Below are 116,952 nucleotides of genomic sequence, written 5' to 3'. Positions count from 1 at the left end.
GCCACAGATCTCAACAGGAATTCTTCTGGGGTCCTTCAAGGAGGGAAACTCTGAGTGCGTCCATCCCTTCTCTCTTGCCGAACCCAGGCAGCTTCTAAGGGAGGCTGACGTTGTCGTAGTGAAACTGAACCCTTGTCCCGTCCTCTTCCTCCTCTGAGAGGAAGGGGAAAGCAGACCTTGTAGCCCTGGGTCTTGTCCTGAGTCACCTCTCCCCAAAGGCTCTTTTATTGGTATTACTATTTTTTAACTCAAATCCACAAAATCGAGAAAGCCAACACAATGCCTGCCCGTGAGTGGTAAAGGGAAGTGCGGAACCCATAATCTGCATGTTTGCCGGCACAAAACCAATCCATTTAGGTAGGTGTTTCAGTAATGTGTCTATTTTTTCCTAGATAATCTGTTGGTTTGGGTCAACCATTGACTCAAACTCTGACAAAACACAAAAATTAGCTCTTTTCTACTTTGGCAGGGTGTAAGCAAGCTGCTTTAATATGACAAGCAGCTGTTTTGTTTTTCCTGCCTTTCTTGACTGCTGTGGAAGGGTTTGCATTCGAAGCGGTCTTTGTCAGAGGCTCTCTTGTTAATGACAGTGGCCACTGCTCACCTTTGATGCTCTGGCCTAACCATTCTTAGGAGCAGAGCTGACACTTATCTGCAAGGACCAAAAAGCTTTTACCGAAGGAGAAGGGAGAGCAAGAGAAAAGGGAATCCACCGGGAGACGCCATCAGATGATTGGACCACAGGGTGGAGGTTTTCTTGTCTTTATCAGGAGGCTGCCCAGCCCCCATCTCCCACCCCCCTCAGAAGACACGTAAGTGCATCTTTTCGGATTTCAGGCCCAAAATGGGGCCAAGGGGGTTAAGAGTGCACTCACACCGGCTGAAACAGGCGGCACTAAAGTGTTTCGCTGGATGGGTCATGCTGTGTTTTGGTCTGTCTCATCTTCTCTGCCTGCTTCCAATTTCCTGCTGCAGGAGGGGCTGGGGGTGGGATTCTGGAGACCCAGCTGGGCTCAGCCACAGAGGAGAGCTGGATGGGGTGAGAGCCTGGGGTCTCGGTGGGCAGGAAGCCTGTGCCTGTGCCCCTTCCCCTCTGCGTCCACAGTGAAATAATAAGCTATAACTGTTGCAAATGTCAGCAGACCAGGAAGAAAATTTCATTCTCAATTTTGAAATATACGTAATAGTTGTATTTGTTGAGCACTCATGAAAGTGATCAAAGTTCTTTTTTATCCATTGAGAAAATTAAAACCTATTTCTATTACATCTAAGTAACCAGCTGGTCACCATTTAAGTATTTATACCTTGGCGCTGGTGTCAACTGAAAAACTGGCAAAACCCAAAGTGTGGTTATAGTTATAGAAAAATGTGAGGATAATGTGCAAAAGAAAAAATGTTCCCCCTTACTCAGTGGATGTATTATTTCTTAATCTGCATCACTGGGATCTACTGTTTTATTGATTTATTCATGTTGTCCCTGAACTTACCTGGAAAACCCTGGGGATGGAAGATTCTTATGGTGATGGTGCTGTGGTTCCCGCGGGCCCTCTGACCCCCATTTCCCCCCATTTCCCTCTGTTTTTAGTGCTGTATCAGCGGGATTTACTCGCTCTCCCCCCAAACACCACCATCTCTGCCGTCACTCCCCTTAGCGTCTTTCTGGAAAATAAAAACATTAATAAGGACCGAGGCTTGGGCAGGGGCTGGATGATTTTTCAAAATATCTATCAAACACGGCCAGCTCCCCAGACCAAGCCACGTGCAAGACAGACCAGGGCTGCAGAGCCTGGATTCCCAGGATTTGGCTGAAGGACTCGCATCATCTACCAGCAGCTTTCACATTTTTTAAACTGAGAACTACAGAATTAGATATGTTTTACATTGCAACCCAGTAAACATACGCACGCACACAAAAGAATGAAAAAATTTTCTGTTCTATTATTGGTTCTATTCTATTCTGTTTAGTTTTGCTCAATTTTTTCGAAATGTGGAGCCCAGTCCCTCGATTGTTTAATGACCCACTTACGTGTTTCCAAAGCAATTAGACAAACACAGATCCAGCTTCCCAGCCTGCGGGTCACCACGCAGGAATGATAGTCCGCTTTCTTCAATCGACAGGCTTTATCAAGTAGCGATTTCGGCTCCTCTTTGATTGCCTAACTTCTGGGTCAACTCGTTTTATTTGTTGTTTTGTGACTGCAGGGCAGGAGAAGTCTTCCCAACAGCCAAGTGAACAGAACTTCCTGCCTGTGTAACAGGATGACATCGAGAGGAAAAGAAAGTCGCCCCGTGGGTGAAGAACCTTGGGAAAGAGAAAAGCATTTCCTCTCTTGAGACCCAGGGAAAGCGAGGTTCACCCCCGACTTGGAGACATCAGACGACACGTGGGTCCTCCCCACGGCGCCACTGCGCCCTCTGCTGGTGGCCGAGACGCTGCTCTCCATCCCTCGGCGCGGAACCCCCTGGGCCAGGGGCTGCATCGCTGGGCCGAGAACGCATCCTCTTCTTCGCTGGCGCTCGCGTGCAGCCTGTCGGCGTCTCCACCTTAAGGCCAAGCGTCTCCTTCTTCTTCTTAGGCTGTGGCAAACGTTGAGAGAGTGCCATTTTCTAAATCTGTCACTGTGTTCCTAATCCTTGGGCTTCCGAGACTGTAGCCATCTGTCCACAAGTTGTGACGGGGAACAAGAGGTCCTGATTATATGCCCACAAGGCAGGGATCTAAGGTGGTGGTCCCAGAAAGGTAGCCCTGCCATCAGCCTGCCTGGATTCCAGTCACAGCTCCACCACCTACTGACTGAGTGCATTTGCTAAACTGGTGACGTCTTAGCTTCTCAGGCAAGTCACAAACACTGTGCCTCAGTTTCTTCCTCTGTAAAAAGGGGATAATAAAAGTACCTACCTTGTAGGATAACCAGCAAGTAAAATGCTTCTTGGTGCCTAGCAATACCTCAGTGAACATTGGCTTTTATTATTATTATATTGTAATAATTAACATTATTTATACTCTATTCGTTTGCACTTATTATTTTTGTTACAGTAATGATGACGAAGATGAAGGGTAACGTTTATGGAGCGCTCACAGCATTTCAGACACTCTTCTGCATGCTTTATACTTATTGACTCATCGTCAGCTCTTTGAGGTGGCCCCCTAAGGACCTTCCTCACTTTGCAGGTGAGGAAGGAAGCATAGTCTGGTGTTCGAGGGGCTTGGGAGGCAGATAACCTGGGCTCAAGGTAGCTAATCTCTCTGTTCCGTTAGCCCAGTGTTCCATCCCTAGAATCCAGATGAGAATGATACTTCCTTGATAAGAGGATGGTACGTATTAAATGCAATATGTGGAAAGCACTTTAAGCCCTAGACAAAACGGCTAGTTGGTATTACTGTGAATATGGTAAACCCAAGATTACCTTATATCACTGAGTACATATTTAGAGTAGTTCCACCTTAAGAAAAATCTGATTCTACCAAAAAATATATAAGCTCATGAATTCAGAGAGTGATTATATTTTTGCTTTTTTAGTGAAAGTATAGATTACAGGGCTCATTTGATGAGTGATTCTCAAAGTTTATATGAACCAAATTAAAAAGACACGAAACCACAAAACACTGAAAAAATATAGATGTATGTTATATTGGATCCAAAGGAAAGGAAGGACACATTTTACTACATAATCACAAGTAAAGTAGAAAAGTGTAGAATAAACTGAAAAAGAATGTGAGCAAGCATATGAAAGATAAAGGTTGCCATTCTTAATGCCCCCTAGAAAAAAGGCCAAAGGATATGAACAGGAAATTCACAAAATAAGGGCTAATTCGTGCAAATGCCTAGTGAATGAGAAAGTGGAAAACATCGCAGATCACCTGTTGCTACTAGTTTAGGACAGTTACAATGTGCCAGACTCTATGCTAAACTCCTTAATATACTCTCTCATTTATTACTCTCAATGATCCTATATTTTCTCCACTTTAAAAATGAATTAATTAAGGATGGAAGAGATCACCCAGGGTAATGCAGTTGTAAGAAATGCCCTAGGAAAATTATCACTAAGTGTTTCATGATACTGTAACATTACCATTAAAGTTTTTGGTGTGATAACAGTAGCATTGTTAAGTTTCCAAAAGAGTCCTTGTGTTTTAGATGTGATATAGTGAAGCATTTATGGATGAAATACTAAGATGTCTGAGATTTGCCTCAAAATAATTCAGTGTAGGGAGAGGAGGAGCCCTTTGGAGAATGGAGGAAACAAGATGGCCATGAATGAGGCTCATGGGGGCCCAGCGTATTATTTTCTCTATTTTTGGATACGTATGAAATCTTCTCCAAAGTAAGCTTGAACGTTAAAGTAGTTAAAAAGATTTTGAAAAAAACAACTAACTCTCAGACTTGAGCAAATTTGCCTATGAAAAAAGAAACACATTTTTCTTTTCTAGCTAGGGAAAAAGGCATTTGGTTGTCTTTTGTTTTCAAAATATAATCAGCTTCTTCTTTTCCTGATTATTTGCTCATTGGAAAAATTCATAAAAACATGAAATTATTTTAAAACCAATATTTATTCGCATTTTGGTGTATATATGGCTATTTACATGGATTTGATCTTGCAATACATATCTAATTGTTCCCCAATAAAATACGAATATATCAGCATAATAACATATCATGGACATAATTACAAGCCAGTAACATAGAACTACATCCTTTTTTGTTGAAATATAATTGACATATAGCATTATGCTAGTTTCAGGAGTATGACATAATGATATAATATTTGTATATCTTGTGAAATGATCATCACAGTAAGTCTGGTTAACATCCCTCGACATACATAGTTACCATTTTTTTTCTTGTCATGAGAACTTTTAAGATCTACTTTCTTAGCGACTTTCAAATATACAACACAGGATTATTAACTATGGTCCCCACCCACCATTTTTAATGGTTGCATAGCCTTCCCCTGGATAGATGTATTATCATTTTTAAACTAATCCTTGATTTAAGGATGTTTAGGTTGTTTCCAATTGGTTACTTTTGCAAATGTGGTGCATTCGTCTGATGATTTGCCTTGAATGATGACTAGAAATAGAATTTCTAGGTTAAGACATCGGAAACATCCTTCCAAATTCCCCTCCAGAAAGTTTGTGGTTGTGACTCATACCATGCGTTGGTTGAAGATGCCAGAGAGTTAAGTATTTATTCTAAGGTGTCCCAGTGAAGAATTTCAGGCTCATGTTTGAGTTCCTATTTTGGTCATAACAATGGGAAATTTCTTCTTTCATATGTTTTTGCATGTTTCAAAAGAGATGGTCAACAAGATGCATGGGGTGGGATGTTTGGGGTCTTGAAGGATGCAGTCACACACTTCTCGGTGCTGGGGTGCAGCTGTGCAATTCCCAGGCCCGTCTCCCTGGAGCGGGCACCTGTGGGATCCAGTGTGCTGTGCTGCTGGTGGCCCTGGAGGGTGTGGTCTCAAGCAGGACTTTGACGTGGAGGCGGGGCCACTCCTGCAGGTTTGGGTTCTGTTGCTGCCCCATCCAATTGGCTGCATCCTAAACCTTGAGGAGCCATAGTATTGGGTTGAGGAGAGGCCCGGGGCTCCAAACGAAGGGGAGGGGCATCTAGGCTGCCGCTACCGCTACCCACTCTGGTAGCGTAAGTTACTGCCACAACAGCAAGTCACAACCCGACTGTGTTTTCTCCTTTCCCACCCCACCCCAGGTGAGAGAGGCCAATGTCTTTGGGGTCTTTGGTTTTAGGGCCCCGTGGGGAAGAGGACGGAGTTCAGTCAGATAGCGTGCAGTGGTGAGCTGCTCTCCTATGAGGCAGAGCCCCTAAAACTAACAGGAGGCTTGGGCTTTCAGGATGTCCCTGCCCTGCTTTGATGTCACCCTCTCTGAGTTCATTTCACACAGCATCGTTGATAGGGCACAGACATTCTTGAGAAGAGATGCTTGGGCCCTTGAGAAGGCTGCAGGTTTTGTGTGTAAGTATTAATATCTGCTTGTTGGAATAAATCAACAAAACCAAATCCTTTATTGGGGGAGGGGTGGGTGCACAATCGCAGGATATGTACTCCTAGCCTTTGTGTTTGAAAAACCATTCCCTTCTCAGTTTTCCCCCTTTTCGGTTTCAAGTAACATCAGTCAGCTTGGAAAATCCCCACAAATGACTAACTGAATGAGAGGCAGGCTCTGTCCGTCTCATTCAGGGTAAAAATAAAGCACCCACATCCCTTGACTCTGACAGCGGCCGTGTGTGCCCCCGGGGACACAGCCATTGCCTCCGGGGGAGTCAAGGGCCTCCAGCACAGCATGGTGCTGGCAGATCGGCGGATGAATGAGCAACGGGAACGTGGGACGCAGGGATATTTACTTTTGGCCTGATGTTCTTTGTATCTATAATCTGAGACTGTGCCAGATTTCCGTTGCACTGCTGCAGTGCTGGTCTCCCTTAGGAAATTTTGCCCAGTGTGGCTCCCGGGGAAGCCGAGAACAGGTGAGCAGCCCAACACTAGGCGGGAGCCCCTCTCAGGGCTGTGCTTGCCCCGCCTCTCAGGGTGTGGCCAGGGAACCCGGAAGATGTGCTTTGCCTGTGTTCCTAGAAGCCCCATCTTTCTCACACACACACACACACACACACACACACACACACACACACACACACGCACACACCTGCTCCAGCCTTCACCTTCCACACCAACGGCGAGAGTCCAGTCTGTAGACACTCAAGAGACCAGGAAAGAGCCCTGGGAGGTCGTTTGTCAGAGCTACTGTGCTCCAACACGTGTCCCAAACAGGACTTTTGTGGTTTTATTGTCATCTTCTACCATGTGTTCATTCAGCCAATGGGCCTCCTACGTAGATACAAAGATGAACAAAACAGCCCGGTCTGTGCCCTGATGGTCTGTGCAAGCTAGTGGACAGGTGAGGTAACAACAAGAAGGGGAGAGGAGGGACTTCCCTGGTGGTCCAGTGGGTAAGACTCCGCCCTCCCAACGCAGGGGTCCGGGAACTAGATCCCTTCCCGCATGCATAACACAACTAAGAAGGACGCATGTCACAGCTAAAGATCCCGCATGCCATAAATAAATAAATAATAAATAAATAAATATTTTTTTAAAAGGAGGGGAGATGGGCAGAGGGTGCAGGGGGGTGCAGAGCAGAGGGAGAGAAGAAAAAATCATGGGGGAGAAAGTTAACTGACTGGAGATCGTATATCTTATCTGTATCTCTAGCTATCTGTATCATCTGTAATATTTTAAATGCAACAAAGGTCACAAGGGGACCTGGCTGGCCTGGATGTTACCTGGCTAAATGAAGAGGCTGCGGGGACCCAGCTGTTTTCCATTGAGCACCCCCGTCCCCCATGGTCCGGCTCCCCACGGCCATCAGGCGTCCGCGTGGGAAAGAGCTGCGGCCAGAAGCCACTGGGATCCTTGAACGGGGCTGTGGCGTCTGCCAAGCTGGTTGGTTTAAATTAAACCTAAGACTAAACCCTCCACCAGACATGTCCGTTTCGGAGAATGGGGAATAAATCATTTAAAGTGGGTTTCCCTTAGTACTCGGGGAAATTGTCCCGAGTTTGGGGAGGGTGGCGGTAGCTGCGGGAGGGGGGAAGATTCAGCCTTGCTGATGACAGAGAATCTGAAGAATGGCTTGTCCTCAGGGCTGCTGTCCCCTCCTCTGCCCCAGGGCAACCCCCAGCCCCCCAGCCCCGCCCCCAATCACGGCTGGCGGGTCGCTGTGGCGCAGCCCCTCTTGGGAACGCCACCGACTCCCCTGGGAGGTGGCTACCTGTGTGCTCCCAAGGACAAGAACGGACTGTGAAACCCCCTGCAGACAGCTTAAAGCTGGTGCTGAAGCAGCGGCCCACGTGGCACCCGCGATTGCTCCAAGTGTCCTGCAGGGGGCGACCTGGCATTTTTTCTTCAATTTCTAAGGGTTCCTGTAAAGAACTGTAACGTTGATTTGACACAAAGCAATAAAAATCTATGCTAATAAAATACGGGGGGAGGACAGACTGGCTAGCTGATTCTACATTCCTCCTCCTTGCCTCAGAAACACAAGAAACGTCCGCTAGAGACACAACTCACAGCCTTAACTTCTGGTACGGTTGGATGGGTAAGTGTTTCGCTGGTGATTCTTCTAGAGATGGCCCATCAAGGATGGAAAAGTGCAACATGAAATCTCACTCCATCATCCCAACCACTCCCTAAGACTGGCAGCAGGTGGAAGACCCCAGGTAACTGAGCTACATGACTGTGGTACTAATGTGGTCGTCCCGCACCCGCCAATGCTGAGCCCCCTTCCCCATCAGCTCCCTTAATGAGCACTTGGCAGGATTTGATAGCTTCGTAGTCACTTTTGGTGCTTTGAAGTGTCATTTGGGGTCTAGAGGCTGCAGCTCTAGTCCAGATTACGTCATCATTTGAGACAGAGCCTTTCTGCTCCTCTCTGCCGCTAGGGGGCGATGGGAGCTGAGCCTCTAGTGGTCGGATTGACGGTGGGTGTAGGTCATGCCCCCCTCCTCTTTCTCTCTCTCTCTTACCTTAGTTGGAGCAGTGAGATGGAAAAGATAGAAGCCTGTATCCTTGACTGTACAAGGTGGCAGCCCCCTCCCTGGGGCATCTCAGTGGCTGTCTTAGCTCGTTGCCCACGGGACTGAGGTGGATGGATGGTGAACTTCATGTCTTACCTACAAGGAGCTCACACCTGGCTGTCCTTCCAGGCCCGGCATGCAGTGTGGGCCCTCACACCACATACCTCGGTGTTTGTGCTCCCGGCTCAGCTTCCTGCCATGGTCCCACACGCGCGGGATCCGTCTTTCCAACTGCTTGGAAGCCAGAACCCCTGGTGCTGTGGGCACAGGTGGGAGTGGGCATCCCTGGACTGCTCCACCTGGCAGCGCCCACCAAGCCAGCTCTTCTCAAGTCAACTTTTATCTAGCTCAGAAGCACAGGGGCCCTTCAGTCAATCTACCAGCGAAGCGGACACACAGCAGGAATTGAGATCCCGTCCCTCTTTCTTGCTAGCACTCTTAAGGTTTAGGAACAATTCTCTTGGGCTTCCCCCACCAGGAGAGTAGAGGAGAAATAGTCTCTTTGCGTGAACCAAATACTCGTAGCAGAGGTGGCCCATGACTTCTCTCCGGACGTGGGGTGGTTGTTCCTCGGGGTGGGGTGTGTGCGCTGCTGAGCAGGACTTGGGCCAGCTCCTCTGCAGCATCCCTCCCTCTCAGGGGGCCTGCGGCCGAGCTGTCTGCTCTTAGATTATGGGGAATTAAGCACATTCTCTCCTCAGTCTTGAAAATCAGGGACAAGAGAAAAAAAAACTGCTTGGGTTCCTTTTTCACAGATTTTTAGATGAGGAAGACAGAAGGTTTTAGGTGACGGGGTCGACACTCCATGAGCAGAGTTAGGTCCCTTAATTCAGTGCTCTTCCCATGAGGCACGATGCTAGAGGCATCCCCTCGCCTCTGTTCACCCAACTCTGACCCTACACACCTGTGAATCAGTGTCAGGGAAAGAAAGGAGATGGAAAGTCTGGAGGAAAGGGCCGTGAGAGGCACTTGGGGTCATCCTGACATGGACTGGAACAGGCTTTAATGGGAGAGAGCTCTTAAGAGAAACAGTGAATCAGCTATATGTATACATATATCCCCTCTTTTTTGGATTTCCTTCCCATGTAGGTCACCACAGAGCACTGAGTAGAGTTTCCTGTGCTACACAGTAGGTTCTCATCAGTAGTCTGTTTTATACATATTAGTGTATACATGTCCATCCCAATCTCCCAACTTATCCCACCCCCACTTCCCCCATTAGTGTCCATATGTTTGTTCTCTACGTCTGTGTCTCTATTTCTGCTTTGCAAATAAGTTCATCTGTACCATTTTTCTAGATTCCACATATATGCATTAATATATGATATTTGTTTTTCTCTGACTTACTTCACTCTGTATGACAGTCTCTAGGTCCATCCACCTCTCCACAAAAGACCCAATTTCATTCCTTTTTTATGGCTGAGTAATATTCCTTTGCACCACATCCTCTTTATCCATTCATCTGTCGATGGGCATTTAGGTTGCTTCCGTGTCCTGGCTATTGTAAATAGTGCTGCAATGAACATTGGGGTGCATGTGTCTTTTTGAACTATGGTTTTCTCAGGGTATACAGCCAGTAGTCGATTGCTGGGTCATATGGTAATTCTATTTTTAGATTTTTAAGGAACCTCTGTATGGTTTTCCATAGTGGCTGTAAAGCAACTATACCCCAATTAAAGAAAAAAGTCATAGGTCACCAAAATATTTAGAGTAAGAAAACTATGCTAATTTTAAAAATAGCATACATAAACTTGGCCCAAATCCAAAAGAAAATAAGTACAGATATTGGTTAGATAACTCTTGGTTTCAAAGATATATTAAGATATGTTTTAATAGAATTCCCTTAAACAGTATATTCAAAAATATAAACATATGATGAAATATCATATTTGTCAAGTGTTAATTGTAAGTTTGAAAATTGTTCAACTCAGTAGCAAAAGTTTTCAATGAAATTGTTTATGGTTTTAATGATTCTATATATTACAAGTGAATTTCCTTTTACTCTTATTTGAAAGAATAAAATGTGATATCTCATGAAAAAATAGTCTCTTAATTTCCCAAAAAAAAAAAAAGTGAAAAGCTTGTGAATGACAAGAATCCGACTTTCAAGTTACAGAAACACAGAACCTCAGATCTGTCTTCTGGGTCGTCACTTAGCAGATTTGTGACCTTGGACAAGTCATTTATCAGAACTGAGCACTGGTCCCCAAAGTCCTATCCAAAGCGGACACTTTGCTGGCTATTGCCAAACGCTCTCCACAGTGATTTAACCAGTTTGCAGTGCCATCAGCAGTGGAGGAGAGCTTGTAGCTGTCCAAGGTGTAGCCTGAAGAAATTCACATATGTGCAGAAGGACACATGTGTAAGAGTACTTACTGATGCATTGTTTGTAAGAGAGAAAATTCGGAAGCAAATTAAATATACCCATGGATAGGAAAACATCTAAGCTGTGGTATATCTCCCAGATCAACTATTATTCACAGTTTAAAGAGAATGAATTTGAACCACATATATGAACATGGGTCAATTTCAAAGCAATGTTGATGGAAAGTTTCAGAAGAATACACACAATATTTAAACTAGTTACATATAAAAATACAGTAACATACAAAACAGTACTATATATTACTTATGGATATGCCTAGATGTTATGAAATTGTGAATGCAGTGGTGACCCTGGTGGAAGGAGACAGTGACATGGGCTGGGTGGGCCACATGGGGGTGCCTGGTTGTATCAATAAGTGTTTCATTTCCTTAAAAAGAAGAAAAGGAGAAGGGGGAGGAGAACTGAAACAAATGTTACAAACTGTAATTTGGGGAAGCTGAGAGATAGATGCATATATGTTAATTATATCATTCTCTGGATTTTTTTTACATGCACGAAGCATGCCATTATTAAACCAGACTCAGATGGGTACAGAGTTTCAGCTGCGGAAGATGAACCAGTTCTGGTGGTGACGGTTGCACAACAGTATGAATGGACTTGGTGCACAGAGCTGTACTCTTAAACATAGTAAAATTTACGTCATGTATATTGTACCATAATTTTTAAAACCTGAAATGGATCTGTCTCCGTGTGGCCCTTGCATGCCTATACTATGTCCTTGAAACAAAACAGTCATCTTAGTTGTGAGATTATCATCATCTTATTCACCTCTAAATCTAATGCAGGATCCTTTGATTGTCACATGTCATTCTGGGCTCAAGCTCTTGGGAACAACAGTGACTCTCAGTAACAGTCACTGAACACCGAGTATCTTTGATTCTATGTCACAGACAAAAGCTCTTTATTGACTTGAATGGTCCTTGAGGCCTAATACTTAATCCTGTGTCTCAATTAGATTTGGCTTTCTACATAGCTGGTTGGCCACCTGGTCAAATTTTAGGGACTCTAGAACTCTATGTTCCTCCAGAAAATCTCCATCAGTCTACTACTACCCTCGTCTCTGGAATTAAATGAAAAAAACAGTTAAGTGTGTGCAGTACCAGGAAGAGTAGTTTCTTAAAATGAAGATGTCCCCATTCACACACATGCAGGGGGAAACTCTGTTGATTGTGTCACAGAGTGATGGGTAGCTGAGGAGTGGAGGTATGAAACAGAAGCTTTGTTACAGGAAAGGACTGTAGTGTGGACTGTAGTGTTACAGGAAGAGCTGACAGTGTGGACTGCTGTGGGGAGAGGGTATACGTGGGCACCACACTGGGGTGCAGTGTATGTTCTTTGTAACCAGGAGGAAGGACAAAGTCGAATGAATGCGGGTATTTGTAAAAACATGTAAACATGTCACAGGACACTACACCTGGTAACTTCAAATGGTACTTCTGATGACTACAGGGGTTAATGTTTTGTTGAGCATCTACTATGCGCTGGGCACTTACCTAACAGAGGCTCACAACACCCAGGTACATTTTGCAGATGCAAAAGTCAAGCTTTGGAATTTCAATACCTTTCCCAAATACCTAATAGTATTTGAACCCAGGGTTAGCTGACTTTAAAATTCAATATGCCATGATGTCTCTAAATGACGGTTTTCCTCCTGTGTGTTCCTTGTTCCTAGACAGGACCTGGGTGTGTGGTGGACCACACTTCTGGTCTAACCCATACATTTTCTCACCCTTCTTTTGATTCCATTGAGAAACTCCTTCTTTTATGCATATGGACCCTGTGGTCTATGACCCAGGCTTTGTCAATCCTAATACAGCATTGTCTGCACAGAATTTGAAGATAGCCTTGTGACCCAGGATGGGTGAGACAGAATCCTCCAAGATTCTTTTCAGCTGGACTAAGTGGGGAAAATTGTCTGCTTCTCTCTGTGTCTCTGTTTTCTTTCTCTCTTGGACGTAGATTGCCAGTAGCAATTTTTCTTTCCATAAACATAGAAATTGTTAGACTTAAGAAAGAATCATGCCAAAAATGAAAAGCTACAGAGATAAGCAGAATCAGAGAAGGAGAAAGTGTGCTAGAAAGAGCAAGCCAGACTCATGACATTGTTGGAGACCCTGAATCCTGCCGTGCCTGAATTCCCTTAGAATACTCAAGTTCAGGAATTCGATCTTCCTCATTTCTACTTAAATTGGATTTCTGCTTCTTGCAATTGAAAAAATTCTGACAAATATAAACCTCATCAACACTTAAATCTTTTCCTTCAGATTTTCTTTCTTATTGATATACAATCCAATTGTATATCGATGCATAAACAATGCAATTTTTTCTTCAGAATAATGTTGCTTATTTCCCCCCTTAACAAAGGAGATAAAAGAACCATATTAGGTTTGGAGCTCCTTGGATGAGAGTGTTTTGGTTTAAATTATAAAATGGCTCAATGGCTCAGAAGCAATTTTTAATGTATATATTTGGTATAACCTAGCCACATAAATGCTTTTGATAGCCAGTCAAATGAAATGAAAGCTGAACCAACAATGGCAGGCTTCCCTACCCTTCTTCACTATGTCCGCCCACCACAAGTCTTAGGAATAAACGAGTGAATGGGGGCTGATCCCTGCTACTAATATGCAGCTTGGAGCAGACAGGTTAGTTATTAATGGGTCTCTTCTGGGCAGCTGGCATCTTCTTCTCCTCCTCCTTCTCCTTCGCCTTCTCCTTCTCCTTCTCCTTCTTCTTCTTCTCGTTCTCCTTCTCCTTCTCCTTCTCCTCCTCCTCCTCCTCCTCCTCCTCCTCCTCCTCCTCCTCCTCCTCCTCCTCCTCCTCCTCCTCCTCCTCCTCCTTCTTCTTCTTCTTCTTCTTCTTCTTCTTCTTCTTCTTCTTCTTCTTCTTCTTCTTCTTCTTCTTCTTCTTCTTCTTCTTCTCCTTCTTCTCCTTCTCCTTCTCCTTCTCCTTCTTCTTCTCCTTCTTTTCTCTCTCTCTCTCTCTCTCTCTCTCTCTCTCTCTCTCTGTTGTTGCTGCCTAACACGTACAGGATAAATTGCAGAAATACAAAACAAATTCTGCTGATAATATGCAGTTGTTTCTTCTGGCCAGGAAGCCCTGGTTTACTTACCACCTCACCACTACTACCATGTGTGAATTCACACATGAAAAGACAAGTTTGTTTACTCCTATTTGCTCCTGAACAAAAGAGTTTATTTATTTTTTACTCCCTTCGCTGGGCTCCCTAATAAGATGCCTTCCTTAAAAAAAGGAAAACAAACAAACAAACAAAAAACCCAACAAGCAAATATTGCAGAGGAGAAAGAAGAATCGTAAGGTACCTGTTGAGGGGGCAGTTCCAAAGGAAACCATTGAAGATCAGAAAGGTCAGAAAGAGATTTGGATCATTGATGTTAGGACAAACATAACAGGCAGTGGCCAGAGAGTGTTTTGAACAATAAAACATGAAAAGTTAGTGAAGGCCCCAATGGAAACCTGTTCTGCCTTAGAGATCTCAACAGAGAGCTACTTATAAAGACTTAAAAAACTCTGTATTTTAAGTTTCTCTATGCCTATTTTCAAACAGACTACTGAAATCTGACTGAAGAACAGAACTATAAACATCCCTCGTAATGCTACCGATTTGTGTTTTCAAAGATATTTTGATTGGGAGCAATAAGCTGGTTTTAAGTCTGAGGGTTGGAGAGGAGCAAACTATGCCACCTCAAAATCTGCCTGTTTGGCTTAAGGAGTATTTTGAGCTGATTATTTTTAAGAAATGGCAGATACAGGAGAAGCTTGGAACAGAGTAGAAATTACCCTTTTCTAAGAGATATTTACACTTATAAAGGAAGTCTCCATTTGTAAGTCTCCCCTCAGTACCAGGAAGAGGATTACTGAATCACAGGAAACTCATCCAGGGAAAAGGCACCCTTCTGAAATCTGCATAACAACCTTACCCTTGTTTATTGTACTTTTTCTGATAATTTCCCATAACTGGTCCCCGCCCCCAACATCTTTCTTTTGTCTTTAACTGGAGATGATATTTAAGGTGGTGGCTTGGGCCATTTCAGGGAGTTTTACTAAGTTTTCCTGGGTTTCGCGCATATAGCAGAAGGTGTACCTGTTGTTAAACTTTTGTTTGTTTTTCTCTTGTGAATCTGTCTTTTATTGCAAGGAGACCTCAGTTACAGAATGTAGAAGGGTAGAGGGAAAATTACTTTTCTTCCCCTACAAGATTAAAACATGAATGTGACACAGATCTTGAAAATAATCTGATTAAGAAATAAATTGAAGTGTTCTCAGCATAAGATAAAATATATCTCCCTCTTACAGTGAAACACCATCTTCAATCTAAGTCTGTTCTTCTTTCATCAATGTTCTTACCTGCACATGATTTTAATGTGATGTAGGAAGAGCAGTGAGGGTGGGGCACAGCAGGTCAGAGAAAACTTTCGGGAAAATGTGATCCCCAATCCAGCTGGAGCCAGAGCATGAAGCTGGAAGGAGGGTGGGGCTGAAACGTGGGTGAGCAGAGGGGGTGATGGAAGGGGGTGAGTGGGAGCCTGGAGCAGGGCACAGACTGAGAGAGGGTTAGGATTTCGTATGTGGATTACATTTTAAAAGACTTTTCTGATTATAAATGCTCGAGTAAATTTTGGAAAATGCAAAAAAGCACAAGGAAGAACATTCACAATCTTAGCATACAGACATAAACACTGTTCATATTTTTATACTTTGTTTTCACACCTAGAAATGAGAGCTATCCCTTACTATTATACTTATTACTATACTTTCTTTCAGCACTTCCTTTGTTTATTCATTCATTTCCCAAGTTTCAACACATTTCTAAAGGTATTTTGATGTGAACTGCTTTGGATTTATGCATTAATTTACATTATGCCTCTTTAAAAATTTGTAATATCTCTCAACTCAATATTTCTTTAAGGTCCCTTCATATAATTTAATAATTTTTCCATATAGGTCTTTGCCCAAGCTTCTTATAGAGTTCCTTCTCAGCAATCATCTTGTTTTTGTTGTTATTGGGACTGTTACTAGTATCTTTTTTCCCTGGTTTTCTTCTAACCGTTAATTCTTTTTTTTTTTTTTTTTTTGCGGTACGCGGGCCTCTCACTGTTGTGGCCTCTCCCGCTGCAGAGCACAGGCTCCGGACGCGCAGGCCCAGCGGCCATGGCTCACGGGCCCAGCCTTTCCGCGGAATGTGGGATCCTCCCGGACCGGGGCACGAACCCGTGTCCCCTGCATCGGCAGGCGGACTCTCAACCACTGCGCCACCAGGGAAGCCCTAACCGTTAATTCTTGACTAATGGGGTACTGCTGATTTTTGTATTTTTATTTTATAACTGGCCAATTGCCACTAGTTTTAATATTTGGGGGCAGATTCAATTATTTTTCCTACATAGATGATCATAACCAAAAATAGTAATAGACTTTTCTTTTTCTTTCCATTATTTATGGTACTCATTTCTTTTTCTTGTCTAGTTGTTAGAATGTCTAGAATTTTATTAATAGAAATGAAAACAGATATGTCTGTATGTTTTAACTCTAGCTATGATGTTGGCTGTTGTTGTTAAGATTTTTAAATTATTTCAGATTCAAATTGTTTTAAGTTTAATAATCTTTCAGGACTAATTTACTAAAAGTTTATATTGGAATGTGCTTGGATTTTATCATGAGCCTTTGGCATATATTAAGATGATTATATGCTTTTTCTCCTTTCTCACTTTTTGATGTGATTAAACATATTAATACATATCCTTGTATTAAACCATTTTTGCATTCCTGAATACCCATTGTTCTCTTATTTGTTAATACATTACATTTATCAAATTTTATTTGGAATTTTCATTTATATTTACAAATGAGATTGATCTTTACTTTTTAAAACTCGGTCCTGTAGAAATTTTGCTGGCTTTATAAAATGAATATGAAGATTTCCGTCTTTTATTGGCTCTGGAAGTGTTAATATAGACTGGTAACTCTTTCTTCCCTATAGGTTTGAAGACTTTGCCCATGAAACTATCTGAGTACAGTATCACTTTGGTGGCGATCCTTACATTGTATTTGTTATTTCTGTCACATTTATTGATTAATTTGGTTTTAAAAGTTTTCTTTAATCAATTTTGCTACTTTACAATTATCTAGAAATTGTGAAGACATCAAAAAATTTAAATTAATTACCATAAAGAGATGTAAGTAAACCTCCTAAAAGCACTCATGTCCTAAATGTATACACTGTTGTTCTTTGTTTCATCTCTAACTTTGTTTCCTTTTGCATGCACTTTTCCCTCCTGCCTTTTGACCAGGCAGATGTCTATTTCACCTTCTACCCTCCACACCACTTGGATTTATCAATGCAAACATTTTCTCCTAGTCAATTAATTTCTTTTTATTTTTAAGTCTTTCTACCGTTTTTTTAAACTTTATTTGTGATTGTTGATTTTTGTAACTTCCCAAGATAAATACGTAATAACTTAATTCAAGTACTTTATTTTTAAGATATAAAGAATTGTCCCCTCAGTACAGCTTTAGCTGTATCCCAGAAGTTTGATATGTGACATTCTTCTGGCTAATATTTAAGTTTTGATTTTTAAGTTTTTTTTCTTTCCAGTTTTATTGAGATATAATTGACATACAACACTGTAAGTTTAAGGTGTGCAACATAATGATTTGACTTACATAAATCACAAAATGATTACCACAATAAGTTTGGATTTTTTAAGTCTCAATTTCCATTTTCACCAATTTTAGTGACTTTCTTTTTTTCTAGTGGTTCTTTGTTTCCATGTAACATTGTTAATTATTTCTAGTCTTATTGCGTCATGGCCAGGAAATTTATTCTTTACCATTTACAATAGAGTAAAATGGGAAGGAAATCCAAAAAGGAGGAGATATATGTATACATACAGCTGATTCACTTCACTGTACAGCAGAAACTAACACAACATTGTAAAGCAACTATACCCCAATTTAAAAAAAAAAAAGTGCCGTAAGCATATCTGTTGCCAGAGGGCACATGTGAAAGGTACCTTCACCTCTAACCTGTCACTTCCTGTCCCTCACAGCTCAGGGACTGATAAGGGTGCTGTTACCTCAGGGGCATGCGATGGTGGAGGTCTGGGCTACAGAAACCCGCATTCTGAGCTCTGTTGTAAGTACAGGGTGGTCGGGATGACGGGGGTGGGGATCCATCTAGTGAAGTGCTGCTCTTGAAGGGCACATCTGGAATATCACAGGCGAGGCTGCGTTCACTGTCCTGGCAAGTACAGTGAGCTGAGGCAGGTGTCCTTCTAGGGCATTCTACACTGTGGACCAGAACCCCCATCTGTGCTGGTCTCTTTGGCCATAAACCATTCTCCTATGTGGGGTCATTCTTTCCCCCCGAAGAAAGCCACTGCTCTTTTCCTCTTTTCCCTGCATCTACCCCTGTAAGGGAAGACCTTGCCAGTGATTCAAAGGTGATGTGACTTTCTAAATGAGGATGGCCTCACAGGGGATCCCAAGAGATTTCTTATCCTCACTTATATTATGACATAGTGGAAACTTCTCTCGTTTAAGAGGATCAGTCCCTACATATATATTCAAGTTTAATTTCTGGCTGGGTGTCCCTCTGGTAGAGCCACTCATTACATAAGAAACAAGAAATATTCCCTGAATCTCTATTTTCTTTCTTTTATGTAGAGACCATTAACAAAATTTCATATGTATACCTTTAAGCTTCTAACTGGACCATAACTGGTTGCTTTGCTATTACTCTATTCTTCTTCTTTCTTTATACATTAATTTTTATTGAAGTACAGTTGCTTTACAATGTTGTGTTAGCTTCTACTGCACAGCAAAATGAATCAGCCATACATATATATCCCCTCCCTTTTGGATTTCCTTCCCATTTAGGACACCACAGTGCATTAAGTAGAGTTCCCTGTGCTCTACAGTATATTTCCATAAGTTGTCTATTTTATACATAGTATCAGTAGTGAATATGTGTCAATCCCAATCTCCCAGTTCCTACTCTATTCTTCTTTAATATTTGTCTTTGCCTTCTTAATTATCCCTGAACATTCTTTTCCTAAAATGTACAATTCTTGCTCAAAGCTAATATCCATTACCTGTGAAAAAGCAACAAAATGAGTGAGAAGAGTGTCACTTGCATTTAGAAAAGCCAACTCCCATGCTCTTTCTAATATGACCCAATTGCACCTTATTTTGTTCAAAATGCCACAGTTTATCATTAGTTCTAGTTGTTATAGCAACAGAAAGAGCATGGATGACTTGAGTTCAGATCCCAACCCAGGGTCACAGTATCTGGGTGACTTTAAGAATACTTCTTAGCCTTTGCTTTCCGATCTGCAAGATGTGGACATGCAACATGTGGACATGTTTAGGGATAAAAATGAGAACCTGTAACATTGTTGGCTCTCAAACTGTAGCTGCTGTTGTTATTGTTACCAGCCAGCCCGGCCTCCTCATGATGCTGCAGACAGGACTCTCCTTTCTCCAGTCTGTGCCTTTGCTCCGTCCCCATCTCTGATGCTTCTCTGTGCACACTCTCCCCCAGAGCAGAGCTCTCCGCTAGAACACGGTTCTCAACCAGGGGAGGGGGGATTGTGCCCCAGAGGACATCTGGCAACGTCCGGAGACATTTTTCTTTGTTATAACTGGGGGGATTTGGGCAGTTAGTGGCATCAGGTGAGTAGAGGTCAGGGTTGTTGCTGAACACCCTACAATGTACGGGACAGTGCTCCCGATGAAGATTACCAGGAAACACCAGCCCAAACGGCAATTGTGCTGAGTTTGAGAAACCCTCAGAATCACCTGGGGACCTCCCTCCAGGTGTGGTCACTGAAGGATTCTGATACGCCATATGGAAGTAGGGCAGAATAAGCCAGAAGGTTTAGCATCACTGACCCATAACAAGATGAGATCATCTCCTGAATGAAGCTGCCCTGGTTTCTCCAGCCTCTATTGACTGCTCTTTCCTTTGGTCTGATGGTACCAACCAGCAGAATGGCTTCTAAGAATGTCACTGGGCTTTGATTGTCTCCTGTGGGGAGGTTCAGTGAAAGCAGAAGCTTGACTGGGGCGTGAGATACTCCATGAAAGTGAATTTACCTCTCTTTTCTGTATTCTAAGCCCTTTGGGAATCTGAGGCCAAGTCTGGGGCCACTCTTGGCAATGCAGGGGGTGCGTATTTACAGAGTTGCTCATTGGTTGACTAATACTGAAGAAATAGCTCTTCATTTCACCAGTGGGAGTGGTAAGATGGATTTAGTGACAGGCAATTCAGACTTTCAAAACCACAGCAGTGTATCTCCTGAAAGTAGCAAATAACAAAGCAAAAAAAAAAAAAATTTCTTGCCTTTCTGAGAACATTTCCTTTCTCAGAAAAAAGGTGTTACAATCACTCTTTCTTGTAAAGTGGTAACTGAAAGCAGCTCTTTGTCGTAATCGCTGATTCAGCTGGTCTCTAGAAGACCTTGTGTCTTAGGCACAATTCCTCAGCCTTTCCACCCCCTCCCCATCTCCTTCACTCCTCCCCACCACACACACACACACACACACACAATTATTCTTCCCTATGTGCTGAACAAACACAGTATTTTGCTGTATCTTCAGGACTGATATTTGTTTAAAAATGTATTTTTGCGTCTTTTATACCCCACTCATGTCAAGTTCACCTATAGGCATCCATGCTCTTTCCCCCCCTTGTTATAAGGATACACTTTAAAAAGTGCAAGTTTTTTTTCTCAAACTCCTGAGAATTTATTTGGGTAGAATTATCCATTGTCCCTTCATGTACTACCTTTCTTGTGTCATCATTGATGAAGGATTTTTCTTCTATTGCTTACAAAAATTAAACTATAAAATTTGGAAGTTAGGTAAATCTAAAATCTTTTGTAAAATCACATCAGGTTAAGTATAAATGCTGGATAAAAATGAGAAGCATTCAGATCGAAATTATAATTTTCAAAAAAAGTACAAGTTTTAAGATGAACAAATGGTTATGAATTGATATGATAAGAGTGGTTCTTCCATGGAGTAGAAGAAAGATCAGCATTCCTTTCATTCTGTGTTCTTAAATAGTCTGCAGACTTAGAATGAAATTTCAAATATAAACACCTAGGGACTTACCAGTTCTCTTAACAATAATTACCTATAAATGACTACTTCTTAATTTTCCACCTAAATGCATCATTTTCTGTCTCCATGTTTTGGAGACATTTTCATTTGTCTTCCTTTCCTGGGTCAATTTGTTACATACCTTTCCTCGTCCTTAGTTTCCCCAAACCTAGAATGTGGAATATGGACAATATTAGTGGTTCTCAAACCTGGCTGCATAGAAGAATCACCTGGAGAGCTTAGAAAAATACATAACGCCCTGTCCCCAGCCCCAGTTGATTCCAGTGGCAGCAGGTGTGAGACATTTGGGCGGATCTCTTAGATGATTTCCAGCTTTAAAATTCTGTGATCTGGCAGAAGCAGATCCGTTTTGGTGAGGGTGGTGAAATTGGCAAGTCACTGATCTCAAATGGGATGGGTACATTGTTATGGTGATTCTCAGGGCTAGTTTAGTTACAGATAGCTAACCTTTGACCCAGCAGTTCTGCTTCTAGGCCTTTATTCTTAAGAGAAAATTCATTTTGTACCAAATATTTAGTTACAAAGATATTGACTTCAGTATTACATAGAGAAAAATAAAAATTAACCTAATTAGGGTGTGTTTGAATAAATTACAGTACAGCCATCCAGTGAAATACTATGCAGACAGTAAAAACAATAATTCTATAGAAAAATATTTTCTATCATCAGAAAATGCTCATGAAACTAAGTGAAAAAGTAGGTAATATAATAATCTCATTTTTGGGTTAAATCATATATATATGTAAATATATGTATAATGACATTTGTAAGGTTACAGAACAAAATGGTGACAATGGCTATCTCTAGGTATAGGGATTAGAAGTAATTTTGACTTCTTTTTACTTATCTATATTTTTCTAATTTACATATGGTCATTGTATATTATTTCTATAATTTAAAGTGTTAGTTTCAAACAATTATTTAATCTGGCTTCTTCAAGATTTACATGTATCCTCCTTAAGGTCTGCTCTATGCCTTTGCTTTCCAAATTGCAAACTGCTAGTGCTACAAATCCAGGTTTGCCAGGAATACTGAGTTCAAACCAGCCTCAGGAGTGGGCTCCACTCTGCGTCTTGCTGTCAGATCACCCAACAATGGAGGAGATAGATTCCTAATCAAAATCGCAATGCAAACAAGAGTGACATAAGTGCTCAAGAAACATGCAACCATTTACACAGTGGAGCTAAAGAGGAAGTTCTGAGCTGGGAGGACGCACAGAATCTTCCCAGGCCAAGGGGCATTGGAGAATGAGGTTTTCACCAGGTGGACCCTGCTGCAGAGATGATGGAAACATACACTCTAGGTTGTTTGAGAGCATGGCAAATTTGGAAAAAATAGAAGATTTGGGTCTGACTGTCAAGTAGGGAGAGGAATATGTAAGTGTTGAAGGGGGAAGTCCCAATCCTTACTCTACCTTTGGGCAAATTAGGGAAAGGACCTTCCTCTTCTGACCAGACTCAGACTCAGCCCAGACCAGGGAGCCCATCTGGTGATTAGAGCATAGGCTGGATTTCAGTTTCCACATGCGCCATCCACTGGGCACACTTGTGCAGTGTACAACCTGAGCAACTTTTCCTGCAGCAACACTATGAGGTAAAGCTCAAAGAAGGTAAATAATTTCTTCAAAACCCACAGCTCATCTGGAACAGGGACACACATCCAGAGAGAAGACACTTAAGCAATGAATTTGGACATTATTGTAAGGACTGTGTGACCCATCGCTGGGTTTTGAGGAAGGCACTAAATTGAGTTCCCTAAGACTAGGGCACACGTGGAGGATAGTTAGGAAGCTATTGCCATAGTCCTGGTGAGATGATGAAGGTCTGAACTGGGCCATGTGGTGAGTGATGAAAGAGGTGGCTGAACACGATGCATATTGTGTAGGTGGCATGAAGAGATTTGCAGGTAGGATGACGTGAGGAGGTGCGAGACCTCGACATGGATCTTGACCATCAGCATCTGCTCATAGTTGTGATGCCAGACTATTGGCTCTCTGTGCACCGATGTCAAAGAGAAGCATGGAGACAGAGTCTGGAGGAAAGAGAGAGTAGCTTTATTCTTTGCCGGGTAAAGAGAGAACACAGTAGGCAGGCAGCTCAAGGACTGTGCCCTCCTCCCCTGCGGAGTAGGGAAAGGTTTTTATAGCTGGAGCTCATAGTCTGGGGTAGGTGATAAGCCTCAGAATAATGAAGGTCTTACATTTTTTTCTTTTCTTCTGTAAATTCATGGCCAAAGCTGGTGGCAGGAGGTTTAGCAGCTGGGTCTGGTGTCCCTGAAGTTATCGGCTCGTGACCTTCTTTCTGCAATGAAGAGTGCTACAAGGGAGAGTAGGGGGAGAAGGATGCCAGGTGCAGGGTGTAATTCATACGGAGTCAGAGAGTAATTAGCTCTGTGAAGGACACATCTAGCTACAAGTGTTTGTTAGTAGTAACAGCTAAAGAATAACCAAGATTGCTTAACCCTTTCAGGCCTGTTTATGCTGTTTCCCCAGCCTGTTCATTGTTTCCTTATTTATCAGAAAAGAAAAAAGTCTCATTTCTATTTTTGCTGCAACATTTGAAGTGGGAATCCATGAGTGTCCCTGGAGAAAGCAGTAAGGACAGATCTTTAGACGATGACTGCATTAAACTGTGGGGCTGGCAAGAGGAATCAGTGAAGCATTCAAAATGCACCATCAGGGTGACAAGAGGGGGACCCAGAGGGGAGTGAGGTGTCACGGAGGCCATGGGTGGCGTTTCGAAGAGGAAGTTGTCACAGTGTCAAGTGGTCCCAGTGGAGAATAGAATGTAAACCAGGAGATTTTCGGGTACTTTTGAACTAGCAGTGCAGGCAGTACTGCAGAATCAGACTCTGAGGGTCCGAGGAGTAGGTGTGCAGCAGGGGTGGTGAAGGCTGGAGCAGAGCCTTCTTCTCTAAGAACGTGGGCAGGGAAAGGAAGGAGAGAGGGGACAGCAGTTTCATAGGAATGTGAATAATATAAGGGAAGGCTTTAGTTATGGTGGGGAGCCCAGAACATCGTAGACACTGGGTGGAGGAAGCCGGTAGAGACAGATGTAAGAATGACACAGGGAGAACCTTTGAGAGGTAAGACTGCATCTGGGCTGGGGGTTGAGAGATCAAATTGAAAAGAGGCCTCCTTCTCAAGGAGGATGGAGAATATGGGTGAAGAGTCCGGGAAATTTTGAGTTGGGAAAGAGATATTACGTCAGATGGTGTCCCTTTTCTCAGTGGCTAGGGGATGGGACCAGTGGCTCATAGCGAGGTTTTCCATGATGAATTTTCAAGCCAAACAGAAGGTCTAAAAGATGCTATGGGAACGTAAGGGAAAGGAGCCTTGGGTGAATAGAAGGGTGGGTCAGGACTGTGGCAGGCCTCCCACTGCAGAAGGGTAACTGTGGATTTGTTAATTTTATGAGGAGAGAAACTCTATTCATCCTGCTGATAAAGAGAAATTAATGTTTATCTCACCAGTCCATTTCTACGATATCACACAGTGCCTGGCCAGAGCAGGGGCTCCATAAATACCTGCTTAATGGATACTTCCTGTGATTGTGCTGAGGTTAGCACTGCCAGCGTTATTTAGTAACCAGTGGAGAAAACAAGATTAGGGAAGATGCAGGGCCAGAAGGTAACCGCACCCTGGGTCCACCACCAAATGCAAGTCCCTTTGTTGTTGACGCCAGTGACCTTCCCCTTGTCACTCTCAAATGAATAGAGGGAGATACGGTGCCCTGAGGTCACAGAAACTTCCCATTTTCTCTTTTTTGTCAGTTTTCTCTCCTGAATCCGGTCCACCCAGCGAAGTGCAATCCATCACGTACACAGACAATGCCTGTCAATCGGGGGGCTTCCCCTGTACAGGTGACCTTGGCCTGGGATGGCTGGGGGCCCAAACCTGCTCTGGCTCAGCCCCCATCCTGTGCCTGCTCTTCATTGAGGCTTCAGTTGCTCTCTGCAGCAAGATTTTTCCCCTTTGGTTTTTAGTTCATCTTTAATTTCTGTCCTCCAGTTTCATACCAATCCATTCGCATCGGCCTCATCACGACCCTCCTCCACCACCGCATTTCTCTTTCGCTCTTTGAAGGCTGAAGACCTTTTCCCTGCCTGGAATCTGTGTGTTGATTCTCCGGCTTCCGGCTGGAACATCTCTCTGGGAACCAGGGGCCTCAGCGATGTGGCTGAGGTTCCCCTGAGCAAGTCTTACATGAAAATTTATGAATCTCATTTCTAGTAATGGGTGTTCTCGCTCTTACGTTCCCTGTGTTGGGTTACACATTTCCAAGGCCACTTTGGGGGTGTAATCTTCCTGATCATGTATCCTGAGTGGCCCTCGCTGAGACTTTTCTAGAAATTGCCTGTTTCCTTCAGCCTCATCTCTGGATAAGGTGTCTGGCTTTCTCTCCAGCTCTTCCACCCCCATTTCACTCTTCTGAACTCCTCTCAAGGTCATCAGCTTCCCTGACCCATCTGGAGGCTGTGTTTTGGAATTTATATGCCTTAGAATAGGCAAAGAAAAAAACAAGGAAAATTCTTTGTTACCTGTTCGGCTGAAAAGCAAAAATTACACATACATTATGACACCAGAAAGGGGCAATTTCAAACCCAGTGTATTGAGAAATAGCAGAGAATCACTCTGAGTCTGAGACCAAAGATTCTTGTCCCTGTGTTTAGGTGGCTGGTGACTTTCCCTGCAGGAGGGAGGGGCTCTTATCTTGGGCCATGCTATTTTCTCTGTGAGCGTTTTCCTCTCCTAGAGCAGAAAGGCTGCGGAGGAAGGATTCACACGGCTGGCGAATCCGTGACATTTCTGCGGGGCTGCCGGCCCTGGGAACGGGCGCTGCCTGGTGAAAATAAGGCAGGTTGGGCCAGTGAAACCATGCTTTAGGGGCCAACTGCAGGGCTGTCTTAGTGGAAACTCAGAGCTTTGAAAGGTCATCCATGGCAGACCCCTGGGCAGGCTTACAAACCACATCCGTCTCTGAATGAGACAGAAATGCAGAGTCAAGTAACCTCTATGCTCCATGCCCACAAAAATCAGACTAGGGGTGGATTGCGGCCACTCTGGGACAGGGGTCTTTCAAATCTGGTAACACGTAGCCACATCTGTATTAGTCAGCTCAGGCTCCATAACAAAATACCACAGATCAGGGCGTTCAAACAACAGGAGTTTTTCTTTTCACAGTCCTGGAGGCTGCAAGTCCAAGATCAAGGTGCTGGCGGGGTTGGTTTCTCCTGAGGGCTCACTCTGGCATGCATACGGCAACCTTCTCCCTGTGTCCCCTGGGTCCTCCAGGGTCTTTCCTCTGTGCACCCATCCCTGGCATCTCTCTTCTAGCAGGGACCCCAGTCATAGTGGGTGAGGGCCCTACCATGTGATTTCATTGAAGCTTATGAAACCATAAAGGCCTTCTCTCTCAAGACAGCTACATTCCAAGGTATACTCAGGGTCGGGGGTGAGGACTCCAACCTAGGAATTTTTGGGGGGAGGGACACAATTCAGCCAGAATGCCATTAGTGAAATCAAGAGCGTGGGCTTCAGTAGCAGCAAAAAATTTCACAGTGGAAAATGCTGGCCCCTAACCTCGAGCTTGTGGGATGGAAACCACCCTCTCCTATGGTTCTGTCTCCCCTTGAGGACATGATGCTCCATGAAATAAGCCCGTCGCAAAGGGACAAAACTGTTTGATTTCACTTACACGAGGAACCTGGAGGAATCAGATCCATAGAGACAGAAAGTAAAGTGTGGGTGCCGGGGGAGGGATCTGGGGAGTTATTAGTTAAGGGGGACAGAGTTTCAGCTTTGCAAGATGAAAATAGTCCTGGAGATGGTTGGTGGTGATGGCTGTACCACAATGTGAATGTATTTAAAGCCACGGAACCTGCACTAAGCGATGGGTTAAAGTGGTCAGTTTTACGTTATGTGTATTTGATCACGATAATAAGAAAGAGTGGTGCTGAGGCCGGAGACCTGAGTTTCAGCCCGTGTCCCCCTTTCCCCACCCACACCATCATTTTATTTCATTAAGATGCAGGGTTTTGACCTACAAAGTTGGGGTGACTTTTCTTACTAGGTGATCAAAGGGGAGAGTGAAGCTAAGGTTTTCAGCGAAGCCTTTGGGCTGTAATGAGCCTTCAGCCCAGGAGAGCTGAGGATGGTAACGGCGATGGAAGGACAGAAAATGTCATGTTCCAGTGGACGGTGGTGTTTCCTTTGGAGGGATTTGTTTGTGGCTGGAGTAGCAAGAACTGAGCACCCTGCCTGGGCTCAGGAAACTAAGGGGACTCCTTATCACATTGGAGCCTCTGGACCTGGGAGTCTCCCCCAGAAAGTGTCAAGGGAGTCCTATTTGAAAGAGCCTGTTGCTTTATCACACATGCAGCAAAGCCAAGCAAATGCAGGGGCAACGTGCCAGAGCTGCAGGGAACTGCCAGCTACTGCCTTGTCTCTCAGCTCTGGCCTCTGCCACTGCCCAGCTGGATCCTAGCTCAGACCCCGCTGGCTGCCCGGCCAGTCCTGAGGCCACAGCCACGCACCAGACCTTGGCCTCATGCCTGGATACTCATGGCCCTTCCCAGACACCTTGCCGCCCCCAGACTGGGCTCAGTGAGGCTCCCCAGCCCTGGCTCCCCTCCTGCCACCCCGAGGGGGTCCACTTCCTGAACCCTGAGCTGCTTCACTGTCCTAGCCTCAGCTGATGTCTGCTACTGTCACCCCTTCCACAGTTCCCTAAAAGCTAGTCCAGGGCCTAGACACAAAGACATTTAATTGCCCTTCATAAGAGCACAACCCAGAGCATCCACTTGGTAGTAGAGGAGTGATTTCTAAATGTGGGTGTCGAGCAGAACCAAGCACCTGTGGGGTCGGCTTCACCCTTCCCATCTCCAGGCTCTGCTGTAGGGGTGGATCCTGACCTGCACCGAAGTTTGAGTATTATTGCCCCCACAGGAGACCTTCCTGGGGAGGGGAGGGAGGCTGGATTGCAGAGCCGCGTTGCTCTGAGATCCACAGTGCTATGAGGCTTTTTTTTTTTTTTCCGGTACGCGGGCCTCTCACTGTTGTGGCCCCTCCCGCTGCGGAGCACAGGCTCCGGATGCGCAGGCGCAGCGGCCATGGCTCACGGGCCCAGCCGCTCCGCGGCATGTGGGGTCTTCCCGGAACCGGGGCACGAACCCGTGTCCCCTGCATCGGCAGGCGGACCCCCAACCACTGCGCCACCAGGGAAGCCCTTAAAGTTAGAGGGTTTTGTTTGTTTGTTTGTTTGCGGTACGCGGGCCTCTCACTGTTGTGGCCTCTCCCGTTGCGGAGCACAGGCTCCGGACGCGCAGGCGCAGCGGCCATGGCTCACGGGCCCAGCCGCTCCGCGGCACGTGGCATCCTCCCGGACCGGGGCACAAACCCGTGTCCCCTGCATCGGCAGGCGGACTCTCAACCACTGCGCCACCAGGGAAGCCCCTGGGGCATCTTCTTGATGGCAGCACTGCGAGAAGTCCAGGTGAGCACTGGTCCCTCACCCGTGGTCAGGCCTCCCCAGACCCCCTTCAGATCTCGCTCAGCCTGGTAGAGGCCCCTCACCCCCGCCCCCAAGTACTGCTGCCCCTCCAACTTCCAGTCTCCATCCAGGGCTGTGCTGTGCCCGGCCTGCTAGCTGCACATGGGTTGGTCCAGGGGAAAACCTCCAGTTTTCTCCTCCCCACCCGCTCACCCTGCCCTCTCTCACCCGTCAACTTTCTTATGCTTCCCGACGTTGCTGGTTTGACAGCTTGACTCACATTTTCCTTATTATCCTTTTGGGTATCCTGGCTGGAACTAACAATGCGACTGCTTTGGGTACACCGTAGGAGGCTGCTTTGGGGACTGATTCCCAAAAGCACACTCCCGTGGCCACACATGTGGCCCTGACCGCCCCTGCGTGGCGTGTAACATTTGTCTTTGCCTCCGTTTCCCTTCCAGTTTGTGCTCCATTTCTTTCTTCTCCTTTACAGCAAAATTCCCTGGAGTAGTTCTATATACTTACTGTCTTTAATTCCTTTGCTCCCACTCTTTCTTAAAATATTCTAAATAGGTTTTCATACCTACTGTTCTACAAACACCAGCTTCTCAATGTTGCCGTGGCATCTGTGTTGTTAAGCCAGTGATTTGTTTCCCGGTGCTGATTGGAACCGCCTGCAGCGTTGGCGTGATGAATCATTCCTTCCTCTTTGAAATATATCTCACCTAGCTTTTAGACTCCAAACACCCCTGGTTTTCTTCCCATCTAACTGGTCTCTCTTTCTCTCTCTCCATTGCTAGTTCTTATTCTACCCAGCCTCTCAGCACAGGAGGGACCCAGGGCTCATTCTGCCTTCTTTCCATCTGGGTGATCGCATCTAGATTTATCTCTCTCTCTCTCTCTCTCTCTCTCTCTCTCTCGGTAAGAACTATTAACAAGAGATCTACCTTACTATATTTTTCTGAACACAGTACAGTATTGTGAACTATAGACACAGTGCTTCACAGCAGGTCTCTAGAACTTATTCATCTTGCATAATTGAAACTTTAGACCCATTGAACAGCCAGCCCCTTTTCCCCCTCTCCCCAGACCTTAGCCACCACCATTGTACTTTCTGTTTCTATGAGTTTGACTGTTTTAGAAAGTGGAATCATGCAGTGTTTTTTCTTCTGTGACTGGTTTATTTCACTTACCATAATTTCGTCCAGGTCTGCCTGTGTTGTCACATATGCCAGGATTTCCTTGTTTTTTGCAGCGGAATCATATTCCGTCGAATGTATAAACCACACTTTCTTCCTCAGTTATGTGTTGGTGGCTATTTGGGTGGTTCCATTTCTTGACTTATGGATAATATGCTGCAATGAACATGGGAGTGCAGGTGTCTCTTTAGGATCCTGATTCCAATGCTTTTGAATACACACCCCAAAGTGTGATTGATGGCTCATATGGTAGACAAGTGGGACTACGTCAAGTTAAAACCTTTTGCACAGCAAAAGAAACAATCAACAGAGTGAAAAGGCAACCTATGGAACGGGAGAAACTATTTGAAAACCATATATCTGATAAGGAGTTAATATCCAAAATATATAAGGAATTGCAACAGTTACCATTCCATTGTTAGTAGACATCCTTCACCCCTAAATTCTTCAGAGAACATTCTTTGTAGCTCCTGGACTTACCCGAGACCTGATTCTCCTCTGAGGACACCAAGTCTCCCGTGGGGTTTCTTCATCGCCCCTCTTCGTGTCTCTGAGAGGAGAAGGCAGGGGTATTTGCATTCGTTGCCATTTCCAAACAACCACATGTTGCACTTAGCGTCCTCACTTCTCCTAGCATTTCTTTCCGACTCACTGTGTCCTGCCTGGGCTACCCTCACCAGCTCTGAAGTCACTTTAAATGATGTCATTAGTGACTGCACTGGTTGCTGATGGGAACTTCTCCATCTTTAACCTCTTTTACTTTCCTGTGTGGGTGCCAGTCCCCCTCCTGCCCATCGGGAGTCATGCGTCCCAGAACTCCTTCCTTGTCCCTTGCAGTTCTTGCTCTGTTCTTTCCTCCTGAAGGGACCTGGATTATCCCCATGACTTGAGTACAATTTGCACACTGACAAATCCCCAATTAATAGGTCTAGCCCATAATTTTACCGACGTATTTCTAATAGCTTAATGTCAAGACAGCCCCTCAAAGTTAGCTTATCCAAAATTGAACCCACCATTGCTTTCCTACTAACTCCTCCTCCTCCAGTATTTGGTATCTCTGTGAATGGTTGTCAAACATCCCACCTTGTTTGAAAGCTATCCCCCAAACTCCTTTCCATCTTTCCTTCCCAATGCAAAATAACTTAATAAATCTAATTGATTCTACTCTTAAACATAGGAATACAATCTGTTCTTCCTTCCTACTTCATTCTAACAGCTGTTTTCCAAATTCAAGCCCTTACCACCTCTTGGTGGGATTCTTGCAGAAGGCTCCCAACTGGTATCTCACTTTCTGGTTGGTTACCTGGGATCCTCTAAGCTGTTACCATAAGAATTTAGAACCTAAACTGACTCTTGTATTTAATGATAACGAAGGTTGGGTTTCATAGAGCTGTGGGATAGAATGATGAGGACCCTTCCCTATTTCTCCTTTCTCCGTCCCTATCTCTTCTCTCTATACAACTCCCTCCCATCAACCCTAATTCCTTGGATCACTATTTTATTCCTCAGGTATTCTTCTGAGTTCTTCCGTAAACAAACAATGCCATGGATATGCATTTTCTGAAATATAGTTAAAATAAAATTAAAAGAAAAAGAAAGTTTAAATTTCAATTTATAGTGCTCTTCGTTTTAAATAATCTCCCTTTAAAGAAGGATGAGCCATATCAGAACATGCTAGGCTTTAATATGGGGGATCCCATCATGCATGAATGCTCAGATGTCCATCTGTTTATTTCCCAACACACTGTTTTCCTAAGGTCCGTGGATTCTGTGGCATTTCTAATCATGTATTTTCAACATGTAGTTGTGGCCTTTTGTTCTTTTAACAACACATATGACAATTCATCTAGTTTTAAAATACTGTCATAAAGGAGAAACTACAAATTTTTCAACATTTCCTAAATAGTTAATTCATCTGTAACGTCATCTTTGCTTTGTACTTTATTCTAAGTATATAAAATATCTCATAATCTCTTACAGTATTGGGTCAATGCATTATTATTTTTAAGTGTTATTGTTCAAGAAAACTCAGAGAATGCTGACCTAGAGAACTCTGAGGTCCTCTGTTATTTCTAGAAATGTGTTGACTTTTTTGCTTTCAAAAGCATTTCTTGAATAGTCAGTTCTGGGGGATCACATGATATTTATACTTCTCTGAGCATGTGCATTTATTTTGAGATAACTTATCTGTCTCTGCAAATGCTGTCAATACATCCCTCTTGGCACAGAAAGTTCTAGAAGGCAGGAAGCTTATGTGTGGTCTATTCTCATATCATGTCTAGATCAGTGATCTGTTCAGGGCTACTGGGCGTCAGTTAACAAACACAAGGCAAACAAGAAGCTGCAATAGCATTTGTTACTGCTAATGTTACTGATTAGATCACACCCTATGTCCTTACCCTTAGCCAAAGCCTCCCACCTCAAAGATGGAAGGAGGTGGTCAATGAAAACAAAGGCTTGGTAGACAGAATCACGGTAGGAGCAGGTGTTGGGGTCCACTTGATTGAACCTTGATCATGGCTTTCCTGCTTCCTGACTATGTGACTGCTAGGTCTGTGTGCCTCAGTTTCCTATACCACCAGGGTGCTCATACCTGAATCTCAGAGTTGTTTTTAGCATGCAAATGGGGTATAAATGTGTATATGTAACATATGTAAAGAGCTTAGCTCAGGGCCTGGCACATACGAATTTCTCAATAAATGGTAGCCACTGCTGACAGGAAAAAAATCACACAACCTAAAAGTTGAGAGTTATCTTTTATTCAGGGACCTTACTGAGGACTATAGCCTGGGAGATAACCTCTCAGATAGCCCTGAGGAACTGTTCCAAACAGGTAAGGGAGGAGCCAGAATACATATGAGTTTTTGCTGAAAAAGAAAAAAAATCCAAGTAGTCAAACATCAGACATCTCAGTCGCTGATGGCCTGATGGAGGGCAGCATTCGTTGTTTACTGCAGTGGCGGGCAACATTTTTTTTTTGTCCACACACTATGATTTGAACCACAGTACTCCCTGCCAGGTGTAACAGCCTCTTTCCCCACCACTTTTTTGGTAAGAAGTTGTGGAGTTATCTTTGTGTTAAACTAGTGCATGTGGGAACCTTGAGTGCATTGATTTCATCAGCTGCTCTGATCACAGAGGGAATGCTAGCTCCACCCCCGGGAATGTTGAAGATTCAGGTACAGCTGAAGAGATGACATCTTTGGTTCTGTAGGAAATGCCCCCAATGGTTGTGGATCTGCTCAGCTTCCCCTGGAAGGTACATGTCATGGTTGCCAATGTACTGATGTCACAGTATATCAGCTGAACGCCTGTCCTTATATAACAAGATCTCTGACCCTAGAAAAGGTAAGAGGAAGTTATTCATCCAATTCCCCAGTTTCTAGAAAGACTACTTCCCAGGGTGCAGTGATTGAAAAAGGGACGTGAAATAAATATACATTCTTACCCTTCTTCTCTATAAGCTGTCAGCTGAGTTTGAATCAGTTGAGAGATTGACTTACTAATAAATCTCTGGACCTGACACCTCTTGTTGAAAATGAGACAATATGTTAATAAATGAGAAATGGAACCGTCTTTCTGTTTATTCCCTAACTGCTTTCTGTTCAGGACTCTGCAGAGGTTGGCCTGATGCTTTCAGCCAGAGGGGTCTCTCTGAGGCTGGTGAGGAAGGGTGACTTGAATTAGGTCAGATGCCTGTCTGCGTACTCTAGATGCAGATGGAGGGCCATTCTCTACCATTCTTGCTCCAGGAATCTGACAGCAGGTGCGAGACCATGACCTTTGCATGAAGATTTAAGAGCACACCGAACCTTTCTCTTTTTTTTTTTTTAATTATTATTATTTTTTTGCGGTACACGGGCCTCTCACTGTTGTGGCCTCTCCCGTTGCGGAGCACAGACTCCGGATGCGCAGGCTCAGCGGCCATGGCTCACGGGCCCAGCCGCTCCGCGGCATGTGGGATCTTCCCGGACCGGGGCACGAACCCGTGTCCCCTGCATCGGCAGGCGGACTCCCAACCACTGCGCCACCAGGGAAGCTCTGTAATCATTTTTGATTTAAACAATCAATTATCTTTTAAGTGATTGAAATGATAAATAAAAATCTCTATATTGACCTACATAGTTCACTTTCCTGGTGCTCTGCATTCTTTCATGCAGTTTCAAATTTCTGCCTGGTATCTTTCTTTCTGTTTGAAGGGCTTTCCTTTAAAATTTCTCATAGCACTTTTCTGTTGTTGATGAATTTTTTCAATTGTTATGTCTGAAAAAGTCTTTATTTCATATTCATTTTTGAACAATATTTTAACTGGGTAAAGAATTCTAAGGTGACTTTTTTGTTTGTTTTTTTTTTGGTACTTTAAAGATCTTGTTCCACTATCTTCTTGCCTGTTTCTGATGAGAAATCTGATATAATCTCTGTCTTTGTTGTTCTGTAGGAACATGATTTTCCTCCCATGACTTTTTAAAGTTTCTCTTTATCACTTGATTATGGTGTGCCTTTTGGGGTACTTTTCTTCTTGCTCTTCATTGTCGAGTTTCACTGAGCTTCCTGGACTTGGGGGTTTTATAATTTTCATCAAATTTGCAACATTGTGGGGCCATTGTTTTTTCAAATAACGTTTTTCTGTCCCATTTCTAGCTCCTCTCCTTCAGAGACTCAAATTACATTTGTATGAGATACCTTGAAAATTTCCCACACCTCCCTGATGCTCTATTTTTTTCTGATTTTTTTTATTTCTGTGTTTCATGTTGTGTAACCTCTATTAACATACCTTGCATTTTTTTCATCTGAAATATTTTAGTTTTTAACTGTAGGAGTTCTCTTTGGGTCTTTTTTTGTATCTACCATGTCTCTGCTTAACACTTTCAGTCTTTCATGTAGTTTTTTGAAACATATGAAATTCAGATATAATAGCTGATTTAATGTTTTTTACTAATTCTACCCTGTATGCCAATTCTGGGTCAGTTTTAATTGTTTGTCTTTTCATTAAGAGTAGTATTTTTCAGCTCTTTTGTATACTTGATAACCTTTGGATGTCAGGCAATGTTCATTTTGACTTGCTAGATACTGAATATTTTTTGTATCCCTATAACTGTTCTTTATCTGTCCTCTGAATCAGTGTTAAGTTGCACTGAAACAGTTGGATTTTGGGGGTCTTTTAAATTTTTTTAGGTGTAACCAGAGCAGCATTTAGTCTAAGGTTAATTTATACTACTACTGAGACAAAATCTTTCTAAACAACCTATGTGACAACTCATGAATTATATCATTTTCTATTCTGAATAGTGGGAATAAGTACTATTCCTGTCCCTATATGAACTGTGATGATTATTCCCTGTAATCTTTTGGTGTGTTTCTTTCCTTGGCTTCAGATAATTTCCTCATAAGCACGAGCTGATTGGCACTCAGTTGAGAAACTGAAGGGACCTTCTGCAGATCTCTCTATGCAGTGCTCTCCTTGTTGGTACTCTGCTTTCTGAACTCTAGTTACCTTGGCTTTCCAGACTGTCAGTTCTGACCCTCAACTCAGAGCCACTGCTGGGCTCCATCTCTCTCCCCCTCCCAGTGCCGTAGCCTAGAAACACTCCAGGCAGTAAACTGGGGCAATCTCAGGCTCTCTCCCATCTCTCAGAGTTCATTATCATTTATTGCCTGACGTCAGTATCTTGCGAGCTGTTGGTTCATATATCTTATGCAGTTTTTAATTGTTTTAGAAAGGAGTATAATCTAGTCCCTGTTACACCACTTTGGCTGGAAGTGAAAATCAGAAAACCTGTTCTTCAAACACTTAAAATATGTCACAGACATTTCCTGTTTCTTAAATATGATTAGCCTACATCATTTCTGATGACGACAAAGTATTTTATTATTTAGAGGTACCATAGATTATTTAATCAATTGTTCAATTTGTATGTTTAGTTTTTTTTCCCATTGTCCACAACACTGCCAATGACAGGCTAAATATTTTTGAACATCCATGATTTTTTCAAATATATTAATAGAAGACAGACTACCAAGTTAAAGTATTTTGATATAAACTTCCAAATTATCCTCTGGAAAACTTGTACCAGTTTATGCATCCGTAATCTCCCCACACTTTTTGTCAGTATTGGATATTATAATTTTGTAATGTTTTTACAAATTTGGTGAGTGGATTTAAATTTGAATTTCTCAATTACTTTTTGATGCATTATATTCTATTGAAGCTTATTGAAAACTCCTATACCCTCTTTTTTGAACTGCCTGTTCATAACATTTGCCTATCTTAAAAATTAAGTTGTTTTCTTTCCTGTTAGTGATTTATAAAATATACTTGTGTAGAATATATATATTCGAGTGTGTATATATGCTAGATATATAAGCTATATATAAATTTTCAAACTTTCAAATATTTTCCCAGCCTTTTGCTTGCTGTCTGTTTATAATATATTCAGATGTAATGAAATTGATTTGATCTCTGCTGTTATGGTTTCTATATGTATTATTGTGCTTAGATAGCCAGTATTACTCCCACTTCATAATCAAATAGATATTATATTCTATTTGTTTACAGCTTTAAATTTTTTACTGTGTAATCTCTAATCCATCTGGAATTTAGCGTTTTCATCAGTTGAACTTCATTTTTCTATTGCTTGTAATATATTTTATAATGCTTATATTAAAACATTTACAATGCTTGAATAAATCTAAAATGGTCTTAACACTAGTTAGTATCTATTCTTTTCCCCAGATTTGATATACTGTGTTTTTTTATCATCTTACGATAAGTTCTTAGGAATATTTAGATCTGTTTCTAGATTTTCCATTCTGTTCTATTAAACTGTCTCCTCCTGTGGCTGTTCTGTATTATTTTGTTTTGCTTTTAATTTGTTTTTCTTTTTTGTTCCATATTATTTTAATTACTGAAACTTAATTGGACAACAGTAGGCCCAAGAGAAAACATGTGGAAGGATGAATCAGCCATTCCCTTAACTTTTTACTGCTTTTTAACATTTCAGTGGCTGGTCTCAAACATTCCTGGGAAGTAGAGAAGCCATGCAGACATCAGGTAGAGGGCAAGCTTCACTTTCATAGCATTCAGGTTCAAATCCCACGTCCCCAGCTGACTAGCAGGTGGCCCAGCAAATATACTCACTTCTCTGTGGCACAGTTTCCTTACCTTGAGAGTGCGGGTAATAACAGTCCTTACCTTATTAGTTTATTATGATGACGATGATTACGGTGGATGGAACCAGTGCCTAGCACACATGAGCATTGCATAAAAAGTTAGTTTTGCTGTTTTTATTTCTTTTTAATTTTAGAATTATTTTGTCAAAGTTCAAAATAATTATGATTTTTATTAATTGAGTCTTCTCTAGAGACATCATAGGATTTTACTTTTTTTGTGTCTCTTTTACATCTTTTTGTTGTATGTGTATATGTGTATATATATATAAAATATTTATTCATGATTATATATACCTCGCACAATTGTATTCACATACACATTCTTAGAAATAGGGCTGACAGGAAATATGTGAGCATGTTTAAAATGATTATCCTAAGTATTATGGATAATATTCAGAAATACTCAAAATTTCTTTACTGAATATTACTCATAATAGTCAGAAATACATGATTTTTAAATTAGTCTGGCACCCCAATATTCTATTGCTTTGTGCTTCAGACAAAAGTGTAGTGCCTGTTACATATTATGTGCTGTGTAATGCACAAGCCTATTGGCAAATTGTTTTTTTCAATGTGTTATCAATTAGGGAAGTTGATTTCACGAGACAAATTTCATAGGACATTGAGAAAACAATTTTAAGCGGATGATGAAAGTGAATTCCTGCAAATGCATGACTCTGGTTTCTGTGAAATTACCTTTTTTTCCTCCATAATCTTAATCCTAATCCTAATCCTCTTTCCTTCCTAAATCTAAATTTTCTTGGAATGCTTCAGAATATCTGGACTTGATCTCAGAAGATAATCTGAGAACAAGTATTTACAGGATTGGAGAATTTCAGCAAATGATAAACACATTAAAATTTTTACCAACCCTGGATGGAAGCTTCTAGATTTCTAGGTTTTAGAAGACATAGGGCCATGAAAGAAAATGTCGACATTTATTTAAACAGGAGGAATGAATGAGAACAGGACCTACAGTTGGGCCTTTCCTCTTAGGTTCTTACAAAGTTAGAAGGCAGGGCCTGTAACCGAGACCCCAGAGAAGAAAGGCCAGCACACAGGGGAGTATTGAGACCGTAACCTACACATCAGATGTCCTCTCACACTCTCACTGTGTTAGAAGCTAAAGCATTTGTGTGAGATTCCAGGGAGCAAAGGCTGCTAGAGGAGACATCACATCAAGATGAGAACATTTCTGATCAAGGCGAAGACAGTCTGCCCAAAGTCATGAACTCCCTGCCCGAGCCACAGCCCCTGACCTCTGCTCTTCTGAACCCTTGGCTTTCCTCCTGTGACATCTGCTGCCTGTTTGCTGTGCTCCTAATACCCACAAGTGGGTCATCTCACTGCCCACAGAGACCTGTTCTCATGAGTCCTCTCAGATGCCCCTGCTGACCAGTATTTCAAAGGCAGCATGATGAAATGTTGCTTCCTGTGATAAAAACACTGTTTGCTTCCTTCTGATACACAGGCAATGATCTGTTGAATATATAGAGTGAGCATGTGGCAGAGAAGAAACTTTATCTGATTAGACTAGGGAAGGAGTGTTTTTAAGAACAGTGGAACAATCTCTAACATAGGAAGTTGCCTCTGATAAGAGAAACCCAAGAGATACAGTGGAGCAGCTTCCTGACAACACAGATAGCAAAAGGCCTCCTAAGTAGGACTAGAAGTTGTATTTTTGAATGAAAGCCATTTCGTGCTAACAAGGACCCCTGACTTCTACCTCCTGTCAATAGATTCACAAGGAAAATGGTGATAGACCCATTATTATCAGCTATTAGTAACCTACTGCTGTGTAACAAATGACTAAAATTTGGTAGCCTAACCTATAAACACACCTTATCTCACACAGTTTTTTGATGGTCAGGGATCTGAGAAGGACTTACCTGGGTGGTTCTACTTCAGGGTCTTTCATAAAGTTGTGGTCAACCTGTTGGCTAGAAGTTGTCATCTCTGAAGACTTGAACGCAACTGGAAGACCTCCCTCCAAGCTCGCCCATGTGGGTTGTTGTCAGAAAGCTCTGGTACCTCTCCACGTGGAGCAGTCATGGGGCTACTCAACACATGGCTTGTCGGGGACAGAGTGATTCTAGAGAGAGAGCCCTAGACGGCAGCCACACGCCTTTTATAACCTCATCTTGGAGGTGGCATGTGACTCCTTACTCCGTGATTTACTGGTCACGTCGACCTCCCTGGTACAGAGTGGAGAGGACCCTGCGAAGGTGTGAACAACAGGAAGCAGGGATTATTGGGGGCCATCCTGGAGCATGGCTGCCACACTTGCTAAAGGTGCTTTTTATTGGGACCTCACAATTTCTAGAGACTCAGTTGCTCATCCTTTCGTTTAAACTGGCAGGGAACACATGAACCTTGAACCTTGTTGAAACATGGAGGGAGCTAAACATATTTTATAAAAGCCATTGACTAAACATTTTCCATTCTTTGTTGTTGTTGTTTTGGAGGAGGAGACGTGTGTGTGTGTGTGTGTGTGTGTGTGTGTGTGTGTGTATGTGGGAGAGAGAGACAGAGACGGGGGGGAAGGAAAGGGAGAAGAAGAGAAAGAAAGAATGTAAAAAAATCTAATTTTTCAGATCAAAATTATTTTTTCTTCCAATTAACATATGGCTTCAGCATAACTCTTATTCTTCAATTCCCAAAGCAAGCACCTCTGTGAACTCTCACTTAAACACAGACTTTTTTTTTGGAACTATGGGATAGGAGTAAGAAGGAAGGGACAAAATACTAGCTTTTGTGCTTGGTTTTAAGTTTTAATTTCTCAAAAAGAGAGAGTACTGCAAGCCAAAATCTTTGACTTATACAGACTCATTAGGATGAGTAGAAGTCAGTTATTGAAGACAATTGCTTCAGAAAGTCAAGAATATAGAAACTCCTGAAAATAGAAAGCTTGTTACCTCTTTATGTGATCATAAACGATCTGAAAGAACTTTCCATAGTGTGACTATGAAATAAGGTCGAGTTTTTATTTCCTGTTAAATATGATGAAGAGGACAGTGACCCACGTTGAAGGGTGAGGCAGAGACCTACAGAGCTCGTCTTACAAGGAGGGAAAGTTTCTGGTTATGTATTAGATTTGATTCTAGTTTTCTGGGGTAAAACATTAATCCTACAATCTTCTCTTTTTCATAGATGCTGAGATTCCTTTATAAGCTATTTGGACACCTGTATTTATAAGTTTTTTCTGATTTTCAAGAAACTCTTTCCTTCTTGGGGGAGTGAGGCAGCAAGTCTTACTGGTGAACATATTTGGTGAGTTGTAGTAATCGGGTAAGAGGAGAGAAGGTGCTAGCAGGGGAAAAGCTCTCATGGGGAGGGGAGGAGAGCAAAGGCAGATGTGACAGGAAAATGAATTTGCCATCTATAGCCTCAGCGTCTTTCTAGAAGGGAGCCGCTTTCATAGCTGCCTAGCACCATGGGGGATTTGGGGTGTGCACATCTGGGGACAGACACTGAGGAGAAGTGAGAGGCTTCTGAGCACCTCTGGGAGGGAAGGGGTGGTGATGACCAGGTGCAAGAGGGGAGGAAGGAGGGGAAGCTGTGAGATACTGCAGGTGATGTACACGTCGTCAGCTTGGTGCCCCACATTTCAGACCTGTTGGTGTACGTGGATTTCTTGTGCAAGTTGGAGAAAGGGCGAGTCCCGGCCTGATGCTGAGCGGAACAGAGACGGGACTCCCGGGCACAGAAGCCTGAGGCAGAGACACCTCGCGATCAGGAGCCCCCGGAATTAGTAGACCTCGTAGGGAAGACTCTGGGTGGTTATATGGTTGTGGAATTGGAAGTGGGTCTGAACTAATTATTCCTACTTCTCCAAGGCGCAAGGCAGGCCCGCTAACTTTTCCGTTTTGGCAGGTCAGTGAGATTTTTGACATTTAAAAGCTTTTGGTTTGGGTACAGAGCTAAGATGTCCTCTCCACGTGGATGAAACCCACATGCAAACACAAATAAGCTCTTGTACACGTGTGTGCACGCACACACACACAACAAACACATTTCTGCTCTTCCAGCTGCACTGATCTGTTCTCATTTCAGACAAACAAGTCTGGCCAATTTTGATCTTTCCTTTCGTGTCATTGAATGGTGAGTTGTCACAGATGTTCTGTGCCCCCATAGAGAAGCATTGCCTTCCATTGGTTCTGGGTCACTTTTGTTTAGGAGAGTCACCTCCAAGAGGTACAGTCATTTTTAGTGGGTGTGGCCTGAGAGCAAATTATACGTGGGGTGCAGTGTCAGATCTTCGGGCCTGGAGAGAGATCCTCAAGGGAGCAGGCTGTGTCCCCTCCCAGGCTCACCCAGCTTCTCCCTGCCAGTTGGATGCATCAGCAAGAATCTCTGGATTCTACATTTTGCAGAGCCTTTGAAGACAGCAGGATAAAGAGGGACTTCCTGAAGCAACCCATGGCTACTGAGGCCCCTCTATCTTACATCAAATGTTCCCTTCTCTATTACAAAACCTCATAGGCCTTGATAGATGCTGGCCTCCCTGGACTTCACGAAATGTCTTGAACAGTCAATGGAAACATTGAAGATGCTGTTAGTCATCTTGGTAACAGTCAAGTACGTAAGTGCCAGTGCTGACAAACTCTTTGAAAGGCAGATTCCACAGCAGAGTTCTCTCTCTTTTTTTCTGGCCACCCCATTTAATATTGATAACCATACCCTTTGCACCAGAGCTTTAGAGAGGATGGAGAGCTGGACCCAAGCTACACTGTCAGTGAGAGGAAAAGCAGCTGTATCTAAAGGTCCTGCTCCTTCTACTATATTAGAGAGTTCTTCGGCAGCTGGCGCATCCTGATCATTTGGAAGTCACCAACAGTCTGAAAAAGAAAATCACATCGATGATGAAAGTTGGTTTATGCAGAATTCTAACAGGTGCAACATGAGTCCACAAATCTGTATCACAGCCATCCAAGACAGGCCATCTGGAGACACATGGAAAGAGTCCATATGGAGGCTTTGGATTCTGGCTTTACCCTGTACTGGCTCTTGCCTTGAGTAAGGTAATTAATCTGCCTCTCTGAGCCTCCGGTAAGCCTCTGAGGAATGGAAGTGTCAGCGTGTGCAAGAGTGTCTGCACACAGAGCCTGGTGTACGCTTAAGTCACCCAGTCGTATCAGATGTTTTCAAAACATTGACGTTGAAGCATCAACAGTAAAACTTCCCAGAGAAAAGTGCACCGTTGTTCTTAGAGCTGCAGCTTTTGGGAGGTTGTAGCTGCCAACTCGCACTGTAAGGGCACTGAGGGACCTGCCGCCAAGAGAGAGTGGAGGTTTTGCTGAGGAAGTCACCCACAAGGGAGGTAAGATAGAACTAGAGGAAATGTGACCATCTATGGAGATAACGTTACAGCTGGAAGTGCAGCTTCATCAGAGACCTTTCGAGTAGATAATGTGATGCCAACTGAAGTTGGTCTTTGTTAACAGTACCCTGAATCAGTGTTAGCTTATCAGTAAGCTGGTTCCTGTGTCTTCACTGATAAGGAAAATGGGAGGTTTTAAGAGAGAGGTGGCTGTCGTATTTAGCACAGAGCTATTAGAGAAATTCGTTTTTAGAGTTAACAAACTCTGTTGGTAGGAAGTTGAGGAAGAAAGAGCGCATCGGACTGATGGTAAGTGTCTTTCCTTGGGGTGTTTTTCAAAAATGCATTTATCTCAAAGGGAATGGAATTTTAAAACAAAACTGGGGGTTAAACTTAATCATTGCTCTCAATTTTCTGTTTATGAAAAAGATAGTGTTACCCCATGGGAAACCCAAGTTACAGACTCATGAAGTCCTGTGAAGTCTTGTTTGTATGATGTGGAACTTTGCCTCGTGTAATGGAAAATAAATGGGGGAGGATGGGCTTGGGAGGGGGCCTTGCAGTATACAGTACATACAAAGTACTCATATGCCAGAATTATCCTTGCTGGAACCCACTAAAGTCCAGAAGTGGAGTCTGCTCAGACCGTGGAGAAGGGAAAAGTGCTTAGCGAGCAAGGAGCTGCGGGGCAAAGGGTATGTGGTATGGGGAAGAGAAGTCAGCCCCTCAGGGAGAAGGAGATGCAGGATGAGAAAGGAGAGTGCCAGGTATGGGGAGCAGGGCTGCTGAGGGCCCATCTTTCTGGGGGAGTGGTGGGTAGGGAGGAATATACCTGATTTAAGTTCACGCTTGGCATTGGCACCTCCAGTTGACAGCTCCATTTCTTTCCTCTCTGAAGTCTCCCAACAAAGCGTGTAGAGTCAGATGTGGCAGAGCTGACCCCCAAAGCCGTACCCCTGAGCGTCAGGGACAGAGAAGTGGGAGGTGTGCTCCCTCTGGCTGCAACAGTTCTCTCTCTTTTTTTCTTTTTTTTGGCCACCCCATGTGGCATGAGGGATCTTAGTTTCCCGACCAGGGGTCGAACCTGCGACCCCTGCAGTGGAAGCATGGCTTCTTAACCACTGGACCGCCAGGGAAGACCCCTTCTTTTTTCTTTTTTTGCAGCCATTCTTGAGGCCAAAAATACTCATGTGTCATTGCCTCCAAATCTCAATATGGACCTTCTTATCCCCTTTCTGCTATTCTATGTACAGTATGTGAGAGAAAGCTCTGACTTACACAGAACTGCACTTAATCCCTGCCGATGACTTACCGATGACTCTAGGCCACTCATCTGACCTCTTTAATTCTTGTTTCTTTACCTATAAAACCAGCATCTTAGTACTAATACCAAGCTAAGAGGGTGGTTTCTAAAGATTAAATGGATGTAAAGTAACAGCACCGCACCTAGCTGTCAGCAAACGCTTAATAATGTCAGCCATCGTCATTATTTTTTACCTTTCCTGCTCTGGGAACCTTCATCTCTGTGCCCTGCTGGCAGCACGCCGTGTCTGCTGATTTGAATTACAGAATCCCCAGCAGGACATTGGGTTGTCTCTGCTCTTGAACAGGTTGTATAGATGAGGACGTTTCTCCCTCTGTGTCTGAAGATGTGGACTAATAGCTCAAACAGATCTGGGATGTCTTTGGTTTTCAGATTCCTGCTTTTCCATCAGGAGAACTCTTCATATGTGTCCTTCAAAATGTTTGTCCTATGATTATGAGGGTCCATAGTTCTCTGCTCGCCCCTCCACACTTCCCAGTTTTCTGTGAATGCAGGGATAGAAAAGCGCAAAGGAGAGGATCTCCAGAGATTTGGGTAACATTGATATCCAAGGGGTATCCAAGGGATACCAATACCAGCTCTGAGGTGGGGCAAGCTTGGGGTGTTGGGGGAAGAGGAAGGAGAAAAGTGTGGAATGAGGGTGGGACACATGGAAGACCTGAATCAGAGAAGTGTGAAGGGTGGCAGACCATGGAGGACCTTTTAATCCATTACAGAGACTTTGGTTTTCACTTAATAAAAGGAGAGGTTGGAGGAGAGGAGTGGTTAAAAGGATCATGCTGGTTTCTGCTTTGAAAATAGATTCTAAGGGGGCAAGGGAAGGACCAAAGAGACTAATTCAGAGGCTACTGCAATAATCCAGGCAAGAGATGGTGGTAGCCTGGACCACCAGTGAGTGTCATGAGCAGTGTCACGTGGTTGAGCTCTGAATATACTTGGAAAGTAGATGCAGTGGGACTTGCTGATGGTTTGGGTGAGATGTGTTGGAGACAGAGGCATCAGGAAACCACCACGGATTTTGATCTGAGCAGTTGTAAAGATGGAGTTGCCATCAACCAAGATGATAAGGGCTGTTGGAAGGGCAGATTTTGGTGTGAAGAACAGGAATAAGTCTTGACAGGTTAACTTGGAGACATCTCCAAATTAATAGGATACAGATAAGTGGAGGGTTAATAAGATACAGATAAGTGGAGGGTCAAGTCAGCAGGTGCATATCTGAGTCTGAAGTTCAGGGGGTTAGTCTGGACGGCAGGTTTCACGTTGAGAGTAGAATCCGCATACAGATGAAGTCTACAACCAGGAAAGTGGATGACATCACATGAGGAATGAGTGTAGACAGAGAAGAAAAGAGACTCAAGGACTGAGCCATGCAGTGGTGGGGAAAAGAGGAGAAGTGAAGAGCAGCCAGCGGTGTCCTGAAGAAGGACGGGGAGAAACTGTTCCACTGGGACAGAGGCTGCTCAGAGCTCAAGGCAAGATGAAGACTAAGCACGCACAGTGGTTTTAGCAATTACGTGGAGGTAATTGGTGGCATTGACAACGGCAGGATGCCATTGCAATCCTAGCTAGTTACTAACAGAATTGAAATTTAGAGAAAGAAGCAATGCAGTGTTTCCAAAGTGGGTTCAGATTCTATAAGGTTATTTGCAAATCAAGCAAACAAACAAAACAAAATGAGAAACAGAAACAAAGAAAGAAAGGATTCTAATAGAAACTTATTCTAACTTACGCTAAATTCTCAGCACTTCCGCAGTGATTTACACACAGAGATGCAAATTTATCTGTTTGGGAAAGATGAATATCTCTCCCCAGGGAAGCTTTCCAGTGAAAATAAGCAGTTGCTCTTTTGTAACCTCATGATCTATCTATATACTTCCACTCTTGAAGATCTCATCTAGTCTGGTGGGTTTAATTTTATCTATACACTGACATATTCCAAATTTATATATATCTGGATGATATATCTCTAGCCCAAATGTGTCTCCTGAACTTCAGAAGCAAACAGCCCGCTGGTGTCTTGACGTCTCCAGTTGTATGTCTAAGAGATATGCCAGGCTGAGTATGTCCAAAACTGCTTGACTCTCATTCCCAAACCTGTTCCACATCCAGTCCCCCATCTCAGTAAATAGCAACCCCCTATGCCCAGTTGCTTGGGCAAAAGTCTTGAAGTCGTCTTTGGCCACTGTCTTTCTCTCCTACCCTATGCCTTGTTCATCAAGAAATTCTGTCAGCAAACCTCAAAATACAGCCCAAATCCAACCTTGTCTCACAACCTACACTTCCACAGCCTGGTCCAAGCCACCATGTCTCTCATCTGGGCCATCACAAAGCCTCCTAACTTGCTTTCTTCCTCATCCCTTGCCCTCCTGAAGGCTATTCTCAGCACCCAGAGCCTTCTTGCTAAAACCCACGTCAGGTCCTGCCATTCCCTGGCTTGTTCCCTCCTGTGGTTCCCACCTCTCTGAGCAAGGACCAGAGTGCTTAAGCTGAGTCATGAGGCCGTGCACGACTTGGTCACTGGACCTCTCCGAGCTGCTCTTACTTCCCTGCCGTCTTTCTCCACTCGAGTCACAGGACTCCCTGCTGCTCCTCAGACACAGCAGGCGTGCTTCTGCCTGGGCTGTACTTCGACTGTTTATCAAATGCCACCTTCCTAGTTGGCCTTCCAGGTCACCCTACCTAAAACTGCACACCTCTCCAATCCTCCTTACTTCCCTCCTCTGCTTTCTTTTTCTCCCTGAATGTATCACCATGTAAAACTTTTTATAAATACTTTTTACTTATTTATATAAATATCGTCCTCCTTCTCCACTAGGCTGAAAATTCCACATGGGCAGGTATTTCTGTCTTCCTTTGTTCCGCGTGGTATTTGGAGTGATGGTATCGTTTTAGAACTAGATAGAGGTGTTGGTTGCACAACACTGTCAATGTACCGAATGTCACTGAATTGTCACTTTAAAATGATTAATTTTTGTTATGTGAATTTAACATCAATAAAAAAAATTATTCAGCAGCAAAAAAAGAAAAGAAAATTGAATAGTCAGGCTAAGTCTTATTGAGAAGGTGCTATAGGAGCAACGACTTGAGGAGGTGAGAAAGTTAGCCTTGTAGGTAATTGGAAGGAGGCGACCAGACAGAAGGAAGAGTGAGTGCAGAGTACTGGCTGTACATTCAAGGAGGACCCAGGAGCCAGGGCTGGAAAGGAGGACCCAGGTGGCCTCATATAATGTGGGCACCATAGCTGCTGTAAGGGTGTTGGCGTTTCCTCTGGGGGAAGTGGAGGCGCATATGATTTGACTTAGGTTTTAACAGGATCTCTGGAGCCTCTGTGTCAGGAATAGTCTGAAGAGGGGCACTTGTGGAAGCAGAGAGAACTGTTAGAAACTATTTTTAAAATCCAGGTGAGAGAGAATGGTGGCTCGGATGGGGACGTGACCGTGGAGGTGGGGCCGGGGAGATGGGGGATGTCATTGTAGGTAGGATGTACTTTGCAGATGAAACTATTAGGATGTCCTGATACATGAGGAAGAGGAGAGCCATTCATATATGGAGAGTTTGGGCTTGAGCAACTCTCAAGGGGGAAGATGGAGTCGTCACCACTGAGACAAGGAAGATTGTGGGAGAAGTTTTTCTTAGGGGCGAGGGAGCGGAGGAGGGTTGGAGGGTTATATCTCCAGTTTAGTTCTGAAGATATAAAGTCTCTGTTAATTCCAGTTTGTCCTTGAATATATACAAGTTGCTTCTAGTTTTTGAAGGGGAGAATTGGCTGAGGCCAAAAGAAGCACGGAGGGAGGGAGATAAATGCTGAGTGCCCCAAGAGTTTGGAGTGTGGCAAAGAAGCAGCAAAGAGATGAAAGTGTAACCAAAGGAGACACAGTGGGTAGACTGGGCCCAGAGCCTTTCCTGGAGATGCAGGCAGACCACCTAACACTACACAGGATCTGCCCCCATCTGTCACCGGCTTTATGCCCCTTTTCATCAGGAAAGACAGAAGGAAAGTGGGGTCTAAAATGCTCTCTAATGAAATGAGGGGGAAAAAATCCATTTGCTTATCGTCAGAATTATTGAGTGAGAACCTGACTCACTTAAATTCACAAAAGTTTAATAGGACAAGTATTTCCTCGTTTTCACATGATTACAGTAAGACCAGGCTACAGATGGCCAAGCTCTGCAGTGTGTTGACATCGTATCTCCATTTAGCTGTGACACCGGCCAAAACAAATGAATAAGCCTCACAGGATATCTTCTCAGTTATGAAATACTTGGGTGCCACGTTGCAAATGCAACAGCTAGATGTTCCTCTGGCAAATAAAGGTTTTGTTTTTTGTTTGTTAGTGGAAATGTCAGAGAATTAGATTATGTGTGGGGACATGCAAGATTTCAAAACTGTAACCCCCAAACCAGAAAAAAATGTATGGCCAAATTAGGTTAGATTAATTTTGAAAATGAAGAGTAATTCTGAGGAGTCTTAAAAAGACGATATCTGCCAATGAAACCAGCAGGCACTGGAAGACTTCTGCTTAACTTGGCAGAATTCATGCCTGCCCAAGAGCTTGGATTTAGTTATTTATTAGAAGCCCTTGTCTTGCTGAGTTATTATAAACTATTACACTTTTACGCTGGATGGTGTCATAGTGGTTAGAAGCCAGAATTGTCTGGTTCTTTACAGAAAAGAGGCTTAAAGGAAATTAGAGCTGCTTATTTTGTTTAATCTCCCAGTCACAATCATAAGAAAGAAAGTCATAAGAAGGAATCACACATCATAAGAAGGAAAGTCACAATCATAAGAAGGAAAGCTTTACCACTCTAATCTCTCTCTCTGTTTTTAGTTGATATTAGGAAAAAAAAGCGCCTTGTCTCTGAGGTTCAGCAAGTCTGGTTTCAAACCCAGCCACAACTGGGTGAGCTTGGTCAAATGATTTCACCAGTCTCGTCCTTGGTTTTTTATTTTAATCTGTAAACTTTGAATGATGCTAATACTAAGTACCATGCGGTATTTTACTTTGAATGAAAGGACTTCATTGCTGAATAACGGACTGAATTAAAACAGTAGCTTTTATTTATCATAATAGCTAGACTTTATTAACTGCTTCTGCAAGATGTCATGATTATGATATTAAAACTCTGACTGAAACCTTATTTAAAACTAAGAAATCAAGGTAACTGTGGCCTCATCTAAATGAATAAATGTCTAAATTTAATTTCAAAATTTTAAGATGTTTTAGGGTACAAAATATAAGTTCGTATTCAAGTGTAAGAATGTTCAAGTGGGTATCATTTTATTTAGAAAGAGAAAAACAAATATCGTATATTAACGCATATATGTGGAATCTAGAAAATGGTACAGATGACCTTATTTGCAAAGCAGAAATAGAGACACAGACATAGAGAACAAACATATGGATACCAAAGGGGAAAGGGTGTGGTGGGATGAATTGGGAGATGGGGATTGATATATATACACTATTAATACTATGTATTAAATAGATAACTAATGAGAACTTGCTGTATAGCACAGGGAACTCTACTCAGTGCTCTGTGGTGACCTAAATGGAAAGGAAATCCAAAACAGAGGGGATATATGTATACGTGTAGCTGGTTCACTTTGCTGTATAGTAGAAATTAACAGAACATTGTAAAGCAACTGTACTCCAAAAACGTTAATTTAAAAATGTTATCTAGGGCTTCCCTGGTGGCGCAGTGGTTGGGAGTCCACCTGCTGATGCAGGGGACACGGGTTCGTGCCCTGGTCCTTGAAGATCCCACGTGCCGCGGAGCGGCTGGGCCCGTGAGCCATGGCCGCTGAGCCTGCGCGTCCAGAGCCTGTGCTCTGCAACGGGAGAGGCCACAGCAGTGAGAGGCCCGCGTACCGAAAAAAAAAAAAAAAAAGTTATCTAGAGCTTACAGTGTCCTGGGCACTGTTCCAGTCTTGCCTGCTCCTGACTCTGTGGACTCAGTGCCAAAACTCATGTTCTTGACAAGTAAGTCAAGAATAGCAATGAACAGATCTAATTCCTTGAAGTGACGCCAAACATGGTGGTGAATCTCCCAGCAGTGACCAGACTTTGCATCTCTTCCTCTGAGAGCACACGACTGGTGTCCCTGCAGGTAGGGATGCCTGTTCAAGAACACTGCCAACCACAGGGGAGTGGGGAGAGGGGGATGGTACGGTCAACCGGTTCCAAAAACCTACTAGAATTATTCTTTGGCTGTACCTCCTCTCTTGACCTTCTTCACCTGTTGGCAGGATGATTTAGTGGTCAGGAATCTAGCCTTTGGAGCCAACCTGCTTGGGTTCAAATTCTGGTTCCTCCTCTTAGCGTAACATGACTTGGACGGTTTGCTTACACTCTCCGTGTCTCAGTGTCCTTGTCTGTAAAACGGCCATAATAATGGTAGCGCCTGCTTCATTGGGTGGTTATGGGAATGAAGAAGTTAATACATGTAAGTCCTTTAGAACTGTATCTGGCATGGAGTGAGTTCCAGAGAAGGCTTAGCTTTCATTGTTATATTATTGTACGGGTCTGGGATTAGTCCCTGAATCCTTCTGGGTTGTGGTGAGTTTTAAAAGTAAGTCGAATTTACCCATGATTGACTCATACCCGCTATTCCTAGCTAAAAGCAAATCTTGCGGTTAGCGTTTGTTTTACATGGAGCCCAGGAGTTGAGGGTTATGATTTTCCTTGTCATTCCCCTTAAGGCAGCCTTCGTACTCAAAACTTCCCTCTATTTCTCTGAACTCCTTAGAAAAACTCCTTTTTCCCATCCAAGAGCCCTGTAGGGACTTATATCTGAGGATCTGGAGTCTGTTTTTGGAGGAGACTGTGTCAGTTCTGGACCCTAAACAGGACATTTGCAGAATCCCGTACAGTCCTGTTTACTTCTCATTGCTTGCCCCCATGTTGCTTTTGAAACTCTCTGCACCAAAGCTGCCGTAACTGGCCGCGCCTTCCTCACTAGTGTCTGCTAAATGAAGTGTCAGAGGAGTATCTGGAAGAGCGGTCTCGAGGGCCCCAAGGTTTCCAGATCATTTGGAACTCAGTGTAATAATATCAGTGCGATCAACAACAAGCATTAGCTTGAGTCACTGATGCTAAAAAGGGAGATGATTTGATTACTTTTTCTAAAGGATTATTCAATGTTGTCCCTACATCTAAATATTTATGTACCAAGGTCAGAATTCTTGGTACATGATGCAGCAGCACTTTTGAACAAGTCATGAATTTTGGCTAGAAATCAAATTTCAGGGTGGGTGGAGTGGTGAGTTGAAGGATGTCTTTGAGTATCTCCCCTTTAAAATAAAAGAGAGCGTGCAAGTGAGTAGTCTGCAGGGAAGGAGCTACAAGATCTGGAAACTATTCACAGCTCAGTCATTCACTTGAAATTCATTCCTCCTGCCCTTCAGTTTGGGTAAGCATCAATTACTTATCTCAAATCTGTAGTGAAAACTTTTCCAGACACGTAATAAGGAAAGTATCAACAATTCATGTTTAGAGGAAATGTGCTTTCTGAAAATATATTAAGGGTTGTTGTATTCATTCTATATTTGTCAGTTTCTGTATTGGTTCCATCTCTCTCCTAACTTTTTAAGAAAAAAATGATATGGTTAAGTTATCCTTTTGCTGAAAGAAAAAGTATGTCATTATTTTTCACAGACCTTCAACTCTTCTTAGAAAGCTTTTGGCGAATCTTGGGGATAAGCAGGGGCAGGGACACATGTCTGAGGGTTTGGTGTAGTGTCCAGGGCAACTATCTGATGACTGTTTTACCCATCTAAACGTTCCTCTATTCCTTAGTTGCTTTGGGATGACCGTTTGTTTGCCTGTGTGCTTGAGGGCAGGCGGGAGTCATGTGTGTGTACACACAGCTGCCATCCTGTGTGGATGTCTGGGTTTCATATCTGCATTTATAATATTGTATTTTCTAAGGTCTGTTGAATTTTATAATTTTCTTTTTTTTCAAAAATAGAAACCCATTTTTTTCCTCTTAATTTAGCTTCGGTACATTCTCACGAGACGGTGATATAGCATGGCTGTCGTAAGCCCTGCGTGGTCCAAAAGTCCAGTAGGAATAAATGCAATGATACGTGTCTGAAGTCTGCTCCTATACATATTTATACATATTAAAGATCTGTTCATGAATAATTTTCCTGGGCGGTATTGAGCAAGTAAAAATCATGGCTGTAAATATTTTGCTTGTGATTTTGTCTGACTTATTTTTTGGTGTCTTTTTGTCAGAGATACTGACAACTCTTTCCAACTATAAATCTTAGGGAATACCATCAACCACCTAGAGGGGAGCCTCCCCATCGTGTGTCACAGATCTGCCTTGAATCGTCTTGAGAATCGGTTACCAACACTTGCTCTAGATTGAGAAACTGAGAATGAGACTTTGGGTCTTGGTAATTCCAGCAATTCTCATACCTTCCACATCAGCGACATTTAGTAAGTATTGCTTTTGAACTGACATTTAAAATTTTTTTAATTAAGTAATTCCAAGAACATTTGCCTAGTTTTAAATTGCCTGCTTCCAATTGCCCTAGCTGAATGATAACCTAGAAATTTCATTTATGCTCTGCAGTCATTCTTCATCACCAATCTATCAGGATATATATATATATATGCCCATAACACATATAGCATAATTTTAATTTTACATATTCAAATACGTCAAAATTTAATACGGTGCCTGCACGTAGAAGGTATTGACAGCGTTTGTTGACTGACAACACACTTTGTGTAGATGACATGGATGCTTTCCTTTGGAGCAATGTGAAGGATCTAGCTCCAAATTAAGTCACTAATCTGTGTATCCATTAGAATATTTCCTAAAAGATCTTAGATCATTTACTTATTCTTTCTCAAAGTGTGACCAGTTTCTAAATTTAATCCTAGAAGGGGATATTTAGAATACAGAAATTGTAATCCTTTTTATATGATCACTTCAGGATGATATTTATACGTATTTTTTATTTGCAGGCAAATCATCCTGGGGCCTGGAAAATGAGGCTTTAATTGTGAGATGTCCCAGACAAGAAAAATCTCGGTACCCTGTGGTCTGGTATTACTCAAAAACCAACAAACATATTCCCACCCAGAGAAGAAGTCGTGTAGTTGCCTCAGGGGAACGTCTTAAGTTTCTCCCAGCCAAAGTCAATGATTCCGGATTTTATACTTGCATTATCAGAAGGTATTATCCAGTCCTGTTCCTTTGTCTTTAAGAGTTGATAGTCTGAGCTGCCTCACTTCCCTTCTCTTTCTAGACCACTCTGCAGCAGTTGAATTTATAAAGTGATTGGAATAAAAGAGCACCTGAGGAACACCATCAGGTTGGGCTTTAGGTGATGGTGAACTCTCTGGATGTATAATGACAGGGTTTAAGTTGTAGCCCAATTAGAAAAAGACCTAGCTTTTCTAGTGACCAGGAAAACTGAGAGCAGTTGCTCACGTTGGGCTCCAAATCAGAACAAACCAGCAGCCTAGATGTGGGGTGTCAGGAGACTTATGATGGGTGTAAAAGGGGGGTCATCTGTGCCTCCCACGTGAGGGGCAAACCCAAGAAGTTTACCTGAGACTGGGGGCCCACAAGTCCCTCACTCTACATGTAAATTGCCAGCTCTTGTGATTTTGTGCCTGTTTGGTATGTGCAAGATGTCAGATGAACTAAGTCAAAAGGCAAGATGGGTACAGTTAGGTGCCTAGGTTCTGAGGTCAGACAGCGTTAGTTTCAAAGTCACGTGTGTCACTAGTTAGCTGTGCATTGCTGGTAAGTTACTTCTCCATCCTTGTTTCCTCATCTGTAAAATACATGTGATAGTAGAACCCACTTCAAAGCGTGGCTATGAGAATAAAACGAATGATACACAGTAAACTCTTAATAAATTCTAATTATCTTTATTATATCAGGTCTCCGTGTTACAGCACATACAGTGTATCCAGAAATGGTGAGGGAATCATTTTAAAGGCTACTGTAGGGGTTGCGTTTTACCTAAAAGGTAACAAAAAGCATTTAAAACTCTAGATTTTAATGATTATTTTAGAAGAAGAACCACTATCTGTCAATTGTTTTAGGAAGAAAAGCAATATTAAGTAAAAGTTAGAGCTGGGTTAAGTTATTTCATAATGCTAAATGACTTTTTAAAAAATTGTTTATTTTCATAGTCCTACCTCCAATAAGACTGGATATGTGAATGTCACCATTTATAAAAAACAACCAGGTTGTGATATTCCAGACTTTCTGATATATTCAACAACATCTGGATCAGAAAGAAATTCCAAAATATATTGTCCTACAATTGACCTCTACAATTGGACAGCGCCTGTGGAGTGGTTTAAGGTAAAAGGAAACGTGCAGGAAATAGATGAAAATCACACCATCAGAATAGGTGGAAGTCAAGAATTACTGAAAGTGGACTGGAACTTTTCATTTCAGAATTGTGAAGTTCTTCAAGGACCCAGGTACCGAGCACACAAGTCACTTTTGCTGATTGACCGTGCAAACAGCAAGGACACTGGCGATTATACATGTAAATTTATGCATAATGAAAATGGAGTCAATTATACTGTGACTGCAACCAGGTCATTCACAGTTATTGGTAAGCTACTGAATTCAACAAAATGCAGTACTTGGAAAAAGCTAACGTGACAGAAATTGTGTCCTTCTTGTTGATTTGCCGGTACTCCATGCTCCTCCCCAAACTTCCTCCTGACTCATCTTACGTGTATTCTCTAATGTGACGCAAAGAGATTTTCTAAATGCACTATCAAGATGTAAGACATTTTGGAGGGAAATTACGCTGCTGATCCAAAGCCACATCTGTTCTGTCCTCTGTGGCTTCATTTTTCAAAGATAATGTGATCTGAATGCTAACCTAACGTTCTTTTGAATGGCAGTACAACTATCTGGAGAGCAAGATTAACTCTTTGTCTCGCAGTTTGTCGTCAGAGGTTCTGTAAATAGAGGAAAATCGATTTCACCTCTGTCATGACTAGCCGGTTAGAAGTTGAGTGAGAAGCTTTATAAAGAGATACATAGATATTGTTGGCTGATTTGCAATCTCGATTTGCAATGCTTTCATCATCATCCAGGACCTTAAGGAGGTCATTTAATTCTACCTTTTTTTTTCAAAATTACTTTAAATTCTATAAAAGTCCATCAGGGGTGAGACTTCACAGTCAAGCCTGTTACATCTACAAAGAGTTGGGGTCTCCTTAGCAGAGCTTGATCTATGGGTGGAGATGAAGCAGGACCTGTATGTCTGGCAGATTCCTCAGGGCAGAGCAGTAGTGGAGAGGAGTTTTGGTTTGTAGTTTTCCAGTGCCCCACCGCTGTAACATAAGCATCGCTGGACCACATTTGTGTTAGTACCTCTCAGTGTTCAACATCAAAACCTGCAGGGGTCCTTAATCACACCATCCCGAGATAAATGAGAATCAAGGGGTGCAGGAATGCAGCCGTGCATTCACCGTGTCTACGCGTCAGTGCCACAGGCATTTGAACTTCCTGATAGGGTGGGCCACACGGGTGGAACGCTGGGAGCAGAAGTGTGGACTTACGTGTCTATCACTTCAGGAGTCGTTTGAACTCGTCCCTGTAGCGTTCGTTATGCTTTTTCCTATAGAATCGTCGTTTTCTGACAAATGCTGCGTCATGCAATTAATTTAATGCTCCGGATGGCATTTGTTTTGATGATAAAAAGAGAATAGAAAATATCAAAAAACATCATAGGTAGTAAGAGGACGTATTGCTGGAACGTTTTTGTTTCGCGTGTGTGCGCATGTGTATGCATGTGTATTTGTTGCCATGGATCACGAGAAAAATCTGAGAAACACCATGTGAAAAAGGACAGAAATATGGAAATACAAGCTTTGTATTGATGACCACCCAATGCTTGCCTCATATTTATATTTTTACATATTTATATTTAGTTACATATTTACATTTAAATGTTTAAATATTTATATATATTTACATATTTATATTCTCTTTGATTTCAGATAAGCAAAGCTTTTCTTTGCTTCCAGTAATTATAGCCCCTCCACAGAATGAAACAAAGGAAGTGGAAATTGGTAAGAAAACTTTAAGAATACTGTAAATGTTTCGTCTGGAAAATCTTTCCATATGACCCCTGTTCTGAATTCCCCAAGCAGGGGTCAGGCTGTTACCATAGCGGATCGTGAGGATTAAATGAGATGCGTATTTGGAAACACCCACCTTGGGCCCTTGCTAATATTAGGAATATGTGGTCACAGCAACGTACGGCACTTACATTTGTACTGCACTTGGCTCTATTTTATTTATTTATTTTGGTGCTTTCCTGTGTGCTACCTCATTTCCCTCTCATTTCTATCCAACTGTCCAAGGAGGTAGATATCGTCCCCACTTTATGCTTGTGGATGCCTAGGCTTAGAGAGGCTCAATGACATACCCAAGGATGCGGCGTGAATAAATGGTGATGGAGGAGAACCCAGATTGTATGCCTCTGTCCGTCTCTGCTTTTCCTGGTTCCCTGAGAGAATGGGGTCAAAATCAAAGTTCTTAGCACGTAAAGCAAAACGACGCTGACTGCCTCAGAGCTGCTCTACCGCTTTGCAGGGGTTTTCCACGTTCCTCCCTGCTTTCGCCAGTGCCCTCCTTCCCATCCGTCGACACGAAGCTTGAGTACCCCCTCCTCCGTGAAATCCCCCTGCCCGCCTCCTTACCTGCCAGGGAGCACGATCAGAGCCAGCATCCGGCTCTGATCCAGGGCCACCAGCACCAGCCCTGCTCCCTGCCCTGATGGCTCCCTCTGTATTCCCATGCCACTTGTCTATCTTTCTGTTAAAACACCAGAATACCGTGTGTTCTGATCGTTTGCTTATACCGTTGTCACCTCCCTGGAGACTCTAAGTTCCTCATCCCTCTTCAGATGCTTAATTCTTGACACAGGGACGAAGAACTCAGTAAAGGATGGCTGAGTACCCAACCCAAGGCAGGAATCAGCCCTTAAGCTTTTAGTTCTGAAAGGAGGAAATCTCAAATTAACAGAAGTGGGAGTGGAGAGGCTCTTGTTGGACGATTAAGCAGTGGGATCGTGGCTGATTCAGGTGAAACGGTTTTACCGACAAAGGTAGCTTACAGAGAGATGAAGGGGATTCCATAGGAGAAGAAAGGAGTAGAAGACATCCAAGGAAGAGGGGATATACATATATACATGTGGCTGATTGATTCACTTTGCTGTACAGCAGAAACTAACACAACATTGTAAAGCAACTCTACTCCAATTAAAAAAAAAAAGGAAAAGAAATGGCAATGCGTAGTAAGGGGAAATCTTAGATTGTAACGTGGCATTGGTGAAGCCTCTATAGTTTCCACTGCAGGGGAGAGGGGAGAGGGGCCTGAGCTTCAACCTGAACTGTGAGTGTGATGAAAACGATGGGAGACGGAGAAGGTGGCAAAGCGAGGGCAGAGAAGGAGGAAGGTGCTGAAGATGAGGAAAGGAAATGGGAATCAATTCATGACACACACTAGACGTTCAATGACTTTTTCTCACATGCAATTAAATTAAGTCCTCTCTGCAGAACTGACTTTTATTGGTGACTCGCTTTCCTTCTCATCTAGGAAAACCAGCAAACCTAAGGTGCTCTGCTTGCTTTGGGAAAGGCTCTCAGACCATGGCTGACATCCTGTGGCAGGTTAACGGAAGCAACGTTGAGAACTTCGGTGAAGCAAGAATGCAAGTGTTGCAAGAGCAAACTCAAAGGTATTTTGCAGTCTCAGTTAAAGCATCCCCTTCCCTTCCCACAAAGTTTGCAATTGCAAAATAAGCACTGAAAGTAACAGGTTGTCTTACTAGTTCTCGCAGCGAGCTGAATTGCCTAAACGCCGTGTTAAGAATAGCGGATGTAAAGGAAGAGGATTTCTCACTGAAGTACGACTGTCTGGCCATGAATTTCCGTGGCCTGATCACGCACACCGTAAGACTAAGGAGGAAAAATCCAAGTAAGCCATGTCTCTGAGACTTGGGTCACCTGAGTTTGCTGTTAACAACCGGAAGCTGAATCATATTCTTAGAGAACAGTGTATTGGAGTGTGGCTCCGGGGAGTCCATCAAGTCAGAGTGGTCCATCTCATAGATTGGAGGCAGGGGGAGAAAAGATCTGTCTTGGGTGTAGGCAACAGGAGGACATATTGTGTGTAGAGAACTCAAGACAAAAACGAAGCCACGCCACATTCACTGTGCTTCCCGTCCTCGGCACGTCCAGACAGCGTTAAACGAGTCCGTGAGGACGTGCCCCTCCTCTCGGGTGCAAAGGCATCTTGCTTCCACTCCCTCCGTGTATCACTGCGCACACAATGATGGCAGAAAAGTAGTTTGACAAACATTTCCTTCCTGACCACCTGTCAGTTTCCTCACTTGTTTGCATGTCCAGATAAAGACACCCCATTGGTTAGATGTAGCATTTAATCCGGTGTAATGAAGGGTGGGGAGAAAATTTTGGTACTTTAACTTGTCACTCCATGTACCACTATGTAGAAATTATTTAATGTGTTTGTCACATTGTCATAGGGAGAGGTAAACTCCCAGTTTATACCCCTAAGTGGGGTATGGTCCAGATTAATTTGGATAAACCCACAAAGGCACAACATGGTTGGGAGAGATGAGAAAACAGACCACCAGTCAGATAGGGTCTTTTGAATTCAACTTTAACCACCGATTTGCAAGCTATTATAAAACAGACGGAATCATGACTACTGTAGATGATTTTAAATGCTATCATGTTCCATGGGTCATCAGGATTCTGCCAGTTATAACTGTGTCACCCCAGGACATGTGGACCCTGTTGAGATGTCATTTTAGGGTGACATTTGTGGTTCTGGTGGGCACGGAAGATCCCGCAAGAAAGAGGAAGCCACCTCCACCCCTAGCACTGCCATGCTGTCCTTATCCCCATGCTTTTCTCACATTGTCATTATATGAACGTTCTCCGGGTGCCTGTGTATTGGAATTGTTTTCACGTTACATGTACTTGGTGATTTTGTTCCTTCTAATTCATCTGTATATGCTACCTTTCACCTGTGTTTCTTCAAAGCAACACAATTATACTCTGTCTCAACAACTATGTCGATTAAACAAAAACTGTTACAACTGCTCTCAAAGGTCACAATGAATTCCCTTATTTCTAATCATACAATAAAAGAAATTACACATTGTCCTGAATTTTAAAAACAAAAACTAAAAAACCTGTGTCCCCATATTATTAAATATCATTAAACATTTGATACTACTGCTATTAATAGTACACATTTATTCATTGTTCCCTAGGTACCAGGACCTGTCATTATTTCCCATATAATTTTTCATTTATTTTATCAAAAATCCATGATGAAGAGACTATTACCATCATCTAGTTTTATAGATGAGGAAACTGAGGCGAAGAGAGGTTGAATAATTGGCCAGGCTGCAGTTACAGAGCCAGGATTCAAAGGCAAGCAGTGTTTCCTGTTTATAAGCTCTTACAGAAAGTATTCAGTGTTTAGTCAACACGTACAAGGATCACTTATACATTTATAAAATAACTAACATTTAGGAAGATACTGAACTTCAACTTGCCTTAAGGTCTTGGATTAACTTCTTTCTTCTAGTTAGCTAGTCACATGCATAACTACTTCACAAGAAATAGGGATTCCCGGCATGCATCCAGATAGGATTTTTAGAAAGAGTGACCTGGAAAGGAATCCTGTTGAAATAATTCACTTAGGGAGTATTTATCATTTAAACTGATGACAGTGCAGACACTAGGCTCACTCACAATTTTCAGTTTTGGATCGGTTCACCTTGGTCATTCTTTTTTTAATTAAAAAAATTTTTTTGACCATGCCATGCAGCACGTGGGATCTTAGTTCCCCGACCAGAAATCGAACCCGCACCCCCCTGCAGTGGAAGCTCGGAGTCCTAACCTCTGGACTGCCAGGAAAGTCCCCACCTTGGTCATTCTTGATTTCATAGTGTGGATACGCAGGGAGCTGATGAACTAATGAAGGGATTTGCAAATACAGACCAGGGATTTTCTATGGCAAAACTGGGAGCCTGTGTTTTGAGATCAGATGAAAATGAAAAGGGAGCTAGCTAGCCAAATCTCATTTGAGAGTCTTTTCACATTTATCTTTAAGTGGGACTATTTGTAAGATGGGATAGTTAACGATTCTAAGGAGGGAAGTAAACTTAAAACAGCCAAAAATACTACTGACGAGCACAGTTCTTACATTCAATTTGTATATATCTGATTCAATAAATACGGGGGCCATCTTGCATATATACGTTATGAAGCAATGAGTAAGGATAAAAGTTCAGTGATGGCTAATAATGTTCATCAGAAGGGAAATATAGGGCATATTTAGGACCTAAAACCCAGTCATTTGACTTCATCAAATACACATTAGAGACTTAGATAGCTCTTGTTTCTTCCCTGCTTTCCTATGCCACCAACCCCAGATGCAGTAAGTCCCCAAGACCTGTTGATTCTTTGTCCTTAACGCCGCCAACGCCAGGTTTGTCCATTCCTTTCTCATTATTGCATGAATCTGGCCCCTACTGCAGAAACTTCTCATCCCATTCGACTCCGAGGACCTGTGAGTCATAGAAACAAAACTTCCACTACCATCAGATTAATCTCGCTTGTAAACCACTTTCCCTGTTAACGAACCACTCAGCACTCTTCAGTGGCTCTCATGACCAGAATAGAGACAAAATGCTGTAGCTGGAGCCTCAAATCTGATCAGAACCTAGCCCTAGACCCACCATTCCAATCATATGTTCCAGTAATTCCCCAAACTGCATCATCCCCCTTCCTCAGAAGACACACCCCGTCTCTGCCCTTGGGCTCACAGCATCCTCTCTTGCCAGGAATACATTTTTTTTTTTTTTTTTTTGCAGCTATCTAAATCTTACTCATCCTCTAGAGACCTTATTCTGCAAGAAGCCTTCACTGCCCAATCCAGCATGGAGTGAGCACACCTTCCTAAAACCTCTGCTAGCTAAAACTAATGCTTTCACTTCCAATCTTAGCTAAGTTTACATGTGTCTGTCTTTCTCTTATGCTTTGAAAATCCCCTACAATGCCTAGCCTGGTGCCTTGCACAGAGTAGGGGCTCACTAAACATTAATTTACTGATTCTTAAAACAGCCATGAAAATGCCATGTAGGCATCCCTTGTATAAATCTCTCATCCCAGTGGAAGCCAGCATCCACGTATTTATTTTCTCCTGTTTTAGGAATAATAATGATCACTTTTCTCCTCCCCCTATCTTTTGAATAGTGGATCAACAAAGCATCTACTACGTGCTTGCAGGATTTAGCATATTATTCTTGCTAATCAATGTCTCGGTGGTAATTCTAAAAGCATTCTGGATTGAGATTATTCTGCTCTGGAGAGACATAGCTAGACCTCACAAAACTAGGAACGGTAAGTGGCAAGTTTCAAGTTTTCTTCAAAAGAAAAGGTTCTATAGGGCTGTTGGTTGTTTATCGAATAATCTCTTAATAGTTATGCTACTTAACACAGATTCCCTTTTGCTTGCTAGCATATTATCAATAAACCTTTTTGAGTCCACTCAGAGGACACTCTCCATCCTGCCTTGTCACTCCTCGTGGTTCTGAGGTTCATCCCAACAGCTCCAATTTTCTCCCCCGTAGAATTGCTGTTCTTACTAAATCCCCTGTAGCAGAATCTGCTCCAAGCCCAGAAAGGGCATTTTGGAAAATGGGAAAACTTTATGGAAGTCAAAACATTAACAAAATTGTTCCTGTTTTCCAGATGTGAACAGGTTAGAAAGGTCCATCAGAATGCAATGTATTTTACCAGAAACGCTCTTCCATAAAGAGTCTTACCTACCTACAGATGTATACCCATGAAAGAAGACAGTGCCGCCTGCTTATTTAAATATGAACACCGTTCTTTCATTTGGAGGCAGATAAAATTTAGATTTTCCATATGGGTCACTCAACTAGAGCTAATTATTTGATTTGTGGGAAATTCAGATCCCTTAAAAACTTCTACTCTTTTGCCACCGTTAATTACCCTTTAGCATTTTCACGTCCCCATGGGGAAAACAAAAGCTAAACTTGAGATCTGCTCAGCATAGCAGAAAGCCCCTTAGCCATGAGTATAAATACTTATTAACAGATTATTAAACTTGACAATATGGTTTGAACTAAACTAGTCAGGCTCTTGCCTGTTTTTTATCATTCAGTCTGAGACAGTAAAAAGGAGAACTTTGGGACTAAGATTGGTTTCCTGATGACATTTTGTGGCAATAGATTGTTGTCATGGTCTCTGGATTCTAGATTATTTGGGGCGATGAGATACATTCACCAACAGCCATAAAACTCCCTGAAGAATGTCTACTAAGAGTCCAATGAGAATTTTTGAGGACCAAGTAATAACATTGTGTTCTTTGTTCTCATCTTCAGATGGGAAGATCTATGATGCTTACGTGATCTATCCACGGAACTGTAAAAACAGTCCAGAGGGGGCCAGCTCTGTGGAGTACTTTGTTCACCAGATTCTGCCTGACGTCCTTGAAAATAAATGTGGCTACGACTTATACATTTATGGGAGAGATCTGCTCCCTGGAGAAGGTAAAACTGTCAACAACCATCAGGGACAGAAATTCACATTCATCAGAAGGATAAGTAATAGGTGGTCTTATCCCTGCCATCATCAGGAGCTGCAATTATTATTCCAGGTCATAAGACTAGAGCTTTTCAATATTTCTCCAGGAGAAGGAGGTACTTACTCTTTGCTTCTCCTGCCCCCATCACCACCCTGATCCTGAGGTCGTCACAGTCATGTCAGTGATGTGAAGACAGGATAAGGCATCCTTGCTTGTGGATTTAGCAGGGTCCAGCCCCTACTTCATTCCCCATGTCCACCACTAGGATAACTGACATCTCTGAAGTCCCTCTAGAAGATTTGAAGGAGGACTTGAAATCCAAGGAATTTTGTTCTACTATCCAGAGGCACTGGCTAAAATATTTGAAAGGACTCAGAAAGGCTTTATGATTTTCCTTATATTGGTGACACATTTGCAAATTTATATCCTCACAAGAACAGATGGAATTGTGTCTTCTGTTCCTTAATATTCCTAGTTGATTTCATGTGATTTTGACAGTAGGGTCACAATTCTGGCATTCAGTAGTCGTTCTCCTTTCCCTCCATATTTATGTCAAGTATCTAGGAACCCTCTTTCTAGCCCTTCTCACATTCCTCAGGGACCAGGAAGCGTGTGGAATATGAATGAGGCAGGGACATCATGAGTGTAAGTCCTCTGAAGTCAATGTTTAATAGACTGTGAGTTTAAACTGGCATTCCTACCACAAAGAGAGCTTCAAGTGTCTATGGAATTAAATGTATACACGACAGGTGAATCTGGTTTATCCTGCAATATTTGGATAATGTTAATGGCCTAGGACCAGCTTGGGAGACATGTATAGAGCGCCATTCAGGAAACGTAACCCACATCTCTCCCAAGGCTCTCTTCTTGCTTCAGCTCTCCCCACTGGCTACCCCTGCAAGTCGAGAGCAATGTCATGTTATTCAGATGCTCATTGCCTGTTACGCATCTGCTTATGAGGCTGCAGGGACTCCAGTTGTTTGTGATGTCACACCAGGTGTGACATGCTCTCCATCTCTTCTTTCTTAGGTCCGCCGACCTCATTTCTAGTTACACCTCTCCCCAGCCAAACGTGAGTGCCAGCTCACTGGTGCTCAAGCTTGTGTGGCCTTTATCGTGCTGTTTTTCATTTGGAAAAGTTTCCCACCTCCACCTCTCTCAAGTATGTCCTCTGACCTTACCTCAACCAAAGTGAAACAAAATCCAACAAAACAACACCAAACTTCACTCTTCCCTTAGAAAAAGTTCATGACAGGCCCATGCAGTGTATTTCTTCCCATGACAGTTACTCTCCATTTGCTCCTTCAAATTCATTCTGCCCCCTCCTCCATCCAGTGGTCTGGTAGCTGATCCTTACAGAAGGCGTCACCCCCTTGCTCTCTGCTCCACGCTGGGCTTGGCCAATGGGAGGCACTGGCAGGTGCTCGGAGGGCAGGGTGCATCCCTGTTCCCTCTGGGTGGGGTCCCCTGGGTAGCTGTGCCCCTCTCTGCTGAAGCACTGGCTCCTGTCAGCTGGCCATCCTCAGACACGTACCTGCTTTGGGCTCCATCACCGCTCTCCTCCCGTCACACCTGGAGGGCAGTTGTGGCTCCCTGACATCACCTGCTGTGGGGCTCTGCACCATCTCTTGTTGATTTCCTTTGGCTCTGCCCACATCTTTTATAAACTGTCCTTCCATTAGATTCTCTTTAGTCAGTACTTTTGAGGGTGCCGAGCTTTTTGTTAGGATCCTGACTGACACAAGGTCTCTGTCGGGCACTATTCGACATTCATTTCCTGTTTCAGACCATGTGGACTGGCAGTCTTCAGTCTCCACTGCCTAAGAATGTCTTGAGTTGTTTTGTTCATGGTTGTGCTTCCTTAATCATGCCGTTCCCTCCTTGCCGTGAGAGCTGGGTGTTTTACATGTTCTAAGTCCACCCAGAAGTTAAGTGAAATCACCATGGAGTTGACGATCCATAAACACTGATTTGATAAGGGGATCTGATCTTCCTTAAGATTTCCCTAGTCTGGATCAAATCAGCTTCTAAAACAGAGACTATTAGGGGATGAAGTGGATCCAGGACTCCCTAGAGACTTTAGTCAGTTCAGAGAAGCAAGGGTTCCTGAGTTTGCACTCTATTTTTTTTTTCCCCCATCATCCCTTTTTATTTTATTTATTTAAGATTTATTTTTCTTGCGGTAACATTCGTTGAATGTGAGTTTCATATGTACAACGTATTTCTACTTCTATACAACCTACAGCATGCTCACCACCAAAAATTTAGTTTCCATCCATCACCATACACTTGGCCCCCTTTACTCATTTTGCCCTCCCTGCGCCTCCCTCTCTGGTAACCACTGCTCTGCTCATTGACCCGGGGGGTGTTCACAGCATATGCTCTTCACCATATACTTGTGATTTTTCCCACTTTCTTCCAGTAGCTGATTTCTAATTTCATACTATTGTGATTGGAAAAGATGCTTGATAGGATTTCAATCTTAAACTTATTGAGACTTGTCTGGTGTCCCAACACATAATCTAACCTTGAGAATGTACCATGTGTGTTGAGAAGAACGTGTGTTCTGCTGCATTTGCATGGAACGTTCTGTAAGAAGAGAGTGAAAATTCTAAGTCCCTTTACAACATGTAAGCTAATATTCTAAGATAAGATGTATCGATAGCTAGTGAACCTGAATTCGAAGCCTCCTGCTACATATCTCTACGTTCCCACTGAACTGAAGGACTCTGGACTGCTCTGCCTGGGAGAGAAGAAGGCTTGGGGTGGATATTCTCATCGTGAAAGGGCTGTGTGTGTCCTCACCCCTCCCACTGTGTCTTTTATCACTAGATGTAGCTACCACAGTGGAAACCAGCATTCAGAAGAGCAGGCGGCACATCTTCATCCTGACCCCTGAGGTCACACACAGCAAGGAGTGTGCCTACGAGTGGGAGATCGCCTTGCACAACACCCTCATCCGGAACGACTCCAAGGCCATCCTGATTGAAATGGAGGCTCTGTGCCCGCCCAGCGGACTGCAGTTTGGGGAGCTTCAGGACTCCCTCAAGCATCTCGTCAAAGTGCAGGGGACCATCAAGTGGAGGGAGGACCTCGTGGCCAACAAACAGTCTCTGAATTCCAAGTTCTGGAAGCACATAAGGTACCACATGCCGGTGCCAAGCCAACTTCCAAGAAAGACTCCCCGCTCGGCATCCTCGAGCGCCCAGGGGCAGCAGTGCTTGCTTTGACGGCTAATGCACTGCGTTTGGGGTATCCAAATCCCTCCCTGGGGGATCCAAATCCCTTCCAGCTGGGTCATGCCGCTGTACCAGACCCTGGGGGAGGAGGCTCCAGAAATGGGAGTATCGAGGGTATTCAGACTTCAGGTTTCATGCACTGACTTTACTTCCATTTCCCTGGTTCTGGCTGGATGCAAAATACCCCGAGATTTTCATCCTCAGGCTCGCTGTCTCCACCTCACATCCCCTCCCTCGTCTCCCGTGGTTGGTCCTTCTCCATCGTGGCCCAGCATCTTCTCACTACTCTTCCCCTCTCTCTCTCTTTCTCTCTCTCTTTATTCTTTGTTGATATTCTACATTTTGAACATCAAACTGAAAGTTTTAGAGTTAAATTTTAACGTGATCTTGAACACTCAGATCCCCTCAAGCAGAACGCTGGTACTGAATCTTGTTCCCAATGCCAGAATGTGTTCGATTTTATTTGATCAGACGCTTAAGTTGTATCATATCAATACTGTCCGTTTGGTTGGAGTACCTTACCCAATTATCATTATATTTAAGTTTTTTTAATTCTAAAATTTCTTTCATATATTTTTATTCTCTTTAGAAATATCTTTTCTTCCTGTACAAGTTATAAAAGAACAGAAAGTGTGAAAGAAAAAATAACAGAAATTGTTCATAAATCCATCATCCTAAGATTATGACTTTTAAACATTTTGGTAAATTTGCATTTTAAGAAATTTTAATTTATACTTAAATATACCATTTATATAGCTGAGATTATACAGCATGTAGTTTTTACATTTTTATCTACTTAAAATCATAATAAAAGCATTTGACAAGTCATTCAAATTTTAACGTTTTAAAATATTCATAGTGTTCCAGCTCCTGGTTGTGCTACAGGTGACATGCCTAATTACTTATTGTTGGATATTTAGGTTGTGTCCAATTTAAATAGTCATCGTTATAAGTAATTCTGCAGTGGCCATATCATTATACTTTATATCTTCCAATTAAAACAATTTTTTTTAATTTGAGAAACTTTTTTAAATTTAATTTTTTTTAATTTGAGAAACAAATTAAATTTGTTGTAACATTTCCATGAAATAAGTAGGGCATTTTGGCAGAAGTGTTTTAGTAAAACTGAAGTCAATTTGCACAGTCAGGGCCACTCCCATCAGTTCCTTGGAGTTCGCACACCATCAGAGCCCACCAGAGCTAAGGCTGAGGGACCCTCAGACTGGGAGTCCTGTCAGAGCTCAGATTTTGCAAGTGGATGGAGGTCCTATCCTCACCTGAGCTGCTCCTGGGCCTCAGTTTCTGCAACTGAAAAGTGGGAGGATGGAGAAGAAGAGCTGTGAGGGCTTTCTCAGCTCCGATAGCCCAGGGTTCCAAGCCCTACACTCACAGAGAGGTTGGGGAACTGCCAGAAGACCTGGCTTCTCATACCAGCAGTGCCACTAACCTCTCTTAGTTTCTTCTTCTTCTTTCTTTTTAAACAATTGTTGACCTATTTTATTTTTTTATTTTTAAATCTTTTTAAAATTTTTATTTTATATTGGAGAACAGTTGATTAACAACGTTGTGTTAGTTTCAGGTGTACAGCAAAGCGATTTAGTTATATATATATACATGTATCTATTCTTTTTCAAATTCTTTTCCCATTTAGGTTATTACAGAATATTTAGCAGAGTTCCCTGTGCTATACTGTAGGTCCCTGTTGGTTGTCTATTTTAAATATAGTGCTATGTATATGTCAATCCCAAACTCCCAATTTATCCCCTGCAAACAAATAAGTTTGTTTTCTAAGTCTGTGCTTCATCTGTACAGTGAGAGTAATAGATGCTTCACCTTCCACACAAGATCCTGTGAATAAAATGAATTCAGTCAAACTTGTTGAGTGTCTACCATATGATCATGGTGAAAATTCCCGTGAATTATAAAAATCACAAGGAATTATTTTTAATTCAGTCAAACCTGAGTACGATAAAATGCAGCTCCTAAGTTTGATGAGTCGTGACAGTCATACCTACCTGTGTAGTTATCACCCCAAACAAGACAGAAATATTTCCTTCATCCCAGAAAGATTCCTCCTGCCATTTCTCAGTCAATCCCTCTCCTTCCTCAAAGGCAAACGATGTTCTGATTTCTATCTCTGTGGATTGGTTTTGTCTGATCTTGGAATTCATATCAATACAGTCAGCCAGCATTACTTCCACACAACATAGCATTCATGTATCATTCAGGGAAGGTAAAACCTTTTGTACATTTTTAAATTGGTGTTGTATCCCTTCATTGTTGATGTGTGGAAATTATTCCTATATTCTGGATACAAGTTCCTTTTCAGAGAGATGTAAGGTGAGAATTTCCTAGGCTTTTACTTATTCATTTTTCAATGGTATTACTGATTGGCAGACATTTACAATTTTGATGACATCCAATTTATCAATTTTCTTACAAGGTCAGTGCTTTCTGTGTCCTAAAATTTTTTTTTGCTTGTTCCAAGGTCATGGAGATATTCGCCTATGTATTTTTATAAACTGATGACGGTTCCAGCTTTTATGTTTAAGTCTATGGTCCATTGTGAATTAATATTTGTATATAGAATGAGGTAAAGGTCAAGGCTCTTTTCTTCTTTCCCCATAGAGATACCAGTTATTTCAGCGACATTTGTGAAAGGCTTTTCATTCCCTATTGAACTGACATGGTGCCTTGGTCAAATATTTATAGACTATATATATATGGGTCTATTCTTCTTCTCTCTTTTATTTTCTACTTATATGCTCGTGCAAATATCACACTGCCAAGATTACTATTGCCTTATTATAAACCAAGTCAGTGTAATTCCTCTAACTTTGTTCTTTGTTTTTCAAGATTGCTCTGACTATTGTAGATCGTTTGCAATTTCATATAAATTTTGGAAACTGTTTCTCAATTTCTTTGAAAATTCCTCCTGTGATTTGGATAGACTTTATAACCTACAGAGTCTAAAACTGTATAGACTCTATAAACTCTCCAGTTTGTGGAGAACAGATATCTTAACAATGAGTTTCCCAATTCATGAACAAGGTATAGCCCTCCATTCACTGAGGTCTTTCATCTCTCCCAGTAATATCTTGTAGATTTTATAGTATATACCTTGTACATCTTTCAAACAATTTCTCCTTTGGTATTTGATTTTTTATGCTATTGTAAGTGGTTTGTTTTTTTTAAACAAAGTTCATTTTTTCATATTTCTATTACTAGTATATGGAATTACAACTGATTTTTGTATATTTACCTTGTATTCCATGGTCTTGCTAAACTCAGTTGTTGATTCCAACAGGCTTTATTTGTAGATTTCAAAGGGTGATCTACATAAAATGATGCCCTCTGTCAAAACCAGTAGTTTTATTTCTTCCTTTCCAATATTTATGCCTTGTATTTTTATTTCGAGACGATTTCAGTTACAAACATCCTCATCTTGTTCCCCATCCTAGGAAAACGCCAAGTGTTTCACTATTTATTAAGAAGTTACTTGTAGCTTTCTTATAGGTGCTCTTCATCAGATTAAGAATGGTCCCTTCTAAACACAAAAGACCCCGAACAGCCAAAGCAATCTTGAGAAAGAAAAACGGAGCTGGAGGAATCAGGTTCCCTGGCTTCAGACTATACTACAAAGCTACAGTAATCAAGGCAGTATGGTACTGGCACAAAAACAGAAATATAGATCAATGGAACAGGATAGAAAGCCCAGAGATAAACCCACACACATATGGTCACCTTATCTTTGATAAAGGAGGCAAGAATATACAATGGAGAAAAGACAGCCTCTTCAATAAGTGGTGCTGGGAAAACTGCACAGCTACATGTAAAAGAATGAAATTAGAACACTCTCCAACACCATACACAAAAATAAGCTCAAAATGGATTAGAGACCTAAATGTAAGGCCAGACACTATCAAATTCTGAGAAGAAAACATAGGCAGAACACTCTATGACATAAATCACAGCAAGATCCTTTTTGACCCACCTCCTACAGAAATGGAAATAAAACAAAAATAAACAAATGGGACCTATTGAAACTTAAAAGCTTTTGCACAGCAAAGGAAACCATAAACAAGACAAAAAGACAACCCTCAGAATGGGAGAAAATATTTGCAAATGAAGCAACTGACAAAGGATTAATCTCCAAAATATACAGCAACTCATGCAGCTCAATATCAAAAAAACAAACAACCCAATCCAAAATGGGCAGAAAACCTAAACAGACATTTCTCCAGAGAAGATATACAGATTGCCAACAAACACATGGAAAGAATGCTCAACATCACTAATCATTAGAGAAATGCAAATCAAAACTACAGTGAGGTATCACCTCACACCAGTCAGATGGCCATCATCAAAAAATCTACAAACAATAAATGCTGGAGAGGGTGTGGAGAAAAGGGAACCCTTTTGCACTGTTGGTGGGAATGTAAATTGATACAGCCACTATGGAGAACAATATGGAGGTTCCTTAAAAAACTAAAAATAGAACTACCATATGACCCAGCAATCCCACTACTGGGCATATACCCTGAGAAAACCATAATTCAAAAAGAGTCATCGGGGCTTCCCTGGTGGCGCAGTGGTTGAGAGTCCGCCTGCCGATGCAGGGGACGCGGGTTCGTGCCCGGTCCGGGAGGATCCCACATGCCGTGGAGTGGCTGGGCCAGTGAGCCATGGCTGCTGGGCCTGTGCGTCTGGAACCTGTGCTCCACAACGGAAGAGGCCACAACAGTGAGAGGCCCAAGTACCGCAAAAAAAAAAAAAAGAGTCATGTACCACAATGTTCATTGCAGCTCTATTTACAATAGCCAGGACATGGAAGCAACCTAAGTGTCCATCGACAGATGAATGGATAAAGAAGATGTGGCACATATATACAATGGAATATTACTCAGCCATAAAAAGAAACGAAATTGAGTTATTTGTAGTGAGGTGGATGGACCTAGAGTCTGTCATACAGAGTGAAGTCAGAAAGAGAAAAACAAATATCGTGTATTAACACATATATATGGAATCTAAAAAAAAAAAAAAGGTCATGAAGAACCTAGGGGCAGGACAGGAATAAAGACACAGACGTAGAGAATGGACTTGAGGGGAGGGGGAAGGGTAAGCTGGGACGAAGTGATAAGAGTGGCATGGACATATATACACTACCAAATGTAAAATAGCTAGCTAGTGGGAAGCAGCCGCATAGCACAGGGAGATCAGCTGGGTGCCTTGTGACCACCTAGAGGGGTGGGATAGGGAGGGTGGGAGGGAGACGTGAGAGGGAAGAGATATGGGGATATATGTATATATATAGCTGATTCAGTTTGTTATACAGCCGAAACTAACACACAATTGTAAAGCAATTATACTCTAATAAAGATGTTAAAAAAAAGAATGGTCCTTTCTAGTCTCAGTTTCTCAGGTGTTATTAATCAAGAAAGGGTGTTGACGAGTGCAAAATGCTTTCTAATTGCATTTACTGAGATACTTATACGATTTTTCTCTTTTATTATGTGGTGAATGACTTTGATTGGATAAAAAGAATGAAATTCACTCTCATTAACCCTTTTCGCTGCCTGCTGTGGGTTTCATTTTTCATTTTTGTTTGAAAGGTCCAATCACAGACCAGTCTAAAAATGTATCCTGAGTTCCACCACACCATAAAAACTTATTAACACGCTTTCTCCACTGGCCTCCTTTTCTTCTAAGCAATTTAAAATCTCAATTTAACACCTCTGCGCCCCTCTTCTACTTCCCAATGGCGAACCACCCACCCCTCAGGTTAAGCAGAAGGCATTAGGACGGAGCCAGGACCCCAGGGCTGGAACCACAAGTCCTCCGCACCTTTGGTTGGCCTCGGGGAGCCAGCCGCCCGGTGGCGTTGGGACGACTCCTCGGCCTCCGTCGTGTCCCCAGCCGGCCCCAGCCCCTTCCCCTAAGCGCAGATGCTGCCCCTCCGCCAGGCCGGGGCTGACAACCTCCTCACCTGGCTCTGGTGCCAGGTGCCCCGCCGCCCAGAGGGTGCGTAGGAGCCGCCCAGGCCCGCCCCCTCCTGGCCCCGCGGCTCGCCCGGCCACCGCCCACGGCCCGCCAGCTCCGGGACCCAGGCGCACCGCCCCCGGCCGCAGCCTCCTCGGCCCCCAGCAAGGTGCCGGATTTTCCAGCTGCGCGCCTTTACCCCCGCGAGCGAGCCGCTCCCGGAACCCACGGGCGGCGCGCCCAGCCAGAGAAGCCAGTACCCCGAGCGCCACGAGTAGCGCGCACGCCGAGCCGGAGCGCCCCCACTGAGGAGCATCCCCGGACCCGCGGGAGCCAGCCCCGAAGCGCCCGGAACCCGACACACCCAAGACCAGGAACGCCGCCGCGGAGGAGCATCCTTAGACTGGGAGCGGCGCGGGTCCGCGGCATCCCCAGACCGGAAGCACTGCGGACCCAGAGCAGCACTGCGGACCCAGAGCGCCCCCGCGGACCCAGAGCGGCCCCGCGGAGGAGCGGGAGTGGGAGGACCCGGACCGAGAGCAAACCCAGTCAAGGAGCGTCCCAGACCCAGGACACAGCCCAGGCCGCGGGGCAGGAAGCAGCGCCGCACCCCCGGCCTCGGCCAGCCGAGTTTTGCCAGACGCTTTTTCTTTCTTCAGACTTTCTGTTCTTTTTCAGCTTTCTCTTTTTCTTTGCCTTATCTCTTGCGTTACGCTTGCGGCTCCTCTCCTTTCTGGTTTCACGGTGGTAGGAAGGCAGCTTTTGCTCTTTCTCAACTGCCTCGCCATCGGGTGTCCAGGGGAACAGCCGCCCCCTCCCCAGCCTCCGGACGCCTTCTGAAGGTAAGGACAGACCTGCCTCTGCCACCTGCGGCCCCTCCCACTGCCCTCTGCTGCCGGCTGCGGACAAGGGGCGACCCAGCCTCAGGGGCAGGGGTTCTGAAAGATCCGTTAAAAATGCATGCATATACATATAGCTATTATATATAATATATATTATTTTAAATAATTAGCACATATGCATGCATATGTGTGTATCCACACGAATAACTGGTGATTCAGCGTCATCAACTTTCCCTAATAGTGTAGTTTTAGTGGTTAAACCAGTCCCAGTTTTTTTCTAGAAAGGTGAGAACAGCTAAAAGAAGTGATAGTTGTCATTTATTAAGCAGTTACTTGTGTCTGACACTTTTAGATGCATCGTTTTCGCTTAAGCCTCCCACAGGCCAAATGCAGTATGCTTCTTAAGAGGAGGGGAACCGAGCCCAGAGAGGTTCAGTAGTTTACCCAAGGGCATCCAGCTACTAAGTAACAAATCCCAGATTCACACCCAGATTTTCCTGATTTCAAAACCTTCGTCTGCATCCCGGGTGCCTCCAGGAGTTAGAAGCCTGGCAGCTGTACTGCAGTTAGCAGACCAACAGATGACTGGGCAGCCCCTTCAGGTACAGGCACCTGAGCTCGCTATATTACATAACACCCATTTGGTGCTGTGCAGTGCTGGACTCTGGGGCCCACTTTCCAAATCTGAGGGCCTTGGATGGGCCAGGAGGGGGTAAATTTGGAGGAAACTGGGTTTGTGCAGGTTCTGGGCTAGCTAGAGAGCTTCCATGCGCAGGCAGCCACTGGGCCAAACTGCTAGGACCTCAGGGAGTGTGCAGCTGGAAGTGTGGAGGGTGACCCCAACGGCAGGACCAGGGGTGGAGGCTGGGGAAGCGTAAGGGTAGCAACAGCAGACATTGTGTGACCAGGACTGCGGGATGGGAATGATTCTCCTGGCCTCCCCAAGAGAAACCTATTTTGACATAAATTCTTAGAGTGGAAGTGTGTGCACGCATATACACGCTTGTACGTGTGCGTGATGTCCAAGATCATTTTCTCCGCTTGGCATTTGATTGTTTTGTCATCTCAAAAGATGAATGAACAAACACTGTTTGATCGTTTCACCTGGTCTAGTCTCAGGTTCCTTGAGAGAAGGAGCTCTGAAGTGGCCTAGCAACTCTGAGTTTCTGTGCATTATTTTTTCTAGAGAACCGTCACTTTGCTCAGAATGGGGTCTATAAACAGGGCAGTTGGGCAGAACGAGGAGCTCAGGAGATGACCCTTCAGATGCTCTGGAGGCACCTTTGACTGTGTAGCCTTCGGGGCAGAGGGAGTGGTCAGCTTGGATCTGACCCTCACCCAGGGTCACACAATCTTTGGAAGAGAGCCTTTTTCCTTTAGAGAAAACTTCATGCCATCGGGTGATTTATGGAACGTTTGTGAGTTTTCTTGGGGTGTGTGTGTGTGTGTGTGTGTGTGTGTGTGTGTGCATGCACATACGTACCTACCTGTGCACACATACACGTATTCGTACGTATACATGCACGTTTATTTATATCTTAATTATTAGGTATTCTTATTAATTATATGTTTAGGATATTGTAAATTTACTTTTAAGTATAGAAGTAAGTCCCCTGGATCTGTGTCTGCAAGGATGATTGCCCTAGACTTAACATCAGTCGTTAAAACATACTTTGCAGGATGTTATGATTTAAGAAGCATGTCACAGGTAGAAGATTATCTTAATCTTTTAACAATGGATCAGATAATCACGTAAGACTCCAAACTGTACATATTTTATGAATTTGATGCATTCATTAATTCAGCAAATAACAAACAAGCAAACAAACATAAGATGATAGTATGTCAGTTGGTGATAAGTGCTAGGAATAAAAGAACAAAACAAAGTGGGAGAGCAAAGACAGAGAGAGGTGTGTGTATGTGCGCACGCACGTGCTTGCGTGTGTGCACTCGGTCACACGCTTGTGTGTATTCGCTCTCAAGCAGATGTTAGATTTATCTATGTCAGATTTTCCTATGTTAGATTTTCCATAGATTGCTCAGGGAGGCCCTGTACAATATAACTACAGTATCAACCAACTCTAAAGGAAAGACAGGATTTTTAACTAATGATAGAGTAGTAATTAGGAGCCATTTGGGAAAAATAAATTAAGTTAGACCCTATCTTCATACCAAACAACAAAGTTAATTGTTAAAGGGTAAAAAATTAAATGCAAAAAAACCCTATTAAGCCATAAAAATGAAGAAAATACAGGTAGGTATCTATCTGACTACTGAGGGCAAAGGAATGTTCTAAATGTAACAGTTATGGAAAAGTCACAAAAGAATGATAGGTTTGACTGCATAAGTAGAAAATTGTCCATATGTTAAGACATCAGAAGAGGAATTGGAAAGGAAACCTGTGCAACAAGTTGAAAACAACACTAAAAATTTAAGAACTGGACAAAAAAGCATAAAAAATGGAAATAAAATAGCTAAAAAATACATGATTAATATTTTGCCTCATTTATACCAATAGAAATGCAGATTAATAAGCCATGAGATACCATTTTACCAATTTAAATACCTACTTAGATTTAAAGAATGAGCGTGCTCAAATGCTTCTGTGGGTATAGGGGAGGGATATTGTCTTTCACTGCTGAGGGGTATGAATGATTACATTTCTGGGTGCGGCTTGGTGGTATGCATTCATCCTGTTTAAAATGTACTCTTTGACTCATAGACTATACTGCCATGAAGTAGCCCCAAGAAAATAATAAGAAATGTAGATAAGTAATAATAGCTTAGTGATATTTATTATTCACCAGTTACTAGTTGCCGTAGTAACTCATGGAACCTTCACATCAGCTCTGGGAGATAGTATTGTTATTCCCTTTTACGGATAAAGTGATTGAGGAACAGAGATGGTAAGTGACCAGCCCAATGTTATTCAGCTGGTAAAGAGTAGAATGAGGATTCAACCAGCCAGTCTGGTGCCAGAGGTCATACTCCAAAAACTGATCTGTACTGCCTTACATGAGAAGATGGTCATGGGGTTATTTTATAGTAAAATACATCTTGTAAATTATAATATATCCTCAAGAAGGAATATTGTGTGGCAATTAAAATGATAACAGAGTATTTTCTGACACAGGAAAATGCTGTTTTATTAAGTAGGAACAGCAGGATATGAGATTATTTAAAACCTTAATTATTTGAAGATATATAGAAAAAGTATAAGAGAATGCTAAAGTATTATGCATGTTGAGATTATTTTCTCCTTTTCTATTTTCATGTTATAAGTGTCCTATAATGGGAATATGTTACTTTAGAAATCAGAAAATTTTTTAAGATAAAGAAGAACAAAAGAAAGAGAAGAAGAAATTTAAAGATTATGAAAAGGCCAAAAAATGGGACCATCATCAAATATAACACTAAAAGAACCCCCAAAATTCCCATACGCAAGAAATGTAATATTTATATCCTCCTACATATATTTCGTTAATACTTACTAGGGTATCTATGACAGATTTGTCTTTTGGAAATGAGTTCCATTATTTAATATCTTAATCTTTTAAATCCATGGTAAGTACATTAAAAATTTTATATAGACACATAGAGCAGGGCAAATGTCAGCTAATTTGCATGCTGGGATCTTAACATGTTTCATATTGAAACTCAGAGTTAACTCATCAGAATGCTGAGTAATCTCATAATAACTTTATCTCTTAGTAAACCTTGATAATTAAAAAAAATCAAACAAAAATCCCCAGCAGTGCCCTTTGCAAGACTGTGTCAACCTAAACCAGAGGAAACAACACTTTTCATTCTACCTGAGATAAGAGGATGGAGAGAGTTCATAATAGAGTGGTGTGTGTGGGCTGGAGGACTGAGTTCAAACCATAGCCATCTTCTAAGTTGGTTATGAATAGTTGGCACTTTCCACACATACTCTCCCTCTGTCTTTACATTATTGATTATCACCTCTCGGAAATTTCATCAAAGGCTTGGCGATGTTATTCGTAGGGCTTGATGTGAATGATTTGGCAGTTTAGCCATTAAACTTCACCAAGGATTTGGGCGTTAACAGTACTCTTTTTTAGTGCGGCAGGGGCGGTGAGTGACAGTTGGTGAAAGAATTATTTGGGGTTGAACAGTTACCATGCACCCAGGAAGGCTTCATAAATACTTACTTCAGTACTTTTGGCAGATAGACCTTCTTATCAACCCATTTTGGTCATGAGCAAACAGACTCTGTGACTTCTAAGTAACTTGCCCGACGTTGCACAGCTTGTCGAGACTCAAGCAGGAACGCCAGTCCAGTTGTGTGGGCCCAAAATCCAAGCTCCTTCCATCGTGCTGTGCTTCCTACGCCCAGTGGGGCTAGGTGTGTGGTATACAGGGAGCATGTGTTTGTTTATGAAATAGACTTGGTGTATGAGCCCCCATGCACCCTTCCTCTACTCTCTCAACTTGTAATTAGTAGAACCAAAGATAGGTTGCAGTAGGATCAAAATTCAACACAGGTTTGCATTCATTGAGTGGGTGTGGCCAGGCATCCGGATGGCAGGAAACTCCCAGATTTGTGTCTTCATTTCCTAAAATAAACACTAGGGGCATGTGAGTGTAGACACGTGCACACACGTGCACACACCTTTTCCTCTTAACAAGGGTTAATCGGTGCTTACTTTGTGGGAGGCGTTGATTTTAGTGATACAGTGATGAACAAAACAGACTTAGTTCTGAAGAAAGAACAATATTTAAAAATTCAGCCCATAAGTGAAGATTGTGATGAACATTTTGGTGTGGTGAGAGGGAAAAAAAGCGGCTGGAACACACACACACCTACGTGGGCAGACTGTCCATTCATAGGATGGTAGATTTTTCTGGAAATACTGTCATCCTCAACTTTGACTTTGGAGGTAAGATTTAGTAGACCAGACCTAAAATACAGCAGACTCTCTTGTCTTAGAAATCTGCATTATTAGGGATTTCCCCTGGGTGCCCAAATTTATGCCTTGAAATTTTATTAATTCTACATGGCTGGAAGTTCTGAGGAAAACTGGTGACTCTATGAAGGGATATGAAAATTTGCTGGGCTGATTTTTTTAAAGTCTGTATGCCAGATGACTTTTTAAAACCTCCTGCATGAGACAGGTATGCTTTTGTTTGAAAGTCTTGGCCGAACCTGTCTTATTCTGTTTTCCAGAGAAACCATCTGAAGCAGAGTCATAAACATGCATCGTAGAGAAGTACCCCTGACACTTTTGGTGCTTATGTTTATAAGCACCTCAGGTAAGTAATTATAATCAGTCACAAACATACTTCATTGGTCGTCTAGAGGGAATATCGAAGTTTGGCTTATTTATGTGGAGGTGGTTACTGAAGATGTTGGATTTATTAAAATTCGTGGTTTAAAATTTTACTTTAGAAAGTTGCCAACCATTTGGTATGCCTGGAATAGAGACTAAAAGATTCATAGCGGGCTTCCCTGGTGGCGCAGTGGTTGAGAGTCCGCCTGCCGATGCAGGGAACACGGGTTCGTGCCCCGGTCCGGGAAGATCCCACATGCCGCGGAGCGGCTGGGCCCGTGAGCCATGGCCGCTAGCCTGCGCGTCTGGAGCCTGTGCTCCACAACGGGAGAGGCCACAACAGTGAGAGGCCCGCGTACCGCAAAAAAAAAAAAAAAAAAGAAAAGAAAGGATTCAGCCCTATGAGTTTATGTAGAGAGAGCAGGAAGTGAAAACATTTATCCTGAAATACATTTGTCTGAGATAAAAATTTGCTTAGTTTCACGTTATTTGAAACTGAAGCGATCACAGCCGTCCTTGTTACTGATTTTTACAAAGTTTTAACACATTGTTTCCTCCCCGAAAGGAAGGCAAAAATTCATCTCATTATCTAGGTAGTGAGGAAAGTGAGTGAGAATACCTTACAGATCTTAAAGAAAATATTAGAGTTAGAAGGAATACATTAGAAAGAGTCTGCTCGGACCAGGAAGACAGGTAGGCTTTGCGTCAGGTGTCAGGTACCGATTTTAATTTATTAGAAGTCACTGCTTGGAGACTCTCACTGAGAAGGTTCTGAGACCTCAGCAGGTTCTCTGAAGAAGAGTTCTGTGATTGATTAACAAGGTTCTCCAAAGGCTTTGGAGAAGAAAGAAAGGGCACGATTGTTGATTTGCCTTGATCCAGTATCTGGAGGAGGGAAGACATGAGCGCATGTCCCCTACTTTGAGAATTACTAATGAAGAGATTACAGTTTGGTTATTGATACTTTCAAATAATTCAGGTCCAATATCTGGGTATATTTACTTAAGAGGATCTATGTATCGTTGAGATCCATACAGTGCAACATTACCCAGGTGTTAAAGGAAGGAGACAGACCTCTTCTTGTTGATACGGAAGGACCTGTCAGAACAGGTGAGAGAGACCAAGGTGTAGGAAAGTGTGCATCACATGAAAAGGCCCCCTGCTCTAAAGGCCCCTATAGACATAGGCTGATAACCTTGCTCCCAGGTTATTATGAAAACATGCTGCAGGCTCCCAACAGCCACGCAGCCTTTGCTGTAAGGATGCTAGGGTCCCAGCTCTATGTCCTTTGAGGTGTTTGAAGAGCACCTTTTGTGAAGGGGTCTCTCTAGGCAGACTTGACAATATTTTACGTGTCAGACTCATTTAGCTGAAGTTGGATGACATCCTATTATTGCCGAAACTCAAGACAATTCCAAACCCAGACATCATTGCAGAGGCTGTAGTCTCTTGACCCTACTGGATCGTGGTGCTCCATTCTTGTAAGATGGGGAGGGTGTTCTGGGCCATCCATACCCTTTGAGCTCCACTCATTTCTCCAATCAAAAGCCATTTCAAATCAACAAAACCTGCAATGTTAAATGTAAGATTAGATCTCTGAAGCCATTAGCTGCCTGGGGAATATGAACTTTCAACTGCCAACCATGCACCCTGGAGAGTATGAATTCCAGGCTAGGTTTCTTTAAGTGATAACTGTCCCCAAAGAGGAATAAGTGCCTATGTCTGTACAAACACCGGCACAGGGGTTCATAGAAGCTTTTTTTTTTTCATTGATTTTTATTGGAGTATAGTTGATTTACAGTGTTGTGTTAGTTTCTGCTGTACAGCAAAGTGAATCAGTTATACATATATCCACTCATTTTTAGATTCTGTTCCCATTTAGGTCATTAGAGTACTGAGTAGAGTTCACTGTGCTATACAGTAGGTTCTTATTAGTTATCTATTTTATATATAAGAGTGTTTGTATGTCAAACCCAGTCTCCCAATTTATCCCTCCCCCCCGACCTTTCCCCTTTGGTAATCATGTTTGTTTTCTACACCTGTGACTCCAGTTTTTAAAATAGGTTCATTTGTACCACATTTTTAGATTCCACATATAAGCTATATCATCCGCTATTTTTCTTTCTGTTTCTGACTTACTTCACTCAGTATGACAATTTCTAGGCCCATCCATGTCGCTGCAAATGGCATTATTTTGTTCTTTCTTATGGCTGAGTAATATTCCACTGTATATATGTACCAGGTCTTCTTTATCCATTCCTCCATTGATGGACATTTAGGTTGCTTCCGTGTCCTGGCTGTTGTGAATAGTGCTGCAGTGAACATTGGGGTGCATGTACCTTTTCGACTTATGGTTTTCTCCAGATATATGCCCAGGAGTGGGATTGCTGGATCATATGGTAGCTCTCATAGAAGCTTTTTCATGATTGACCAAAACCTCGAAATCACCCAAATGTTCAACACCAATAGAATGGATAAATAAATTGTCAAATACTACCACAATTAGATACTACATAACTATGAAAAAGAGAACAGATCACCATGACATGCAGCAACATGATTGCCCATCATAGACGTAATGATGTACAAAAAGTCCAGACACAATAGAGCACATGATGTATGACTTCTGCACTTTGCTATATGTAGATTATATCTCTAAAACTAGAAAATAAATCAAGCTGTTAATGACCTACCATCCTTTTAGGTGTCAGTTAAAACTAACACCCACATTTACACATGCATCACACCTTCTAAGCTGAAGTCCTGAATTGTGAGATGAAGATTTAATAACAACCACCAGATGCAAGGTTGATGTTCACTAAATGTTGTGCTTCCGGGTAGGTTTGACAGCCATGTTTTCAAAGAGTGTTTTTGCCATTAGAGCCACCTCCTCTCTACCTTGTGGTTAACAACCTTGTGGTTAAAACCAGACAGTTGCTTTGAGAAATAAACCCTGACTATAGAGAAAGCATGTTCTCTGTGGCCTCAGAGAATTGCTCTGTTCAGTTTAAGAGTTCTCATTCTCAAAATACAGTCAAAGGTTGCTGCTGAAAGACAGGATACAGGGAAGGTCCATTCACACTGACTTTGAACTGCTGGAAGTGAAGAAGGAGGGAAATGATGACCCTGTACAGCACAAAGGATCAGATAAATTTCTAACGCCAGAGTATCTGGGTTAGTTGAGAAAGAAGGAAGAAGAGAGAGAGAGAGAGAGAGAGAGACACAGAGAGAGAGAGAGAGAGAGAGGAGGGAGAGGGAGAGGGAGAGGGAGAGAGAGAGATCTCAGAAAGAGGAAGTGACAGATTTGCAGTGAGTCAATATGAATTAATTATCAGTATGAACTGTTTGCATGATGTATTGAGTATCCACATGGTAACCTAGAGAGGTAATGGATTTATACACATGTAGGCGCACCTTTAACCATCCCCACGTCTGCCCGGGGAATGGTTAGGTAGAGTGGTTGAGAACAAGACCCGTGAGACTTCTGACGATACAAGTGGAAAACTCTGCGGTCTGTAGGTTTCTCTTTTTATTATCCTTGGAGATTCCTCAGCTAGGGATGTTTTGAGGTAGGTGTGGCAACACTGTGACTTTGGTGGCTTTCCTTAAGAGGAAGCTGTAATGTGTAACATTTCTTTTAAAAGATTACAGTGAATTTATGTGTCTTCTAGCTTTGGTAGGTTAAGTTCCGGTATCTTCCTGTTTGGGAGAGGCTGTTGGAAGGTTTTTCTGTCTTCATTTATATTCTGAAAGTGCCTTAGTGTTAGAAAGACTGACCTCCTGTTTTTTAGTGTTGGAAAGATTGACCCTAAAATAAAAGAATCCACAGAAATGAGACATTGAGACTTTTCAGGATGCTACTGACCCAGCTTCTTCACCTAATGCATTAGGGAAAAAAATTTACCTTTGTTATTCTGTTTTTATATTTTTCTTTTACTTTGCTAATCTTTAGAAGAAACTTGTACCTCGCGTCTTCACATTACTGCAGTTGAAGGGGAACCTTTCTATCTGAAGTATTGTTCATCTTCATCTGAGCATGAGAATAAAACAACCACCATAAAATGGTACAAAAATGAATCGCATGGACCCCTTGAGCTGAGCTCGAGTAGTTCACCCAGAATTATTTTGCTCGATTATGTTTTGGAGTTTTGGCCAGTTCATTTGAATGACAGTGGATCTTACTCTATCCGAATGGGGTGAGTATACCTTCTCTTTGTGTTGGCGTATTTCATAGCACTCTTGGACTTTGTTCGGCAAATCAAATATACAGTCATTGGGAAGGTCAGATACTCCATCCATTTCCTTCTCCCTACTCTTCCTACAACATGAAATAAATACTTCATTCTTGAAAAATTAAATTAAATACTGCCCTGTGTTTATTTTCTTAGTAATCGTAATGAAAGGAGATGACCTTAGTATGATTTACTTTTAGGTGATCCTTGCTAAAGATAAGTGAGGATTGAATGAAATTCATTTTTAAATGCAGCTGCTTCCATTGCCTAGAGCTGCCGGTCAAAGGAAATAAATGGCGAGCGCTTCGTAGTGTTATGAGCAGGTAGTGAAGGAGGGCAGTGTCAGCTTCCTGGGTGGTAACGTCAAGCTGGGGAGATGGGTTGGTATTGGTGTAGACACATCCTAGTCCAGTTTTCAGGGGTTTGTTGAGAGGCAGGTGGCGGTACTGGTGAAAGACGTGTGTGTCAGCCAATGACAAATTTATAGCCAGGGACAGTGAGAGAGGGGAACACCGAAAGGGCTTTGCACAGCCTTCTCAGGCTAACCCTCGAGTCTTCCAGGGTATTCGTAGTCAAGAATCCTAAATTCTGTGAAATGACGGCAACCCACTGAATGTGTCCATGATTATTACTGAACTTGGTTCTCTTTATACTTTATTTTGTGAGATGGGGAAGGAGTAACTGGGACAAGAAAACTTCTATGTGATGAACCGTTAGTGAGAACATTGATGGCATAGTGTTTATCCAGTACATTTGTGATGTTGTGTCTGTACTTATGTATGTGTGTATTTTTTTTTTTTTTTTTTTTTTTTTTGCGGTACGTGGGCCTCTCACTGTTGTGGCCTCTCCCGTTGAGGAGCACAGGCTCCGGAAGCGCAGGCTCAGCGGCCACGGCTCACGGGCCCAGCTGCTCCGCGGCATGTGGGATCTTCCCGGGCCGGGGCATGAACCCGTGTCCCCTGCCTCGGCAGGCGGACTCTCAACCACTGAGCCACCAGGGAAGCCCCACAGTGAAATCTTGATAGCACTCCTGTGGTTTTGCACAAAAAGGGGTCATTTCGGTTTGTTTTTATATATGGGAACTCCCAGGAGTTAGAAAGAAGTTCAGAAACTCTTGTTAACCAATGAACTTTATGTGACCTTTTAAGAGGGACGATTCCAGAAGTGGGTCACAACTGGGTCTTTTCAAACTAAGGCAGAATGTATACTCACAATAGGGGTAGAGGAAGAAGAAGATCTCCCTAATCCTGATTGAAGAAAGACGTGATTCAAATGCACAAACTATTCTGGACAAGGCAGAAAGGACATATTGATGGGGAGAGTCAGTCATCTATGAATGTCACTTGGAGACAGGGAGGGACAGGGGCATTAACTGTCTTTCTGATGTGAAAGGTGGAGAACACAGCCTGGGGTAGGAAGAGAAAGTGGACTCGTCAGGTGGAGGCAGGATGTCAGAGAGGCATGGAGGGGCCAGGAATAGGACAGGGAGGGTGGCGGGCTCAGAGTGCTGTGTGATAAGCTTTGAAGCGGTTGGAGGCTGATGAATAACACGAGACTAAAGCGATGGTGGGCGCAGCAGCCTTGACGGTGGTTTTCAAAATAAATGGGCCCCTACACAGGAGAAGGTGGTTTTGAACACCTGAGAGCGTTGAAGATAGAAACTTTTTCAAATATAGTGCAACTGGTGAACAGTATTCTGTTCAGAGGTGTGAGTGTGTGTGTGTATGCATGTGTGTATGTGTGCCTGTATGTGTGTGTACATCATTTGGGTGAGTGAGTCTTTGTAGTTTTGTGTGGGAGTCATCAATGACCAGACCCTACTCCTGGAATCCTCCTTTAATTTTTCAGGAGGCCTCTACTAATAATCAAATGTCTCTGGAGACTGATACTTTAATCCTACAGTGAAAATCGCATTGTCTGATCAAAGTTTTGTGAGAGTATAGTATTGTACCAAGCACTCCTGGCCTTGAGGGCCAAACTGATGTGCATTTGCATCTTGGCCCGACTGTGTACCAGGTGTGTTACCTTGGGCGAGTTATTTAACCTTGCCTGAAGGTTAGGTTTCTCATCTAACGTAAGGAAAAGAGTCATCTCAGTGCACACACGTGGTACAATACCTGGAATTCTGTGAGTGCCAGTTTTCTGTCCATCTGATTGTAGACTCAAAAGGAGAGCTGGAAGAGCCTCTGGGGGGCGAGTACAGATGTGTCAGGCACACAGGACAACGTAACCTCGTGTAGTGTTTAGTAGATGGATCTCTAACGTGCAGTTCAAGCAAACATGAGATTGCAAACATTTTCTTTTTTAAAAGATCATTTCCACTACTATATTTAAAATGGATAACCGACAATGACCGGCTGTATAGCACAGGGCACTCTGCTCAATATTATGTAACAACCTAACCCCAAAAAAATTCAAAAAGAATTTGAAAAAAATAGATACATGTATATATATAACTGAATCACTTTGCTGTACACCTGAAACTAACACAACATTGTTAAGCAACTATACTCCAGTATAAAATAAAAAGTTAACAAAAAGATCGTTTCCAAAAATGCTGTTAAAATTTTTTCCTCCTCTATATTCCTAACTTCTAACCAGAAGGAACAACAATGGCATCTATTCAAACTAATTTTTGCTTAGTAAGGTACTTAAAGTGCTAATATAACTACATGGAGAGCAGCCACTCCAGACGTGGTTTACTCAACAGTAAGAGAAGAGGATAGGAACAAAGTGTCCTGAGAAATATAAAATGCAGTGTATATATACAGACCTTCAGAAAGCATTATAGTCCTCATGAAACCACCTCCACTCTCCCATCCTGGGTTAAGAATCTTTGAACCTGTCCATCTCTAAAGACCATTGACGTTTTAAACATTTCTGTCCTGACATCCATAATACATATGGTCTGATGTAGGTTTGTGTGTGTGAGTGTGTGTGTGTGTGTGTGTGTGTGTGTGTGTGTGTGTGTGTGTGTGTTTAGGACATCTCGGGTTTTTCTCATTTACTGCCCCCTACCCCCGCTCCCATGGCAGTTATTAAATTTCTTGCTGCACTGAACCAAAAAGAGACAGAGCAGGATTGGGGCATCAATGAATGAATCTCTTTATACAAAAATAAGGGAAATTTTTCACTGGATTGGTTACCAAAAGGTGGTATTTGCAAAGTCTCTGTACTAATGATAAAATATGTCTAACCCTTTATTTCCTAGAAATGATACTCATGACTGGAAATTAAATGTCATCAGAAGACCTAAACACAGCTGTTTTACTGAGAAACAAGTAATGAGTAAATCTGTGGAAGTTAAAAAATCTTTGCAGATAGCCTGTGAACATAGTTACTATCAAAAACTGGTCAACAGAACGTTATTGTATAAGGTAACGCTTTTAAAATATTTTAACTTAAAACTTGACAGAAAAGACAAAATTCCAAAGTGAGGGTCTGATGGCTGTGAAGCATTTTGGTCTTGTAACATACAAACTGTGAGTCCACACAGCTCAGGTGGCCTGTCTGAGCTCCTACATGTAACGCAGGTGTCAAGGTTCCTGCCCCGTGTTGGGCATTCAATAAATGATAACAGCTTCCTCTCCCTTCCTTAATTTTCCTTTTCTTTCAAAAAATTTAATTTTTAGGAATGCTAGTTCATTTTATTCTGCTGCATATACTTAAAAATTTAAATTCTGTTGTATATGTTTGTTCTGAATATATGCATTTACAAAATTGGAAGATGGAAGAAATGAATGATGAAGATAGCATTCATAATCCCACCAGCCAGAGAATGGGGTTTTTCTCCATGTAAACATCTACTTTTAAAAAGTGGTATTTTCCTTTATCCACTAAAAATTATATTGTGATGATTTCTCCACATCTTTAAACATTTTCCCAAACATGGATTCCATGTGTATACACTTGTATCTAAGCCCCTGTTATTGGACATTTGTTAATTTCCTACTTTTAACTATTATTTATAAGGCTAAAATAAATATCATTCCCATAACTCAGGAGGTGTATTATGATTTTATTCTTTAACTAAATCCCTAAAAGTAGAATAACTGGATCAAAGGCTATGAGCATGTTTATGGCTTTTGATTTAAATTATCAAGCTGCTCTCCAGGCAGCTACACCAGTTTAAAACCCTCTTTTTCTCATATCACTACCACATGGGAATGAATACTTTTTAAGAACATTTAAAAATCTGACGTGCAAACCTTCTGTAACTCAGTATCCTTCCCCCAGTTCTTTCCTTAATAACAAGTTAAACATTTTTATGTATTTACTACATCTTAATATTACTTCTCTTGTGAACTATTTTCTTCGGTTGATGTACCTTTTACTTGTTGAGTTGTAAGAGCTCCTTTAGACAATCCTATGGAAATTGTATATACACAAGTATATATGCAGTCACATGTACTTACGTAATATGCATACACATACATGCACACACACAACACAAATGATATTATTTCTATAGAGGAACAAATCTGAAAGGTGTAACTCTGTCATGGAAACTTTGAAGAGCTGTGAGAGAGGGTGGTCTGAAGAGACGACCTTGAGAAAGTTCAAGCTACTGATGATGATTCCTTAGAAATGTTTGTTTGTAGCTTTTGCTTGAACACTGTTTACTTGTGATTTTTCAAGGGAAGCTCTTATCCAAAATGTTTTCCAAATATCTGTATCAGCCCTGAGTTGACTTGACTCTATTTCCTGTCACATGTACAAATGTTTTTACAGTATATATAAATGTGTGGGGATCAGTGTACTGGGTTTTAAGAAATCCCTCTATGCAGGTATTTGAATTTAGAAAATAGACGTATTGAGAATGTTTTTAGCTAGAAAATTGAGGGGAGGGGTACAAGGCAGCTAAATCAGTAAACGCTTGGAAAAAAAATAAAGATATTTTTATATGCCTTGGAATTGATATTTTAATATGCCTTAGAAAAAATAAGTTGGGGTTTATAAAAATTTGGTGTATGCAGAAACAGTTCACTGATGTGAGATACACAAGCCCATTCTAAGCATCCTCTGGGTCTACCTCCACTTGCTACCAGCTTTGGCAGCTTTGAGAGGAGTCTGTGGGCAGTAGCTGCTCCTTGGTTGGTATTTACAGGAACAGTGTCACCTAGTGAAGGTTAGCAATTTAGTTTCCATTTTCCCCATCTCATTCTTAGATTGCTTCAGAACCTATTTATTGGTACCTGATGGCTGGATTGAAAAAGGTGGCGTTTTTGTTATTATTCATTCCTACAGCATACAGAAATTTGTGATACAGAGACATGTTTGTGTGTGCCTATACATTGGAATATTTTTCATGCATTTCTCATCAGTCCACTGTCTCCTGGTGGAGGACATCAGTGGGTATGGGTAGTCTGCTAGGTACCTGGTTCTCTGAGTAATTCTGTTCCCACCTCCACTACCCATCCCCAGGATGGGTAGTCCTGAATACATGGCATTCAGCTAAAAGCATTAAGAAATAGAATTGCTTGGAAAGTTTTGATCCAAGCGGGGATTTTGTTTTGTTGTAGTGGGTTTTTTCCTTTCTCCTCTTCTTCCCTCTCTTTGTGTGTAAAGAGAGAGATTAAAGGAAAACGAGGGAAGCGGCTACAGCGCCCCCTATACTCTCTTTCCCAGCATGAATTAATAATAATGACAATACCAGGAATGGGACTCGGTTTCATTGTTCCAGCAGAGGCAGTGCCAGATCACTGAGACGTTTGCTCAGAAACTGCTAGTTTTTATTCTATTTCCCTCTTTCTCTAAAGATCTTTAACTTTAACATTTTGAATTCTTGTCCTATGATACCACTCTCACTTAAAATATTTTAACTTGCTTTTTTTAATAACAGAACTGTGAAAAGATAGAGAACAATCAAAACCCATTTTTAAAGAAGAATGCAGAGTTTAAAGATCAGGGATATTATACCTGCATGTTTTTCCTTCTTCGTAATGGCAAACTATTTAACGTCACCAAAACCTTCAATATAACAATAGTTGGAGGTAAGAGAAATCTTAGAATCGGGAAAAAACAAATGTATCGTAGTAAAATGGAATATTTTCGTTTTTTCTAAAGCCGTACGGAAAGCCTGAGGCAAACTTAGTTGGAGTCGTGACCACATCACTAGTTCAAATATAAGGGTGAAAATCATTTCGGCATCACCTGCCATGCTGAAAAATTTTGGGGGGGATAATAATGAAGGTTTATATAGGTGAACCTCTGATGCGTCAGTTCTCTTATTTGGTATTTGACTAAATTGTGGAATCTTTTGTTATTAAGCATCTGCTTGCACTCAGTAAATACTTATTGATGGGTGTCTATACTCAGTAAACTGTACTGGGTATTGGGAGGTAAGGGAAGCATGGAAATACAAAATGGAGTGAATAATGTACGATTCTCAGGAATTTGATTATAGTCAGGAAAGGTTGAAGCCAAACCCGGCCTCTGTACCCCGACACCAAATTAAATCTCTGAGACAGAGTTGTGGGTGAAGTAGAAAGAAACAGCTTTATTGCTTTGCCAGGCAAAGGGGACCACAGCGGGCTCGTGCCCTCAAGACTGTGTGTCCTGCCCTGGAGCGGGTCGTGAGGAGTCTTATAGCGTTCAAGGAGCAGGGCGTGGCCAGCTCGTGGACACTCCTGTGATTGGCTGGTGGTGAGGTCATCGGGAGTCGGCATCATCAACCTTCTGGTTCCAACCGGTCTGGGATCTACGTGCTTACTGTAGTCGACCTAAAAAATATGCACAACCTAAAAGCTGAGAGTTATGTTTTTTTCGGTGGGAAGTTTTAGGATTTCAAACCTGGGAGGCAGCATCTCAAGTAACCCTGAGAGAACTGCTCCGAGGAAGCGAGGGGGGGACCCAGGTTATACAGAAGTTTTGCAACAAAGGGCCGGTAGTCTGAACGTCAAAAGATTATTGTTAATTAAAGAAAGCCAGATATCCCAAGTTAAGGAATTTATCGCTTTTCTATGTATGGGAAGATGCAAGAGTCTGGGCTGTCTGGCATCATTCCTCTGATGTGCACCTCAGCCATCTGGGGCCAGTATCCTGTGTTTTCTCACCCTGAGTCTCTTCAGGGCACCCTAAGGAGTGGCTGCAGTCTGATGGCTGCTGGATGGTAGGTGTTCTTTCCTTCCTGAGTTTCCTCAGGGCTCACCAGCTCCCTTGGAGGGCTGCAATCGCTGATGACTGTGACATCCTTTGTTTACTGATATGGCAGGAAATATTCCATTTATCACCATTAACATCTCCCGCCTGGAGGGGGTTTCAGTATCTGCAAAACAGCTGAAATATATCGTTGTGTGTATCCCTTGAAGGGAACCGGGACCCTGCCCCAAGGCTGCACTGTTGTGTCCTGACTGCTCCTCCCTTGTCTCTGCATCCCCTCCCTTCCCTGATTAGCATCTGTTTGAACCTGTCAGTGGAACTTGGGGAAGGTCCTGGAGGCTGAATGAAGCCTATTTCCTGTAATCCAGAAATGGGGGACATAGAAAGGCTTTTGTGCCCAGGAGCCCCGCAGGGCCCTGCTCAGTATCGAGGTGATAAGCCCCATAGAAGCACCGTAGAATATGAAATTGGAGTCATCTGTGAGGTGTTAAGGGTGCAGAGAGAGTCCAGAGGTAGAATAGATGTCGGAGGCTCTGTTTGAGCTTGTTCTCGGAGGCTGCGTGTGATGGACGGGCAGAAGGACGTGCTGGGGTTGGGCTGGAATAAGAACGTATAAGGAGCACAGGCGTGGCTGTAGAAAAGGGCTGTATATTTTGGGATGATGGCTACTAGTTTGGTTTATCATGAACCCAGACCATATATAATGGAAAAACTGAAGCCTGGAATTTTAGGGTGACAGAGACCCTGGAAGTAATTTAATTAAACCCTATCCAGTGAAGATATCCTTCATATGAGTCAGCCAATAATAGATCATTCAGGAACTACCGTGGAAATTACCAAATCACACAGCAGATGGGTCCAGATTTTTTTAAATTAATTAATTAATTCACTTTTGGCCGCGTTGGGTCTTCGTTGCTGTGCGTGGGCTTTCTCTAGTTGCGGCGAGCAGGGGCTACTCTTCATCACGGTGCACGGGCTTCTCATTGCGGTGGCTTCTCTTGTTGCAGAGCACGGGCTCTAGGCACGCGGACTTCAGTAGTTGCAGCACGCAGGCTCAGTAGTTGTGGCTCGCGGGCTCTAGAGCACAGGCTCAGTAGTTGTGGTGCACGGGCTTCCCGGACCGGGGCTTGAACCCGTGTCCCCTGCATTGGCAGGCGGATTCTTAATCACTGCGCCACCAGGGAAGCCCTGGGTCCAGATTTTAATGATTGATTGTAGAGAAGTCTTTTTTTCTTATTGAGTCCAATTACTCCTTCTTGTAGCTTCCACTCACTGTTTGTGTTTGCCTTGAGTAACCCCACAGATTGTCTGGTCCCTTCTGAAAATGACAGCTCCTTCGAGTGTCTGAAGACAGGTGACTTACCCACCCTTCACGTTCTTTCCCATCATCCAGGAAGCTGTAAACTCCTGGGATGACTCATTCAACAACGTTGTGGGTTCACGGTTACCAGAGCTCGTCGACTTTAGCAGCGTTTTCCCTCTTCTCTCCAGCCATCCACTTACATAGCTGTACTCCACGCATTGCGAATGGACAAAGCACCACAAACTTCCTGTCTTCAAACTGCACAGATGTGTTAGCTTACAGTGCTGGAGGTCAGAAATCTGAACCGGGTTCACTGGGCTGAAATCAAGGTTTTGGTAGGATTGCATTCCTGCTGGAGGTTCTGGAGGAGAATCGATTCCTTGCCTTCTGCAGCTTCTAGAGGCGCCTTGCATCCTTGGTGCATGCCACGTCCTCCGTCCTCAGAGCCCACAGTGCAGCATCTTCAGATCTCGTTCACCTCTTCCTTCATCTCATCATCTCCTTTTCTGACTCTGACCATCTGCTTCCTGCTTATAAGGTTGCTTGTGATCACACTAGGCCCACCTGGCTAATCCAGAACACCCTCTGTATCCGAAAATCCTGAATTAAATCATATTGCAAAGTCCCTTTTGCCGTGTAAGGTATAATATTCAGCATCTGGGGGTTAGGATGTGAACACCTTTGGTGGGGGGACATTATCCTGCTTGTCACGCCCCATAACCTGGGTATCCCATAACTAAATTCTTAAACTCAATAAGTTCTATTTATCTACCTTAAATCCTTCAGTTTGACTTTCTTTAATATCGTATAAATCCTACATCTCTGGTCCCTTGACACTTCCACCGCCAACTCCCTCCCTTCATCCATCTCTGCTTTCTGCCCATCAGCTCCTCTTTCCTTCCTTCTTGGAAGGAGCAGTAAGAACATCCATTATTGGGCTTCCCTGGTGGCGCAGTGGTTGAGAGTCCGCCTGCCGATGCAGGGGACACGGGTTCATGCCCCGGTCCGGGAAGATCCCACATGCCGCGGAGCGGCTGGGCCCGTGAGCCGTGGCCACTGAGCCTGCGCGTCCAGAGCCTGTGCTCCACAACGGGAGAGGCCACAACAGTGAGAGGCCCGCGTACCGCAAAAAAAAAGAAGAAGAAGAATATCCATTATCCAAAGAGCATGTGCACAAGACCAGAAACTGTGCCAGATGCTTTCATTGAACCCTGTGAGCTTGTGACCTTGGCTGAGTTAAATGACTGAGTTTTTCTCTGCCTCTCATTCCTCACTAGTGACATGGGACAGTAATGAGTTGAGTCATCCCTCAGAGGGTTGCCTTGAGGACCGAGTGAGTGAGGTTGTAGAGCCTTGATAGTGTGCCAGGGACATGGAAAGCTCTGTTATTACCATCTTAGTATTACCGTCTCCTGTCTCCTCACTCCCGTATCCCCACACTGCCCCACGTGCTATTCTTCTGTCTTAACCACCCATCTTGTTTTCCTCGTCTTCTTGGAGAACGCCACCTGTGTCTTTCAGGACTCAGCTAAGTGTCCGTCCTCCTCTGTGCTCCCACGGCCTCTTGTTCTTATTTCTGGTTGCTGTCAGAATCAGATGACATGTCTGTTTCTGTCACTAGAATGAGAGCTCCTGGAAAGAAGGGATTAACCTGTGTTCTATTCCTCATGTTGGTCTCTCCTGTACTTACGGCTGGACCTTTGTACATGTGCTCATTACATGTCTGTTGAGTGAATTACAGGCATACCTCATTTTATTGCATTTTGCAGATACTGCATTTTTTTTTTTTTTTGCAAATTGAAGGTTTGCAGAAACCCAGCCTTGAGCCAGTGTATCAGCGCCATTTTTCCAACAGCATTATTTTTAAATTAAAATATGTACATTGTTTTTTAGACATAATGCTATTGCACACTTAATAGACTGTAGTACAGTGTAAACATAACTTTTATATGTGCTGGGAAACCAAAAGAGTTGTGTGACTCACTTTATTGTCACATTCATTTTATTGTGGTGGTCTGGACAGAACCCGCAATACCTCCAAGGTCGCTCTGTCCTGAGATAGGAACAGTTTCTTCAGTCGTGCCTCATTCCACAGGAAGTCAGGACTCTTCACCATCCTGTCCCTTTTCCTTTGGATTTGGTGAAGTTTGCCACCATTCTTTTAAAATGTGGAGCTTAGAGTTGACGCTGATGATCAGGAGGTATCATGGCCTCTGCTGAGGGCAGCGGGACTGAGCGCCTACCTTGTCTGTGCTCACCTGTGGTCACGGATGTAGATCTCTGCACTGTCACGTGGGGAGCATCACTGCTGTGGATCCCAGGCCTCTCAACCCACCTGGCCTCTGCCTTTTGTATTCATCTCACTCCCTGGCTGACCTGCTGATGTCTCTCCTCCTGCAGCTGACCGTCTCTGTGCCCTTTTGATCCAGGGATAGTAACTTCAGAGGTAGACTAGCCATGCCAGGGGCACACACTGAAGTGTTCTCTTCCTTCTGTTACCTTCAGTAGGATTGTACCCTTCACTTTACACCAGTTTTACAAACCCAGTACTGCTCTGGGTTCTCCATGATCTGCTTTGAGTTCTAGTAGATGGCATCCTTTCTCAAAGATGTCCTCCCACCAAATTCCTGAGAAAAGGAGATCGATGAAGAGAAAAATAATCAGTAGCAATTTTCTCCAATACTCAGAACCACCTCCTGCCCCTGTGTGCTTGAAGCAACCTCTGTTCCTCTGTGCTCAGACCTGAGGGTCAGCTCCTCGTCTGGCAGTGGTTCCTCCAGCTCTTCCTGCCGACGTGAATTCTAGTCTTGCCTGGAGTCTGAATCCCAGAAGAGATTCTTACCCTGGGATTTTTGTTTTTTGTTTTTAATTATCTATGATCTACCTCTCAGCTCATTACAAAGATAGTTGAAGATCACCGTATGTTAACTATTTTATTTAAAATTTTTATTTATCGATTTATTTTTGGCTGCACTGCACAGCTTGCGGGATCTTACTTCCCCGACCAGGGATTGAACCTGTGCCCCCTGCAGTGGAAGCACGGAGTCTTATTAACCACTGGACCTCCAGGGAAGTCCTTTACCCTGAGGTTTTGCTACACTAGTTTCTTTCTGTATCCTTGCCCACATTACTCCTCCTTTCCCTTCTTTGCTCTTCACTCTGTAGTGCGTGCTTCCTGGGAGAGCCTAGGAGGGCGTGGGTGCTGCAGGAGAGCACCTGAGTCCCCTTTAGTCCTCGTGAGCAAGCACATCTGCTGGGCGCCTGGGAGCCCCCATGAGGGAAGCACTGGACATTACTTGTAAATGCCCCAGAAGCACCGGAAGCACTTAGAAGGGGGAGTCCAGGTCATGAAGAAAGTTGCCGATGGATAATGGGAGCAGCAGGGACTGGACTACGTACCTTGTGAATGCGGGACCACAGGGCTGTCCGTGTTCTGCAGTTATTAGCATCCTAGGTTGTGGGGTAGTCCTCAGTGGGAGGTTGCTGGGGGATTGCTTCCTTCCTCAGTGTTACTCAGTGGGGCTGAGGTAGAGCATATCTATGTACCTCCAGTCTGGGTCAGAGGTCACTAAGGAACAGAAGTAGAACTGAGTTTACAGGGGTGGACACCCCAGCAGGACTGGGACTAAGGTGAGGCAAGTGAGGCATCCAGGGGCACTCCTCTCACTGTCCTGCCAGGGGAGGGTCTCAGGAGGCTCTGAGAGTAAGTGCTTTGCCTACCCTACCTGAGTCTTGACCTTGCACCCAATAAATCTATCTTGAGGAGTTGAGAGCAGATGGAAGGAAGAAAGGCAGAGCAGAAAGACATATCCCAGTGACTCTGCATCTTCTAAGTCCTAAAAGTTTCATTGTCTCCCTGGATGAGCGTCGTCTTCTGGCTTTTATCTGAAGCGGCAGAAGGCAGAGGATGGAATTGAGGGGAGACCAAATTCAGTGTGCTTTCTCCAGTGAGGTGAGCTTTGAGTTGATGGAAAGTGAAACAACGACCAGTATTCCCTGCAACCCTTATTTAATGAAAATACATTAAATAATAAATGTAAAGTGATGACTGTTAGAATCTTGGTTACCTGGAATAATAAGTGTATTACAACAAATGTCTGTCTTAGCAAAACTCCTTGTAACACTAATGCATTTTTCTTTTCCTTTTTCACTTTCAGACAACAGTAATATAATTCCAGCTCTTCTTGGACCAAAGCTTACGCATGTTAAAGTGGAATTAGGTATATTTTGACATACGTATGTTTTGGATTTGTGAATGGGGGTCATAATAGTCTTCCAAGGCTAAATCTGGTTCCTTATTGATCAACATTGTGTTCATAACACATACCATGTTTAAAAAGCAGGAAAACCTTGTCGTTGTTTGAATGTTGCCCTTTTTAGTAATAATTACAGTTAACGGTCTGTTCAAAAGATTATGGAAGTGCCTGTGGTTTGCAGACCTGTGGTTTTAGTCACTTTGTATGTGGCTTTCCTCTAATAGTATCTATGATCATTTTTAAATATGAAAACTCAATGAGAATACTCTGGAGAAATGATTCAAACTTATTGTGTGGTTTGAATATTTGATTAATGGGTTCACTTTGAATCAATGGACTCGACTCTACATTTAGGGTTTGTTTAGACGGGTCTTGATGAATCGATATGTCCAGTTGAGTAATTTCTTTCAAAGGAGAAAGGACGGAAGGAAAAGAATAAATTCACATATGCTAAACTGAGTATTGGATTAGGTAATTGAAATATGTTATTGTATTAAATCCTGAAAGCAACTCTGAGGGGTATCGTTCCCATTTAAGCTTTGGATTAAATGACCAAAGCTCAGAAAGGTTAAGTAATTTGTCTGAAGTTAAACCCCAGGAAAGGGGCAGAGCTGGGATTCAAGTTTCTTACATTGTTTGTTTGTTGTTGATTGTCATTTGATCCTGTTGATTGTTTCCAAAGCACACACCCTTTGACTACAGATGGCCACAGTCATGTATATGACCACATATGCCCAGTGGAGCTCAGATACTTTGCCATTTGTGTCTGTGGCTTGCCTGCTTTCTAGTTTTATGGATTTCTGAACTTTATTATTTTTTCTTCTCATTTTAGGCTTAATTTGTACCTCATTTTTCCTTTGTACACATGGAGAGTTAGAGAATTAATTTAAATTCTCCTCTCCTGTAGTATGTGTATTTTAAGTTCTAAATTTCCCTCTAATCACTGTTTAGCTGTTTCCAACAATGTTGATATGCCATATTTTCATAACTATTCAGTTCAAAGTTTTAACTATTTAAAAAATTTTTCCTTGTGATATTTCTTTCATCTATGGATTACTTAATGTTTCTTAATTTCCAAATATGTGGAGGATTTTCCAGTTATTTTTCTGTTATTGATGTCCAGTTTAGTTCCATTATGGTCCAAGAGTATACATTGTATCATTTAAATCTTAAAATCTGTAGTAACTTACTTGGACCAGAATGTTCTAAGTGCATTTGAAACAAATGTGTATTCTGCAGATTTTGGTTTAGTCCTTCTATAAATATCAATTAGGTGAAGTTGGTTAATGGTACTCTTCAAATCATCAATATCCTTACTAATTGCCAAGAGAGATGTTACTGTCTCCAGCTATGATGGTCAAGTTGTCTACACATCCTTTAGTTCTGTCTATTTTTGCTTTATGTATGTTGAGGTTACCTTATGGGCACATACAAATTGATGCCTCTTGAATTGACACTTTAACATTATGAAATTTCTCTCTTCATCTATCATACTATCTTTTCCCAATCCCTACTCTCTCTCATGTTAGATAGACACACCAGTTTTCTTTTGTTTGGGACTGGCATGTTTTATCTTTTTCACATCCTTTCACTTTTAACATTTCATTGTCTTTATACACAAAATACGTCTCACATAAACTGCATATATTTGGATCTTCGTTGAAATCCAGTCTGTATGGTGTTTAGTACATTTACGTTTAATGACTTACTAATACAGTCGGTTTGAGACCTCTCGTGTTGCTGTTTACCAGTTGTCCCATGTCTTATTTCTTCCTTTTATTCTCCTTTCCTTTCAGATTAATTTTTTTTAATTTAATCTGTTTTGTTTTCCTCTTAGTTATGCCATTTTGTATTCTTCATTAGTAGTTCTCCTAGAGATTGCAATATATATCCTCTTACTACAATAAGGCAAATGCACATATTAGTACGTGGACAGTTTCACAGACACGTGAGAACCTCACAACAGTTAATTTCATTCATCCTCTTATCTCACTTTAAGCTACTATTTTATGTATTTCTCTCCTGCATATGTTATAAAACTCACAATAATTTGGCATTATTATTGCTTGAAACACAAAAATTATTTTGTATTTACCCAAATGTCTGTCCTTTATTGCACTGTTCATTGCTTAATGTATGTCCCTGCTTTCATCTGGGATAATTTTTCTTTGAGAGTGAAAAATTTCTTTTGGTATTTCTTATAGCGTGGTTATGCTGGCAATAAATCCTTTTGGCTATTATTTACTTGAAAATATCTCTACCTCCAATTTTGAAGATTTTTTTCAATAATTTCAATAATTCTAGGTTGGCAGTTTTTTCCTGCACTTTAAAGATGCCCTTCTGTTGTTCACTGGTTTCCATAGTTTCTGCTGAAAGACTGGCCTTTAGTCTTATTGTTGGTACTTTGATGTGTCTTCTTCTTCTGGCTGCTTTCAGAATTTTCTCTTTCTCTTTGATTTTGATGCATCCGGGTGTGGTGTTCTTTGCATTTATCCTGATTTGGGTTCCTCTGAGCTTCTTGAGTCTGCAAAGGATGTATTTAATTAATTTGGGAGAAATCCTCTGCCATTATGTCTGAATATTTCTTCTGCCCCTTTCTTCTCTCCTCTCCTGGGCCTCCAATTACATGTATTACGCTCTTGTTCTGTTATTTTTATTTTTTTCCCTTCTGTACTTTAGTTTTGATCTTGGCCTGTAATCAGCCTTAGCAATCCTGACTTCTTTTATGCTCAGACTCTGTTAAAACCATTGAGTTCTTAAATTCATGTTTCTTTCAGTTATCAATTGCTCATTTGATTCTTTTAAAATAGGTTACTCTTCTTTGTTGAAAACATCCATCTTTTCATCTACTTGTCCATCTTTTCCTCTGTTTTCTTTAACGTATTTATATTAGTTATTTCATACTCTTTATCTGCCAAGTCAGGCATTTGGATCATCTTTGGGTCAACTTCTATTACCTATTTTTTCTATTGATTACTGTCCCCTTTTCTCACCCTTTGTATGTCTCTCTTTGTTGTTGTTGTTTGTTGTTGTTGATCTTTCTGTATCTAAAACAACCAAGGTGAATGAAGTTTGTATTACTTTTTCCTAAGAGTGTTTGCCTTTTCTTTGTTAGGCAGATAATGTGAGGGTTTGATCATCTCAATCCAGTCAGGAATTGAGCTGAGCAGTAGCTAGGATGCAGGTTTGTTGGATTTAACCTGCTTTTCATCTCTTATGGCTGGGGGGAGACTCCAGTCACGTGTGTGTTGTCCTCCAGTGGGACTTACTCTGCTAAGTACCATGAGACTGCAGGAGAAATCATTAGGCCTTTCCAGCCTCCTATGCTGCCCAAGCCCTTAGCAATAATCCTGTGAGCCCATGTGGCTGTCAGCATCTCCACTGGACTCTCTTTTCTCCATGAGGTTCCCTCTGTTTTGTACAAACCAAAGCAAATTCCTTCAAGGAATAAAATGGTGGCTATCTCAGCTCACCCTGGAAGGACTTTATTCCTGACTGTAGTTTCAGTTCATCTGTTTCTCTTTGTTTTCCCTGCACTTTGATGTCTTTAATTTTTAGCTAATTTAATTTTTTTTGTTGTTTTGTATCCATTTTGTTTTTCCAGAAGTTGCAGTGGGTATGTAGGCCTGACACTACCTATTAGACTATAGGTTGAAAAGAAAGTCCACTGGCCATCCTAAGTTTTAATAATTGATTTAGACATAAACATTTGAAGAGAAGCCAGTTCATAGTTTGGTGATGACTTGTAATTGCAACCTAATTTCTCTGATTTATAATTTTTTTTTAATTGGAAAACAAGGCATTTTTTTCCTTAGATGCAGCTCTGTATTGTCGTTGTATATTAGGTTAATATCCGTTGGCTGTATTAATTTCAACCTTTGAGAAACCTGAGTTTCTAAAATCTGAACATCGGTTGTCAACTTCTACCTAGGAAAAGATGTACAGCTCAACTGCTCTGCCTTGCTGAATGAAAAGGATGTGATTTACTGGAACATCTGGAAAAAAAATGGAAAGGATCCTAATGTACACGAAGAGGAAGGGACAAGAATTAGGTATGAATATGTGATATATATAATACATATCATGATATACAAAAATCATATAGTTTCATATATATATGAGATAAAAACACCAGACTCCTGAATGGCTGACAGGATGCTTGAGATGAGTTTAACTCATAACTTACATATTTTATAATTCGCATACTCTAGGCTGACGCATTATGCAGAAATTTATTGCTGAGACCTAAATTAGAAAAAGAAGGTCAGGGCTTCCCTGGTGACGCAGTGGTTGAGAGTCCGCCTGCCGATGCAGGGGACGTGGGTTCGTGCCCCGGTCCGGGAAGATCCCACATGCCGTGGAGCGGCTGGGCCCGTGAGCCATGGCCGCTGAGCCTGCGTGTCTGGAGCCTGTGCTCCGCAGTGGGAGAGGTCACAACAGTGAGAGGCCCGCGTACCGCAAAAAAAAAAAAAAAAGAAAAAGAAGGTCAATGAGGCTTTTTAGCATCGCCTTACAGAAGTAGCTTTTGGTCAGTCAGGATCTGATGGGGGTGGGGACTTTACCTAAGCATCTTATAAAAGAGCGATTACCTAGGCCACTGTCATTTGAATTTTGAAAATTGTGTTAAATGCTTTGTTTTTACTAGTGTACCAGAGAAAAGACCAGGTCAGGAGCCTGGGACACGTGCAAGTTATTCTGGGCCCCTTGTGTGCAGTAGGCGTGCCTAGTTGTGTTGCCCATGTGTCACCGTGGGGCCCGCTGGGTATCCATAGGTGACAAAGCACGTCATCAGTTCCTTTCCCTGAGGACCCTGGGGGCAGCCCTGGACACAGGTAGGCCATCCGTCTATGGCTACCTGTCCAGATCTATGCCCTGTACCTGGCTTACACACACAGCTTTCTTTGTTCTGATTGTTGAAAAGAATTCATTATAAGATACTTGAGAATTACCAGAAATCACAAAGAGAGAAATAGCCCTCTGAAGACAGCTTTGTGTGTGTGGCAGGGGGAGTGGGGTGGGTGGATTTCTTTGCTGGGCGTGAGATATGCTGACACAGACACTGCTTCCAGCTCTTTAGAGATAGTTCAGAGCTTCTTTCTAGAACATTCCTTACAGGGATTATCTTTCTTAAAGGTGAGAAGTGAGGAATTTTCTCGAGTCCAGAAGGGTCCCCAAAGATTGTCAGATGCCAGTGATGACCCGAGAAAATACTAATTTAAATGACCAGTCTCCTGCCCTGTGACATCGTTGTTGGTCCATCGCCACTGATCGTAATTATGGCAGCACTCTCCTGTCAGAGTCCATTAATGGAAACTAGAAATACACGAAGAACAGCTAGAAAACGCAAACAGGGCAATGGTTAGATATAAATATCTAGGAGGCAGAGTTGGTGCAAAAATTTCCAAATGCCGTCTAGTTTAAATAGCCTATATTAAGGAATGGTTATACTTATTAAAACAAAACATGCTAAGCCTGTGGCCATTACAATGTTTCTGAATGGCTTTGGGTCATTACTGTCGTTATTAAGGTAACTGTACACTCAGGTTCTAGGGAGTAGTGGTCCGAAGGTGTCTGTCACCTTAGCTGCACTTGTGAGGTTTTTTTAATCCCCTCGCCCAGAGCCGGGAGCGTGATTAGTGCTCATGGAGTGTTGGCTCAGCTGGATTGCGTGGCTATCCTGCCACTTTATCTTGTCCTCAGTGTCTGTCCCCCACCGGATTCCTGCATTTCCTCCTTCTCATGATCCATTGTTAATCTCTGGAGGCACAGAAGACCAATTCACCAACCTTACTAGAAACGGAGCTTCAGCTAAACTAAGGGCTTAAGCGAGGCTAAACCTTTCTTTATACTGGGCGCATGAACTTATGTCATCTATTTTGGCCTCTCAGTGGGATTTTTTTTACTTTCTTTGTGGATTTTACATTGATGTTAGATGGCTGATATTTCGGGGTGGGTGACTTCTGTACAGATGTATGACTTCTCTTCTAAAATGCATTTGAGACAGTTAGAGGCTACAGTGGGTACCACATCCAGCTGCGGGGGGCCTGCCGGGTGAGCGACTACACCTGGGAGTGCTGGCTGACGGCGCACCTTCAGAGCCTGCCCCTAGCAGGAGGCAGGTGCCAAGAGCGTGTGCCCTGCATCAGGGACAGGGTGACTTGAGTCCTTTTAGTAGAGAAAGAGAGCTGGCCGCTCCTGGTGGCCTCCGGTCATGTTCTGACACTCACTGAGCAGCTTAATTGGCATTTCTTATGTGCTTGGGGGTGCCTGAGAATAGTGGTTTTAATTTATTTTAAATGCTGAACAAAAGAGGAGTGGTCGTTAGGACTGCTAGGACACACTTGATATGAATCTGCGTCTGTATTAACGATCCGCGGCATCGTCACAGCTGGTGGAGACTTCACAGTGGGAGGAATGCTGAGTCGTCAGGACAGGAGGAACGGGGGAAAACGCAGACACACCTGGGAGATATTGAGGGTTCAGTTCCAGACCACCACAGTAAAGCAAATATCACAATAAAGCAAGTCACGTGAATGTTTTGATTTCCCCATGCATATAAAAGTTATGTTTACACTATACTGTAGTCTATTAAGTGTGCAATAGCATTGCATCTTAAAAAATGATGTACATACCTTAATTAAAAATACTTTATTGCTAAAAAAAAATACTTTATTGCTAAAATAAATGCCCAAACCATTATGATAGTAACATCCAAGACCACTGATCACAGGTCCCCTTAACAAATATAACGATAATGAAAAAATGTGAAAGTTTGAGAATTACCAGAATGTGACACAGAAACATAAAGTGAGCAAATGCTGTTGGGAAAATGGCACCAAAAGACTTGCTTGAGACCCTGTTGCCACAAACATTCAATTTGTAAAAAGTGCAGTTTCTGCGAAGCATAATAAAGCAAAACTCAGTACAGTGAAGTGTGCCTGTAATTGAGAGAGAGAATATTTTCTTGTGTTTTCAACTGAGCATCGTTACCTCCCAGGCATTTTAATTTTAGGCAGTTTGCAGCGCCGTCCCCAGATGGTCTCAGGAGGGCTGAGACCCCCGGGGAGCAGGAGGCTCCCACCTGAAGAGAACCCACCAGAAGGGGACTGTTCCCTGGAGTCCACAGAGCCGTGTCTTTGTGCAGATGTATTTGCACATACAAATTCCTCTTTCGTGGGTAACGTGTTGGCAATGACACAAAGCCTATTGCTAAACGATTTTCCTCTCTTACAGGACTTCAGAAGGCAAATGGCTAGCTTCAAAAATACTGAGAATTGAGACTGTTAATGAAAACAATCTGAACTTTTCATATAATTGCACTGCAGCCAGCGAGGGAGGCATAGACACCAAAAGCTTCATCTTATTGAAAAAAGGTGTGAGAAATTTTATCTTTGGCAGTTTGTGGAAACCTAGAATGTAGCAGCTGAGAGACCTGTCGTCGCTCATCACTTTCTCATCTTACACACCAGGAACCAAGCTCCTGAGAGGTGAAGGGTTTGCCCTGTGTCACAGGCGTTCAGTGGCAGAGCTGGTGCTCAGCCCTTGCTGCAATCCCCTGTACCCTGATTCCAAGCAGAGAATGAAAACCTCAAGCGTATTCTTCTGCTCTCAAACATATTCCAATCCTGTGTAGCAACCAGGGGCCCAGAGCGGGGAGGTAGGTAGAGCTCAGGGTTGGTGAGTCACAGGGGAGGTGGTCCGGGCAGCTCTGGCACACTCTGAACAACAGGAGGAAAGTTTGCTGCTCCGTGTAGGATGAGACCAGTGGTCCAGGAGTAATTGCTGCCTCCACCCTACCTTAGCTGGGCCCTGGGCACAGGGGCCCTTGGGTGTGGTCTTTCGTTCAACAAAGACTCACTTAGGCTTCCCTCTCTTGGGATAGTCCCTGGACTTGGCAAGTGGACAGTTAGTTGATGGCTCTGATCACTGGACTCAGAGTTTTTCAGTGCCCACCTGATGGAGGGCATCCTCCACCGAAACAGTCCAACCGAGGGCCACAGACTCAGGAACTGCTCAGAAGTAGTTCTGTAAACTGTCCTAGATCAATGCGTGGCTGTGCTCTCTCTGCCATAGATGTTTCTACCCTGATCATTTTTTCCTTCTGCTGGGCTCACAAATGCTGTGTGGGGAATAGGGTCTTTGACTCCACCATTATCCCTGGAGGAGTGTGTGGGCCAACGTGAGAGTGGTATTTGTGCGGCACAGTCATAGATATGTAAGCCTTTCAGAGATGCAGGAACCCCAGGGGCTGGCTTTATTCAGAGTTCACTTACCAAGCAACGATGGTTGCTTACTTACATCCTAATAATTAATTTTACCGGAAAGATAATCCCTCAAATTGTGTCACGATGGCAAGAGTTTTATGTATGCTTACTCTTTTTGACCTAGAAACCCCACCTCCATTAGAATCTACTCTAGGGAAATAATCAGAAACATAGACAAGGATTTATGCCTGTGTTCATTGCAGCATTCTGTATATTTATGAAAAATTGCAGTCGATCTAAATACTGAGATAATATGAATTATAATTTTAAAGACCTAGAGAAATGCTCCTAATATAATGTTAAGAAATAAAGCGTGACCACCAGATGATTCCAACTAAGTAAATGTTTTCAGGGAAAAAACAAAACCTGGAAGGAAATGTACTAGCCTGTTGGCGGTGGCCGTTGCCACACTGTGGGATGGTTATTAAGTAATTATTCTATCCTTTATACTCCTCTGTGTTATCTCATGTTGTCCACAATGAACGTAAACTGAATCAATCTAGGAAACGTAACTTTTTTCTCAAAGGACACTTTCATATGAAAATATACAAAAATTCTCAGAGCTGAGTGCCAGGCACTGTGTCAACTACTTATGCGTAATATTTAACCCTCCTCCAAAACAGCAACCCTGTAAGTGAAGGAGAAAATATCACTAGCTTGATAGCTGTATTATGTGTACAGATGAAATACTAAGAGTTTAGGGCATCAGTGACTTTCCCTAGGATACAAAGTAGATGATGGAGCCAGGCTGGAGCCCACACAGACTCAGCTCAGTGCTTGCTCTCTCAAGGTTCTGCGCCTCCATCTATGTTCCCAAGCCTCTAGCTGAGGTTTCGGCGTGGGTCCCTCTGAATCTCATCCTAGTGTCTTATCATCCTAGAGATCCAGCTTCCAAAAGTGTGGACAGACTACATCGTAATGCTTTCAGTTCACGTCTCTGAATACCCTTGTACACATTTTTATGGAGCAGAGAGGTCACCACTGGAGACTAGAGGCAGGACTGCAGAGTAACTCAATGGAATGTGTTGGGTAGACAAGTAGATTTGTGTTAAAGGTGAAAGCTGGCCACCACAGAGTGATGGCAAAAGATGCTGGTGAAATTTCTCTAGTTTTTCCCATTTTCTTTTTCTTTCTAGAAGACCCAGTTGACATCCCCGGCCACATCTTCACTAGAGGAATGATCGTAGCTGCTTTGATCTCAGTGGTCATTGTGTGCCTAGTGACCGTGTGTGCCATTTATAGAGTTGACTTGGTTCTATTTTATAGACATTTCTTGGGAAGAGATGAAACCTTAACAGGTAACGAATGTTGTCATGCTGGGATTTCTTATTTTACAGTTTTATTAAGAAGCTATATAAATAAACATCAATCTTCACCTCATTTTGATTATATTGTAGACATATTGGCGGTAGAAGTTTTCCATAAGAAAAATTGATCTGAACAAAGCGTCTGTTATGAATGTTGTCTGGGCCACTTTTTCTTGTGCTTATCTGTTGCTAAAAGTTGTTCTCTAATTGTTTCATGCATGTGTGTCATGTCCTTCTAAATACCCTGTGAGATGGTTAGGCCCAGGGACTGTGTGTCTGAATGTCATTGCTCACACGCCATCTGGTGCCTTCACAAAGTTCACACTCAATAAAGGTCATTTAAATTGAATTGAATTGGGAATGCCCTGGCTGTCCAGTGCTTAAGACTCTTGTGCTTCCAGTGCAGGGGCACGGGTTCAATCCCTGGTCAGGGAACAAAGATCCCATGTGCCATGTGGCAAGGCCAGAAAAATAAAGAATTGTATTATGGTTCATTATTTTAACCTGGCAAAGGAGGCTGCATGATGTACTTGTAAGAACCTTGAAGTGCACACCAAATGACCTGAGTTCCAGTCCCCTAGATCTGTCACTTTTTATCTACTCCAGCTTCTATCTGGTGACTGTCTCAGTTTCTCTACTTTTGCAGGTGACTAGAAGTCCTCAAGATTCAAGATAGCTACCAAATTTTAAAAAATAAATCTAATCCATTGCACTTGCTTTTGTTTCCGTGTGTGTGTGTGTGTGTGTGTGTGTGTGTGTGTAGGACATACATAGTTCAAACACCAAAAGTCTTAGAAATTATACATGTATACTTGTCCCGTGCCTGTTTCCCACCCCATCCCACATTGATGTACATCCAAACCAATATGAATAGAGAATCTTATTTCACTCCTGTTTAAAAGACAAATCTTGGCATGCTATGTGCCCTATTCTGAACTTTGCTGTACTATACCTTGGATACCCTTCCCTATTAGTTTATAAAATCTCTCATTTTTTAGGGTTGCACAGTGTTTTATTTCTGTGGATGTATTATTGTTTATTTAGTCACCGTGTGATGGACGTTTGGGTTGCTTAAGACCTTTTGTTACTACAGAAATGACGTGGTGGATAACTTTTGTACAGTTATTGTTTCACATGTGTGCAGTGTAACTGAAGGAAAAATTCCCTAAAGTGGAATTACTAGAAGTGCAGAGGTGGATATAGTTGTTATTTTGATTGATATTACCAATTTGGGCTCCATATTTCTCTACTGCCTACCACCTTCAAAGGACAGGAGTACATTTTTTTCTCATAGCCTTACCCACAACCTTTTGGATATTTGCCGATCTGATAGATAATATCTGAGGGGTATCGAAGTGTAGTTTTCACTTGCATTTTGCTTACTGTGCAAAAGTATGAGCCGCTTCTCATGTGTTTAAAACCCATTTGTACTTCCTTTTTCAAAGTACCCATTCATATTCTTTGCCCATGCTTCTACTGGGTTGTTGACTTTTTTTTTTTGCTAGCTTATTTTTAGCAGCTATTTACATTTTAGGGAGGTTAGCCTATTGTCTATAATATAAAATGCAAATATTATTCCCAGGTTTTTGACAGTGGTGTGCTTTTGACTTTCTTGATAGTGGTGTGCTACATGGAAGACTTTTTAATGTGCAGGCATACCTTGAAGATACTGCGGGTTCAGTTTCAGACCACTGCATAAAGCTAATATCGCAATAAAGTTAGTAACACGAATTTTTTGGTTTCCCAGTGCATATAAAAAATATGTTTACACCATAGGGTAGTGTATCAAGTGTAAAATAGAATTATGCCTAAAAAACTATGTATATACCATAACTTAAAAATACTTTGTTGCTAAAAATTGCTAGACATTATTTGAACCTTCAGGAAGTCATAATCTTTTTGTTGGGTCTTTGTTCGAGGGTCTGGCCTCGATGTTGATGGCTACTGACTGATCAGGGTGGTGGCCTCTGAAGGTTGGAGTGGCTGTGGGGATTTTTAAAAGTAAGACAACAGTGAAATTTGCTGCATTGATTGACTCTTCCTTTCACAAATGATTTCTCTGTAGCATGGGATGCTGTTTGATAGCATTTTTCCCATGGTAGACCTTCTTCCAAAACTGGAGTCAGTCCTCTCAAACCCTGCCGCTGCTTTATCAACTAACTTTATGTAGTATTCTGAGTCCTTTGTTGTCAGGTCAACAATCTTCACAGTATCTTCACCAGGAGTAGATTCCATCTCAGGAAAACATTTTCTTTGCTCATCCGTTGAAAGTTTCATCGTGCAATTAAGTCACATCTTCAGGCTCCACTTCTAATTCTAGTTCTCTTGCTGTTTCCATCATGGCTACAGTTACCTCTCCCATGAAGTATTGAACCCCTCAAAGTCATAAAGTAATTTTCATATTTTTCCTTTGAGTTTTTATAGGTTTATTATTCACATTTACAACTTCTAATTTACTAATATAAAAATAACGAAGTTAATTCACTTTGCTTTGAGCTAAATTTGTCATTAAGTTATAGAATTATTTGTCTTCTATGAAAAATATTTTATTCTTTTATTTAAGAGCTTCATTGAGGTATGATCAATACACAACGAACTACACATATTTAATGCACACTGTTCGATGCATTTAGAGGTGAGGATGCTATATTTAACTCTTCTTTTTCAATGATTCTGTTCCCATTTTTCAGAACTTTTGCTCAAATTTGTACTTAAATAAACCCTTATTTTCACACTAATTAAAAGAGTCAACCTTATCTCCTAGATGGGAAAACATACGATGCTTTTGTGTCTTACCTAAAAGAATGTCGGCCCGAGAACGGAGAGGAGCACACCTTTGCTGTGGAGATTTTGCCCAGGGTGTTGGAGAAGCGTTTTGGGTATAAGTTGTGCATATTTGAACGGGATGTGGTGCCTGGAAGAGGTAAGAAAGGAAATATCAGGTAGAAAACTAGTGGAGTTTTCATCTTTAACTTCATCTTTACTTTTAGAAGATGAAGAGCTTAGCCTTACAGAAGGCTATTCTGCTTGCTTAAAAACAAACAAATGAAGTAGTCCTCTAAACCAGAAATAACCAGCTAAATCAATACAAGCAGTAGTGAGAAGATGAGAAGATTGCACTGTTTCCAAAAATGGCCTCTTGGGGACCTGGTCTCTTCACTTGGCTTCACAGTTCTCTGAGTCTTTGGAGAAAGGAAGTGGGCATTCCATTCTCAGAAGCAGGTCCAGAATCATTATCATGAGGCATTTATCTAGAAATACCCCACAGTAAGAATACCTCTTTTGATGATATTTTGTACAGCAGAACCAGTTCTTAATTTAATATGTGATCCTTTGGACTATAAAACAGGTTAATTCTTACCAGAAAATGTTTCTTCTTTATCGCGTTAACATTGCTGAGAAAATTGAAGTAGAAATTAGGACTGATGGCAAAGGATGAATAAAAGGAGATTGGTGGTTCCTAGAATAATTTAGTTGTGAAATTTTATTTTTTAATTAATATGTGAATACAAATGTCTATAACACATATATTGAAGTATATTACAGTCAAAATCAAAGAAATTTAGTAACATTTCCATGTTTTCTCTGAAAGTCCTCCAGAGCTTGGAAGTCTTCCAGAGATTTGGAATCTGGTGTCAAATTATGTTGGATGCTGACGCATCACAGATGATGCAATACAGATGTCTTCATAGTTACCATCACTCATTCATTCATCCAACATTTACTGAGCACCATCCTTGTGCCAAATTCTAAGCTGGGCATTTAGGACAGAGTAGGAAATAAGAAACAGTTGTGGTTTTTTTTTTTTTCCTCCTGGGTTACAAATTAAGAAGGGAAAATATTACAAATCAGAAATAGAGAATACTTTTTAGTAATAGATAACTTCTCAAAAGGAATAATATGCCAAATTGTCAGATGCATTCAACACTGTGATATTTTTGTGCATCACTCTTTGTATCTAAGAAGACATTCTGTCACGTACAAAGTATTTCTGCTTGACTTTACATCGATTACATCGATTTTATTATATTGGGGTTGTCCCAAAAGTTCATTTGGGTTTCTCCAGAAGATGTTACAGAAAAAGCCAAAAGAACTTTTGGGCCAACCCAATATTTCCATTATTTTTCTAGGAGTCATTTTAAAAACAGATTTCTTCTTAGTTTTTAAATAAAAATAAAGAATGTTTGTATATTTGATATGATTAGTTTTGGCTAAGAACTCTATCTGAGGAGGGCTAGAGGTCTAGAACAGAGGTTGGCAGTCTTCCATCCACAGGTCAGGTCCTGCCTGCCACTCTTATTGAAACATCTCTACACATATGTTCATGTGTGGTCTGTGGCTGCTTTTGAGTTACAACAGCAGAGTTGAGTAGCTGTGACAAAAACTGTATGACAAAGGCTAAAATATTTACCACCTGGCCCCTTTACAGGAAAAAATTTAGCAACCTGTGGTCTAGAATAATGGCAGGATTTTGTAAAAAAATTTTTAATTCAAATTTTACCATGTTCCACCATCCATGTAAAGAGGCAAGATAGTGGAATGTTTAGGAACATACACTCCAGAACCAGACCACTTGGGTTCAGATTCTGGTTCTGCCATTTACTAGCCACGTGACTCTGGGCAAGTTACTTAACCACTCTGCTTTGGCTTCTTCATCTGTAAAATGGGGGTGATCACAATACTTTCTTCATAGGGTCATTATGATGATTAAATGAGTTAATATACATAAAATATTTAGAAGAAGGTATGGCACAGAAAAAGTGCCAAGTAGGTATTCATTATATCATTGTGTAGATGATTGCTTTTTTAATAGGCATATAAAGTTGAGAATTAATGGTTTATCTCAAAGAAAAACTTACTAGTGAATTTGAGTTAATACAAAATAGGACTGTGCAAAATTTTTTTGTTGTTGTTGTTTTTTGCGGTACACGGGCCTCTCACTGCTGTGGCCTCTTCCGTTGCGGAGCAGAGGCTCCGGACGCGCAGGCTCAGCGGCCATGGCTCACGGGCCCAGCCGCTCTGCGGCACGTGGGATCTTCCCGGACCGGGGCACGAACCCGCATCCCCTGCATCGGCAGGCGGACTCTCAACCACTGTGCCACCAGGGAAGCCCTGTGCAAAATGATTTTAATCTCATGCCCACCCTTTCAGTTTTCTTAATCTGCCACTTCTCGTATTTTCAGCCGTTGTCGATGAAATCCATTCATTGATAGAGAAAAGCCGAAGACTGATAATTGTCCTGAGTAAAAGTTATATGTCTAATGAAGTCAGGTATGAACTTGAAAGTGGACTCCATGAAGCACTAGTGGAAAGGAAAATTAAAATCATCTTAATTGAATTTACACCAGTCGGTGACTTATTCTTGCCTCAATCACTGAAGCTTTTGAAATCCCACAGAGTTCTGAAGTGGCAGGCCGATAAATCTCTGTCTTATAACTCAAGGTTCTGGAAGAATCTTCTTTATCTGATGCCCGCAAAAGCAGTCAAACCATATAGAGAAGAAGCAGAAGTCTTGCCTGTTTTTTCGCAGCCCTGATCTTCAGAAAAGCTGAGCAGAAGAAAGAACTCTTGACACTCTGGGGACTGAGTGTATGAGCCTGTTGATAATGAAGGGCATTATTCAAATATTTAACTCTACTCTGTGAATGTCCTAGTCACAGTCTGAAGATGAAACTTGTCATTAGGTTGCCGGGGATAAGACTAAACATTGAGCTATAGTCGTGGGCTCTCAGAAGACCCTGGAATTCAACAGAAATGGGTCTCTTGTTTCTCCCTCTTCCATAACTGGATGCAGGCACTCTGCTCAATCCCATTCAGCAACTGTGAGACTGCACACGGTGCAGAATAATTTATGCCTTAAAATAAGGGCACGTCTTTAAGAGATTTTTTAATGCTAACAATTGAACTGAAGGATTTTAAGTTCACAAAGTGGCATTTCTCTATGAGCCAGTAGGTGACACAGGAACTGGAATGGTGCCTTCACGAACCCACAATAGCTTCCTACCTCTAAACACCTCTGACAGTGCCTGGGATGCGGGGTGCAGGGTGGGGCTCTGGGAGAACCGACAGGGCTGTGAGCAGAGCAGGGAGCGAGGTGTGAGCTGCTGTAACAGGGCCTCAGCCTCAGAGCACGTGCATTAATGTATCCTGGCTACAGCTGTAGGCCTACAGTTCTTGAAACCCCACTAAGATGCTGCAGAGGGCTTGCTTAATTGGACCTATTTGTGGGAACTTCTTAAAAAGAACTCAAAACAACTTTTTAATCTTTCATGCCAGACACAAGTTTTAATTCAAATAATTTTCTGGGTCTTTCCAAAAAATGGTCTAAAACATTTGTTGATTCTGCATAAAGGTTTAGACACAGGATGGGTGCCAGATCAGATGAGTTATTCAACAGCCAAAAAAGGATGGTTACTTGCTTGATTTTTAAAAGGCGACAGATTTTAAATGCCCTTTGGGTGGAGGCAGCATGGCAGCCAAGACACTTGAGCTCAAATCCCGGGTTTACCACTTCCTCTGTGATCTCCGGAAACTCTTCTAACTCATCTGTGATGCAGTTTCCTCATCTGTAACATTAGAATTTATAAGAACTGTACAGGGGGACTAAGTGAATAAATACAAATGAAGCTCTTACAACAGTTCTTGACACAAACTTAACGCTCAATAAGTGTTGGTATTGCTACGTTTGTTATTATTATTAGTTATCACCTAGGTCAGTTATTTAGCCGTGGAAAGAGAACAAGATCTGGAAAGGAAGGCAGTTTTGACTTGAGGCGATTCATTCTTACAGAGAGGCATAGAGGAGCAGCACATCAGCATATCTGCATTGGACGTCTGCAACTTTTCACATTGGAAGACATATATCTGTCTCCTTAGTACTGGGCCTTCTTGACGGCCTCAGAGGTCTGTTCATGAAAGTCACTGAGTGAGTGATAAATAGCGTGCAGCCTTACAGAGAAAGGAAAGAGCTGGGTAAGTTTGGAAGGCTGGTTAGAAGATATGGGTGTGGCATGAATGTTCCAGAAAAATTTAAAGCAGAGACTGTTTAAAACAGCTGTGGTACTACTCTATATAAAGTAGATAATCAACAAGGACCTACCGTATAGCACAGGGAACTCTACTGAATGTTCTGTAATAACCTATATGGGAAAAGGGTCTAAAAAAGAACAGATCAGGTGAATCACTTTGCTGTACACCTGAAACTAACAGAACATTGTAAATCAACTATACTCCAATATAAAATAAAAAAAAATAAAATCAGGCAACTTAAATAATAAAACAGCTGTGGTAGATACTACTGAAAATCAAAGAAAAATGAGATTTTCATCAGATTTTCAGTATAAGAAAGTGGTCTAATTTTTGTAGCACTTAAAATTTTGCGTGCTAGTTGGATGGCTAAAAAAAGTAAAGGAATTTAATTACTAAGAAGATTTATATGTGAAAATATATGGTCGTGAGAAATTTTATTGCTATCATCATAGTCTCTAATAGAATGATCTGCTTTTCTTTTTTATTATGTATGATTTAAATACATTAAATGTATTTTGTATTAAATATGTTAAATGTATACAGTAAATATATGCTTTAAAATACATTAATGAACCATTGGTCTCGTGCCTTTATTTTTGAAAAATCTCGACATCTTTTTCACTTAGTTTAAAATTTCAGGGGCTTCCCTGGTGGCACAGTGGTTGGGAGTCCGCCTGCTGATGCAGGGGACACGGGTTCGTGCCCCGGTCCGGGAAGATCCCACATGCCGCGGAGTGGCCGGGCCCATGAGCCATGGCCACTGGGCCTGCGCGTCTGGAGCCTGTGCTCCGCAACGGGAGAGGCCACAACGGTGAGAGGCCCGCGTACCGCAAAAAAAAAAAAAAAAAAAAAATTCAATCCCTCAGTCTCAACATAGATTCCCACCTTTTAAAATAAGATATGGGTCATTCAAAATGAATGCTTAGATCTATCTTTTCTTATGTCAAATTACTTTGTACCTGCCTTCTTTAAAATCCATCCAGGAGCAAAAGAAGAATTCCATTCCCTCTCACAAGGCCACCCAATATCCAGCACAAATATTAGGTCTTCACGTGCCGGTTAACTCATGTGCATATTTTAAAATTTAAATGCCAAGCATTTCCAATCAGGACCAGTACCTAACTTTTATTGATAGAATAATGTCATTCTCTTCTGTGACTTCAAAAGTCCTTACACTGTGGAGTCCATTTCAGAGAATCAGTGAACAACCAGCTGTCTAAGATGTATAAAGAAACAACCCATGTATGTCTATTATATGCTGGAAACATTTATTAAATTCGAGTTATACTCTCGTAAAGCAGAGAGAGACCTTATTACCCACATATTCTAAACCCAGGAACCTGAGACATGGTCTGTCCAGGGACTTGACCTGGGTATGCAATTAGCTAGTGTGACCAGGCCGGGGCAGAGAGGGATACCGTCTCCTCTCTGGAATTGCCTGTTGCAGGGAGACCAGGTAAGTTGTGGGAGGCTGTAGGCACTTTCCTGGGGAGGCACCTTGTACTAGGAGGGTCTAGAACAGTCTTGCAGAGAGGAAGCAGGGCTGCTTAGGACTGGCTCTCAGGAGGTTAAAAGAGTACGAGGGCTCTTCTAGGCTACTAGGGTAAGGATGGAGGGAGAATAGCACTCAAATCCTCCACAGGATGGAAGTGTACACGTGACTGTGGCATCTGCTGAGGTAGGGGGAGTTAAGAGCCCTGAGAGGTACTAGGAGCTCATCCTGAGTTGATGCTGAGTGGTTGACCAGCTGGCTGCGGAGGAGTGTCAGCAAGGCTCAGAGTGGGTGCACCTCCTTGCAGCCATCAACATGCTTGTCTGAACTGGGGACACGGGCAAAACCGAGTTGAATCAAAGCTTTAAATACTCAGAGGAAATAGCTCATCAACCTGGCACGAGTGCACCTCTGAGGGAGGAGAGCTGGGGTTTGGGGGAAGCCATCTTTCTGAGCAGAAGCTACTCTGAGAAACGGGGTCAGGGCCAAGAAGTTGTGGCCAGGCCACGACTCTAACAGGAAACGGGCTGTGTGCGCTGTGGGCAGGACACTGAGTGCTTCAGCCCCACCTGCGCGCCGCACTGATAGCGATCGCAGAGTCCAGCCTGGGAGTGCTGAGACCAATGCCTACTTTTCTGTGAGAGGCTTGTGAAAACCAGCTTTCATCTCTTTGCAGCCTACCTTGTGGTTGCACATACCATCCGGGGAACATGATACCCCATTTAAACAATTGCTACAACTCGATGTGCAAGTTTAGTCATTCATGGTGGCCATATTAAAATCGACTTTCAAATTGGGTTTCAGGAGTCCCAGGTCTCTTCAGAGGTGCCTTAGCGACCATCCCGGGCAGTGGGCGCATGTGTGCCTGGTCCCAGCCCTCTCCCCACCTCCCATTCCTTCCAAATATCAGTACTTCAACAGGAGTAGCACTGCTCTTACCCATTTTTATGTTGAGATTCCACATAACAATTTTATTTGGCAAAATCAAACACCTCTGAATAGGCCATGGTTTAGATGTAATGAACGTAATCCTCCCTGGCTAGTTTAAACAGAAATGGTTATAGAATTGTTCAGAAAGGGGAAGAAATAGACTCTAGTCTATTCTTCCAAGGATATAGTCCAAAGTCACCCAGAAAAACACTGGGCTGCCAAGAGCTGCTGATCCTGCCACAGACAGGAAGAAATCTCTGGAATCATGAAGATTCTGTTGCAGATGTCAGCTCAGACCATCCTGCAGGCTAGCTGTGGAGCTGCTGAGAGCTAAAAAAACCAACTGCTTCTGTTCACCCAACTGAGTCCACCAGCAGCAACTTAGTTATTCATTTGCTTTATCCCACAATATACACAATAGCCTCAGAAGGATGATGATACGAACAACGCCATCAATATTTTGTTGACTAAAAACAGTTCAAGATTTTGGGGGGACTGTTTTATGCCTTGAGAACCTCCCATTAGAATGTAAAGTCAAGTCGGTGTGTCCTAAAGTCATGTGAAATGATTCCTCTTGACGTAGTTTTGCTGACTCAGTATACAGTTAGATTTATTTCTTTTATTGTGCTTTTTTAGGAATTGCTGCTTAAATTGTATTTTGTTTTATAATAATGCAAAATATTTACATCCTTCTAAGAGCAAATCTGCAAAATAAGGTATATGCAGAGAAGTCCATCTTCTACCCTTCTTGTTCTCCCCTTCCCCACAGGTAAACCTTTCTAAAAGTGATGTTGATTTACCCTTCTGTTTTGTAATATAATTAAATAGGCATACATATTTAATCTCCCCACGTCTTACAGATAAATTGTAGTGTATTAACTACAATTTTTCCACATTGCTTTTCCCACTCAATATATTCCAGAGATCACTCCCTAACTGTATATGGAGCTGTTTCTCATTCTTAGAGTTACGTGGTACACCATTGTGTGGCTTGGTTATACTATAGTTTATACAGCCAATCTCAGATGTTTCCAGTCTTCTGCTATTACAGATTATGTTGTAAAGAATTATGTTGTCTTATGCATGCATCTTTTTTATCTTTCTTTCTTTTTGGCCACGCTGCGGGCATGTGGGATCTTATTTCCCTGACCAGTGATCAAACCTGTGCTCCCTGCAATGGAAGTGTAGAGTCTTAACCACTGGAGTGCCAGGGAAGTCCCCTTATGCATGCATCTTTTCACATTTTTCAAGATTATTTTGGGGATAGATTCCAAATGTAGAATACATGGGTCAGAGGGCAATGTACATGTAATTTTGCTGGATATTGCCATATTCCTTTTCGTAGGGGTAAAGTAATATCATTTTCCATTCCCATCAGCAATGTAAGGAGCTCTAGCCCCTTAGCTTTTGTCAATTTTACTGTAGCGATGTTGATCTTTTTCATCCCTGTTGTTGAAAGGTCTTTACATATTAGAACTAAGACATTGTGATGTAAGTTGCAAATATTTTTCTTTCCCACTTTGTCCCTTGTGTTTTTAACTTTGCTTTTGATATTTACCCATTCCCTGATTATAGAGGAATTCACCCATATTTCCAATACTCATAGAGATTAATTTTTAAAATTTAACTCTTCAATCCATTTGGAATTTGTACTGGTGTGCAGTGCAAGGAATGAATCCATTGAATCATTTTTCAGATGACAGTCCATTTACCACAATACTACGTTTTTACTTTTACCCACTGATTTGAGATGCCCCTTCTAACTTATACTCAATTTCCATTTCCTATTAGATCTATTTCTGGACTATCTAGTCTATTCTATTGGTCAACTTGCTATTCATGTGATAATACCACACTGTTTCAGTTGCAGAGACTTTAAAACATATTTTAATATCTTGTAGGGGCTATGTCCCTAACCTCACCCCAAAGCTCCTATTTTTCAGTGATTTCCGGACTTTTCATGCATGTTTTTTTCTTCCAAATGAACTTTATAATTAGTATGCTTAACTCCAGGAAAAAAAAAAAAACTGATGACATTTTATTGAGTTCACATTAAAGTTTTAAATTAATATAGGGAGGATCAACTTATTTTTGAGATTGCGTCTTCCTAGCCAAGAACATAGGATGTCTCTCCATTTGTTCAAATATGCATTTGGTTCATTCAGGATTGTTTTATAGTTTTACTCATAGAGATTTTGGATATTTCATGTTAAGTGTGGACTATTTTGCTATCAAAATGGTGTCTTCTCTTTGGTGATCTTCTAATTTGTTTTTACATATATACACTAAGGCAATTGAAATATCTCAAAATTGAAGGACATGAGTTTCTAGATTGAAAGGGCTACCAATTTCCCAGCAAAACAGAGAATCACTTCCAAACTTGGAAGGAAAAGTGATGTGCTCCCTGCAGTCTTATACTCAAACAATTATTCTCCAATATGAGGACAAAATAGAGATTTTCAGACACGTAAGCCCTCAAGATATTTACTTCCCATGTACCTTGTGTCTGAGGTCTACTGGAAGAGGTTCTTCTCCAAAAAAGAGAACATCCTCTAAGAAGGCTCAGAAATAAGGGATCCAACTTAGGAGAGTGGTAAAAAGTTTCTCCAGGCTGACGGTAAATGGAAATCCCAGGATGACAATTGAGAGCAAGTTCCAGATAGACCGTTTTCAGGATGAAGACAGATTTCCCAGTGTGGTTAACACATTGAGAGGTCATTTACATTTCTGGTGGAAAGTTGAGGAATGTGTTAATGATAAATATAGAGAAATTTAATCAAATGAAGAAAAATAATTATTAGCTTCTAGTGAAACAAAAGTTGGTACGAAAAGAGATGTAGTCAAATAGCATTATATGGCTCAGCCATAAATAGTATTTACCTGTAACAATGGTGTAAATATTCAACATTTATTTAACTAAAATTATGGTATAACTATATTTGGAGGCAGGATAGGAGGGAAAATGTGTTTGTGGTAGTGGTGGTGTTGGGGAGTAAATCACACCTTTCATTGTTAGGAAGTCAACAGATTATATCTAAAACTTTGTTCAAAGTCAAGGTTCTTAGAAAGGCAGGCTATGCTTTGCTTTCTCATTAATCCCTGGTCCATTTGCTGCAATATCTCCCATACTCTGCAGTCCAGGACGTCTGCAGGCTCTGGATCCCCAGCTCTAATGGAAACTCTTCAACCTCACTTGACTTCTGTGTTGTAGTCAACACTAGTCACTCCAGTTTTCTTCTGAAACCTCCTTGGATTTGTGAAAAGATTCCCTCCTGGTTTTCATAGCCCCATTTTCATATTCCCTTTTCATACTGTTTGGTGGTTTCTCTTCCTCTGTTCCATGCCACCCCTCCCTTAAAATTTTCCAGGGTCCCTTTCTGGAATCTTCTTTCCTTCTCATGCCGCAT

At 42.3% G+C, this 116,952-nt stretch overlaps 2 protein-coding genes across 12 annotated transcripts; both read left to right on the top strand.

Annotated features, from left to right (window-relative positions):
• The first annotated feature begins 42,452 nt into the window (after window positions 1-42,452).
• IL1RL1 (interleukin 1 receptor like 1) lies at window positions 42,453-67,393 on the top strand. 4 transcript variants are annotated; one of them, XM_033401705.2, is made up of 11 exons: window positions 42,454-42,611; window positions 51,899-52,070; window positions 52,605-52,815; window positions 53,787-53,961; window positions 54,058-54,220; window positions 55,623-55,694; window positions 57,226-57,367; window positions 57,461-57,606; window positions 60,924-61,070; window positions 62,078-62,395; window positions 65,113-67,393. In XM_033401705.2, the coding sequence occupies exons 2-11, from the start codon at window positions 52,010-52,012 to the stop codon at window positions 65,508-65,510; spliced, it is 1,833 nt and encodes a 610-aa protein (XP_033257596.2). In that variant the 5' UTR covers window positions 42,454-42,611; window positions 51,899-52,009; the 3' UTR covers window positions 65,511-67,393. The 4 variants fall into 4 exon arrangements, with proteins under 4 accessions (XP_033257595.2, XP_033257596.2, XP_033257597.2 ...); XM_004277815.4 differs by having other exon boundaries at window positions 42,455-42,611; window positions 62,078-62,245; XM_033401704.2 differs by having other exon boundaries at window positions 42,453-42,611; window positions 53,787-54,220.
• Window positions 67,394-71,989: 4,596 nt separating this feature from the next.
• Window positions 71,990-111,701, top strand: IL18R1 (interleukin 18 receptor 1). Of its 8 annotated transcripts, none has more exons than XM_033401697.2 (12): window positions 71,990-72,340; window positions 77,529-77,614; window positions 81,584-81,827; window positions 85,075-85,240; window positions 87,706-87,856; window positions 90,456-90,557; window positions 94,425-94,487; window positions 98,455-98,575; window positions 101,757-101,896; window positions 103,927-104,085; window positions 106,859-107,017; window positions 109,278-111,701. In XM_033401697.2, exons 2-12 carry the CDS (start codon window positions 77,557-77,559, stop codon window positions 109,628-109,630), a joined length of 1,716 nt encoding a protein of 571 aa, XP_033257588.1. In that variant the 5' UTR covers window positions 71,990-72,340; window positions 77,529-77,556; the 3' UTR covers window positions 109,631-111,701. The 8 variants fall into 8 exon arrangements, with proteins under 8 accessions (XP_033257588.1, XP_033257586.1, XP_033257592.1 ...); XM_033401695.2 differs by having other exon boundaries at window positions 103,924-104,085; XM_033401696.2 differs by lacking the exon at window positions 71,990-72,340 and adding an exon at window positions 72,853-72,942 and having other exon boundaries at window positions 103,924-104,085.
• Window positions 111,702-116,952: the final 5,251 nt, after the last annotated feature.

The sequence above is a fragment of the Orcinus orca genome, chromosome 13 (assembly GCF_937001465.1).
Source record: "Orcinus orca chromosome 13, mOrcOrc1.1, whole genome shotgun sequence".
Classification (NCBI taxonomy): domain Eukaryota; kingdom Metazoa; phylum Chordata; class Mammalia; order Artiodactyla; family Delphinidae; genus Orcinus; species Orcinus orca.
The sequence above is the reverse complement of the archived record's forward strand: the minus strand, read 5'-3'. Positions and strand labels throughout refer to the sequence as shown.

Bases quoted from the DNA above. Each gene is read 5' to 3' on its own strand.
- IL1RL1 (XM_033401704.2), top strand. From the start codon at position 52,010: ATGAGACTTTGGGTCTTGGTAATTCCAGCAATTCTCATACCTTCCACA. The intron at 61,071-62,077 runs GTAAGTGGCAAG...TCTCATCTTCAG, and splicing joins ACCTCACAAAACTAGGAACG to ATGGGAAGATCTATGATGCT. The intron at 62,396-65,112 runs GTACTTACTCTT...TTTTATCACTAG, and splicing joins TATTTCTCCAGGAGAAGGAG to ATGTAGCTACCACAGTGGAA.
- IL18R1 (XM_033401695.2), top strand. From the start codon at position 77,557: ATGCATCGTAGAGAAGTACCCCTGACACTTTTGGTGCTTATGTTTATA. The intron at 87,857-90,455 runs GTAAGAGAAATC...TCTTCTCTCCAG, and splicing joins CAATATAACAATAGTTGGAG to CCATCCACTTACATAGCTGT. The intron at 107,018-109,277 runs GTAAGAAAGGAA...TCGTATTTTCAG, and splicing joins GGATGTGGTGCCTGGAAGAG to CCGTTGTCGATGAAATCCAT.